At 37.0% G+C, this 119,477-nt stretch overlaps 1 protein-coding gene across 3 annotated transcripts; it reads left to right on the top strand.

The window, feature by feature from the left end:
- Positions 1-29,231: 29,231 nt before the first annotated feature.
- LOC149302353 (bone morphogenetic protein 5-like) lies at positions 29,232-90,941 on the top strand. Of its 3 annotated transcripts, none has more exons than XM_089482514.1 (7): positions 29,232-29,703; positions 59,449-59,641; positions 72,348-72,496; positions 87,429-87,626; positions 88,536-88,612; positions 90,040-90,150; positions 90,792-90,941. In XM_089482514.1, the coding sequence occupies exons 1-7, from the start codon at positions 29,232-29,234 to the stop codon at positions 90,939-90,941; spliced, it is 1,350 nt and encodes a 449-aa protein (XP_089338640.1). The 3 variants fall into 3 exon arrangements, with proteins under 3 accessions (XP_089338640.1, XP_089338639.1, XP_089338641.1); XM_089482513.1 differs by having other exon boundaries at positions 87,429-87,644; XM_089482515.1 differs by lacking the exon at positions 90,040-90,150.
- The last annotated feature ends 28,536 nt before the right edge of the window (positions 90,942-119,477 follow it).

The following is a 119,477-nucleotide window of genomic DNA, read 5'->3' as shown; positions in this document are numbered from 1 at the left end:
GCACTGTATTCTTATCGCAATATCACTCTAGCACATGTTTAGCCCAGGGGACCTATTTAGCATTGTTTTTAATAAAAGAGATAGTGTCCAGCAACAGTGAAAATGTCCACCATGAACCATGTCTTGGTTAAGGATTGTATGTGTCAGTGTACAGGGTTAATGTGTGTGTGCATGTGTCAATATACAAAGTTAGAATATGTGCGTGTAGGGGTGACAGTGTACATGTTAAGCTGTGTACAGTATGTGACAGTGTACAATCTTGGACTGTGTGTCAGCATAAAGTTTGTGTGAGGGGAGTGTCACTGCACAGTGCTACAATTGGTGTATGTATGTTAGTGTACAATGACTGTGTGGGGTCTAAGAATGAGTGTTTGTGGTGTCAGTGTACTGTGTTATACTGTGCGTTAGCCTATAGTTTTCAAGTGTTTGTGTTTTTAGGTGTGTCAGTGTACAGTGTGTAGAGTGTTAGTACAGTGTGGTGTGTCTGTGTTAGAGTAAGCTTTTAGGGGGGTGTAAGTATATAGTGTTAGATTGTGTAATGTGTCAGTGTACAGTGAGTGTGTAGTGTGTGTAGGGGTGTCAGTATACAGTAGTATACTGGGTGGAGTGTCCATGAACAGTGTGCTAGTGTATTGTTTGAGTGTCAGTGTATAGTATTAGAATGTGTGTTAGATTATGGTGTTTGAGTGTGTGTGTTTGCACATAGTGTTAAAGTGTATGACATGCAGAGAGCAATACACTGAGCAGCGAAGAAGATCTATAGAGTAGGGGGCAATTATTTCCTGTGCCTTGCTGTATGATGTAGCCTGTGTCCCTGAGTCAGCTGCCTCTGCATAACAAATATGTGAAAGAATATAGGGATGCAAGACAAAAATTTTGCCTGGGGGTGGGGGGGCACTAGGTCTGAAACCAGCCCTGGATGCCACTAAAATGCAGGCTACTAAAACAAACTTGAATCCATGATTAGGCATGGTTGACCAAGATCACGTAACTTTGCTTGACCCTACAGTTGTAGCACGGCTACATTGAAGAATAGGCTGAGACAGGGTAAGTAAGTGGCATGTGTGTGTCAGTGTATGTTATCGTGGATGTGACTAGGTATGTTAATGTTTGTGTGACTGGGTATGTTGGCTTGAACATGTGTTTTGGTATGTTAGTGAGGACATGTGTTTGGGTATTTTAGTGTGTGTATAGTGGGAGGCATGTTAAGGTCTGTATGGGTATGTTACTGTGTGTGGGTATGTTAGTGTATTTGGTTGTGTAAGTGCAGTTGTCTGTGTGAGTGTGTGTCAATGTCTTGGTGTGTGTTAGTCTGAATGCATGGTTGTGTGTAAGTGATTGTATTTAGGTGCGTGGTAGTATGAGTGTTTGGGTGTATATTTTAGTGTGAGTGCCCCTTCCCAGGTCAAGCTCTGAATCTGCCTCTGTCTGCAATGCCATCATGTGATGTCTTGTGACTGCAAGCTTAGTGTATTAGGTGCCTTCAATAACGTGTAGTAGTATCTGTGGCAGTGTCCTATGGACTTCATCTGTATGTGTAAATTGAAGTAGCTGCCTGCTGCATAACTGTGATATTTTAATTAAATTATTTGTTTTCAACTTAGTATGGACCCATTCCTATTTCTATATTTAATGTATTATATAAACTAGAGATATACTGTTATTTAATGCTCTGGTGAAGTCCCTGGTTATTCCAGTCTATTATTTGGATATTCCCTTTCATGCCAAATGCAAACCCTCCCACAGTGATTTTATATGATTATTTTATTGTCAATTTTACTTTGTAGCCTCATTGTTTACAGTAGCTTTTCGGGGGACATCAACAAGTGTGAAACTTGGAGAAAAACACTGGTCTTTTCCTACTGACAGATTAAACCTACATTAGCATTTCATAAAACATTGTGTACATTGTAATGATAATGAGTGGTCATGTGACATGCATGTCATGATTCTTGTGATGCAAATGACTATGTAAATAATTGTTTCCACTGGAGTTTCCTTTGGAAGGAAATTATTACAAAATACTGTTTAAAAAGTAATTTTAATAGTCAAAATCTATGTACTTTCCCACTGTTTATTTAGTACTATAGAGAAGCAACTGAGTCATTCTCTTCCAAATTTCCAATAATCTGCCCACCAGATTGTCAGGGTGCCAAAACAAGCACACAGGAGACAACACATTGTACAACTCTAGCAATTTTCCTGTCAGTCTTCCGAATTATATAGAGTTCCTCTGCCGTCTCAAAGAGACTAGAATTCTCTGGCTTCTGCATATGAATAATCCACAACTATTCATTCTATAACATCACAAAGCCAAACTCCTATAAAACAGTAATCTTGAGAGAGTATAATACTACAATTATTAATGACATTAAATTGTCTCTGTGTTAAGTCTGTAATAAATGAGCTTTGTATAAGAATACTGTGGGATGAAAAATGGTTTCAATGATCCCTAGAAAACATAAGCATAATTTATGCTATTATTATTTTTATCTATCAAGTTGTTCGTGCAGCAGTACACATTGTTATTATTCTAGTACAGTTTATATTACTTACTCTAGATATAGAAATTATGCTCCATATAAGGTCAGTGATTATTTCAGTAATTGTCTAAAGAAAAAAATAACAACAATTACAAGCAGACTCAGAAAGTTCTAGCACAAAAAGCAACAGAGGTTGAATTCTCCTGCCAGATTCTCTAAGGCACATTTTATAAAATTAACATGTAATAGGTATATTCTCATGTAAATTCATTCCCAGTTCAGAATGCCTCCTGATGAGGGCTGACTTTAAACATAAGAGCAGTTGGGGCAAGTTGTCCCTTTGGTCCTTTCCTAGCTGCATGTTTTCTACAGATCAAACCATATCTATTGGATAAATTCATTTTTTATATATTTATAATATATCTATATATTAGGTATATTTTATACACCATGGGGGGCATGGTACAGACTCCATCTACTCTGGATTTAGGATCTGAAATAAGCATCAAAAGGGACAACGATCCTACCAACCACAGCTGCAGTGATGTCCTTGGGGCCACTTACAAGATGGAGGCAAGTGCCTCACCGGATTCAGGAAAGGAGCGAGCGGCCTACGGACGAGTACACGCTGGGGGAGAGGGGAACTTAACAGAGTGGAACATGCCACCAGAGCAGGGCTTACTGGGCCAGATGAGCAGGATCATAGGCCTATTTTGCCACAAGGTATGGATCCAGAGGGGATCTGCACCTGCCCCGTTTAGGGGAACACACCACCTGTCAGGAACCAATTTTTCACTGCCTGAACCATGGCTTTTTTATATCTGTGGCGTTTACATCTGTGGCCACCCTCCGCCCTCTGGAGCACTCAGAACTCAGGTGTGCCTTGTTACCTGGGTTGAGCCCTAGTCCATACATCCAGCTGGGCCTTGTTATCTGGATTACCCTGCCTTTATGAACCTGCCCTGCCCTTCAGTCAGGTCCTTTGTATTGAAGTCTATGGACCTTCCTGCTGTGGCGCTGCACCGGTACTGTTCCTGGTTCCCTGCTATTGTGTCCTTCCAAGTGGACTCCCTGCTATTGTGTCCTTCCAAGTGGACTCCCTGCTATTGTGTCCTTCCAAGTGGGCTGTGTGCCTTTCCGTGCCCTTCCAAGCGGGCTCCCTGTCAAAAGACTTATTACCGGTATTTATTTTGCCATACGTCTGGTTTCTTGCTTTGACTGTATTACCCTTATTTGCTGGTCCTGCTATACATAAAATACACTACATTACCTGGAATTCTGCTTGTGGTGTCTTTGTTTGCATAATCATGCACCGTGGGTTACATACTGAACCCCAAGTATCCCCTGCACATGGGCTCCTACCCGACCTGATCACCCGAGTCCTGACACCACCATTCTTGCTGATATGAAAACTTTCATTGTGGATATCCATAAAGAAGTTTCATACATTGGGGAGAGAACATCAGACATATAATTTAACTTTGCCTTGCTAAAAATGTCAGATCTGGGGGACCATTCCAGATCCAAAAAAACATCACAATAAGCTGTATTCTGGAAAACATACTGTAATGGGTTCACCAAGAGAGTTGTAGTAACTCCCAGAGATCACCCAGTATCCTCCTGTTGTCCCCGGAATAACTTCCAGCACCAGCCAGCATGCACACCTTGGAACCCTGCTATGTGTACCCAATAAGTAGACACAACTACCCTGAACTGAGTACAGGAGGAATGAACAGTTTATTCTTGTAAAACATAGACTCGTATATCCACAGAACTTTATTAACATAAATCAACATTGATAAACAGGTACATGTAGACAACCCAACCTTTAATCCCCTTTAGCTACTGAATCTCCCCTGGCAGCAATCCTGTTAATGGGATTAGTTTACACAATGGAGTTCCTGCCTGTTTGGCAGCCAGGCTGGAGCCATCTTTGAGTACCTTGGGACCCTGTATGACAGGTCATTCTGTCACACATACAATCACACTTACTGCCCTACTTTGTTACTGATTACTCAGCTTTGTTACCAGCCTATGCAAAGCAGGATTTTCTCACCGACAGAGTGTACCGAATTCCTAAACCACAGCCTCTACCCATCTCAACCACCAGAGACATGATCGTAAAGGGCCCTTTTTTTACCATGTTAAAGAGGCCATTGTTAAACGGCCAGAGCACAACAACCCACCTTGAAGGATTTTGCACACTTATCCATCTTCTGAGACCTATCAGCATTTACATTGAACAAATGGAAAGCATTATGCCCGGTTACACAGATCCTGGGGAATCAGAAAATTAAATACAAGTGGGGCTTTTTCAGGCCAACAGTGTATCAAGGCTGATGCAGCATCCAGACTACTCTCTGGCTCCTCGTTGCCCCCTCCTGGCACCAAGAAGCCCCATACCCTTGGGAAACAGGGGGAGAGTCCATAGGTGAAGCTGTCTGAGGCCTGAAGGTCTTCTGGGGCTATATTTGAGTACATGTTTAACCTTAACACCGAGATCTGCAGCAGAGCCTCTTCAGATGTCAACATCTATCATATATAATATGGCAGATGACGCCTGATTTAAAAGAGCTCAGGAGGCAAGCAACGATTGCCTTCTAAGCTTAAAAGATGTTGCTGAAATGCCTAGGGCGCACTGTCACTGCTCCAGAGAGCATTGGACGCATGGCATTGTCCAAAATATATTGATATGTCCCCATTCAGTTGTTATATTGCAAAGGGGCAATCAACTACATTTTAATGTCTTTGTATTTAGAATGTGACCTCATTAAATTCTCTGTTGGTATAAAGGTAATGTGCCTCAATATTTTTGTCCATATAGTGTATGTATTGCTGATGGAGATTTTACTCTGTAATTGCACTAGTAATTATGGACTTACCATAGTGCCATAGTGCATGTTATTAAGCATTACCTGTTCAAAGTCAATATATTTATTGTTATGCTTTCAGTGTTGTCCCACATACATATTTTTTTAAAAATACATGTTTATACAAACATTTTGTATTTAAATAAACTGCTGCCACAAAACAGCAGTCATCTGAAATATAATCCAAATAGTACAAGCCCGTTTCTTGACAATACTATTTAAAATTACTACTGGCACTCACAGTATTAAATGAAAATAGAAGAATGAAAAATTAGTAAAAAAAAGTGAAAAAGAATCAATACAAAAGGCATCCACTAGATGGCAGGAGAAGTACACAAGGAAATGATAGTCCAAATTCACTTAGCTACACAGTTGTGATTCATTGAATGTATTCCTGTTTTGGTACTGCATAGTTGAAAAGTATGCATAACTTTTGTTGCACAGAAGAATCATAATGTATGGATTACATTTTGCATCTTGGTTTCACACTACTTATCTTGTTTAAGACTGAAGGTAAAAATATGCTAATTTAATTAATAGGATGCAATTAATATTTGAGATTACTGGTATCTCCTCTCTCAGCTGTCTCCTACAGTCAATAAGATTAAACCCATAAGAAATGTTCAGTCTCTAAATCCTTGGTTCATGGTGACTTGTATGAATAGATATTATGTGGAAGCTGAGAGTATTTCCAGTGCTGTTCAACCTCATTCTTGCAAGTCTGTATGTTGATTAAAAATGCAAAAAGGTGACTAGTTTACATAGTTATTAAAGTAGGAAGTAATATTTTGGTAGCATTTATATCCAGGTATCTAGTTTGTCTTCAGTCTTGTTATATGTCTTCTTGAGCATGATGTATTGACTGGGTGATTCGAATCATTTCTTATTTTTGTGAAATTACGGGTTTTAAATGTTATTTTATGTTTGTGCTCAAATTATATCATATGCAGCCTCAACCTTGTTGCAGCTAGCATTTCCGAGATGATATCATATTCTTGTAGTTTTCTGAATTCAAATATGTTTATTCACATTTTACGGCCTACAAAATTTGACAAGTACCTTCCCACAACTTTATTTTTATGAAGCAGACTAAGTAGTTTTTTAAGAAGTCACTTTAAGTTCACTGAACAATAAACTGCTGCAAAATAAGCAATGTTTTACAGTGCATTGTAAATAATTTTACTGCTGTGTCATAGGTTTCTAGTTGAAACACAATTTCTTATATTAGAAAATACTGGGCTCAATTAAATTTTTAAAAATATATACTTTTAACTCAATATTGCAAGTGTTATTTTCTAGACTTGTGCATGCGGATTCAGTATGAATTGCAAATTCACAGGTAAATTAAACAGGGTATTCCCTGTTGTAGACTACCATTTACAAATTTAGATCAAATAATTAAAGCTATATATGTGAACTTGTATCAAAATGATTGAATACATATGTGCAAAAATAAGCTGAACTTTCTGTGGCAATGAGTGTGTAAAATAGCCCATATTACTGTGAGTATTCGGCACAATGTTTCTTTCCCTGTATCTTTCAAAATACATCCTTTGTGTTTACCAAACCATTATTGCTGACAAAAAAAAAACATTCCCAAATAATTATCTTGACAAAATATAGCTGAACCCGACTTTTAAATTCACGGTTAAAGTGTTAGACATTTTGATGTCTAAGTGAATATATCAGTATGCACTAACAACATCTGGATTCAAATTTACTTTTTGTCTGTACCTTAGTGCTTTTGACTAGTGTGAAAATTGTAAATGTGGTGGGTGATTGATTTAACAATAATAAACTTAGTTGGGAAAGGTTTTCATACAATAATAAATTCCTATCACCACAGTTCAGTTAACAGAAATGCTTATTTTTAAGATTTGTCCCCCTTTTTTGTCTACATGTTTTTGTAACAATTGAAAATACTTTGAAAAAAAGGAAAATTTCACTTATTTTATATATTTTTGCAAAATATCAAAATGAAATTGCCAAATACCATTAAATATCACTTTTTATCAGTTTATTTGATGTATCAATTCTTTTTTATAACACTTTTTTACAAAAGTAAATTTTAAAAAGTAGCAGCATAAACATGCAAGCATAATAGTAAATGTCGTTGTTACTGCATAATGCAAAGTTGATTTAACTTTTTTCATGTTCATCACTGATTTATAGTTAAATTATTACATTAACTTTTAATTAATAAAATGTCAGCAGGTTCTGTGGAGTTAATTCAAATGTTAAGTAAAGACTAAGAACAACATTAAAATTGACAATATACAAAAAGGACAATAACATTAACACATGTTAAAGCATACTGGAACAGATGGTTGTCCTTTGCAACATTTCAATCTATTTAATGAATTGGCTCCTGTTTTATCTATTTTCATATTTACATTTTTTAAATCTTACTTTAATGGGTCCCTGGCAGTTCTGCTGCTTATGACATGCAAGGGATTTTCAGACCATCAATAACCCTGGAGTGAGATATGAGCATGCCTAATCGCTCAGTTATTTGTTTCATTATGCTAGCTGCAGCTCGTTTTCCAGCCCACTACCTATTTCTGTTGGCATGCCCAACCTAACCGACTCCTATTTTACCTGTGGCACTTCATTTGTCTGAATTCAACCTTGGTTACATCTCTCACCCAGCTTTGTGTGTTGCCTACTAATACTTCTGCTTGTAACAGTGCACTGTCTTGTCCCTTGGTTTGTTTATGACTCAACTTGATGTGCTATCACCTGTACTGAAAGCTATGTGATTTCTGATTCTGGCATTGTCATTGACAGAGTTTTTGATCTCAGTCCATATCTCCTGTCTCCTGTTTTCATCTGTCTGCATCGTTCTGCATCACATAAATCAATACACAAGGTTGTGGGGGCATCAATGCACAATTGGCAAAAATACAAAAGGGGCAGTTAATGACAAAGCAGTGTAGAAAATAAATTTTTTTATGCTTCAGTGTGGCAAAGCCTGTCCTGGTGTGTGTGTCTGGGTGTCGGTGTGGCAGATCCCGTCCTGGTATGTACATAGTTACATAGTACATAAGGTTGAAAAAAGTCCATCAAGTTCAACCCTTCTACCTAACCTTTCTATTCTTGATCCAAAAGAAGGCAAAAAACCGTAATTTAGCCACTTTGAATTCTGCCAGCAGGGGAAAAAATCTCCTTCTTGACTCCAAGAGGCAATCGGATCTCTCCTTGGATCAAGAAGCTCTAAAATATTAATTCTATTCATAGCCCTGTATGTCATGCCGTTCAAAAAAAAAATATCCAGACCCCTTTTGAAGGCATCTAATGTATTTGATAAAACCACCTCCCTTGGCAATGAATTCCATACCTTTATTGTCCTTACTGTAAAGAATCCGTTTCTTTGTCATCTATGAAATCTCCGCTCTTCTTCGTACATTTCTGTTAATGAACAGGTCACTAAAGAGCTCTTTATATTGGCCCTGCATATATTTATATAATGTTATCATATCCCCTATAAGACCTAATTTTTCTAGTGTATATAATTTTAACTTTTTTAGTCTCTCTTCATAACTAGTATCTCCCAATCCCCTTATTAATTTTATAGCCCTTCCTTTTCCATAATGTCCTTTTTAAGGACCGGTGCCCAGAATTGTACCGCACATTCGAGGTGAGGTCTTACCATTGACCTGTAAAGAGGCAAGATGATATCCTCCTCCCGTGAATCAACACCTCTTTTTATGTATGCCAAAAAGTCCTTCTCATTGGTAGTTCTCCCCACGGATATTCCATTTATAGAATAGGTTCCATTTTTATTATTTTTACCATAATGCATAACTTTGCATTTCTCTATGTTGAACCTCATCTGCCACTTGCACGCCCAGTTCCCAACTCTGTCTAAATCTTCCTGCAAAGAAGGGTGTTGGTGTGGCAGAACCTGTCCTGGTGGGTGTATCTGGGTGTCAGTGTGGCAGAGCCTGTCCTGGTGTGTATGTTTGGGTGTTGATGTGACAGAGCATGTCCTTGTGTGTGTGTTTGGGTGTCGGTGTGGCAGAGCCTGTCCGTGTGTGTGTGTGTGTTTGGGTGTTGGTGTGTCAGAGCCTGTCCTGGTGTGTACTTGGTTGTCTGTTTCCTCACACTTTACTTACTGCAGGAATAAATTGAACTATAAAAAATTCAACACCCTCCTGAATTTGTAGTCACTTCAGAGAAAAGTAAAGGTTTTGTGTTATTTACTCTGTTTCAATCTGCATGTTATTAAAAAGGATTTGTGGCAGTAAATTGTGACTTCAGACACCTATCACATAAGATTCTATGTTATATTATCTGCCGAGCACTGATGTCATCTTTATGCAGAATACATCGATGCTGAGGAGTTAAGATTCTATTTTATTTCCATAAAATGGCCACCAAAATCCTCAGCACCAGGCCTGTGATGCTCTTAATCTGGCCCTGATCAACTCAATGTACGTCAGCCATCTTAAATCCATCTTGTACCCACAGTGTGCACCATCCTTGTGCAGTTTTATTTGCCTAAACTTGTTTTAAATGGTTTGTGGGCTGAATTTGTTTTACTGTTTAAGTAATTTAGTATTGATAGAATGACATATAAAAGTTGATCAGAAAAACTTTTCCACTGCTTTTATCATTATCGCCAAATTAACCCTGTATCAATATGCATTATAAAGCTAAAAGGCCATATTTTTTCTCAGTGAAAAATTAGTGTGGCCCACGCACACACATTTCTGATGAAGTGGCCCACTGCACAAAAAACTGTACACCCCTGCTTTAGGATTTTCAGGTAGAGAGCAGAATTCATAGTTCCATCCATTATGGCAAGCTACCCAAGTCCTGAAGCAACAAAGCAGCCCCAGTCCTACTTTTGACTCACTCCACAGAATGTTATTCCAAAAGTATTAGGGGTCATCAAGATATTTAGGCAAATTTGAGATGAGCTTTTGTGTTCATTTTGGTCAGCAGCGGATTTCATCTTACAACTCTCCCATGGATGAAAGTTTACCATTGTTACAAGTTTTCTCCGTTTGTACATTATAAATCTCACTGTGGTTGGCTGGAGTCCCAGAGCCTTAGAAATTGCTTTGTAACCCTTTCTAGACTGAAAGATGTCAATTACTTTGTTTCTCAAATATTTTTTACATTTCTTTAGATCACAGCATCATGTGCTGCTTTTTGAGACCTTTTAGCCTACTTCACTTTGCAAAATATGTTCTATTTAATTGTTTTTTTAGATTCAACAGAGCTGACAGTATTCATGCCTGGGTGTGTCTAGAGAAATTGAACCCAAGTATCAACTCAATTTTATTAAATAGTTGATTTTAGAATTGTGTAAATGGATCAAAATGATTTGGACAAATTTAGAATTTTGTTTTTGGTCCATTCATATTCAAACAACTTTCATTTCGGATGAAAATCAGAAAGTTGTTTTACATTTGGAAATGAACTTTGTTGTCACTCACCCACATTCACTCTTTGATGCTTTTTCACACTCACTCACACTTTCATTCACATTCTCTTGTGCTCTCATTCACAATCTCTCACACTCTTTCTGAATGCCCCCTACATTCTCTGCCGACTGCTTCCATGTCCCTGTCTATGTGCCATGCAGCTCTGCTTCCTATCTTTCATCTTTGTGTCTTCTGTCTTATTTCTTCTGTCTTTGTTTAACAGCTGCTCCAAAAGTGTTCGTTCTACACCCGCTTCTATGTGGACAACAGGATATGACAACAGGTGAACATCAGCAAAATAGCTGAGCTTCCGTGCAAATACTCTCCCCAGTTAAAGGAAACCATAATTTAAAAACAGTTTTTTGTTTTTTACGTCTATATCCTGATTAGCAATATTTCTCTATCATACATCAATAATTCTATATAATACACAATCACAACCGCAAGTTCAACTATATTTACTATTTTCCCCACTATAATAGGTAGTGCATAATGTAGACATCTCTTTTGATAACATGGTTCAGTCAAATAATACAACACAGTAACTTGTGCTTTCTGAAGTTGTTCTTGAGAAGAAGAATTGCTCTGCTTAATTTTGAATCACAAACTGCAGACTTGTGAAGCTAAGATATTAACTTAGCACAGCAATATGCATGGCTTTTGATACCTGCTTTCTTGGAACTCCACTATATTAAAGCTTAAATACAGCTAATGCATTCTATGTACTCTCTGCATTACATCTAAAAGCTAATTGGTTTGTGTCCATGTACTTTTTGTTCCAAGGATTTGGGTGGGTTCTGAATGTGTTATTGTTTTATCCACCCTTATTTAATATAAATAGTTTCAATAAGGCAATTTGATGATAGCTGGTGTAGATTTCAAATAACTCACATGGAAATAAAACTCAATATGCTTCATATGCCAACATGTTCAAGAAAATTCTAAAAGGTTTGGGTGAACCCCTAAGAAAGAGCTGTCATGTATAAGATTAAATCTCAAATCCTAAAATAATACATTTATATCTAATGAATATGTTGGTTATTTTGCAAAAATATGAAGTAAAAAATAAATCAAGTGTTTTAACATCCCTCAGAGGACAGTGAAAAATAATCTGTTTTATATGTAACCATAGTGAATACATCTCATCAAGTTTGTTTTTCTAACTTGTTACCATGACTTAAATAATGTTTTGCATTTAAATAGAACACATGGCAACAATTATACTAGTAGAACGTTTTTTGTTTAAGTTATCAAAGTACACTTAAGTATAGAAACTATAGACTGAGGGAGATATATCCAATCAGATGAGATGTTATATTTGAAATTTTAAATCATAGAAAAATATACTTGGCTTATCTTGATTAAACTTTATATTAGCTGTTGCAGACAGGGGAATATTGTAATATTTCAACTATGCGTTGCAATATATTAAATACATTATTAACATGACATGTTAACTCAGTGCTGTCCAAGTACAAGAAAGTCCATAGGGGTTTTGGATCAACAACAGGACTAAGACACTATTGGAGTTGTATAAATAAAAATATTTATAAAATAAAAACTACATAGATTTAATTAAATTTGAATACCCCAAAAGTAGGAAGGATGAAATAAACATGTCAAAATCAAACCTTACATACATTGATTAATGGTTGAAATGACACAAAAAATAAATCACAATTACATTACATTTTATATTTCCAAAACTAATGTTGATATTTTATTCATATTACGTTTTATTAATATTATTATTATTTTTATAAATAATTTATTCATTTTTAAATATATATAACACATACAAATGACATACAAACAAATACATACGTTTCATTAATTTTGATGCATCAAATTTTACCTCAATGACCACAATTAGGATTATTCAAATTTATCATTGTGCAGTGCAAATATTATTTGGAACAAAAGTCTGAATTATGGAAAACCATCTAACTTGTGCTTAAAAAACTAACCCACATGATATAGTTCCATATTAGATCTTAATGACTGGGCCAGTTTGTACAAAATATTATGCTAAGCTTTTGGCGGCTCGACAATGTAACATTAGAATCAAATTTAGCATTCTGTATCCCTTATACAAAGGAACATATTTCTACACCAGTCACTAATAACATAATCATTCCTGAGCATGAAAGGTTGTGTACATCAATTAGACACACCTGCTAATAATGTGGAAAATGCCTTTTAATTCATAAATATAATAGTCACCAACTAGTAGGTGAGTCATTAAATGATTTTATTCTTCTATTGTTTCTGAACAATTTTAAACCTGACCCTCTTCAAATGTTTTCTCACGGAAAGAGAACATCTGTTCTAAATTATTTTTTTTAATCCTGTTATACCGTATTTTTTACATTTTGGACACTATTAAACTATTTTAAAATTATTTTCAAAATAGCTAATTTTTGTAGATTTAGATTTTTTGCAACAGTGTTTTAGAAAAAAAAGAGTATGATTTTAGTAATTCTTTACAATTATCAACTTCATCTCATTGTTGTAGATCATCATTATGGACCTTGTCTCATCAGTCCATTCATCACAATTCTTGATCCTCATTTTGTCCAGTAAGGAATATACTTCAATCAGTAATATTACTGCTTTCATATAATATTAATTGGTCTGGGAATAAATATTGAAAATAAAAATCCTATATAGTTTACTGATGACAATTTAAAATCAACCATGCATTTTATTTTTGTTAGCATAAATCAAGCTGTGCAAAGCTTATTATGTACAGTACATAAAAGTATAAAACTTTTATCTACATCTTAAAATGGCATGACAAAAAATCTTGTCTCTCTCCCCACTCTCCTCTCTGTTGTTGTCAAATCTGGTCACACAGATTACGCTAACTCCACTGTGATTGAAGTTGCCATTATAGTATAGGTAAGGTTACTTACTTACTTATAGAAAAATATTGCTGCCAAAGGCAGTTCGATCAGTTACTAAATTCCAGGGTTCACTTACACCGCCCTGTAAATGTTTAATGGGTGTGTTCGATATAGACATGAAATATTATCATCGTTAGTGTGTTATTAGCTTAAGCACATTGTGTTTGTCTATACGCGTGACTTTGATGTAGATCAGATCACATTTTGTGAACAATTAATGCAGAAAACCAGGTAATTCCAAGAGGTTCGCTTACTTTTTGTTGTCTCTGTATTAAAAAAAAAAAAAATCAGGATCAGGATAAAACGATAAACGTAGCCGAGGTCAGGATTCAGGAGATCAACGTAGTCAGGCATACCAAGGTCAAAACACGGGTAAACAGGAATGTAAAACGCTATCTGGGCACTAGCACAAGGCATAGACAACCATCAGAAGGCAAGGTATAGCTGGTCTGAGGAGCCTGAATAGGGAACCGCAGAGGAAGTACGAATTTCCCATCAAACCATCATGATGTCACTTCCGGTGTCCGGGAATTGCGACCACTTTGAGTGTGGCGTAATCTCCCTTCCTAAAAACCTGCAGTTAGGGAGTTCGCCACTAAAGGAGAACGCCGTGCAGCTGGAGGTCTGCCTCTCCTGCGCGGCTCTTCAGATGACGGTAGCGGAAGTGACCGTGCGGTGGAGGGGGGTCTCCCTCTCCTTCGTGGCGGCTGCTGCGGAGGTGACCGTGCGGTGGAGGGGGGTACTCCCTCTCCTTCGTGGCTGCTGCTGCGGAGGTGGACGTGCGGTGGAGGGGGGTCTCCCTCTCCTTTGTGGCGGCTTCTGCGGAGGTAGCCACGCGGAGGAGGGGGGTCTCCCTCTCCTATGCGGCAGCATAGGAACCGGGGACAGGTGAGTAACACCTTTAGGTACTTTTTGATGAGAATAACGTATACTTTTTAAAAGGACATCTGTGAAGTAATAAGGTTGTCTATTTTACAATACTTATTCCCAAAGTATTCCCTTTAGATTTTAAGAAAATTCTATTTTCACTGAAAGAGAACATTTCGCATTTACGTGATATTACATGAAAACAGCGAAATGCCAAATCAAGGTACTATTCTAGTACTAGTTTTTCAATCAAGGTACTATACTAAGGAAGCATTAAAGCATTGATTTACTTGTAAATACATTCTTTATGAGACTTAAAGGAATACTAAGCCATTAAATTAATATGACCTTATAAACTAAGGAATGTGAATGAGTTTGAGCACTATTAAATATGTCATAAAAAAGAATAAAGTTTAATTATGCATACAAATCACATTTATTTGCATTTATTGACAATAAGTCATTGTAATAAAAATAGTTTACATTGTATGAGTTAATTAAAGGTGTGGCACAACTAGTAATTCTAAGTCTGAAAGAGAGAGGCATACAGGCTAATGTTTATGGGCAGGCTGCCCCCCTGGACAGGTCCTAATTCATCTAGTTGTGAATAGGTTACATGATAACAATTATTAGGAAATACACCTCAATATGTATAGCTTGGAGGAGATAAGAGAATGTGGATGTGATAGAAATGTTAAAATTATTCATGGTTTACCCCTTAAGGATAGAGCTGTTTTTTTATGTTTTGTACCCATCGTGACAATGGCTGTTTCAACATTTCTGCAGTGTTCATGTTTAGCTGTAATTTTCTCATTTACTGTACTCACACAATGCATTATTATATATTGGGGGGTTTTTTTCAGGAGAAGAAGGGCTTTCTGTAGATACCATTATTTTAATCATATATAAATAAATATAAAATATGGTAATGTTTTTTAAAGGACTTTTTCTGACTTTTATTAGAAAAATATTTTACTCATCTCCAAAAGCTAATGAAAAAGAGGCCCCCAGAGTGACAACGTGCGGCATATTAAATATTTAAGAGTTAAATTACTGGCATTTGAAAAACCTATGGGGTTTTTCAAGGATGTCCCAAATAACACGTATTGTGCAGGATGACCACATGTTAAAAAAATATGGAAATTTGAAAAATGTGCAACTTCCAAATGTGGCCGGTTATCCCTGAAACAACCTGACAAACCTATGTATAAGTGACATTGAACTCAACAGATGTTGCTGAACACATATTGGAGTGTTGTTTGGCAGTGACACATACCTAAAGTAGAATGTGTGTGAAGAAAGCTACTGCAAACGAAGTCAGGTGGTAAAATGTGTGCATATGTTAAAATACAAGCATCTGAAATACCCTGGGGTGTCTAGTTTTCTAAAATGTATGCTTAGATGGGGTAAATTGAATTAGTTGGCATCAAAGATGTCCCAAATAGGACATGTGTGTAGGCTGACAGATGTCAAAAAAATATATATATATATATACGCACCAACCAAATGTGGCCCTTTAGAATACAGAGGCAGAATGACCATTTTTGGGGGGAAAATGCATCTCCAAAACTGCAGCTCTTGTGTGGTGTTCCTGCTCTGCAGTGGTCAGTACCTAACAAAAGTGGTCCAAGGAAGGAAAAGCAGTGAACCAGCAACAGGGTCATGAGCGGTCAAGGCTCATTGATGCATGTGGGGAGTGATACCTGGCACGTGTGGTCGAAATCTAACAAACTACTGTAGCTCAAATTGCTGAAAAAAGTTAATGCTGGTAGAAAGGTGTCAGAACAAACAGTGCATTGCAGTCTGTTGCGTCTGGGGCTGCGTTGCCGCAGACTGGTCATGGGTGCCCATGCCGACTCTTGTCCACTGCTGAAAGCGCTTAAAATGGGCACGAGAGCATAAGAACTGGACTATGCAGCAATGGAAGATGGTGGCCTGGTCTGATGAATCACATTTTCTTTTACATCACGTAGATGGCCAGGTGCGTGTGCGTTGCTTAGCTGGGGAAGACATGGCACTAGGATGCATCCATGGAGCTCCCACCTCACTACTTACAGGACTTAAAGGATATTTTGGTGCCAGATATCACAGCATCCCTTCAGAGCTCTAGTTGAGTCCATGCCTCAATCGTTCAGGGCTGTTTTGGTGGCAAAAGGGGGACCTACACAATATTAGACAGATGGCTGACCTGTGTATATGCGGATGGCACCATATTCTACTCTATAAAAGCAGAAAGATGGATTGCTAGGAAAAAAATATTTTAAAATATTCATTAAACAGTCTCAATGATTTTTTAAACAAGGCAAAGTTAAATTGTCATGTTTGACTGGACATATCTCCTGCATAGCAAATAACTGAGTATATGGGGGAGTTTGCCCATTTAAGGCCACTAAAAATCTGTGAAGCATCTGAAAATGTCTGCCTTTCAAAATTCTACTGTAATAATTAATATTCATGCACTAAATGAGCAAAAATATTGGGACTATTACACCAACAGGGACTTTGTTGACATTGCATTCTAAAAGCAAGGTCCATAATGACATGGTTGAATGAATTTGTTGAGGAAGAACTTGACTGGCCTGCACAGAACCCATACCTCAACCCCTTCGGATACTTTTGGGAATGGGGGGAACTGAAACGGAGATTGCGAGCCAGGCCTTCTCGTCCGAAATCAGTGACTGATCTCACTAATGTTCTACTGGATGAACGGGCAAAATTCCTCACAGAAACACTCCAAAATCTCGTGGAAAGCCCTCCTAGAATAGTGGAAGCTGTTATAGCTGCAAATGGGCAGCCAATTTCATATATGTTTTTAGAATGTGATATATATGTATGTATTTGTTTTACATGTGTAACCTTGTAGCTATGTTGTAATTAGAAATGCTCCTCAGGACACACATTTAAATAAGTAAGCAACATAAATTAAATAAATAAATAAATAAATAAATGTTCTGAATGTATTTTCTGTGTGTAACTTATTAAAAGTGTGTGTTTCTTCTGTGCTATTATGTTCTGAACTGTAAGACTGACAAACATAAAATAAAAGTTTGGCGCTTATTACCTGCAGCTATATTGCAGATAATTTACCATGATTCTCCATTTCCAACAATCATTACAGCAGCTCTCACTGTGCAGAGCCTAGACACCTTTAGACCTTGCCTGGTATCCTGATATCTTCACAATGGAGGGGGTGGTGGTTACTGGCTCTCCAGTGGTTTTTTGAGAATATTTGATACAGTCCTAACATCAACATCTGAGGGATTTAGGAGTAATTATTACCAAGGACTAAAGGGTAGGTAGACAATGCAATAGGGCAGCACGAAATGCTAGTAAATACAGTAAGATAAGCCCAGTGACTTATTACTTATTACTGAAAGTATTCAGAAATTGGGCAGACTAGATGAGCCGACCCTTTTTTTCACTGACTTTTATGTTTTTTGTTGTCTTTTGAAGAGAAAGAGCAGTGTTTTTGCTGCACATTGAATTGATAAAAAAGCATATACTTAACTTTTGATACATATTGATACTTACAGTATACACTTAGTGTTTCAGAAAGGCAGAGGTTATTTAATGCAAAGTTCTGATACAAACATTTGTATTTTATAGTAAATATCTAACACAGTATGGGATAAGTTCACGGCCAGAATCTAAGACAAGACCAAAGACTGATTCTTACAGCATGAAAAATGGTTATCTGCTGTCAAATCCTATGTTTCTTTCCATACAGATGCTATAAAATATTGTAACTAAAGTGTAAAGTGAACTCTTCCCTTTGCTGATGTCGGCCCTGTAACTTGTATCTATTAGGTAGATGGGATGCCTGCGTTCATACTAGAAAAGGGTGCCTTTCCAGCACATACAGATGTGCTCCCATTTTACACATGTATGAAGATACTAGGAAATTATCAGACACACAGTAAATTAATTTATGCCCTAACTTCTGTTTCTGTAAAATCAAATTTTATGTGATATACTACTTGTTATGTACCACTTGCCCATTGTACAGAGCTCTTGAATGTACTAGCACTTTATACGTTTATAAATGATAAATAATAACGGTTAGAGTTATATATGGGATGTCTAAATGAAATCTTTTTTTTAAGGAATGCAAACTTTTACCTGTATAATAGTTTATGTCACTATGTACCAAATACTAATAAAGAAAGCATGTGCTAGCCTAGTAAATATATATATATAAAGAACAGCAGACATATTTCTCTCTCACTCTCTCATTCTTAATTTATAATTACATTGACCTACAGTCTTACATTCTAGCCAATTCATCAGCATTCCTTCTGCCAAATAATTGCCCTGAAAATGTCCTGATTCCTGCTGTTAAGGGCACCTGAGAAGCTCACACGCCGTGTCCATGTAAGGTGGTTTCCAGTTAAACTCAATAAACCTGCCAAGAATGATCTTCCTGTATATGTTTAAGCACTGTAGATAATCATCATTTTATGACCTCATAATTTTTGAGAGAGTTAATGTTGTTACTTAAATCTTCCTCCCTTGTCTGCAATAATGCCTTAATGCAAGAAGAAACTATTTTTTTGAGCAGTAAAATTCTCCATAGAATATACAACTTGGGTAAATTAATTAAAGGTCAAATTCCGCTGGCCATGCCCCAATAAGATTTTTTTTTATCTTAGGGAACATACTAGGAGATGAGACACACCTTGCTCCTATCATTTAGAGTGAAATGGTTCTTTACATCTATTGGTTTTTATGATATAACAAATAGTAATACGTGAAACTTGAAACTGATGGTTTGTTTCTTTGCTAAAGCCTAAGGGAGAGAAGGCCTTTTAAAATCACATTACTTGTTTGTATGGCTTTAGTCTCCGTTTTCTATATTTGTCTCTCAAATAAACTGACCTTCAATGGCAGGCTTTAGAATTCAGGCTTCACATTTTAATTGGTATGGATTACAAGTATTCATAAAGAGGTTGGTGATCTCTGTGACCTAACAGTGAGGTGTCATCCATGCCGATCAGCAGTTCAGCACCTGGCAATCTGGAGATTAGTTATAGTGAAAGCCAGAGATTACTTTGAACTGCAACTTTTACCAGCTGCAAAGTTGAAGAAGACGGAGAGAGGCGATTTGATAGAATCATTTAAATTCATTAACAAAGTACAGGAGGTAAGTTTACTCCAAATGAGGAGAAATGTTAGAACAAGCAGTCATGATCTAAAAGTAGAGGCCCAGAGGTTCAGATGCAATGTAAGTAAGTTTGGTAGATAAGTGGAATGGCATCCCAGCAAAAGTGGTAGAGCCTAAAACACTGAGGGGATTTAAACTTGCATGGGATTGCCATAACTCGATCCTTAATCTAAAATGAGACCAAGGAGTGATTAAGGTCTGAATCTCTGAATGTTTCTTATCTGCTGTCAAGTTATTTGTTTCTATGTATTTCATTTGGAAACTAAAATACGTTATTGGCTATATCACATAAAATTTTATTGTGTGCGTATCAGAATTATATTTTATATTGTAATGTAATTCTACTTTGGAACTAGTCTGAATTGTGTCAGAATAACACATTTCCACTCTGACCCTGACATGTCTTAAAAATGGGCTAATGAGACCACACATAGTGATGAGAGACTATCCAGTTCCTGTAACTGTTTAATCTTTATCTTGTTCCATTTCTTTAGTGTGATTAGGATACATGTTTATTGCACAACTGTCAGCTGTGCGGTATCTGATGTTTGTCATAGGCATCTCTGTATAGCTCCTCGTCTTTTGCAATAACAATTTGCTCATTTCATCTGGTTTTTACTACACACACGAAAAAGGAAGTAGTGTATTATTAACATTCATAAATGAATGTTATCAGGACGTAAATGTATATGTGCAATATACAGTGTATTTGAATCACATAGTAATGGTTTAGCACTTGGTTTAAAATGCATTATGGAAAATGTAGTCAAACAGGATTTTTTGGTCTAGAAGCATCATTTGAGATGAGTCATGTCATTAGCATATATGTGAGCATTTACTGTTAGACACTTGGTTTCTAATGGACATAATAGCTTTGTTGTATTTTTTTTCTAGACTGGAAAACTCAACTGAAAGGTTGAAAACCTTATTACCTGGTTCTAAAAATGATATTATTTAAAGTGGAAGAGCAAATAAAATTAAAAATAAAGTATGTTGTACTCATGACCCTAGGAGAACCATAATTGATTGAGCCTTTATTTTAGGCTGTGGGTCATATCTGGCAGAGCTTCTGTGTCAGGGCATCCAGGTTTCTGCTCAACATCAATGAGTGTTATTGAGTTGCTTAGACCTCTGTTCACAATGATCCAATTGCTGTTACACTTGCATTGAGGAATTTGCATAAGTGTGCAGGATATGCAATTTTTTTTAAACCTTGCTATTAGGGCCACTTCTAGAACATCTCTCTGTAAATATGAAAACAAAAGAACGAAAAAGAACAAAGTAGAAATTCTATAAAATAATGTATTCTTTTACAAGACAGGTTGGTTAGAAAAGAAGAAAAGAGACGAAAACAGAGAACTTAGAAGTGGTGATGTTTGTTCTGTGCATCTTTTTGGATGTTTTATTGTTCCTTATTTAAGTTGTTAATATTACAGTTTTATCTTGAGAAAGAGAAGTTAAAAAGTAAAAAAAAATATTAAAAAAAAATAAGAATTCAATGTCTCTTTTGATTTTCAGTCACTAGATGGCACTGGTTACACAGGACTATAAGTAAGCACTCCTGCGCAACTAGTTGCCATTTTGTAATTTACGCAACCAGGAAAGGGCTGGCATTTTCTGTCCTGGAAGGCAGATAAAACTGGACGCCCCCCTGGCCCCTTGCCCCACCCTTGGTAACTAATATATACGTATACTATATCACACTTACACACCGATCCACTATAACAGACACTCACATTCACACTAACACACTCACACTAAAACATTCTCACTTTTACTTCATTGCAATCACAACTCACTTCCATCACACAGAACATCTCACTCCCTCACACATATCGCACATCACTCCATCACACCTATCACACATCACTCCCTCACTGCCGTCACACCTCACTCCCTCACATGTATCACCACTCACACCTTTCACTTCCACCTTTACCTTACACACTGTGCAAGCGGCCTCATTATTATCTGCTACTCTGAAATGTGGAAACAGGGAAAAGAAAAAATGTCGGTGCGCTAAGCTAGTCACAGGCTCAAATAATACAAATATGTAATACGAGGCCTACCAAACAGGTGTAAGCATGCAGCAAGAAACAGTGTATTGGCTGTACAATGTATACAAAAAACAAAAACTGTCTGCGCTTCTTACCCTAATAAAGTTGGCAACAAATATATAAACATAATATAAATGAGAGGTTTTGGTTATATGAATTGGCCAAAGCATAATTAAGCTCACCCGCCACGTCAAGGCACACTCTCAATAGGGTGAGAACCTACTCTCACTTCCTACATAGTGGACACACAAAGCAGTTTATACTGCTACCAAAACCTTATTAATGTGTTGGGGGAGGTGCAATTAAACCTCCTCCCCATTAACCCCTGGACAGCAAGCTGCAACCAGACTGATGAGGAGCCAACAACCTCAAATATGTGCAAACAGGGAAAAGAAAAAATGTCGGTGCGCTAAGCTAGTCACAGGCTCAAATAATACAAATATGTAATACGAGGCCTACCAAACAGGTGTAAGCATGCAGCAAGAAACAGTGTATTGGCTGTACAATGTATACAAAAAACAAAAACTGTCTGCGCTTCTTACCCTAATAAAGTTGGCAACAAATATATAAACATAATATAAATGAGAGGTTTTGGTTATATGAATTGGCCAAAGCATAATTAAGCTCACCCGCCACGTCAAGGCACACTCTCAATAGGGTGAGAACCTACTCTCACTTCCTACATAGTACTCTGAAATGTGGCACTAAATTATTTTTTATGTGATCATTTTTGCCAGTTGGGCACTTTTTTTCTTTAGTTTGAAAAAAGGCAGCCCCATTCCACGAGCTGATGATGAGAACACACGGGAACGTATTAAAGAGGCTAGATGGATAGGTACATAGAAGTGTAATGTTCTAACTTAGATTTTCTTCTATGACCATGACAACAGTGCTTGTTTTATAAAATGCCCTTTGATCTCAATAGATCAAAGGTGTTCCTATACACATTATAGCCATTGGCGCTGTAACACTCTTAGGGTCTAATCACCTGACAAAGCCATTACATTCAAATGTGATTTATGTGGTGTCAGAAATAGAATTCCCAACTAAAATTGGAAAGATAACACTCCCTGAATGTGACAGGGGTAAATGTTTACCAATAGTTAATAGAACTGAGCATCTTATGTTGCATCTGTTGGGACCTTTTAAGACAAATCATTAAATTTGCTAACTATATCCCCATTCGCCTAAATTTGCTTCCAAAGCATTTACAGACCTTTTTCAGTACAGTAATGTTTGCACATTTTTAAAATACTAACATAAGGCAGAATAGGTATATTGTACATCAGAATTTGTGAGTGGTAGCAATTATCTTAACAGCAGAAAGCACTTATCAAAAGTGCAGGAGCTTCTGTTGCTGGCATGAGTTCACCTTGTTCTTCCTCTACCATGATGTAAGTTTTACTTTTGAAACTAGAAGCACGGTTTGCATCAAAGGGAGATGGTATTTTTCGTATTTATCTTCAATAAAAAATTTTATGCTACAGTATCAAATAAATAATTTAACCAATGACGTAAAATATAAAAGGGTGGCCGCATAAAAAGTATATTAAATCTACACTTTATTTTCATGTTGCCAACGTTCCAGGGTTTCGTAGAAACTGGCCATAGTTTTAAGAATTTAAAAATGTTCTACGGCAATAACATTTGTTGTTTTAAATGATTTTGTAATTACTTATTCTGGTGCACCTGGGTTAACAATAGTTTTATAAATCATGCTAATATATCTATTTAAAATTATTTTTGAAACCATATTTTCTGGAGGTTGTTTAATATAGCGTGCATGTACAAAATGTGTCACGTGTGGATCAGAGCAACCAAGTACCATGCTACATACAGTCTATTTCAATTAATATTTCTTCCAAAGCAGTGTTGTCACATCTGTCTTTTCTTCTGAGAAGTATTTAAATCCTAATTGTGGATCATATCTGTGCATATTTTAGCTACGCCCAAGGCTGTAATGATTACTAATACACAGAATAGCAACAGAAATCTGGATAAGCAAACTATAAAACCATCAAAATTATCTAAATGAATGAAAATAATAAGTTGTATAATCAAAGAAGTAAACAAGAGATAATCAAATTTGTATTAATCACATTCTTTGACAATAAAATATGATTTTTTATGAAATGATTAAATTACCATGCAATATAGATACTGATTAATGAAGCTAAAATGAATAGTCAAAAGAATGCAAACACAGTGCTATGACAAACACAATGTACACACTGCGAATTTAAATATGGGAATCAATCTGAATATTAATTTTATTTTAATTAAGCACAATGTACACACAGAGAATTTAAATATGGAAATTAATCTGAATATTAATTTTATTTTAATTATGCATGTATTTATCTCAATAAGAGAACAAAGCAATGTATACTGAATAATGCTTTTGGTTACTTTATCATCTGAGCTAGGATCCGACTAAATAATTTACAATATGGCCATTATTATTATGTAATTTATCCCTCTACAGCAATCAGTAACAAGTAAGCAAAGATGCAGAACCTATAGTATGCCCCTGCCCGGTTGAGAAAACCCCAAAACAAATTTTTCTAACATCGTCTAATTTCCAAGGTAGACTTCTGGAAGTCAGAGTAAATGGAAATTCAGACCCCATAGGATAACAAACTTCTCCCGCAATCCCAGCCAACTCTTTACAGACTATAATAGAACATTATGCTAGGAAGGTGAGGTGATACTATACCGCTCCAATCTCTATTATTTACCTATCTTAAATGTGAGGGTGTTAAGGCCAATACTAATTATACTATGCCCAAATAATGGATATCCAGTAAAACCTAATGGAAATTTCCTATACCAAGGTATGAATGAACTAGTAACACTTGACCAATTAGGGACACTTTAACATATATAATGATACAATTAATATTTTGATAAATAAATAATTACCTTTTTTTGGCAGAATTAGAAATGTTGCTGAGTAATTATCATGCCTAGCCTGGAAAACAGAGACTTAATTGTAAGAATAATATTTTGAGTAATGTTGCCTTGAACAAGTGATGGAAAATACAAACAACTGTTATATTTCTAAAATGTTCATCATGTGAATACATTATTAACTACATAATCAATATACTTAAATAAAAATGAAATATAAGATTAGACGTAACATAGGATTGAATGTATGAGTTAGTAAAACTCTAATCTATATTAGTAAAAGACATATAAACTTATCAGGAAACTTGAAGTAAATAAAACCCCGACAGTGTCAGATAGATACTCTATGAAGTTATATTTATAAACTCTTTAAAGATTGGTGGAGTAATTCAAATAATGAAAAGATGATGTATGTTTTCTCAGAATATAACTACTTAGTTACTAAGTTAGTTACATAGTTACATAGGCTATAAAAAAAAACATTGGTCCATCAAGTTCAGCCTTTCCCATATCTGTTAATTGCTTGCTGTTGATCCAAAAGAAGGCAAAAAAAGCCAGTTATGGCTCTCTCCAATATCGCAACAAACTTTACCCCAGAATGGCAATCAGATCTCTCCTTGGATCAAGAAGCTGTTTCCCCATAATTAAAAAATTATATCCCTGAATATTATGTTTTATCCAGTATTCATCCAGTTGCTGTTAAATGTCTGTACAGACTCTGATAAAAATAAAAAAAAATTGTTGCAGAATATTATGACATTATATAAATCAGCAAATTAAAATAATTATTTTATTATACTTATGGATAACAAAGGCACTACAGAACAAATTAAGAAACAAAAGAAAATATCAATAAACCAAAGACAGAATAAATGATAATAGATGAAAACTTGATTGAGGTGAGTATGACAGTCTATAGGACGAATAGTATGGAGAGTACGTTGGTATGTCATGGTTACGTGGAGTGGCAAATTCATAATCCACATACATTTTGAAGTAAAAAGTTCTAGTGGGTGAAACCATATAGGTCTTAATTGCATTCAAGACTGAGTTGTCTTCATATTGTTTTCTCAATATGTATCTTTCCCATATAATATGGTTGAGTGTGAGTGGAAGCTGGATATTTCTTATGTAAGTATAATAAGTAAAAGTTCACAAACCCAACTATTAACATTTTCAGAATGATATACTCCAGGTTATCTCCAATTGGGTAAGAGGACGTCACTGAAAGCCCCACCATTTTGAAGGAAGTTCACACCAGGTTATTTCCTCATTTTCATGGTTTTGCATGATAATTCCCAAATTTGCCAAAGTTCGGTAAATTAGCAATACATATGAATCCGAATGTACAAGTCTATTCCCTAATGGCACTTTTATTTTGAGACATCTGAACAGAAAAAGTGGATAGGCCTCCATGTGCAGACCTACACCTACTACATATTTTTTTTTTTACTATAAATGGAACTGATCCTGGGCACCACAGCACCATAGCAAGATAATAATTAGGAATGCTTTGACTTTCCTTTTTATATATAATGTGTATATGTACATCAAAATTCCCAACTTTTGTTTACATCTGTGTTTCGAAGTTTCTACATATAGGATGACAAAGTAAGCAAAATTAACAATACATATTGTATCTATAATAATAATAATAATAATAATATATACATCAATTTTTACAGATTTTCTTATATAAAAGATTTAGCAGAATAAACTACCAGTGGCTATACAAAATTACACAGGTTTAAATATAGTGGTGTATTAAAATTACAGTCCAAAATTTGAAACAAAAAAAAAAATTTTGCTAAATAAATAAAAAAATATTTGAAAGAGGGAATTTACCCCTGAGTTCAAGGTTACAAAGGAAGTATTTTAAAAATGAATTATTTTTTCAATGAAACAACCACATGTGTCTCCTGTCTTCTATCAAAGAAAGTTTAGTTTCATTTCTGCTTTCTAGAAGAGCTTATTATCACAGAAAAATAAACCTAATTGGGGAAAATAAATCACGTTTTTCAGGAAAAGGTACATTATACACTAAATTAAGAGGACCTCAATTACTTTAAAAAAAAAAAAAGATGTGTAGTGTTCCCTTTGTTTTTTTATGTGTGAGGTTATATTGCCCTGATGTATATAACCAAAAGTAGGTAAATAAACCATGTGGGATTAGCCAATTGGATTTTCTTACAAAACCTAATAATGTAGAGCTTGTAATGATATTGCAACTAAAGAGATGTATACACTGGGGCATCTGATTATTTAAAAAAGTATAGTATTTAGCAGTATCAGCACACAGACCTTGTAATACTTCTGTTCCACTGAATACTCCCTTCCCAGCTTTGTATGTGTTTATGCATGTATATGTACTTATCATTATGTAAAATTTTGAGAATGACTATTGATAAATACAGAAAAAAATTAGTTGTTATTTTAAATTTTCTAATGTAACATTTTTGTCAAAAATAGGCTTGGCATTGGTACATTTTAACAAATGTTTCAGATAAAATATGAATGGGGCATTACCTTATATCCTGTATTAGTATTCTTCAGTTCTGCAAATCTATGGATGTTGTCACACATATAACTGTTTATTATTTCATTGAACTCCAGAATAAAGCATCAGATCCAAATGTAAACATTTCCAGCACTTAAGTCTGAATGCAATCTCCTGGCTATTAAATATGATGGTTTACAGAAACAGTAGCTGTCGAAGGACTGACCCATAGTTAGTTCTGGAAGTCTCTGATTACTTGTCTGAGGTCCTGCTTTTTGTAAAAAAAAAAAAAGCTTTTCCAAACTATTTCTGGTAAACCTTACACCTCCAAGATAAAGAATGAATAATGAAAGTAGAACAAGCAGGCTTTGTTTAAGGTGTTAAAACAGTTTGTTGAAAATTCATCATGAAATAAAACATTAGGGCTTTGGTCCTATGGAACTAATGTTTAGAACAATTATATATACGTCTAGTTGATCAATTATTATACCCAGTGCAATGGTCCATATAATACAAAGGTTAAGTTCTCAGTAGACATTCAAGCATTCATATGGACATCAGATCAAAATCACTATTATTATTATTATTTATTATTATTATTATTATTATTATTTATAGCACCATCACATTCTTTAGCGCTGTATACGATTAATTTTGGAATAATGGGACTTCTTAATGTGCTGAGGTATATGGTTTGCTAAGCCAACATGTACCCAATATCTCCTAGAAGCAACTAGAGTAAAGAACCATGACTCAGTGCTGAATATTGCATTACATGTGATAGAAGTTACCTCTGATCACTACATAGGCAAAGGATTTCCCCTAAGGAAAACACCTGAACAGAATTGCATTCACTGGTCCCCAAAAAGCGACATAAACACTGCATGGACTGCTAGCTTACAGCACATGGGTGTGTGTTTAATATTTTAGGGCTTTGAAACTGATTACATATATGCGTTTAATATACAGTGTTTAATACTGACAAAACAATAAAACACCCAACAAACTGCAGTTATCACAAGTTATACCAACCAAATACATGTCCAAGCAAAATATTTTAAAAGGTAAGGCTTAAATAATAAACCGTAGTATGTAAATTACTAACAAATGATTTAAATGAAATTATCATATAATATTTATAATGCAATATATAGTGATTGCATATATATATATATATTTATATATATTCATTTAATATATAATAATAAATAATAATATAATAATAATATACAGTAATAACATACACTCAATGTTTAGGAAGTATATGTAGTTTATAATACCCACAAACTCACATTTCTTCAGTAGTAGGTCATTACATGTTGTCTTCTGAATAGTTGAAACATTTTTTATTTTGCAAAATCCCCATGTGCTACTACAAGGCGGGGAGGAAGGGGTTAAACGTCCTTCCCTTTACTAGTCTCAGATTACAATGAGAAGCCTCTTCTTCCCCGGCAGGGTTTTTACTTACATAGGTCTTTAGATCTCACTTGAAGAGAGCAGTGTATTTATGCCTGCCCTGCAAGTAGGTGGAAATAACAGCGAGGCTTTAAATGGACTTGGATATTTTATGAAGGCATTCTGAAAATTAATTCAACTGGAACAGAAGTTGGTGGACCTGCATTTTCGTTTGCCGATGGATGAGAGGAAACACATGTTAATGTTATCATGACCCTCATATAAGTGGCTCTGCTAGGATCTGTCTTTAGAGGAGCTCAAGGTGTTAGAACAAGGTGAAATTGAGTGAGGAACTTGTTGAAACTTAGCAGCTCAGCCAGGAAGTCCATTGCTTGTATAACAGGGAAACAACTTCTTGTGACCAAGACATGGAAATAATCGCATTGGCTTACAACTTGGACTATTCCCTCCTGAGTTACATAAAAGAACAACAGTAAGAACGTGGACGTTCCTGGTCACCCTTTGAAAGAGGACCACTAGAAACAGATAATCCTCTTTGAGGATTGACATTGACATTCTCCTGCAGTAAAAGTGTGAGCCTCGCTCACTTTGTGAACTGTTAGACACTAAGAAGGTACCAAGGCATCTGCAATATGAATTTGGCTAGATATCTCCTTAAGGTGGTTGTAGGTTTGATCTGGAACTGTTGTGTGGTGGGCAGTTTGAGTGAAAACCACGTCCATTCCAGCTTCATCTACAGGAGACTGCGGAATCACGAGAGGAAGGAAATCCAGAGAGAAATCCTTTCAATTCTGGGCTTGCCTCACAGACCTAGACCTTTCTCACCTGGGAAGCAAGCTTCTTCTGCTCCACTCTTCATGCTTGACCTATACAATGTGATGGCTAATGAAGAAGAGCATGGCTTGTTGGGGTACACGTTGAGTGGATCAGTGATGGAGAGTAGGGGGCTCAGGATGGGATACCCTACTGTGGCTAATGGGTATTCACGCAAAGCTCAGTCTTATCGAATGGCCCCGTTGACCACACAAAGCCCTCCCTTGGCCAGCTTGCATGATGCCAACTTTCTGAACGATGCAGACATGGTCATGAGCTTCGTCAATCTAGGTAGGTTTCTTATTCCTTGAAAGATGAATGTAGCTCGAACAACTAACATTCCAAAGCCTGACACTGTGTAGTTTTGCGTATCTTAGTGTTATAAGAGGTAGCAAACTAGACACTTTAAAGGGGCTACTGAGTGCCTTACAACTGGCAAGGGGTTAACTTGGAGTAGAAGACCTTTCATTAAAAATGCAGGCAAAATGTGTAAAACTCAGTAGGCTTATTTGAACAAAAATACAGTTTTATTTAAAATAACAGTAGATTGACTACTATTAACATTTTTTTTTATATTTACCTATTGTTTCGATTGATTATGGGATGTAGTATTTAACATTCCAGGGCTGGGAAACCTGACCTGAGTGGATCCATGCAAGCGTATTCAGTTAATTGACAGATTATGTACACTATCTCTCGAAGCCAGCAAAAATCCAATTTATCAAATCTTCCCAAACGTGTTAGTTCTGCAACAGAATGAAACGCCAAGTGACCGGTCACATATTGTACTGATCAGAGTTGGTTCTTTCGTTTACGTTGAATATCTCAACACATGCTGTAAAATACAAGCTTGTCAAATTGCATAGCACCAATCAGGTTTAATGTATTGATTTTCTCTGAAATGGCCCCTTGATAGGATCACTCATAACAAGTGGGTGTTTTCAAGAATACTATACATTCTAAATCTATTCCAAATCTCTCTGTCAATTATACTTCTAGAATTCTTTATTGGCTGGCATTGCTGTATATTAGCCTAATTATGCTCCAATTGACCAATCGCTAGAAATCCTGTTTAAATCAAAGTGGCATGCTGCCATATGAGGACAAGTGGTGTCAGCATGCAGTCGAAAAACAAACATTAGCTGCTATCCTGTGGTCAACTAAATGTGCTAAAGCGCTACCTCCTAGGTCAAGAATTAAGACAAGATGTAACCCACTGCTCTCAGACACTCTAAACTCCATGTTAAAGCAAGAATGCCAAATTATTAATAAAACGTCATAATAATCCCTCGAGTCAGCACTCGTTTCTGAAAGAAATGTTCGATTTGTTTTTTAATCTTAAAAAAAAACAACTTTAAAGGGCGTGTGTAAAGGACGGTTCTGGTGCACAGTGCTTAAGATGATGCAGTTACCATAGCAACCCATGAACTGCTTTATTTGCATCATATCGTTGTTTATGTTGTTTATGTTTATGTTTTTTTGCAATTAGTAATATGCATGCATTGGATCCATTTGTGTTTTTTTATGTATTTATTTTTATACTCAAGTAAAATGTGTAATTAAAAGATCAGAAAATGTTATACCAAATGACCGTAAATAAATATAAATAGATGTAGGTTTGGATGCATTTATGGCACTCACTTGCTCTTTATTCTGGGAAATATATCTAAGCAGCATGTTACAGTACTTGGGAAAATATCTCTAGTTGAAAGAACATGTTGAATAACTCCAGCTACAAAGTTACAGCTTGGTGTGAGTCAGGAAGGAAACGATTACTAAAAACATTATGCGCCCCAACAAGCATCTACTGGGCAAATACTTCACACAGCAATTTTGTGCTAATATTATGACATAAGACAACATAGATTTTCATGAAACTTAAACAGAGCCAGATATCAGGAACAAAAGAGGCGATTGTACTCTGATTTCTTCATAAACCTCCTAGTCAAAATCACGTTTGAACTTCTCACCTTTAAGAAAGCACATTAGCAGGGCCTGTGATTCTAATAAAATTAGCCAACTCTAGAAGTCGGGCAGACACAATTGAACATATTCATTGCCTGTATAAACAACTCACCGAGACTTTGGAAGTCTCAATCTGAACTAAACCAGCTTTGGTGGTTGAGGCACAATCCTGAAAAAATATAGCTGTAAACTTTCCCTGTGGCATCATGCCAAACAGAATCCTAGGGCACAAAACTACTAGTAAGAATTATAATCCAACCAAATACTAAATGAATATCAGTAGTGAAATTGATAATAATGTATTATTATTATTATTATTATTATTATTATTTAGTTTTAATGGTTGAGGCATAATCCTAGAAAAATATAGCAACAAACCTTCCCTGTGGTATAATGCCAAACAGCATCCCTAAACTCCAAGGAGGGCATTAAAACAACTGATAACAATAATTATTATTATTAATATTTTGTTATGTCATCCGTATGATGTTTTTGGTAGTTTTTTTATATTATTAGTAAGAGAGATTTATTAATATTCTATTTATAACAGTCCTTGGAGTTTAGGAATGCTGTTTGTCACGGTTTTTTTTTAGGATAATGCCTCAAACAACAACATATTGTTATTATTATTGATAATAATACTAATACTACTACTACTACTACTACTACTACTAATATTGATTAAGAAAAACAGCTGTCTTGCATTTATCATATAAAGTAATATTTTTTTAGTGTCCTGCTTTTCTATACAAAGCGGGATGAGAGAGATGGGAATTACATTTAAATGTGAGATTTCAACACATTTGACAAACATTCATAAAAGTATTTTAAATGCTGGCCCTTGTCGCTTAAACTAGTAACCACTGCACATTTACTAACAGAACGGATGAATAAAACTGCTTTTAACTGCTAGTTACTGTAACAAAAGTACCTGTTGTATCGTGAATCATATTTGATATCTTTAGTTACATGGAATTTCATTTACAATCTGGTTTTGCATGATTTCTGAAACACAGGAGCTTATGCCGAAACCTCAATGAAAAAAATTTCCTCCAGAAAACGGATTTAACATATGGGGACTTCTGTTTCTAGTTGATTTAATTTCCATTGACGGGTACAGTTCCGTTTTCATATTGCTATTTTCCACATCATGACCTTCTGTTTTAAAAGGCATTGTACAGAAAAAAGGGAAGAATTGGAGCAAACATTTTAATAGGGAAATTACGTTTATAGCGAAGATTATTAACATATTTACTATACAGGCGCTTCTTTGTGGTAAATACACCTATAGAAAGAGTGCCCTATGCCTAATCGCCGAAGATCTATGTTAAATTAATATATCTATATATATATATATATATATATATATATATATATATATATATATATTAATATAAATTATATATATGGTCAAGAGTGGCATAAATATTCGTTATTATGCCCGTTTGTCAATTCTTCCTTTTTAACTGTTTCATCGCAGGACTTCAGAATGTCTGTCAAACCGATACGGTAGATTAGTAGGATTTTTAGTTTTAAGTTAAAAAAAAGAACAAACGTAGAAGGTCTCCACTTGTTCAAAGAAGGTCTTGAATGTTCTGTATGCTACAGTCTTTTGGGTTAAATGCTAGTAAATAGGAGCCGACCATATAGGTTGCATTTTTAACCTAATATGCTTTCCACTCCGAGTATCTATGTTTGAGATTAAACCCTTCTACGGGTAGGTTTAACTCATCAGCAATTACTGGTTTAGCAAAACCATTTACAGAAGATCAAACAAGGGTACAATTAGCAATACGCCCCTAAAAATCATTCTTTGTTACAATTAAGCAGTGAACACTTGAAGTTAATAATGCTTCACGGCAGTGAAGGTTTTTTTTTTTTTTCGGATTATGAATGGAGATCAAAGACCTAAAAGACCCCAGTCTTCTGACAAGCAGAGATCCTACTTAATGCAGCCCATCATTGCCTATTCATCAAATGGAAAGAACAGAAATTACTATGAGGTTTTGATTGGATTGTAAAACAAGCTGGATGGCTAGAGCAAAAAAAAATATATATATTTTTGGATTTTTTAAAAGCATTTTAAATTAATTAATGGACCACCGCCTAGCCCTGGAGCTATCTAGGGGCACTCCACTGAGGTCAGTGTGATCGCATTCCAACTTCTAGGCTTTGCATTGCTTATCCCTTTAGGCTGACTCATGCTTAAATCAATTAGTTCCGGTTTTAATTTATACATCAAGGTTTAGATTAAGCTTCAAGCGATTGAAAATGATTAGTTTATGAAGTGCCAATTACAGTCTCCCTCTTGGAGTCAGAATCCCAAGAGTTTTCTTGGGTTGGGTCATTTTCAATCATTTCAAATAGTTTCCCACACCTCTGTTTTCTCTAGATTTTGATTTCGTTTCTGTTCTCCTTTGTTCTGGACTTCTTCTAAAGCCATCCTCTTTTCATTTATTGACAATTTTATTTGGCCAAGGGCAACGAAACTGTCCTACAGGCAGGTGGAGGAGAGTCCATATCTTTCATAATGAAAGACCAGCTCATCTATTACGATCATGAATCTCATTCATGCTCTTTAATGCCTACAGCTCTCTCTATTCACTTAATCGGAGACGACAATAGGTCATAGTTTCATAATATCCAGTAATTAAGCCTTTTAGACCAGGGCACTAATTGTAACCCTAGATTAGGTTTTAATTAAAATCAACGTCTATTCTCCTTCAATTCAAGAACTTTTAAAGTAGCAACATGTTCTATAGGCTAATTAAAAAATACATTTTGATATACTAAAGTGTCAAGCCCAATTAGCATCATTTCATATATTTTTCCGTGGGTTAAGAATTACTGGGCTTTCATAAAATAGACACAAATAATACAAATGATGTCCATAAATTGTTGTTTTACAGACATTTCAAATGACTTTTTGCTAGAAATGTTAATATGATAAACATATAAATGTGTTAAAATACAAATATCTGTTCCTGGTTTCTTCTCCTACTTTTTTTTAGTCTAGGAGCACTTGAGGATAAAATCTGATAATTATTTATTGAATGACAATGGGTTGCAATGCACAATGATGACGTCAGGTGGCTTAGCCCTTAATTAATTAGTGGTATTATAAGGTAAGGCAAATGTTCGAATACTTGTGGTTCTTCTTCCAAGGCACCGCACTGTATTCCCAGTAGTCCTGATGAAGGCCACGTTCTATGGCCCCACGTATAATCCAGTCTAATAATAGTACTATAGTCGTGGGAAAGCTCTTAATGCGCACTGCTTTTATTATATGTGGCAGTGCGGGTGAGTGGATCACACACGGGAAGAGATCAGAGGCAAACAAGAGGTGCCATTGTTCTCTCTCCCTATATTTATGAATGACTCACACTCCAGGCAAAGATTATATTTTATTGGCCATGGCGTAGGGTTTCCCCTGCTTGCTCATCTCATAAAATGACACACCAGGTTAGCAAGATGTAGAACTTCCATGGGGAGATTTGAGAGAATGAAAGCATAGAAGACGTTAAACGAGATTATGTATGTGGAGGGGTTTATGAGATATTATACTAACAGGTGAGGTCACATTCCCATGAAATCAGTGACTATTTCTCAATGAGGCTCTTGGGGGGTAAAACTTACTGAGGCCAATCTGAACCTGACCGTGCAGTGTCCAGGTAATAACTCACTGCAGTTATCGTTTTATTCTGCTTTGACCAGATCTGACATTAAACATCACAATGTGAGTTACATTTCCCACCCAGCCAGTGTTATTTAAGCCTGTTGTTTTTAATATAGTTTGTTTCCTTGGAAATGGCAAGGTATTTCATTAAACACATACAGAGATGATGTCAATTGTGATCTTTCACCAGGGCAGATAATTACACCTTTTAGCCACTTGGAAGATTTAGCACTTAGGCAGTTAAGCATATCTTGGACAAGGACTTTAATTTATCCAACAATACTAAGCCACACTAGCCCAATATATAAACATACAAATCTATATTATGTTTATATAAATAATTAAAGCATGAAAGAACAGGAATTTGTTTTCAATGACCTCTGAAGGTTCGATAGCAGCACAATACAATATTAACGAGTGTTTCATATCCTATAAAGGTTTGATACATTGTAATAAAAATAAAATGTAATTATTGAGTTCTACTAACAAGATGCTTGCAACAATATGGAGTTAAAGGATCATTCTTGTGGTCTAATGTAATAAATGAACATTTACTGTAATATGCAAATTAATCAGATTTTAGGATAACAGTCGATGTGACACGTGTGTCTCGCTAAAATATTGAGTGATGATTTCACATGTAGGAATATGCAATCCATCTTTGAAATTAGTACCATTTGCTTGCCATTCCAGCAATGACATACCTGCATTTACTTTACAAATCAATGAATACTATTGAAAATCTGAACCTTTTTTAATAAAACATGTTACAGTGTCTATAAAAACAAAACATTTAGATTAGATATGGGCATCAATTGAAGTCCCCTGGCTCATCCACTGGTACCTACACAAAATTACTTGCAGATGCACAGGAAGACAAAACAACAGTGGTAAAATCAAGATTATGGCACACATTGTAAATGATGTCTGTAACGTCTTTTTAATGACTATATGCCAGAATGTTGAAGTTAATACAACACAGTCTTCTGCAGGAGGGCTGTGTCTGGTTAACTCTTTATATCCAGGTTTAAAAAATATTTAACAGTTTGAAGCCTCATAGAGATTGCATTGATTACTGTGTTATCCACTTGCTGCCATTCTATCTTTGCAGATTTCAATGGATAATAGAGTCATAAACGCAACGTCTATGAGGCTTCAAAACTTAGGAAAAAAAACAACTAAAAGCTAACATTTCCCATCACATCTTTGTTTTGAATAAGTCATTAGCTTTTTGGGCCCATAAAATCCCACTATGCTTTTCATGTTTTTGGATTGTGCATGTTTGCATATGAAGTGTATTAGTATTATCCAACTCAGTCCTTTGGGCCATTTCCCTGCCAGCATTTTACTACTACTCTAATTAGAATGTAAACATTAAACATTGGGCTTTAGCGGACATGTGTTAGGAATAATGCTGAAAATAGGTTGTGTACGGGCCCCTAGGGCCAAAGTTGGAAAGTGGTGTATAGGTAATTAACTAAGTTGAGCTTATACAGCCTTATGTTTTGTATAGTTTGTTATTATATTAAGATAGCACATTTTCTCATTTGGCTATATGTTCAAAACATATCAATGCAAATCAGAAGAGCTGTCCATTTTAACCATACATTATGGTTTTTTATATTTAATGAATGCAGATGCTTTTATGGCAGTAAACCGTTTGGCTACTAAACAGATATTTCAATTTAATAAATATCAAGTATTATATTTGTTATAATACAAAAAGTAGTTTAGGCCTCATGTTCACAGTGAATGTCTGTGGTGATTTTTCCTTATCCTCTGGTAAATTCTAAGGTGAGACGCAGTGGGTTCCAAACATTTGAAGACACCACAGAATGTATTTATTATGAAAGGCAAACCACAGGAAGAACTATACTGGCCACTAGAGCCCTGCGCGGGACTGCTTTTTTAATCCCGCTCCCGCTGATTTTTTGCCCAATCCCGCCCACTCCCGCAATGTGGGTGTTCCACTCCCGCCCGCTCCCGCCACATTTGTGGCCAATCAAGCCCACCTCCTTATCTGAACTGCAGATTTCCTGCGCAGTCCCGCAAGGTTGCCCTCAGGTTGCTCCCTCACAGCGTCTCTTCTCTTGCTCCGCCCAGGAACAAGACGGAGTCACGGGAAGTGACATCACATCACGTGACTCCATTTTGTTCCTGGGCGGAGCAAGAGAGGAGACACTGTAAGGGAGCAGCGATAAGGCAGCCTTGCGGGACACAGAGTTGGATTATATTTATATCACATATATCCAATGTGTGTCGTATTTTCAAAACGTGAGTTTTGGTACGCATTGGAACCATTGCTTTCGTTTAATAAGATTTGATGATTTAACGTACGTTGTTAAGTATTTGAAGTTAGACACCAAAATGTGTTATACACATGACTCCTTATCACACTGCTTTGTGGCAAACAATAGAATAGCTACAGAAGACCTTTAAGCTCATGATTGTAAGCTCGTTGGAGCAGGGCCCTCCTCACCTGTTGTCTCTGTAAGTCAAATTGTTATGTTACATACTACTTGTTATGTCCTGTCTACCCATTGTACAGCGCTATGTAATGTGATGGCATTATATAAAACAATAAATAATAATAATAATAATAATAAAATGAAAGTCTTGAAGGAAAAGAATTTCAAGGGATACTCAGGACTCCAGAAAGAATCAGCTCAGTGTTGTCCAAAATACAACATAGACTGCTTATAGTGGAGTAAAATCAAATTTTAAAAAAGTTTTCTTCAATGCTAAACTACATTACTTTATAAAGTTCTGTGTTTAATGGTAAAAGAAAAATAATTATTTTCAATGGGAACTTCCTCTTTTGGTATTGGCCGTCTATGACTTCCCTTGCAAACTCAGGAGAAGATGTGATATATAATCATACATCAGTATATGTTCATATAAAAAGCAATGCTCTGTTTCAGATGGAAAATATGTTTCTGCTTAATTACTGCCCTCAGTGTCTTGGTATATTTTCTGGTTGGTAGTTGTGTACTCAAATTTTAAAATAAATTATTCCATTAGGTTTTTTTTTATTACAAAAGCTTATACTGTATGTTATGCATAACAGGAAGCGAATTGCTGTGGGGTTCTTGACCAATTTCTGCCACTGCAGTTGTATTACAACCCAGTTTCTAATGAATAAATATATTACCCCGTAATTTATTTATTCATCAACAAAATATTCAGCGGTTGATATTGTTCATTCTAATATATATCAAAAAATCTAAAATTGAAAAGAAAATGATTCACAAGATAAAAAGATCAATGTTTTAGAGTTTAATGAGTAATTTGTTTATACAATCCAAAAAGCATACTTACAAACCAAAAGGTTTCCAAGACTGTCTTTGACATGCATTAACAGATTTATGCATTATGTTAAATACTAGACATTGAACTTTGTAATCTAACCTAGATAATGTACACTAGAATTTCAGAGCAAATATATGTGTCTCACCAAGGACTATGGAGTTTTGTTTTCTTTGCCATAAACTTGCCATTTTTGTCTACTGGAAAGATTGAAGGTTATCATGCACAAAGAATGTAGTTCCATTTCCTAAATGCATTTAGGATTCAAAGTTACACTGATTAATTGGGATTACCAACATTATTAATCCTCCGCTTGAAACGCAATAATCCCTGACACAATTATTGTTAGACAAATTGTATACTTTTACTGATTTAATTCCGTGTAAGGATGAGTAGGTAAATGGAACAGTGTTACAGCAGAAGTCGTAGAGGGTGTTTAAAAATGCAGCATAGGCAGAAGGCTATTCAGAGACGCATCAAAGGACCAACACAGTTCAAGGGTTGTCCCTGGAAAAATGGACAAACTCACCAAATTGAGATCAAATTCTATGTCTCTGTGGAGAAACAAACAAACTAAGTGGACCATGCAGCTTCAAACAACATGAACTATATATTGCCTGCCCATTTCCCACCTGTAACTTACTTGTAAGGTATTTTATTATTTTTAGTACATACAAGTTCCAATAAATTTTGTAGATTTAGCTAGGCCACTGATTCTGTTTTTCTCACATAGCCTCAGCTCTCCTGCAGGAAATTGCAATTGCCCTTATTCAGGTCTGTGCAGTCTGGTTCACTTAATATGGTTAATTTATATGAGAGCCTCATAAGAAAATCACCTGGATGAATTAATTTTTTTTTCACAAGAACTGGGGAAAAATAAACAAAAATATTATTGTGCCAGTGTATAAATTATTTTGTCATATGCAGGAAAATACATTACCTAACCGAATTTTCAGCCACAAAACCCCTTAAAATTAACAGGCACATCCCAAGTGTGAAGGTCGTATCATTTTTACTAGACTTGTGCATTCGTCTTCGGGCGAACATGAAAATGAACACGAAGAGTGCGTTTTCTTGTTCATTCCGAAGACACGCCGAAGAGAAGACAGCGGCGGTAAAACGTAGGCGAAGACGAAGACACACACCACGAAGATCTTCGTGATCGTCTTCGTCTTCGTCTACCATTCTCCCCCCCCTTCTAACTTACCTTGTCTTCGCGGCATCGCGGCAGTTCCCAGAAGTGGAAATCCGCAGGTTCGCCGTCACGGGTTACAGGGCAGTGCGAATGAGCCTATTGGTCGCCTACAGGGACCTCCTCTGGCATCGTACGGACATTTAACTAATTGTTGAACAGGGAGGGAGACCAGTGGGATGTGCCGGGTAAGTTGCAGGATTGGGGTTTTAAAACCCCAATGCTGCAACTTACCCTGCAGATGCCACTGGTTTCCCTCCCTGTTCAATTAGTTAAATGTCCGTACGAGCGACTTTATTGGTCGCTCGTACAGACATTTAACTAATTGAACAGGGAGGGAGACCAGTGGGATGTGCCGGGTAAATTACGGCACCAGGAGTTAACAGTCTGTACGAGCGACCCGATTGGCAGACGAGCCCCCTGCTGACGACCAATAGAGTTGCTCATACGTACATTTAAACTCCTGGTGCCAGAGCTGCGTTAACCCCGTATTAACCCCTTAACCGGGGAAACGAAGAAAAACCGAACACGAAGAATGTCCACGAATATTCGCCCGAAGAGAAGACGGGAACGGGCGAATATTCGCGGAATACGAAGATTTTTTCCCCCCCAAAGACGAGCACGAAGACGAACACGAAGAGCCCCCTGGTGCCCAAGTCTAATTTTTACATACTATAATGGCCCATGCACTTATAATTTTATATTTATATAGTGGCAACAATTTACACAGCACTTTTTACAACACATACATTCAAAGGGTTTGACAAAACTAGACCTGACTAAGACAAACCAATAGCTTAGGTAAATTGAGCAACGTTTGCAAGTTTATAATCTAGATGACTTTACATATTTAACATATCCTGCACTTGCAGTATCTTTATAAATCATCCACATTGTTTTCAGGTATTTAATTATTGTTTTAATATTGAAGCATTAACCGTTTTTCTTTATAAGAACATATATTTATTTGCTTCATATTAAAGTAAGATTGCAGAAAGTTGGTTTAAAAATGGCTTGGAAGCTGGGCTGGATTTACTACAGGAAACCTTTAGGCATGAAGAACGCTCTCACATCACTCACATCACATTTGCAGGTGATTATTAGTATTGCATTTCACTTATAAACCACCAGTATATTTCATAGTACTATTACAATGAGGGAGAATACAAAAATAACAAAAATATTAAAATGAAATCTAAGTGAAAATATGATTTTAGAAAATTCAAAACATTTTTATGCAACTCTTTAATAAAGGTAGTTTTCCACTATCCACTCTTAAACTTTTGTAACTAAATGCAACATTTTTGTCTCATCTATTTGTCAATGACAAATCTACCAAAGTTTATTAACTACTAAATGGCACATTTAATAAGAGTAAGGTGCCCAAGCTATCTCCTAATATCACAATTAAAAAGGGAAATCATGAGAGCATTAATGGTAGTTTATATACAAACAGCTAAATTAATGTTATCCAACCCAAGACATGATTGGACATCAGTACTGAATCAGGATTTATCATAAAGGGAGATACTTGATCTGAAAATCAATGAATTTTTTTTTATGTGTGTTGTTTTTTTTACCTTTTATCACAAGTGTAAAAATACAATCTTTTTTTGAAGAATTGATGTACATGCACATCTGGTCCACATAGTACTCTAGTGATACGGGATTTATGTGTTTGTTACTCCCTACTAACACCTTTAATGCTATGAGGATTTGCAAACTATTAGACAGAAACTTTTCTTGGCAAAGTTTAAGTTGCTTTTCATGAGCAATTCTTATTGACATAAATGGATAAATATATGTTCCCTAAAAATAAAATCACAATAAATATGTTGTTTACAGATAAAACCATACTTTATACAGAATATTCTTTCAGGTCACAACATTAAGATTTGTCAATTATCTGTTACCTGTCACACATTTTATGCAGAGAAATAACTATAAGAAGCAGCCTTAAAATCCAAAAAAAATTAATAATTTAGAGCTGTTTGAAGAATGAACACAAAGTAAAATTTTTTCACCTAATTGTCAATTATTTACCATGCAACAAGTGATGCAGTTTATTAGGCTAGGCCTCAAATTCCGGTTGTCTACAGTTCCCATCATTTTTTTTCTGACGCCCCCATTGTGTATTGTTTGTCATGTTGTCATTTGTGTTACAATTACTTAAGCTTCTATTGTTATTATGGTCATCATTTATTTATATAAGATAACATTAGAGATTCTTCCAGAGTTGTGCTCTAGAATATCAGAATTTTCATTTATCCTTTCCCATAAGATACTCATAAATCTATATTACTTACAATCCTAACAAGAATGGGGAATGGCTGCCCTTTTAATTTATAACTACATTTCCAACAGATTTATGCTTCTAATTTATGTGTTTTATTTATCTTCCCATTGTGGGCTGCTGTTTGTTTTGTCTCCAGCTTCTCCCAACCTTAATGACCCTGACTTTCCAAGCCAGTTTCTTATCAGATGACTGTCTGACCCTCCTTGCTAATTGTGTTTAATTACTTCCTTTTGTAACTTTTTTTATATTGGTGGTTTGAATAAACTTATTGTCACTGAGGCCAGGAACAGTTGTGGGAATATCGTCTTAAGTTTGTTTTTAACAACATTATGTTATGAGAAATGGCCGTTTATGGGGAGTCTCGCATAAACCACATCCTGCTGTTTGCATAGGAACAATAGGTACACTTCATGTTTTTCCTATTGCAGCCTTGATGCGTAAGGAGCTGACGCCTGCTCAGTTTTTAGCATATGTAAAATCATTCACTGAAGCTACTTGCATCTTATTTTTTTGTTTGTTTGTTAACCAGTGTAATTTTTGGAGATATTAAGATTATAGATTCACCCCATTCAGGCTTAGAAGCCTGATATATTATCAAATTGATTTCCTATCACTATGATCATTTAACAGTTCAACAGAAGTAAATTAATTGGGAGGAATAATCCTTCAGATTACAAGAAAAGGTAATTAAAATACCTCTCCCTGTGGTAAATCAGATGTTTTTTTTAAGGGTACATATATTACTTATGTGAATATGCAAACACAATTACATAGGTTTATTTAGTATGTAGAACTGAAAAATATAGAATTTGTGGAAAGTGACAGATCCACTTTAAGAGTCAGTTGTTAGATAAGTAGTTTTAAGTTGTGAGAGAGCATTTGTTACTAAGGACAAGAATAGTTTCCATACCTGAAGAAAATATAGGAACACAATATCTATTATAGTTTACAGATGAAAGTAAGAAGGTAATCAGAAAAAATACGGATTAAACCTCTATTCATATGTGAGTTTTCAAAAATCATTTGAAGTTAAATGAACCAAGTCTAGGAATTCCTTAGACTGTAAGCAGTCTTGAAAAAGTAAGCAGTTAGAAGTTAGGTTCGAAGTGATGTATCTTTGAATTAAAATGTGAAGGACATGTGGAGTGTATTTGAAGAATTGATGTACAGGACGATGTGTTATTCAGGATGATGAAAGTCAACAATTGAAAACTCAGCTCCAAATTTCCAAGTTTAAGGCCACAGGAGCCCATTGAAGGTAAACTGTCATGTGGACAGCAGATGTGGAGAACTTGGTGAGGTGAAAGAGTATGGCAGCAATGTCAAGGATATACAAGGGAAGATAATGCTTTAGTAGGAGGCCAATTATTATATCACATCACCTATAACCCCAGATCATCACATAAAACATTAAAATGTATTAAATATAAACAAAATATTTTGTTCACTCAACAATACCACATTGCTTTTATTGTTCAAATAATAACTTTGTTCCTAGTTCATATCATCCAAGCAAGGAAAGACCGAAGATACAAGTAATGGACAAACGCAAGAGGCGGTTTAACATAACATACCTACTCTGATGATAGAATCATTTGACAATGCCCCCTTTATCTATTGTCTAAACCATTTTGTGATGTACTACTTATGCCCTATGAGCATATTATAAGAATAATGAGGTGCCACTTGTACATGACCATCAGCTAGATTACTGATCTGCTCTCATATGTATTACTCAATACTGAGTTATTGATGTTGGGGGTGGTTGCATCTTGGTGTATTCAATAATTTCAGCAGCAGTCAACTATTCTTGAGCACTTCATTACATGGGGAGCAAAAGCTACTGCAAAAATACATAGTCCTCATAATGGCCAAAAGTAATATATTAATGGAAATTGCTCTTTGTAGGTTTTGTAACATTTAAATGTTACTCACCTGAATGGATATGTACTGCAACATCAATAATACCCATAATAAACATTTATTCTTTTTTTTATTACTAAAAGTATATTTGCTTTGAAAAAAACCCCCAAAGAAGACATAAAGTGCGTTATATTTCAACTTCTCTTCTGCAGAAGAAGGCAAAGACCAACATTTCACTGTTTTCATGACTCTAGTCAACACCTACCACAATTGTTAATTATGTTTGCTGGTTAGCTGAGCTTATGCCAGATGTCTCTTTGAGAATTTTAAGCCTATAATTTCATTATACTGAAGATAAACCATTTCTTTGCTTCTATCTGTTTTAAACATGCCAGTAAATACAGTGTTTTATTTTTACAGGCTTACTTTTTAGTTTATTTCAATCCTGCCCTGCTAGCATGAAGCAAGTTAGTCGCATTGTTTCATATTAGGTCTCTTTGTACTTAATTTTACCCCAATAAATGCTGAAAGAGCACATTCATTATGTAGTTAATTATATTGTGTTATATCGTACTGCAGCCAGTTATTTGGATATAGAAATCTTGGCATTGAATGAGGTTGCCACTTAAATTTTACTAACAGGCCTATAAAATTGACCTTGAAATTGATAATAATCATATAATAACAATAACTTTTCTAGAAACTTAACATCCCAAATGGACAACATGACAACAGTAGTTGTTATGCATATAGATTAAAAGAAATCCTCATTGTTCCTAGTGGTACGTGACTTATATATTCCACTATCTATATTCTGCTTAACTTTACTTTATTTATAAAAATTTATCAAATGACAATTGTCACAGCTTACATACACTATTAGTTAATAAAGGAACGGGCCTTTGACCCATGTAAATATAAGAGATACAAATCAAAGGAATTATCCTTTTAAAAAGCAAACTATTACTTATGTTTCAGTGTATCAGAAACTAGAAAGATAATTGCTGACTCTTGTCACATGATTTGAGCCATACATTTGCAAAGATTATTAGAAAACAGGTCTTCCCTATGGGAAAATCTAACCTTTACCAGTGTTTCGGGCCTAGGAATACAAAGCATGACATAAAGTCTTATACCTCTGCTCATCAGTTCATAAATTAGTCTGTGTAAATAAGATACTTTGACATCATATTAAATAGTTTACCAAATTCAGTAATTTACTATCAATGGGTAATGAAGCCACACAAAAAGTCTTGTTGATACTTCAACTGAACCCCCCCCCCCGACATAAGACCTTTTGAAGTGTTGGAATGTATAGATATGTTCTGTTTACAGAATTCATTCAGTTGTTATACTTGTAATTCAGTGAGGCAGAAAATAATATAATGAATAACAATTAGTAGTATGAACTCAGAAGATGAATGTGTTTTTCATCACTACCTTTTTATTATTTACGCCAAATCATGTTCCCTTTTTTTCGCTTTCATGTTCACACTAACTCACCAATACTAAAAAGTACACCAAAGAAAATGTACTCGAATCAAACACTAAAAAAGTAATGCCATGTGGCGGTTTTTACTCCACACCTAGTGCCTTACTATGAGCTATGATCATGATGAAAAGGGGAAGATAATATGCACAACTTTTGAACTATAAGTGGGAATATAGTCCCATAGTTTAAAGCTGATTGAAATGACAGTGATTAGACTCATATAACATAAGCATCACTTCACAGGCCTTTATACCACAGACACATGGAATTTTGAGAATGAGATCTGTAATGGATTGTGTTGATTGTCTACATAAATAAAGTTGTGTCTAGGGGATACATCTAAAGCAAAGGAAGGAACTGTTTAACACATACAAACAGGCACCACATTTGCCTTCAGATAAAGTTTCTTAAGATAAATTACTACAAACACAGTTTTGCTTAAGTCTCAATTATATGCATCCGTGAAATTGTTTGGAATATTTAGTTTACAATGTAATATGTCAACACCTAAAAAAATTAAATTGCCTATACATTCATAGATAAAATAAACAACTCAACAGCTATCAAAGTTAGTAACACATTTTGTGGGTAGTCGGGTAAAGGATAATTATGCTTTTATTGCTATACTGTTCATTGTAGAGTATAGATCATTATGGTGTGCGAAACAGCTGCTGCTGAGGTTTATTCGAACAGTTCAAGTCTACCATAACCTACCATAACCTGAAATGTCAATCTTTTTTATATAAAAACAGCCTGGTAATAATGCCTGAACACATGGTTTTATTCTAGTGGCGTGTAGTAAAACTATATGGTTTTATTTAGGACTTCTTAGCTTCTACATATTAGTAAAACAAACTTTTTCTGAAGTTGCATAACTTTATGTTTTAGTTCATATATTGACTTCCAATTGTAATCTGGCTCATGGTTTTGCAAGAGGGTGTAACAGGTAAGAGTACTGTTTGGAAACTACCTTCCAATTAGAAATGGATTCAGATAAAAGATCTAGCATGAAAATGACATCTACATGTGAACCTAAGTAGATATACGATCCATCTGTATACCTCCCAGGTGTCCCCCTTTCCATGAGAAAGTCCAGATTTCCAAGTATTGTCCTGTTAAAAAACCCAATGTCTCATATTTGCAGGCACTGGAGATCATGGACTGACCAAGGAGATCCTTTGATCTCCCTTAACTGCTTACTATGGTGTGAAATTGATCAAGGTCTGTGCTCAAGCACAGCTCCTGGTTTGGCTTCACTATGTCCCAATGAGTGAGATAAGAGCCCTTGATCTGGCATATAGCTATGTCTATCTTCATAGGACCTCACCTACCTATAGCACTACCCTGCCCATAGCCCCAAACTTCAACAAAGATGTCCCACTTTGGACACCTGAAATGTTGGGGGATATACATTTATAATGATGCTGTACTATAGATGAACCATTAATTGTGGTCATTCAATGTTTGCCTGAAAATGATTAGGAATGAAGTTTACTTAACCCAACAATGCCAAGTAAGGTAAGGTGTTGTTAGTGCTGTGTTTGACAACATCTATCATGTTCAGTTTTTGGATGGACATCATTGAACTTCACAGGAAACATCCAGTTTTTGTAAAGGGCCCACTTTGCCTAGGGCTTCAAGAAAAGTGTCACTGGGTTGCCTGGTTTATATTCGAGCATGTGCCTCAAGTGGCCAGGACTGTAGTTACTAACAACTAAACAACTGCATAGGTAGCTTGAAATCCATCTATAGTATGCAGCAGAATCATTAGATGCTAGATAATGCAACTTCTAACCTAGGTATGATTCCATTGCTGTAAAAAATGACACAACCAATTGAGTGTTATGGATTTACCAGGAATTATTACTAGCCAACATTTGTATATTTAAAGGAGGAGCTCAGTTAAGAAGTATGTTTTTTTAATAAATTCCCAGTTGACATTAATAGGATGATAACATTCGGAAGTACTTCCGTTTTTCCATTCTTACATATCTGAAATTGTTCTTACCTGCTTCTGCCAGTGAAGCTCACCACCGAAATGTTCAGAAAAATTCACATATCACTACATTTTCTAGTAATTGTTCATTACCGATACTGTCAGTTATATTAACAAAAATATATTGTGCTTCAACAAGGTCTTCATATTTTTGACTGAACTGGAATTTATTTATGCATGCTCCTCACTGAAGCAACAAAATGTAAAATTACCATCAAGGCGTGGGAACACCTAACTTGAGAACTTGCAGGTGAGTTATGTTGAAAACTCAATTTTATCTTCTTGATTCTGCACTGTGAAGGATTAAACAAGGCAAGGCAAGGCAGGCTGAGCTAGCCTAATATTGCATAATTAAACCTGTGAGATAACTTAAGAAATCCTCCCACATTCACTATGCATTATACCAGGCATTGCATTATAATATATTATGAATTGTTTGAATTACCTGCATTTAAGCTTCCTGAATAAGTATTTAACTTTAACGTGCATGGAAAAAAAACACAAGGTTATTTTGGAAATGTATAGTTAGACTTTATAAGGCAGGGACAAGTTACTTTTTCATAGTAAGATAGGACTGTTAGGAGAACATGTCCTCCTTTGGGTGACATTAAAAGTTGCCAATGCATTTTTAAGTAGGTCTGAGAAACTTCATAGAAGAGAGTATGAAGCAATGTCCAATGTTTGGCGTATTAAAAACAGTGAAGGTTTAGACTCATATTACTCCTTAATGTATTGTTTATTTGCCATAAGGCTTTCATTTCCATTTCAATTAATTTGCAACTTAATGACAGCAGTGACTTATTAGTAAGGGAAAAAAAGTCTACAATGACGCACTAACTGTATGTGTTGTAATTGTGTAATCAAAAACAAATTATGTGCCACAATTTAATTTGACAGATTTATTATTAAGTTTATCTATTGGTAAACATTTTTGGTATGAAGAGTCATTTGAAGGTATAAATTAAAATAAGTGTAATCAACCCAAATATTTTATCCTATTATTCTATTAGTTAACCAACCATGGCCAAATAGTGAAGCATCATAAAGAATAAATAATAATATGTTACATGTTTTGGTTTAGAATTTAACTAAAATAATGGATGGAATTGTCAGGAACCGGGTACATACAGACGACTGTAAAGACCCAGCGCGCCTTAAGATGGAGTTCTTGAGCAGTAGTGGAGTTGGACAGGGCCTGGTGCAGGGCGACCGCACTCACCCAGGTGTTGAGCACCTAGGGTTGTGCAGCCACATACCAGCACCCTGACATAGCAGCTGATGATGTCCAGAACAAGGCAGAACCAAACTTGACTGGATGTGGAAATCTGAACTAAACTTGGAGATATCCTCCAGGCACCCTGGAGCAGGCATGAGACATAGCACTAGACTCATGACAGGGTGCTGCAGGCTGGGAGTACGGAAGCTAAGCAGAGTATCAACAGAAACATAGCAAGCAAGGACAGAGCAAGGAGGACAGAGCAAGGAACATAACCAGACAAGACATACATGATACAGGGCACAACAAAGGACAGGGAACAAGGCAAGGAACACAGGGGAAGGAGTGAGGAGCCAGAATCCTCGGACGCTTCTCCTTTAAGCAAGGATAGGACTACTTAACTGGGACATGGGGAGAGGAGAGAGGAACCAGAATCCTCCGATGATTCAGGGAAGAAGGACAAAGGTACATAAGAGAACGACAAACATGAATACAGGAACTAGCTTAGGACTATGTGATAACAATTGGAGATTCCGTCACATCATATGGCCATAGTATGCTTAGCCCACCACTACGCCAAAGTACTCCAATGACGGTGGATCCTAACGCTAAAGCCTGCTTACTGAATTACTAACATACTAAACATTGAATCGAAACACAGAACCGAGAAGGACATACCTTTAGACTGCAGACTGAGACAAACAGAACGGGTGGGACACACCTTATAAAGGAAACAGGAGCTGAAGCAAAGAGCAGAACTAGAATCCAGGAATGGATCACAACAAAACATTGGAACTGAGGCAAGGCAGGGAAAAACAGAGAAATGCAGCTCTGCAGCATGGATGGACCCTGACAGGAATAAGTATTTTTGTGACTTTTTGTTGTAAATAATTAAACTATTGTAAAATTTTTAGTAGTTATACTTATCAAGAAATGCCAAAGACATTTATCTTTGGTTCTTGAGTATGTATAGCAGTAAATCTTTTTGTACAAGATAAGACCTAGTTATTTAAAACTGGGATTTTGACCTGGAAAGGCATTATTTTAAAATGTTGTGTTTATGTCAGCAACTTTAAATTATCAAAGAACTGTCTCAGATAATAGATAAGTTCTTCTTTCAAAGACACTTTTGTAGAAAATATTATGTAACTCGGGATCATTAAACTGATCTGTTTTATTTTTGCCTAAACTACTAGAAACTTGTATTTACTTATATCTGTTCTATTTAGATATTTTATCAAAACTAATCTCAAACTTTTCACAAACCCATTTACAGACATATATTTGAAAGCATAGGATTGTGAACATAATTTGTGTACTTCAGCATGCGTGTATTTGCAGTAGACACTGAAGCATGTAAATCTTTTATCGTTATAGTGTATACTATATACTTAATAAACATGAGCCAAAATTTTAGCATTCTCTGGACATCACAAAACTGGTGGTAGTACTTGGCTTTTAATAGTAATGTATATCTGTATTTGTGTATCACATTACAATAACACATGTACTTAATACTTCTAATGAAAATAAAATGTATAAGGCGAGAGTTTCTTTTTTAGTCTAAACTACTTGAAAGAACTTAAATCTGCATGATTTCAATTGCTTTGCAGCACTAGACTATAATTTACTTAAAATGAAATTTTAACTGGCAATTGGTTTTAGCAGTTATAAATGAGTGAAAATTTGAATTTGATGTGGTGTGATCTTTCAGTGGAGGAGTTGTCATCTTATTATTAAGTTGACTGCATAAAATATTTTCCAAATTCATGACAGTTGTTGAAACAAAAAGCTAATTCATTTTAAACAATACACATCATTTCAAGTTGAATTTACATTTCATTCATTCAGCAGCTACTCTGACCTTATTAATATTAACCATTTCAATACAAAGTAACACATCTACAATTCTGTGCACACCTTTTCACATGTTTTATTGATAAAAAAAAAGTCTTGTCAACTAAAAGCCGTAAGTAAATTAACACCAAGCATGGGGTATTTTACTATGATAGCTAATTATTCTAAAACAACATTCCTTGGTGTATAGGTTTCAAATCTCTTACCCTCTTCATCTTTCAGTGGGGATATAATGACCCAAACAAAACAGGATGAAAGGACATAAATGTGTAAAATGTGAAACAAATTATGAAATAACATAATGCAAAATACTTTGTACGTAACTCTCTCTCTCTATTAATGACACTGATGGGTTAATCACATGAATAGGGATATGGCAAAGCCCCACTTTAATTTACATAAGAGTTATGATTTCATACAAAATTTATGAAAGAGGCAACATTTTAAAAAAATTATTATTTCTGGGACAGATTTGGATATTCTATAGTGCCATCAATGGGTCATTAATGATAAACACAAATGTATACTGTATTGTTAATGTAGCTACTTTGTTATAGCAATATCAAACCTTTGATTTATGACCTTTTACTATCTTGCAACAGACCAGTCACATTAATCTTCCACTTATCTGTCACCCAGTGTATCTGATCCATATAATCTATGCTTTCAATTGCTTAGTATTTTAGGCAACAGCAGTTTCATCTGAAGTTTTGCAGAGTGTTCCAACTATTTTCCTCTGATAACTAAAGCAATGCACTAGAGATAAACTATCATTTTGTTCTATTCAAGAAACAAAACCGATTTACTTTGTAGTAAAGGAGCCTACTGTAGTCTCTGTCAGCTTCAAGTGGTTAAAATTGTCTGATTTACTTTGGGGCTTGTGCAGAAGAATTCCAGGGTCAAACAGTGAAATTAAATGAGATTAGTGTAGTTGACCTCTGACATTCACGTGATCTCAAAGTTTCTCGATTTACAACAGTAGGTTAAACAGCTAGGCATTGAAAATAAACTGTTTGATGAGAATTCACAGTAGAGCTATTCAAACCAGGTTTTCTAACTGTATGTTCAGTGAATAAAAGGGAAAGCCGCAAGCCTTTAATTCAATGTATGTTAAGCCGCATGTTTTTGTAGGTACAGAAAAGAAGTATGAGTTATTTTGATTTTTAAATCTATTTTTTTCATCAAAGCATTTATTTTCTGAATATTCTCTTAAAATACATTTATTAGTATACTACAACACTACTATTTTCTGTAGAAAACATGCAATGTCACCTGGTACCAAGTGTTTGCTCTGTGGAGTTGTAATGTTTAAGAATGGAGCAAGACCCTGGTTGTTAGACATTATAGTTTGAATGTACCTAATGTGGATTTGCAAGTTTTCCAAATTTGCACATACGCGTATAAACAGTATAAAGATGGCTAAAAAAGGCAATATATAAAAATTTTAATCTTACCTTAAATGTATACAACGTTCATCTAAATTACATGTTCAGGGGATTTGCAGGATTATTTTCCCACATTATTGCTTCTATACGCCTTAAGATAATGTTCCTGATACTTGTTTTGACAACTACCTTGTATTTTAACCAAATATTCCCCAAACTAGTATCTACAAAAGGTATACTAATCTCTATATGTATATGCAAGTCCATCGGAGACTTGGTGTTATTAAAAAAAAAACTGTGTTAAACTGCAAAACAATTATGCCGTTTTTCAGTTTTTTATCTATGTATAACTTGTATGTGTTTATGTATTATATTTGATGCGCATACATGTACATATACGTTATTTATACGTATAAATAAATACTGATCTGGATTAAATGCCTGAGGTATCACAAGTATTGAATAGTAATAAGTGATACAGTCCATCTCAGTTCAGTATCTAATTTAAATTTAGTTGCAATCTATTTGTTGCAATCTGTTGTAGATGATTCTCCAGTACTAAATGTAGCCAAATATTTTTCAGTTATATATTTATACATTGATCCATTTTAATAATTGTTACAGATGAACTTAACCATACAATGAATTTGTTCTTCATGACTATATTTAGTGTTCATTTTTTTACAGTATAGCAAACAACTAAACAAAGTAAATAATAATACATCACCAGTTAGCAAGTTATCTACAGTAATAGCAGTAATGGCCTCAGGCAATGACCTGGATGAATAACTGTTTATCTGTACCCAGGAAGTAGCAAGATTATATACTACTGATGAGCTGTGTGTTTCCCTTTGATAAAAACTAAGCCAAGAGGTTATCCTTTTGTATATAAACACTCAGAATTGCTCAAACTGGCCCGATAAAGTGTACACAGGAGGTCCTCATCAAATACCAACCAGACATGGTAGGAGTTCAGCCGCTCTTCACAAGAAAAATTAAAAAAATCAGTGAACGCTCTTTATATGCAAAAAAAAATAACTTTATTATGTCATGTGTACCTTTCTGTTAAATTGTTGGATTGGCAGCCCTGACAGTGGTCTACGTTTGATGCAACAACTGCCACAAGACTTGTCACAGACAGTATTTTTCAGGGATGGACACTTTCCCTACCCCCTGGGGAAAACTGTGATTTCAGTGCTCCTGCCTAGGGCCCAACTGGGAATAAAAACTGTGGGGCTTTAAGGTCTTTGGACACTAAATTAAGTATGTGCTGCCACCTGCTGGATAGACACAGCATCAGACTCACTCCTAAAGTCTCATGGCATATGGTTAGGTATATCCAGCCGGTGGACTCAAACTTAAGGAATGAATCTGCCACACAAGTGGCATTAGTGGTAAGCATGTAGCAACATCGACCACTGGCCACAGTTTGCCAGATGTCCACTCTGGTCCTGTTGCTCTCTGCATGCAATTGAGTTTACATAAGAAGAAAGCTTGGGGAAGGTGTCCCTCACAAACTCGGGTGTCCTTTGCAGCTGCCTATTTTGCCTGTATAGTAGACCATGCAGGGTTTTGTCCAATAGGATTTATTGGTCCATGGTCACCAAAGAGGCTTTTTTCAGTGCTTGTTTCTAGACAGGATATACCAAGATGTCAATCAAATGGAAAGTTTGCCACTTACAAAAAGTATATATTAGTAGTACACTTTATCTCTATTTTGTTTTATAAAAACATGGGAGCCTGTTTTATTATGTTTAAAAATAGTTATGAAGATGTAGCCTCTGCAGGTAAAATGGTACTGCTATGCATCTTCAAATTGCAAAGGGAAGTAAGCGTGATATGACTTTCATCTGCTGCACTGTTTCCTTGGCCGACCAATGCGACTGTGGTCCTCAAAATTGCCAGTTTCTATGCTATTCTTCAAAAGAGCTTGGGCAGACAGTCTGGAAACCCTGTCTGCCTTGAAATTTCTGCCTGGGAGAGACCTTGTTGATGGAGTATAACTACCTTGTTTAATGTTGCTGTGCTCAGTCTTGCCATACCCACTTTTAGTCCTCCTGCACAGCTGTTTCAGTTAATGATTGTCTTTCAACTTATATATTAAAATGATGATCATTAGCACCTGACTACATGCCTACAAAATTCCTGACCTTGTGCAAGTGTACCTAGAAGAATTGATTGAAAGCAAAGAATGGTCACACGAAATATTGATTTGCTTCAGATTTGTCGTCTATTCACTCACTTTGTATTTTGTTAAATGATACAAAATAAACTATTAACATGTCTATTTTTGACAACATTCTTATTTTACAGCTTTTTTTCTCACCTGCAATATACCTAAGACCTGTTTGTTTTTATATCCATAGATTTGTTTATAGTGGATATAGAGGCAAAAGGTGATCATTGTTGACCTTATTTGCATGCGCCTACCCAGAATCCCTTGTGGTTGTGGCAGCACCATGAGATTTCTGAGGGAAAAAAACAAGCCTTCTGGCTTATCTGGTGTCTGTAGATGAGTGTTCAATAATGCTTCCACTACCCCCTTAATTTTAAGTGGAAGGGTTTTCCATCACCTTTACCCACCATAACTTTTGTTATAGATTTTTAAAAAAAATCTATGTTTCATGCTGGCAATGAAACCAGTATTTGATTTTAATGTGCATTTTGACATTTACCAGAATAGCAGAGGGAAAGGTGAGAAAGAAAAGGAAAGAAAAGCATAGGGAAAACAGTGGGTGTTTGTGGTAAGAACACTGTTTTTACTTTTTACAGTACTTCACAAAGACTGTTGCCAAATTCCCACGTTATCCTAACATATCATCAAAATAGCTCTCAGGGGGTTTCAGAGCTCTGTAAAACATATTTCACCCTGTTGAATCATTTTATGTAAAACTGCTCCTTTCTGGAAACTTAAGAATGTCACTGCTTGTCAATCACCCAGCATGGATCAACAGTGAATGTTGACTTGTCAATTAGTCAGAGATTAACACCCAGAATCTGAATCAGAATCAGAGAGATGGGTAGATTAGAAAATTTAATAAATTACATAGTAAGAGAAAAGATTCTGAGAGGTTACAGAAAATGTAATTTATTGGTATGATGAACATTTAATCATATTTTCTAACAAATGCTCAATTAATACTAACGCATTTATTATAAATATTTGGAAAGCATACATACATATCTTTTTTACCTGTACATTTGCTAAGATCATAAAAAAACTGTCTCACAAATGAAAGCAGAAAAACATGGCCTGAAAAGAACCATAGCAAAGTTTTATTTTCCAACACTAAATGTGAAAACAATATGAAACCTTCTGTTTGGCACTTAAGATCTTCTATACCTGCAAAAATAATTTATTCCTCCTCTAGTTATAATTCTATTAGTTGTGATTGCACTTTTTTTTTGTAAATACTACAGTTTGGGAGCTAGTGAAAGAGATCATAGACATTTTGGAGCATATCCTGTTTCACTTCACAGACAGCTCATTTATCTTTGGGTTGAGTGTGGCCAGCTCTAGAAGTCTGCCCATTTGCCGTCTCATTTCTCCTTCTGTTAACCTTTACATGAAATAAAATCTCAAATCATTTTGAAGTCAAAGGGGCTGTTAAAACCATTTCCCTCCTTGTGTTTGTTGTTGGAAGAGACTGAGGTTTTGTTGCTCAAAGGGGACTTTGTGTAAATCTTAGAGGAATAGTCTCTCACTCAGGATTAAAATGCATTTAGTAGTTATATTTGGTAGTCAGTCTGAAGGAAGAAACATACTTATTATTATTATCTTTTATTTATATAGCGCCAACAATTTATGCGGCACTTCTTACAATACATATATTCAAGGAATATGACAAGATTGGAATTGACAAGAGTAAGACAAAACGATACATAAGTTCAAGAGAGCCCTGATTATGTTAACTAAGCGATAAGCTCAATTAAAAAAAAGGAAAGAGAGACAAGTTATTCCATTTGTCACATGAGTTAACAATTTGCAAAGATAATGTTGACCATGTAAGCACATACATTAATTTCCATTGTTTTTATTAATATACATGAAAAAAAAGAAGAGACAATTTAGATTCCTAAATTAACAATTCAGAAAAACCATTGTGGACAGGATTGCACAGCACATTCATAGTCTAATTACAACTCTAATTTCTGGTGCTTGGGGATATACACTATATGGACAAAAGTATTGGGACACCTGACCACTACACCAACAGGGACTTTGATGATATTGTATTTCAAATACATAGACATTAATATATAGTTGGTTGCCCGTGTACAGCTGTAACAGCTTCCACTCATCTGAGAAGGCTTTCCACATGGTTTTCGAGTGTGTGATTTCTGCCCATTCATCCAGTAGAGCATTTGTGAGGTCAGGCATTGAAGTTGGATGAGAAGTCCTGGCTCACGGTTACAGTTTTTATCCCAAAGGTGGTTCGATGGCTGTGAGGTCAGGGCACTGTATCAGTCAAAGCAAGGTCCATAAAGACATGGTTGGATGAGTTTGATGTGGAAGAACTTGATTGGCCCACACAGAGCCCTGACCTCAACCCCATCAAGGCATTGCAGCAACAACAGCTGAGGGAAAAACATGATCTTTGACCACTTTCTAAGATCATTTAACCAATGAGGTGCCAGACACATCAATTAGCCTTAACTACTTGTTTTTCTTGACGGGCCTGGAAAGTTCATGATTATTAAGGGGTTAAGAATACCTAATGTCTGTACAGCTTTCCATTTGCTTACATTATTATTATTATCTTCTATTTATATAGCACCAACAACTTATGCTGCGCTTAATACAATACATAAATTCAAGGGGTATGACAAGACAAGAATTGACAGACTAAGACAATAATACATTAGGTGGAGAGAGCCCTGCTCGCAAGCTTGAGGGAATGGGGTGACAAACATAGGCACAGAGAAAGGGTGAGAGGTAGGGTAGTGGTTGTATCAATGACAAGAAAGTTCTCGTGAGTTTTGAGATTTTTCTTGAATGTCGGGAGGTATTCTATGTGGATATCTATCATCAGTTAACACTAGATTTTATTAAAAAAGATAATATATGTATAGTCACCACATATGTATAGTCACCACCTTGTTTACATTTCTATGTGTATTAAGAATCACTCACCATCTAGTCTACTTTTTAATTGTTACTTCCCTTAATGTCTTCACATCTCTTGTACATACTTCATTGTTGAATATGTGAGGAGATTCGTTTAGTGCTGATATTGTCTGCGTAATCCCATGGTTTTGTGTTATATGTTAATAATGTTAATCCTTCCCAATTTTCTGAGTTGGTTATTTTCCCCATCGCCTGGTAAAGTGGGCATATAAACTATGCCCAGTCTCAATAATTTGTCTTCTCTTGCATCCTTACTGGTCTTGTCATGACTGGTGGTACCATTCTTCAGGAGATCCTTATACCCCAGAGGAGCTCCTTAACTCTGAGAACTGGAATGGCTATATATCTAGCCAGTTTAAAACGTTAAAAAAGAAATCAGTATATTCTGTTGTTTTAACATTTCAATTGAAATGTGTGCTATTTAAAATACTAATTATAATATTCATTATGTTTATTGTGGGTATTCTCAATGGATTAGGTACAACTAATATATCCATACACCACATATTTCCAGCTTTTTGGTAATAAAACATGATTAAAAAAATTACTCAATTCTATTTTTTATTCTCTATATGGAAACGTAACTGGCTGACTCAGCCCTCTGACATGCTTCTTAAATGTCTTTCAATTAATTTACAAAGACATTTATGGACTAGGCCCTTTTTTCACCTCAATCGATTTTCTCGACAACCCACTGCTTGGTAACATTTTTTTCTTTAAACAGGCACAATTTTCTAGCCTCAAAGGTTATGCTAACATGTAATATCCTGAATTTCATAAAAAAAATAGTTTTGGTTTTCCGACATGGGAACTTTACTCCTTTTCTATTCAGCATGTAGGTTATATCACATTTCAAATAGTAACATACAGGTTATCTGTTTTTGTGTTTGGATATTTTAATTTGACAACGTTGGTAAATATTGTAAAACATATGCACACGCTGTTGTACTCACAAACTAGGTTATGCAGTTACACCTCACAAAGACCACTTTATACTAGAGAAGAAATTGATACTGAGACTTCCAGTTCTTGAAACATAAATATATGAAGTTTTTCTTTCCCTAATCAAACCATGTGAAAGAGAAATGCTTATATTTTGTTTTCATTTGTAATTATTTATGTTAGTGTAGCAAAGTCCACGTTTCTGGAGCAGCATATCTAGTGCTGTAGTATGCGTCCAGTGGTGTCCACATGCTACATGAGCATAAAATACATGCAGCTATGCATATCTAGCCTTCTGCCGCACTTACGTCATAACCGCAAGGGCTACCCCGCCATCTCCAGTCCGGCCGTGATAGTGGATGTTGCTATTGATAATACTAAAAGGAAGAAGTTTAGAACTGCAAAGAGGCTATGTTAAATGTTTTAGAATAAGTAATCCTCAGTAATCAAAGCTCTCTATAAGGACCAACAAAGGAATACATTTTAGAAAAGCCTTGAATATAGTCCACGAAACATGAAGTAGAGAGCTTCAGTTTCCAGAAATGGTCTAACAAAGGTTCTTCTCCAGGAGTAGTAACAAAACTGTCTGCATGTACATTGACATGACTCCATAGGAACAACCATTGAAGGCCCGAGCACACTTGGAGCAATGTAACTACATTTCTAGACATAACTATCGAAGGTACAACCACTTTCAAAAAATAACCTATTTTTTCCCGTAAGAATGTGTATTTTTAGAACATTACAGGTAATGTAAAGGCTAAGCTATCGGTCTACTACGGTCTCAGAAAGCTCTTTTTAAATTCTGCTAGATTATCATACCTGGGAACTTCTGGGCGGGCAATTAATGGGAGTTCCCGCTGACATTGATGGTGTTCCCGCTGAGGTCGGGGCGGTCCTGCTGACGGCAGCAGGAAACACCCCCATTTAAAGGAAAAATGGGCGGGGAGCGGGGCGTGTCAAGACCCCGCGACCCGCAGGATTCGGGTCTTGACCCGGAGAACCGGAGGAGCAGCGCTCACCCGGCAATCTCTGGGTCAAACCCAGAGAGTTCCCAGGTATGTAGATTATGTGCTAAACATATCCAATTAACGTTCAGTGCATAGTTAAAAATATATTCTATTATATTTTAATATACCACCTTTGTAATTCTAACTTAAAATATTGTATTTGTAAACTCAATAAAAACACATTATGCAATTTCTAGATGGAAAAGCTTACTTTAAATATCTAAATATATAGTCTTGATTTTGTTTCCAGAATGATTAAATGCATATACTTATTTTTACAGACTACAAAGATTAATTTTTAAATATTTAAAGTTTATATAAGAAAACCCTATGTTAGTAATATCACCTACAATTCTACTTGGTTTATCCATTTTCCACAGAAGTGGTTCCCCTGTGTGCACAGTGCACCCTTTCATACTCCCTTTTGCCGGCCTGTAACCAGTTTTATGGCCTGACTGTTTTAGAGATTTTAGTATTATTTCCAGTTGCACTCGCGAAAATTTTAGAAAACCAATAAGATTTTTTTTCTTTTGAAGAGAGACTTTCAGCTTCCTTTACATAGAAGCTATGTCTGAATTTGTGGTTTTGCTGTTTACCCACTGTCATATAAGGCTGTCAGAATGTTTTCATTTCCAAGTCATATAAATTCACAGTTAATCATTGGCTGTATTCAGGGCTTACCCTTGGAATTCCTTTTTTTTTTCTTTTTTAGTTGAACGAGACAAGGACTTTTCACACCACCGAAGGCACTACAAAGAATTCCGATTTGACCTTACTCAAATTCCACATGGAGAAGCGGTAACAGCAGCTGAATTTCGAATTTATAAGGATAAAAGCAACAATCGGTTTGGGAATGACACACTTAAAATGAGTATTTATCAGATCATCAAGGAACATTCAAATAGGTACAGTATTTCTTCCACCATATATGAATGTTATGCTTATTATTAATATTGGTCCTTATGATGTTTAATAAAGTCTAAAAACGTGAAATATATATACACATACGTATTTATATACGTCTTTTCTGGTTTTAGGAATCAAAATTGAGATCATGCCAAGTTTCACACAGTACACATAATCCATTTCATATAAAAACATAGTAATCTTATTTTTTCATTTTTGTTTTTTGTATAGCTTCTCATAAATGTCGTCAAGTCAAGTTTGCATTTTTATGTAGCAGGAGTATAGCGTTATAGGAATCTTGGGTTAGCTAAGAATTCAATCCTAGCTTCTGTTTGACTTGTCAATGAGTACTTTGGATTAAGGTTTTGGCTGGCAACCAGATATAATTCCATTCATGCTACCACAAAAAGAAACACTGCAGAAGCAAATAATTGGTGGGACTCTTTTTTCCATTTCTTCCATTTCATTTACTTTAAAATATCCAACACAACTTCTATTTTTTATTTCTTTCAATTACAGTTGTGCTATACATTTTTGCATCGTCTGTTATGTTGTTTTATTAATACTCACACGTGGGATGCATAAGCTGGGTCTCTAATGAATATACTATAAATAAAGTTAAATACTTTAAGCACTAAAGACAATGTGGTATAGAAAGTATGTTTTGTTTTCTTATTGTTACGTAAATGTAAGCACCAGGGGGCTACAATTGTAGGTAGGTATCTGATATATAAGTACCATCTATCAGTCATAAACCAACTTGTGCATCTTGGGGGGAGGGGTGCAGCACTACTTAATAGACTGGTTTGGAAGATCTCCCTTGCAACAGGCCTAATTATACTATGGATATCTGCATGCTTCCCAACTGACCCTCCTTGCACAAGACAGTTCTGATTTTGCCACTCAGAGTTCTGACTTTTGGGACAGAGATAGAGCTTGACCGGACCATGGGATTCAAGACCGCAAGGCAGATCACTGGCACATTATAGTCGGGGAGAGGTGTCAGGGTACCAAGAATGAGAACAGAGACAGGAATACTAGTTAACACACCTTTATTGGTAAATAAATAAAAGGCAAGTAAATAATAAGCCAAATCAGAATCCAGAAGCATAAACATAAGACGATCTGGAATGGAGAGGTACTCGTCAGGAACAGGCAGGTTCAGTATACAGGAATCAGGAACATTAGCCAGGCCGGGTCGGGTCGGGATGGGTCATACACAGGAATCCATACAAAAACCAGGAAGTCTGCTGATCGAGTGTGATACCACGAAAGGGCAATGAGCAACTGAATCAGCTTGGCAATTATACCCACAGTCTCAAGGAAGAGGAGGGGTAAGCTGGGTTCAGAGGCTATAAAGGAAAGTGGGTCTGGCCTAACAAATAGAAACCATGAGGCAAGCATTGCAGGTAAGACCCAACCCAGACCAGCAGCAAGGAGGTAAGCTTCCAGCCTAAATACACCTCTGCTTTAGGGTGACCACATTTTATTTCTTTCATTCAGGGACACAATATGAAGGGCATGAGATTACACACACAGGTGTATATTATATATACACCATATTTGCTCGATTATAAGATGACCCCGATTAAAAGACGACCTTTTTTTTTTAATGTCAATATAAAAGAAAAAAGTTTTACTGGTAAATATTAATTGACATGTAAACTATTTTTTCATATTTAATAAAAACTATGATTGAGAAAAATGCATTTTTTTGTTTTTATTTCCTTTAATTTGCCAATCTGCCCCCCCATAAATGCCTTATACCCCTCTATTAGCCACTCTCCCGCTAGATATGCCTTATATGCCACTCTGCCTCCCAGATATTCTTTATACACCCTATACGCAACTCTGCCTCCCTGATATTCCTTTTAACCCCCTGTATGCCACTCTGCCCCCCTGACATTCCTTTTAACCCCCCTCTTACCCTCCCCCGACTTACCAATGCATCCCTAGACATGTCCCCCGTGCTTCAGATTCCTTGGTGTCTAGTGGGGCAGCACAACCTCCACTGCTCGTGCCGGCACCTCCACCGGGGCTTCTATGGTGGAGCACCGGAAGGTCATGTGATGCCAGCGCTCTGTCATAGAAGCCGCAGAGGAAGTGCCGGCAGAAGCGAAGGTTGTCTGCGCGCATGGCACAGACCTCCATCGGTTGCTGGAGAGGAAGATCCAGGTCTCCTCCAGCTCTGAGGTGGATCTGGATCTTAGTCTTGTAGTCAGACCTCTATTTGTATATACATTCATTCATCCATTTTCTCATAATTCACACAATGCATCCACATTGATTCATGCTACCCCCTTTCCAGAAACGGGAGGTGAATTGCGTGCCTCGATCGGAGAGTATGGATTCGGGTATGCCATGGAGTCGGAATACGGAGTAAAGGAAGAGGGTGGCTGTTCTTTTGGCAGTAGGGAGTCCTTTGGATGGGATGAAGTGGGCCATTTTTGTCAGCCGATCGACCACGACCATGATCGTGTTGTATCCTTGTGAGTCTGGAAGGTCCACGATGAAATCGACCGTGAGATGGCTCCACGGTTGGGATGGAATAGGCAAGGGTTGTAACAAACCTGCCATTCTGGAAGTAGTGGTCTTAGCACGGTTGCAAACGGCACAGGACTTTACATATTTCCTGACATCGTGGGGTAGAGAGGGCCACCAGAAATGGCGTTGAATGTTATAGAGGGTTTTTCTTTGTCCGCCATGCCCTGCTGTGAGGGCATCGTGACAATGTTGTAGCACAAGAGGACGTATGGTTTCAAGAACATAGATTTTCCCGTGTGACAGGGGATAGCCTTCTGGTGAGGTCCGGAGATCAAGGGAGGAAGCAGCTTTTTGGATATACTGGAAGAAGTGGGTCGTGACACCCATGAAGTGGTATGTTTGCAGTATTGTCTCCTCTGGGGTATGCATTCTGGAGAGGGCATCCGCTTTTTGATTCTTTGAACCAGGACGATATGTGACATGAAACGTGAAATGGGAGAAAAACAGAGCCCATCGTGCTTGACGGGGATTGAGACGTTTGGCGGTTCTGAGGTACTCTAGATTCTTGTGGTCTGTATACACAGTGACGGGATGGTTGGCACCTTCGAGAAGATGCCTCCATTCTTCGAAGGCCCTTTTGATGGCTAGTAGCTCCTTATCTCCTACGTCGTAGTTGGATTCGGCATCGGTTAATCTGCGTGAATGAAAGGCCACTGTGTCGCAGTCTCTTTGTGATAGCACGGCTCCGGTTGCTATGTTGGATGCATCCACTTCGAGGAAGAAGGGTCTTTTGGGATCTGGCAAATGGAGAATGGGAGCCGATGTGAAACGATGTTTAAGGTTGTTGAACGCCTTTTGGCTGATCTGCTGATGACCAACACCATTTGACGTCCTTTTTAGTAAGATGAGTCAATGGTTGGATTGTCTGTGAGAAGTTCCGGATGAATTTCCGGTAGAAATTGGCAAACCCCACAAAGAGCTGTACTTGTTTCTTATTTTGTGGTATCGGCCATGAGAGGATTGCCTCTACCTTGCGAGGATCCATTTCAACCTTGCCAGGTCTGATTATGAAACCCAAAAACTCCACACAATCCGTTTCAAAAATGCCCTTTTCGATCTTTGCGTATAAGTGGTGTTGTTGTAACCTTTTCAAGACCTCCGTCATATGGAGACGGTGGGTATGTAGGTCAGGGGAGAAGATGAGGATGTCGTCCAAATACACCACTACGTACTGATCGAGGAGGTCCCTGAAGATATCATTAGGGAAATGCTGGAAGGAAGCAGGGGCATTACACAGTCCATAAGGCATGACCAAATATTCATAGTGTCTATATCGGGATCGGAACGCAGTCTTCCACTCATCGTCTTGGCGCATTCGAAGCAGGTTATAGGCACCTCTGAGGTCTAGCTTGGTGTAGACGGTTGCTGTTTGGAGGCGTTCCAGGAGTTTAGGAATGAGTGGCAGAGGATATTTATTTTTGATGGTGATATGATTCATCTCTCTGTAATCCACACATGGACGTATGCTGCCATCCTTTTTTCCCACGAAAAAGATGCCGGCTCCTGCTGGAGATGTAGAGGATCTGATGAAACCTTTCTTTAGATTTTCATGGATGTATTCTTTTAGGATGTGTAATTCTTTTTCTGCCAGTGGGTATATTTTACCATATGGTATTGGTGCCCCAGGTAGGAGATCTAAAGGACAATTGTATGGTCTATGTGGTGGCAGGGTCTCTACCCCTTTTTTGTCGAACACGGCTTTATATTGTTCATACGCTTTGGGAAGCAAAATCTCTTGTCCTTTTTTCATATTCACCTCTAATATGGAGTATAAGAATCCGGTCGGTAGTTGTTCTCTATGATGGGTACAGACGGATGAGGAGAAGGTCAAGGTGCCTGTTGACCAGGTAATGGTGGGGTCATGGAGGCGTAACCAGGGTATCCCAAGGATAACAGGGAATAGAGGTGAGGGAACCAGATCAAACGTGAGCCGTTCGGTTTGTCTCCCTATGGAGACCTGGATAGGTGCGGTTTGCTTAGTGAGAGGACCCGTTTGCAAAAATGACCCGTCTACGACTTGTATGCGCAAAGGATTAATTTATCATGCACAGGGATAGACAAGGCTCTTGCTATGTGAACGTCGAGGAAACAGCCACTGGACCCAGAGTCGATCATAGCTTGACAGTCATAGGAGTTCTTATTCCACCGCAAGGAAAGAGGAACAGATAAAGGTGGTGATATGGCGGTCAGAGTGGATGGCATTATAGCAAGGTCATCGGGCTTACCCCTGTTTATCGCCTTTCTAGGGCAGGGTTCAATGGTGTGTCGACAGTTCCCACAGTAGAGACAAAGGTTCTCTTGCCTTCTGCGTTGTAATTCTGTTGGTGGCAGCCTTCCTTGAACCAGACCGATATGCATTGGTTCTTTGGTCTGGCCTGGGGAACGAGAAACAGAAGGAGAGTAAGTGGCCGAGGAGTATCTCGGTGGTGTAGCAGGTGTTGCGGCTTTTTCTTTGCGTCGTTCCCTTAGACGTCAGTCTAACTGGATCGGTTGTTGGATGAAGGTCTCCAATGATTCCGGAATCCCAAAACGAGCGAAGTCGTCTTTCAAGGGGTCAGACAACCCTAAACGGAACTGGTTGATCAATCCGTGTTCATTCCAGCGTGTGTCAACAGCGTACCGTTTAAAGTCGGTGATGTAGTCTTCCACGGGTCGACAACCCTGGCATGAAGCTCTGATAGCGGACTGAGCGGTTTCTTGTCTATGCGGGTCGTTATACATGGAGGACATGACCGTAACAAAGGAATGCCAGGTTAAGACACTGGGATCATTGGTGCGTAGGAGGGCATAAGCCCATTCCTGTGGTGGTCTAGACAGGAGGGCAATCACAGTGCGGACTTTTATGGCATCAGAATAGTATGTGCGAGGTTTCAGTTCAAACAGTACTTCACATGCCATGATAAAAGACCGGTATTTGGTTCTTTCACCCGTGAAACGATCTGGCAGAGGCACCCGTGGTTCTGGGTTGGTTGTCAGTTCCTCAAGCGGGGTTACAACCCATACAACCGGTGGTAGTTGAGGGAATCCAGATGTAGGGGCCGCAGCTTGGGCCTGCAGTTCATGGACGGCTGGGGTGAGGGAGGATACCTGATGTGTCAGGTTATCCAGTACGTCAGCCAGCTCAGCGAGCTCCATGGTATGGCTCAGATATTCTGTCGGATTTAGTAGTCAGAGCCCAGTATGCAAGGCTGGAGACGTGGGTGAATCAAAAAGCGAGGTACCGATAGGGATGAGACGTAGACGAAGTCAGGATAAGCAGAGGTCAGTTCAGGCAGCGAAGGTTCATACACGATAAGGCAAGCGAAGGGTCAATATCCAAGGAAACAATGATAAGGAAGCACTGACGTATATACGTATAGAGCACAGTATATCTGAGCAATGAGTGAACTAAAGGACACAGATTTATAGGAAGGAGGGAGGTATACTCCCTCTGATATCAAGATTAACCTGATTCTATACACCTGGAAATATTGCCGACTGTGCCTTTAAGAAGAGGATTTGCATGCGCGCGCGCCACTAGAGGGCGTGCGAGAGACGGAACGTGTTCTCCGTCTCTGTTGGGACAGCCCTGCAGTTGTGTTCTGGCCGTCCTGAAGATCACAATGCCGGGAAGAAGATCGGGGCACCGTCAACGCCGGGGAGTGAGCGGGTCTGCCACGTCGGACGCCTCTTTGTGCGTCGCTGTATCGGCGGCGTGGGTCAGAAGGAGGACGCTGCGTGGGACCAAGGTGAATACTGCGGCGGGGACCTGACACTTAGGATGTACCTGACTACGTTCTGACTTTGTCTATTGACAGCCTCGACTCTCCTATGTCAGCAGAAGCCAGTATCGCCAATCGTGTGTATCGAGCACAGGTACACAAATATATGTATGGAATGCCCAATCATGCATTTGGACATTCCCTTACTGTCAGTTTTTTTTACATATTATCAATAATAACTATTAGGTTTTATGTATTTCCATGATTTTAAAAGAAGGCCCTGCTTGTCTTGAACAAAACGCTGTATAATTTGTGTGGGTACATCAAATATGGAAAAGCAGAATCATGGTTTAACAAACATATGCTAAGAATCTCCCTAAAAAACTCAGAGCCTTAGGGTATAAAAATACCCCTGGCTAGGAGAGTTTGATTAATTGTAACAAATTATCTGGGGTAAAGTTAAAAAAAACAAAAAACTCCTATATTATTATTTATAATATAAAAATAACATTATTGTTATTTTTATTATCTTTTTTTATATAGCGTCAACAATTTACAGTATCTAGCGCTTCTTACAAAACATATATTCAAGGGGTATGACAAAGCTAGAACTGACAGACTAAGACAAACCGATACATTAGATTAGAGAGGGCCCTGCTCGTAACCTTACAATCTAGAGATTACTGTTCCTGCTTCTTTCTCCAGTGTTTCCATTTTGTGGCAGAAACTTCCTTAAGGCCACCAAGACATCAAAACAGAATGAAAGCCATAAAATAGGCTACACATGTAGCTAGTCATGAAGGGAATGCATTACATTGTCAGCTTTGCTAGGTTTATTAGTTTAGTTGAAAGTTATGAAACCAACACTAGTGAGTACATGGTTTAAATAATTGTACATCCAGTTGCTTTGGAGAAGCACAGCAATCTCCTTAAGTTTTGGGAATCTAACTCTGTTCCTTAAAGTCCAGGTTTAATTAATCAGTAAATGTCATAATTTAAATTGAAGAAATGTCACATTGCAGATGGAAACATAATAAAATCTAGTGTTGGAAGTCACCTATGTATTTCAAATAATCAAATAAAAATAGCTGATAATGACTCTCACTCAAATGTGACGATTAGCGAGTAAAAAGTAAGACAACAAGCAGCTAGAGGCAAGGTCTCACATGCAGTAGGGCCGAAAATGACAAAGGTAAAATAATAATAAAAATGTGTATTAGTGTAAGAATTATAACTGGAGACAATCTGGAATGTTTCTGTTTGAAACCCCATAACTTAAAGAAACAAAATAAATAATGTTTGAAAGATTATTTTTTTTAGAGTTCAGTGCACTTGTTTGTTTTTCGTATAAATTTGCTATGGAAAAATAGGAAATATTTAAAATTAAATAATGCTTATCTCTGCTATTCCAAAAATCAACTAATAGCACCAGATAGATTTTTGTTGGACTTTCTTTATTTTTCCAATTAAGACTTAAAAATAGCATTCTGTATAAATAATTACTTACTAAAAAACTGAACAACTGTAATAGCAGAATAATGAAATTTGCCAAGCAAATCACAAATACCGGAACAGAAAGTAAAGAAAGTTTATTGAAACAGGTTAAATTGTCAGTTGATAAAGTGGAGAGAAAAAATATTGTTTTTTCTGCAAAACTACTTGTTAAGTGCCAAATATTTCCAAAAGTTGCTGTTTGATTCTTCATGTGATTTTGGCCTTAGCAAACTTTTTGAACGCCAGAGGGGTGTATCCTCTCTGGCATGTAAAAAGCTTCAAATGTTAAAGCTTCAGTAAATAAGTGTGACTCATACCATTAATATGCTGACAAATAATATATTTTAGTATCTGTTATGAAACTGTTACATTTGAAGACAAGGACCATGAGATTTTGCCACTGCTGCCCTTTTTCCCGAGCCCAGAGCAAGGAGAATTTCGGGACCCCTTATTCCTTAGGAAAATACATTTTCTATCCATGAGTAGACCTACTACTAGCTATCACTTTTGTTGCAATTAAAGTATTTTTTTCAAAATCAAATATATGCCTCATGGAATGAGAGGGAAACATTCATTGTTTTATTTAAGCAAAAGTGTTGGCAGTGTTTTGAGGAAACAAGTCTTGCTACCACAAATAGAAAACTCAGTCCTTGTGATAGCACTTATTGAATTGTTTTCTACCCGCCAGCAAAAATATTCAAGCAATCAACAGTCAGTTACACTAAGTAAATATTTTGTAAATTTAGAAAACATCTTAGCATTTCTATTAGCAGCAAATTTGTTTTTCATTAAACAAATACAAACTGTTAAAACACTCTTTTTAATTGGAGTAGCATTTAATAAATCATCCAATGATCTCCTTCTGTCCTCTCCTCTGAATTCTAGCTCTCATGCACTGCATGCAAAATTTCTCAAGGGCTGCCCCTATCCTCTGGAATGCCCTTCCCAGCCTATCCACCTCTCATCCTGACTTCAGTCCTTCAAAAAATCCAACAAGGCCCATTTCTTTAAGTATGCCTACAACTTTACATGTTAACGCCCTTCCTCCCATATTCCTTAGCTCACCTTTCAAATCCCTCTCCCAGCTTGCATATTCACTACAATGTGAGATGTTAGAACATGTGAGTGCTTGTAATTTTACATTTTGTAAGTTTGAGGTGTAGACATACAAGTGCATGTAAATTCAAATCTCGCATGTCCTTGCCTGAAACTTGCAGGATTTAAGCAGGCACATCATGGGCTTAAATGAGCTTAGAAAGCGAACAATGATTGCTTTTTTTCACTCAGATGGTGTTGCTGGAATGTTTCAACATCGAGGCATTCAGCAATAGCAAAAATTGTGTCCACATGTAATCACTCCCTGGAGCGTTTACATTTGCCTGATTAAAAGATGGCATGTCTTATCAATATGGGGGTGCCCTGATGCCGATAACGAGCCTTTAGGAAATGATTGGTAATCACTTCTTTGCTCAGAGGGTGTTGCCGAAATGCCTTGATTTAAACATTGCCTTTGACCAGTATTTTAACACAAATACTGTTATAAGAGGCTTCCTTTGATTTTAACTTCTTCCTTGCTGTTGATCACTGCATAGGCAATGATCTTGCACAACAGCACTTTTTTCCACATTTTTTAAAGGTTAGGAGCCATTAACCCCTTCCTTTCCGTAGATCACTGCTTAGGCATTGATCCAGTTGCAGCAGCACCTTTTTGCTTATTGCACTTTTTTGCTTAGTGCACCAGGTACACGAGTAAAAGGATAGTCACTTTGACCCTCCAGGTTGCCCTGAACATCTGGGAACCAGAGCCAAAATTGTTTGGGACCTAATATTGCCCCTTATGAACAAACACTACCATTTGTATGTAAATAACTTCTATAAAAGCATCCCTTTGTTCAAGCTCATATATTGCCTTGACACAATAGCTTGTGGCACTACACATAAGAACTGTGTAGGTTTCCCACAACATCTGGTTCAAACTCAGCTACACTGCCACTATTTTATAGGTAACATGTTTGGAACTCTAGCACATTGCACATAGATAGCAGTGCAAAAAATATATTACATGAAAAATACAATTGAGTTACAACAGAAAACAGTTCCCCTTCTAGGTATGAGAGAGTTGAGATGTGGACTTAATTAGCATCACTTTGCCCTTTGCACTTATTCCCTTTCTTCTCAACAATCTGTCCTAACCATAGACCTTAGCTTTTTTCAATCTTCAGAAAGTCGCAACTGATTTACTACCTCTTCTCTTTCCCATCTCAAACACATCATGCCCTAACCTTGCTACCTCTCTCTTTAACTCCACCCTCACGTCTGCTCTTGAGGATGTAGCCTCAACTGATACTTGCTCTTCATGAAGCTTATGTTTCCAACCCTGCACACAACACTTACCCACCACTTTCGACATTGTTCTGCACTGCTGAAGATATTTGGCGGAAGTCTCATACTACATCTTATTTCCTGCCCTATAAATTCATGCTATGTTCCTACTACTCTGCTCTCACCCTTGCTAAGGAAACCTACTTACCTCCCGTATCTTTTCCCTCTCTCATTACCCGAAATGGCTCTTCATTACCTTCACTTCCCTTCTTCTCCCTATCACAACTACCCCTACCACTAACCTTACTGCCTCTGACTGCCACATAGATCAGAAATAAAACTGAACTTATTTCACTATTGTGAAATATACCAATCAGCCATAACATTATAATCACCTGCCTAATATTGTGTAGCTCTCCCTTTTCGCCACCAAAACAGCCCTGACCCACCGAGGCATGGTCTCCACTAGACCTCTGAAGGCATGCTGTGGTATATGGCACCAAGATGTTAGCAGCAGATCATTTATGTCCTGTAAAATGCGAGGTGGGGCCTCAATGGATGCATCCTGGTGCCATGTGCCACTTCCAGCCTTGGCTGCCAATGACCTTGTCGCTAGTTCACCACTTTTCTTTCCTTGGACCACTTTTGCTAGGTAGACTGCAGACTGGGAACATCCCACAAAAGCTGCAGTTGTAGATGCTCTGACCTAGCTGTCTAGCCATCACAATTTGTCTCTTGTCAAAGTCGCTCAGATCCTTACGCTTGCCTATTTTTCCTGCTTCTAACACATCAACTTTGAGGACAAAATGTTCACTTGCTGCCTAATACATCCTACCCACTGACAGGTGACATGATAACAAGATTATCAGTGTTATTCATTTTACCTGTCAGTGGTCATAGTGTTATGGCTGATTGGTGTAGCTGCACAGTCTTCCTGCTGCCCTTGCCCTTCCTTTGACTCTGCAATTTCCCATACACTCAACTATTCTTCTTCTTCTACATTAAGGCGATTCTGTCTGGTCACTGAAGATTAAGTTCATACTCTATGTTGTTCATTTTGGCCAACCACATGGTCCCTACATTAGCTCATATCTTCAGGGGCGTAACTAGACGCCTCAGGGCCCGGGTGCGAGAATCTGTGTCACCCTTTTACTTGTTTCATTTACCTCCCACATGCAGGCTGTCTCAAAAATCTGCCATCTCCATCATTGCCTCGATTTGTTCCTTCCTAGGATAAAACTCCACTTAGGCTCTTTCTCCCGTCTAGACTATTGCAACCCTGGCGTAGCTGATCTACCTCTACCCTCTACTTTTCATTATGACCACTGCTGCTGGATTTATCTTTCTCACCCATTGCTTAACATCCCTTCCCTCTCAGTCTTTTTACTGGCTACCTGTGTACTCAAGGATTAATTTCAAAATCCTGCCTTCTCCTCACTCATCCCCAAATACACTCCTAACCGGTCTCTCTGCTCATCGGATGATCTCTATCTGTACTGTGATAGGCTGCCCCTATCATCTGAAATGCTCTCCCCCAACCTATCCATCTTTACTCCTGCCTTTGATCCTTCAAAATATCCTCGAAGACCCACTTCATTAGGGATGCTCTTCCTCCAAACTTTTTTAGCTTACCTTTCCTAGTCTCTCACCTGCCTTTGGGGTTATTCCAGTGTGACTGGCCCTTCCCTAACAGTGGCACTTTTACCTCTTGTGTAATATGCCTTCTAAATTGTAATTGAACAGGGCCCTCATTAGCACTATATAAACAATAAATAATAATGAGTAGGTCATTATAATTGCCACAATCCATCATGTGGTGTTTGGATTAGGAATATTACCAAAATATCATGATTTCCCACAATGAAATCTCCAGATCTGCAGATCAACAAGGTTAATTGAAACAATGTGAAATAAAATTCAGTTTTGTAATAATTCATAGAACAATATTTATCATTTTTTGATATGTTAACTTCAAAATACAAAGTTTACTTTTACCAACTGGGCTGGAAGTGTGGGAAGTACTTGATATGATACACACTCAAGCAGGATGATAATGGAAATGATATAAAGTTATTGTGATTACGTGTATTAAATTTTTTGTAGTGCTAACAGATGTATTTAGTGCTTTATAGTTTACAGTATTAGAAATGGGTCGTACAATAAGTAACATAGAAACATACAGTAGATGGCAGATAAGAACCATTTGGCCCATCTAGTCTGCCCAACATCTGAATACTTTCCTTAGTCCCTGGCCTTATGTTATATCTAGCTTTGCCTTATGCCATTCTTGCTTAAACTGTATTAACATCTACCACTTCTGCTGGAAGGCTATTCTATGCATTCAATCCACTACCCTTTCAATAAAGTAATATTTCCTGATGTTACTTTTAAACATTTGCCCCTTTAGTTTAATACTATGACTGTCTTCTTGTTGTGGTAGTATTTCTTCCTTTTAATAAACTCTCTTCCTTTAGTACAGTCCTATAGTAAGGACAGTAGGACCCTGTCCTATAGGGCTTACAGCCTAAATATAAGTAGAGGAGATGGTATAGCTATTTATATTTGATTTTCCCTACAGCAGATTGAACTGGTTTTTACTTTTATGATTATTAGTACTAAGTGCATTTAACTTTTATGTTAACAGGGATGCAGACCTTTTCCTTCTAGATACACAGAGAATTCAAGCATCTGATGTTGGCTGGCTTGTGTTTGATATTACTGTAACGAGCAACCATTGGGTAATTAACCCACAAAACAATTTGGGATTGCAGCTGTGTGTGGAGACAAGTGATGGTAAGTTGTTATTTAAAGATCATATTTTAAGCATAAGAATATTATACCAACAATTAAAATGTACTTTTTTGAACATTTGTCACTTTATTTTGTAGCCCATTGGACATTTAACATTAAACATTTATGTGCCTTAAAATGATGCATTTACCTTCATTATTTAACCTGGATTATTATGCATGTTATTCTGTTCCAAAAGGGAGCATTTTAAGTGATTACTAGACTTGGGCACCAGGGGGCTCTTCGTGTTTGTCTTCGTGCTTGTCTTCGTGCTCATCTTCGGGAAAAAAAATCTTCGTATTCCGCGAATATTCACATGTTCCTGTCTTCTCTTCGGGCGAATATTCGTGGACATTCTTCATGTTCGTTTTTTCTTCGTTTTTTCCGGTTAAGGGGTTAATACGGGGTTAACGCAGCTCTGGCGCCAGGAGTTTAAATGTCCGTATGAGCGACTCTATTGGTCGTCAGCAGGGGGCTCTGTTGGTCGCTCGTACAGACTTTTAAAGCCGCAACGCTGCAACTTACCTGGCAGATCCCACTGGTCTCCCTGTTCTATCAGTTAATAAATGATAGAACAGGGAGACCAGTGGGATCTGCCGGACAAGTTGCTTCATTAGGGGTTAACTTTTTAAAGTCTGTACGAGCGACTCTGTTGGTCGCTTGTACAGACTTTTAGGCTCCTGGTGCACTTGTTGCACCTTAAGGGGTTAAGGGGCCGTGCGAGTGAGCCTATTGGTCGCTTGCACGGCCCTTTAACCTATGGATTTCCGCTCCCGTTATCTAACGCAGCATCGAAGGGGTTAACGGGAGCGGAAATCCATAGGTTCGCTGTCAGGGGTTACAAAGGCCGTGCGAGTGAGCCTATTGGTCACCTGCAGGGTCTTCCTCTGGCATCAACCAATTGGTTGATGCCAGAGGAGGTCCCTGTAGGCGACCAATAGGCTCATTCGCACTGCCCTGTAACCCGTGACGGCGAACCTGCAGATTTCCACTTCCTTGAACTGCCGCGATGCCAAGGTGAGTTAGAAGGGGAAGGGACCGGGGAGAGTGGTAGACGAAGACGAAGACGATCACGAAGATCTTCGTGGTGTGTGTGTCTTCGTCTTCGCCTACGTTTTACCACCGCAGTCGTCTCTTCGGGGTGTCTTCGGAACGAACAGGAAAACGCACTCTTCGTGTTCGTTTTCATGTTCGCCCGAAGACGAATGCACAAGTCTAGTGATTACTAAAACCTGCATCTATATAATTCACTTTTTTTCAGTCAGTGTTTGTTATGTGGGTTAATTAATAGATATCTTGAAAATGAATTCGAAATTAAAAAATATAAATATCAGTAAACTGAGCTATGTACAAATCAATTTAGGCACATATTTAATATTTAGTAGATGTTGTTATTTTTTGGAGGGATTATATGTTAACCTGAGTAGATGTCTTGGTAAAATCGTAACACCTAGGAGGAGGTTCTCTTTTGGGTGGAGGGGGCATGCATTATACATGGGATTTGCGTTTTAGTGTCTTGATAAAAGTCTCTGAAACGTCAATATGTAATAAACCACTTCTTTTATTATTTGAAGGAGTCCCCATGAGTGCTTATTTATTTGGAAGTATATACATTGGCATACAGCACCAGGGATTGCTTCATAAACTGAGTCCACAGAGTACAGAAGTTATTGGAATTATATATACACACACACACACACACACACACACTATATGGATCAGATCATGTCACATTAAAAGAGGGATAAAGCAGCACATACATTTTTTAATAAAATATAAAATTTTATTAAAATTCAAGCTAAAAATATATAACATTGACAAGGTATGACTAAGAAAGCATACATACTAGATCAGTAGAGGAGATCTTAACTAGATGCTGCTGGAGGAGTCATATACCACATACTCTGAAAATACCTTTAACTTCTTTTAGAGGCCACATGTTTAAATTTGAATTACTATTTATTTCAAACATATGCTATTGCCTATTTCTCTTAGGAATACTATATCAAACTGTAATCTAAAAATGTCCTAAGTATTCATAACATATATTCAAGCATTTATGAGTTTCCCATTCCAAAACTATATTATCTTCCAGATTTAAAGACCAATTATTTCTATATTGGCTTTGATGTAATAAACCTTTCATCGTTTATAGAATTTGTTAAGGGAGTAATCTCGTTCAGATATTTATGATTTACATGTTACTGACATTTTATCTAGTACAATGAATTTATCCACTGGGGTCATATGAATTGTTTTAATCTGAAATATGTTTGCAACGGATAACATTGATTTAGAACTGTGTGATCAAAAATATTGGGCCAAATTCAATGACCCACCCACAGTTGTGGATATGGTTTGTTTGGAAGGGTTGCCAGGAGAAAACCTCTTCTCTCTAAAAGAACATGGCAGCACGGGTTGGGTTTGCAAAGTTGCATCTGAACAAACCACAGAACTTCTGGAACAATGTCCTTTAGAGAGATGAGACCAAAGTGGAGATGGTTGGCCATAATGCAGAGCGCCACTTTTGCTGAAAACCAAACACATTATATCAGTACAAACAGCTCATACCAACTGTCAAACATGGTGGTGTTTGCAGTCATCGAGTCGACCATGAACTCCTCTGTATACTAGAATTCTAGAGTTAAATGTGAGGCCATCTGTAAGGCAGCTCAAGCTTGGCCAAAATGAGGTCATGCAACAAGCCAATGATCCCAAGCACACCAGTGAATCTACAGAATGGCTGAAAAAGAAGAGAATCAAGGTCTTACAATGGCCCAGTCAAAGTCCATTCCTCAACCCAATTCAAATGCTGTGGCGAGACCTTAAGAGAGCTGTGCATAAACAAATGCCCACAAACCTCAATGAATTGAAGCAACGTTGTAAAGAGTGAGCCAGAACTCCACAACGATGTGAAAGACTGATAAAGTCATACAGAAAAGTCATACAGAAAACGATAACCGTATTCGCTCAATTATAAGATAAGGTTTTATTCAGAGCAAATGCTCTGAAAAATACCCCTCGTCTTATATTCGGGGTCATCTTATAATCAGACCTCAAATAGAGGTCTGACTATAAGACTAAGATCCAGGTTCCCCGCAGCGCTGCAGGGGACCTGGATCCTCCTTTCTGGCAGCCAGTGGATGTCTACGCGATGCTCGCCGACAACCTCCGCTTCTAACATGACCTTCCACCAGAGAAGCCCTGGCAGAAGTACCGGCCAGCAGTGTCACGAACGCACTCTACTCCAAGCGTGCGCTTGACTTGGTTTTGGTGGTAAAAGGGTTAAAATTCACTATCTGTCTGCACTAGACCGAAAATAGTGATAAAAATATAAATATCCACCCTTAATACCAGCCGCAATTAACTATAATGATATAACAAATATCAAAATAACGCTGCCACCACCAAGACAATTTAGAAATGGGGTGTCTTGGTCCCCCAAGCGAATCAGACTAAAAACCCACACAATATATTTTAACACAAAATTATGTGATTTCAAATTACCGATAAAATAGTCTAATCAGGTAACGTGAGTCTTTACCAGACAAAGGCAGAACTTAATAAAGGAATATTTATTATGAACAAAAAAATCACAGTGCATACAAAAAAGATGATAAACAGATTATTTACACCAACAGATAAAAATAAAAAGGAGAAAATTACAGAAAACCTAACTACTCACTGAATGGTCAAGTAACAGTTTTTCTGTCCGTAGGGCTCCGGCAAGGAAAGATTAGATCTTGGCCCCTAGTAAGCACAATGACCAACCTTCTCTCGTTAATTTTATACTCTTTCCCAGTTCATCTCGAGTGCTCGCCACAGCCATAATTCATGCACTTATGAATTTCCTGTAAATTGTGAAGTCCATAGATATGTCACACTTGCTACTTATGACTAAACATCATAGACTTCACAATTCCTTCCAAACTGGTTAAGTGGCGCCGCCATGTTTGTACTCTTTTTGTAGGGTGCGCTTTCCCCGTTCTAGGTATGCACACAAGGAGGTATGATAATTAATATATGAGTTATTGATGATATGTGTTGGATATGACCTGGATATGAAATGGTTTTCCTGACTGCTAGTGGTCACTTAGCATATCAAAGAATCCATTATATATGAGGGGATACAGGCATATGGTGAATAACTCAGCTAGCAGACTTAAAGGCACCGCCTCCCTGTGAAATTTCACACCTTGCAGAGGGCCTTGGTTGGAGTCCCAGCTTCAAAAGACCAATTTATCTAAAAAGACCTTTTGGCACCACATGCCTATACAATCGAATTAACCCCTCACATACTGAAATTGGCTGTGCCATCTCTACCGGGTAGCCAGTCCATGTACGTACTACACCGGTTGGTGTGACAAGCAGCAGCAGAGGTTGTCTATGCACATCGCCCAGATGTTCACCGGCTGCCAGATAGGATGATCCCCCGCAGTGCTGCAGGGGACCAGGATCCTCCTCTCTGGCAGCAGGTAAATATTTGTGCAATGCGCACAGTCATAGAAGCACCGGCGGACGTCCCAGGTACCAGAGGAGGTTATCTGCGTGCACCATGCAAACGTTCACCGGCTGCCCCCACTTGACACCAGGGAGTCTGGAGCATGGGGGACAAGTCTGGGGATGCATCAGTAAGTCCCCCCGACTTACTGATGCATCCCCAGACTTGTCCCCCATGCTCCAGACTCCCTGGTCCCTGGGCATATAAGGGGGTATAAGGCATATCAGGGGGCCAGAGTGGCATATAGGCGGTATAAGGCATATCAGGGAGGCAGATTGACATTTAGGGGGGTATAAGGCATATCTGGGGGGCACAGTAGCAAGCCGTTGGGCAGATGTGCATAACTGGGGTGCAGGTTCGCAAATAAAAGGAAATAAAAACAAAAAATCAATTTTTCGCAATCATAGTTTTTATTAAATATAAATAATAGTTTACATGTGAATCAATATTTTCTAATAAAACTTTTTTCTTATAGGGTAGTCTTATATTCAGGTTTTTTTTGTAAATTAATATTCAAATTTGGGGGGGTCGTCATAATCAGGGTTGTTTTATAATCAAGCAAATAGGTACTTCAAGTTATTGCTGCTAAAGTGGGTTCTGTAAGCTTTTGATTCATAAGGTGTACGTAGTTTTTCACACATGGTTTCTCCACTTTGGCTTTATTTTTATTGAATAAATCATGACATAGTGTAATATGTTATGTATTACTGTTAATCTGAGTTTGTATTTACCTAATTTTTAGACCTGCTAAGGAACATATGATTGTTATGTTCTGATAATGTAAAACCACTTTCATTTTCACATGACTGTAGTCTCTAGACTTTCTAGAATTGTTACTCCATAATCAGTGATGGAACTCCCAGGGTACACGGTCAAGTAACATATCCAGACACACACACACTAACATACCCAAAGACACATGTTCACACACTAACACATGGGTTAGTTTTTTCTGCATGTGTATGGGTCGCATACCCAGACACACACTTTCACTAACATACCCAGACACACATGCTAACATACCCAAACAAAGACACATGTTCACACACTAAAATATGCCCATAAACACACACACTAACATACCCAAAGACACACACACTAACATACCCAGAGAAAGACATTTCATTTACACACTAAAATACTTACATGCACACGAACATGCACAGACAAAGACACACGTTCACACACTAACTTATCCCTACATACACACAAACATACCCAGACAAAGACACACGTTCACACACTAACTTATCCCTACACACACATACATACATAGACACATACACAAAATTTATCTTGTAAAGTTCACACGGTGAGCTGCTGCACTCACTCAGCCCTGTCTCCGCTTGAAAATTATGGAGATAAAGAGGTAATTCTGGGTGTCCAGGTGTTGGTTGTGCGGTTACTTCTACAGATCTCATGTGAGCCGCACCTCAATGTATTTTTTAAGGGAAAAAATTCCAGAAAATCTGATTAAAATTAATTTTAACATATGCTAACTTTCTACAGACCTCATTGTTTAACTGCAAGTGTTTCCCTTAGCTTTCATTGTAGCATTTATTAGAAGTTGTTACGTAGATTGTACCTCTAAGCAATTGATTTTATGCCGGTCATTGAATTGCATACCATCCATTGTTCACATCCGTTAAAACCATTTGAGGTTCTGGCAGGTAATTGAATTGGGCCTTTTTAATCTTTTGTTTTGTTTGCTTAATGACAGTGGGAATCAACCGAAATATAGTCAACTGGGACTCCCATGGTAATTTTGCAGATCACAAATTTATTTGGCCGGATTTAGTTATTTTTTTTAAGTAATGCACAACTGCCCACGTTTCATGCTTTATAATAAAAAGGTATTTCTGAGCTTGTTTACAAAATGACATAAAAGGGTGTAAATTCCAGTAAAATTTATCTGCAGAACTGGAGGCTGACAGTTGTCAGTTATGTAATATTTTGGGTGACTTTCCTTGCCCAAACATCCAACTGAGCTGATTCCTCATGGCAATGCTAATGCTAATTTACTAGAAGGTAAGCATGGCCATTTATCTCCCCCTTTTCTCTACACAATTAAGTAATCAAGAAAAGAAGCACTTCATATGACAGATGTTTTCAGTTCATTCCATTTAAATGGTCTGGTATAAGAACAAGAAGCCTAAAATCTACAGCTTCTTATATATCGTGCAATTTCTTATATATCACATGCACAGACATTTCCATTGTTATTTATGTAAACATTACACTGGAATTGTGGAATGTATAGATTAGGGTAACCACATCAGCCATCATTTTTAAGATGTGGTGCATCACAAAACATTTTAAAGGTTACACTCTAGAAAATAAATGTTTTCATGATGCTGACCAGCCTATTATTGCTACCTATCTCACTCTCAGTTTTGGTATAATGAATAAGTCTACTTTAAAACAAACAAAATCCCAAAAGCAAAACTCCAAACATATGTACAAGAAAAACTATAGTTAATGCTCAAATTAAATTACAAACTATTTTTGGATTATATTAGATTACACCCAGCAGGAGAAGAAAATTCCCTTTTTGTTTCAACAGGTTCATTTTAAGCAGTACTTATTTTAAGATATTGACTTGTGCTCTTATAAACAAAAAAGGCCATGCATCGGCTCTAGCGTGGCAAAGCCTTCTAATTTTATGCTTTACCAACTGAATATAAATTATTTTGCGCCATACTATGTATGATTCTGATGGATTTGGGTTTATTAACTATATAGCTGGGGATTCTCCAGATGTGCGTCAAAGGCTCCATAGAGGTCAGTTGCTTATTGAGTCAATCTATTTCTACAATCTATTTCTCTAAATGATTTTACTAAAACAATTCATTGTTGTAACTGTTTTGGAAATATATGTTTGGAAAGGCTGCCTAAATCAATCAACACTAATCAGGAGATTGATATTTTAATCGGGAGGAATAAACATATGTGAACAACCCTTATTATTTAGTGTAGCTACCTGTAAAATGTAGGATTAGTGAAAAGTGGAGGGATCCAGAAAACATAGCAAATAATATATAAAGTTGAGGAGAATTTTAGTCCCATTGAAATCAATGGGCGTAGCAAAAAGAGGCCTCATTCTAACTCTAATAACTAAAGAATGTCTGTATCAGCTTGCAATCATTTGAAATTGTTGGCTCTATATACTGAAAAAGGCTAATAATGATAATACACAATTTCACCTTCCTCAGCCATATTTCCACTGACCAATAAGTTATTTAGGCAAATAATCTGCTTGTTCTGTAAACTTCAAATTGAACTGTAAGGATTTGAGTCACTCCTTAAACTAAACTGTTTATTTACTAAGAGTCGAGCTTTAGCAGAGACTAAACATCTTGTTTTGCTATTTATCTTTTCAATATAAAGGGTTACCTGGGCATTATTAAATCCTCACCCTCACCAATTTGACTAGGCTTTATGCAAGCTCATATATGCAGGATACATTTGCTAAGATCCTTCATAATATAGTTTATTTAGTGAGGTGAAATATCTTGCCTTACTGATACTCATCTAAAACATATGATTTATTACATGATATATAATATATATATATATGTATTACAAATTGATCACAGACACAAAAACCTTGATTTCCTTTATACAATGTTTATGTTCTAAAAAAAAACTCATTGGGGCAATTGCTGATATCAGGAAACATAAGTTATGTAATTATTGATGCAGACTATGTAATATTATTATTTACATTGCCAAAAGATTTCTGGCAGCAAATTGTGAAGTGGACCCTCTTGTAATTGTAAGTTTTCTTATTGGCAACAAATATTATTTTATCCATGTCCCTTTACAAAAAAAGAGTTAAAGGTGTTGTTCTTGGGACTTTCCTTGAAACTTGGCCAGCATCTCTTTTGCTCCTCATGGTTTCTATTTAATAGTTGTCATCACCACCTTTCGTTTCAGAATTTGGCAATCCATGGTTTCATAAAGGAGAAACATCTGGGTCTTCTATGTCTTACGGCTATGAAAGGAATTGAGCATTGAATAAAAATGTATTTTGATTCATTTTCATTGCTTTCATATGGCAAACTATTGATTTTTACAGTTCGTGACATTCACATCTGTCGTATAACGAGGATGGGGAAATATGTGTAATAATATATAAAACCAGTAACTGACCTGATTTCTAGTGATTAACTCACCTGTGCTCATAAAGGGTCATAAGAAACTTAAGCTTAAACAAAGTATGTGAAACACATACCTGATGATAGACCAGAGCTGTGTGCATATGCACAAGTGTGCACAAATAGAGACTCAAAACACTGACAGACAGTTTGTAGCTCAGTTTATCATGGTTATGATGTCCCTGCATGTTTACCCCTAGATAAAAATTGTGATGTCATGAAAAAGTGTGCTCTCAGTCAGCGGTCTTCTCCCCACCACTTCATCTTTGATTGACAAAACATATACGGCTTTGTATAAAATCAAGATTGGACTGGGATGTAAAATAGGCCAAGGCACTTTAATGTCTGTAAGACACAGAAATACATCTGCTCGTTGGATATATGCTGCCACCATATGGATTTGTGCATCTGACTGCTGGATACATTTGGCCCTTATGAATGTGTGCAGTCTGCTATACTTTTTCTTCAGCCTGGATGTAGAACCATAGAATGCAGCCGCATGTATCCAGCAGGCAGCTGCATGCTACATTATTATGTTGGCTCCTTCAACAGTCTTCATGTTGGGTGAGTGGTAATTACTGGACCCTGGTCCACCAGGCATTTGCCTGAAAAGCCCGATGGTCAGTCTGAACCTGAATTAAATGTTGATGATATTTTGTGCTAGTTGTCATTTCAAGCATTAATAAACAGTAAATATAAACCCAATTATTTTCTGTTGTGCCATACACGAGTTGCTATTTTGCTGCTGTGTCATATTTCTAAACACCAAGGGATTTGTAATAATAGCTTTGCAGAGGAACTGCATGCTGCCTTCATAAACAATGCCGGTAACTCCTGGAAGCATGCTATGTTTTCCTGCTTGTGCTAAAGTAAGATTCCAGTTCAATCTTGGAAAAGGAACTGTTGATGATCAATTAATCAAGAGCATTTAAATAGCAGCACCTGTCTATTGCTTAGCTTAATCCCTATGGAAGCAGTAAGGGTATACTCACACATGGCTTCTCCGTTTTGGCTTTATTTTTGTTAAATACATCATGACGCAGTGTAATATGTCGTGTGTGGTTGCTCATCCGAGGTTGTATTTACCTAATTTTTAGACCTGCATTGTTGTTATGACTAATATGTAAAACCATAGAAGTGAAAGAGGGTGTACTTTCTTTTTCACACAACCAACATACAGTAGGTAAAGATGTAAAATCACATAAACTTTTCTTTCTGATGGACAGTGTAATGGCGTTATAACCCAAAATACATTTTGGATTATTTCATGTTTAATGCAGGTTATCACAAATGGAATTTCTGTCATACCTGCCGTGTCCGCCGCGGTCCCTCGCCGGTCTGCCGCTGGTGGGCGGCGCTTGCGCGCTGACGCGCTCCCGTCCCCTCAGTGTGACGTGCCAGCGGCACGTACACTGAGAGGACGTGCCGCGGGCACGTCTTCTCGGTGTACTGTGCGCGCGGCACGGACGGAGGGGCACGTCGATGCGGCGCGCCCACGGCGGACGCATGATAACATGCGAGCCACCGTGGCACGCCCACGACGCGCCAGTGGTCATGAGCGAGCCGCCGCAACGAGTCGGCGGCACTCGTTCGCGGGGCTCGACTTCGGCGGCATCTGCCGATGTGGCACACCCGCGGCGCTCGCGGGTGTAGCACACGCAGATGCCGGTTTGTTTATTTATTGTTCGCGCCGACGCCATTAATGTGCGCCGGTCGCGATGACGTCTTCCTTTGTTGTTTCCCTTTGGTTGCTATGGTGTTTCCCGCCATTCTTCCTATTTAAACCCCCTGTCCCATTAGTTCATTGCCCGTTCAAAGAGTCACTGTTGTGTATCTCTGGGTTATCGTGAGTTATTCTGATTGATCTACGTGTTCCTGACCTTGGCTTTGTTTTCTGACTTCGATTCTGTGCTGCCTGCCCCGACTTTGGCTTGTATATTAACCTTGATCCTGTGCTGCCTGCCCCGACTTCGGCTTGTATATTGACCTTGCTCCTGTGCTGCCTGCCTCGACTGTGGAACTTCCAATACCCGTTGTGCTGTGCTACGCTACCGTCTCTGCATTGTGGGTGCATAATCCGTGTTGTCCTAGGTCCCGCATAACAATTTCAAGTTCAGTGGTAAAGCTACAGTTTATTACTTTTAATATCAATTATGAAAAATTAGAAAAAAAGTATTTGGTATTTATTAATACAGAAATAAGACCTTAAAAAATGTTTGTTGTATAACAAAACTTAACATTTGTACAGACAACCTACGTAATCTCTTATTTCAGAAACTTGATGGACAATTCTCCTGCTGTTCTTTTAAATAACACTTGGCGCTTCATAAAAGATATAACTTCCAATGCATTCACACAACAGTTGTGGTTGATACTGAATACGCAGCCATACAAACTGGCTCTCAGTTATAGCTAAACAGCCAATAGATTTCCTGCTAGCCTTGCCAAAATAATTAATCTAAGGTTAACCTTCCCACGGTATATTGAACACTGAAGTATTAATATTCCAGCAAAAAAAAAGAAAGAAACCCACAATATTTAATTTTAAAATATAGGATCACAATGATGTTTAAAAAAATTAAATATATCAGTTGTCTTCCTGTTAACTTTGTTATTTTACTATAATGTACTAATGCAATAACAGAAAACTGCAAAACCATATAACATAGAATATAAACATTATGATTATAAGTGATTATCACTCATTATATCAGTCTTTTTTGTTTTAAATGTATTACTTTAGATTTATGGATAATACTTGTGAATTTAATACCTTTTCAATTCTTCTATATGCATACTTTTGACAGCTACGTTTAATTAGTAGATATACTGACCTGGACAGGCCATCTAACACACTCTGCAAATGTCAGGCACTGTATATGTACCTTGAGGTCTGCTCGAGCAGTAGATCAAGTCATCCAGTTTCCGACCACCAGCTGGATACACATAGCTACATGCAGGAGTGCAGAAGCATGGTGTGTGAACGTGCGTAACCAGTCGGTGGCCTCATCTATGTCATTTAGTGGCCAATGACTGCTTTTATTATATAGATAGACAAAAGTCCATTACCACCAAACTTACAATGATATTAACGAACTTCATTGAGACATTTGTACTACCCCTTTAAGTTTAACCTAATACGACACACTGAATTCCATCTATGGCCATACAGTGGCCTCATATGTGGACAGATAAGAATTACACCGGGTTTCCTAGACATCCATCCCGGGTCTTCATGCTTTTCCTCAAATCTTAAACTCTGCCATATCCAAGTATGATTATCACATATTGCATCTGATCCACCCTGAACCCCTCATCTTCTGCTTTATCCCCTTGTTTTGACCATGTATGATTATCACATATTACATCTGATCTACCTTGAACCTCTCCTGCTTTAACTTAGTATGATTATCACATATTGCATCTGACCCCCATCTCCTGCTTCAACCACTTGTTTTCACCTGGTATGATTATCACATATTATATCTCATCAACCCTTAACCCCTCATCTCCTGCTTTAACCTCCTGTTTTTATTTGCATTCCACCGAGACAGCACTTACTGAATGCTAAAACAAAAAGCCCCTTCCCACTACTCTTGGACCTCTTGCAGCCTTTGACACCGTTGACCACCCCCTCTTTCTACAGACCCTTAAAGCACATGGCATATGTGACACAACCATTGGTAATAAATCCGGTCTCTCTGATCGTACTTTTAGTGTCTCCTTCACTGGAACATGTTCCTCTCCTTTCAGAAAATGGACCGCCATACTGCTGTTCTTTAATACTTACCATTCTTTGGTTGATTCCTACTCTTGCTGTATGCTTTGTCAACGGAAAACATCTTAAAACAATTCCAAGTGCTATACACCTGAAAAAACATGTTGTATAAGTGTTTATGTATTGAAGTGGGTCAGTTCAACGCATGGTATTTGGCTAGAAGTCATTTTTTCGCTTTTTACAGAAAAAAAGGCTGCCAGGAGAAGGAAGTCTGAGCTGAATTAATACATTTGCTACAGTGGAAGCAGAATAAAAATGTTCTAACCACAAATCAAACTATTACTTTCATTTTTGCCAGTGATCAGGTTTTTCTAAGAAATATAGACTCTGGCACGGAGCCAGTATATGTTTTAATGTTGAGGAAAAACCAGTATGGTTATTTATTTAAGTCCTAAATCTATGATGGGATATAGGCTCTTTTTTAGCAAGAATTTGTTTAATAATGCTTCATATTTGGTATGCAGATGCCCACTGAATGTCTTTGCAACTATATCCCATTGTATTGCTTGTTACAACAATGAAAGTGCTGAGGGTATTTGAATTGTACACATTTTTCCAATGTGTTTCAAAGCAAGCAGTAGATATTGCCCAGATCAGCACATAGCTTTGTCCAAGTGCTTTCCTATTTAAATGACTTTTGTGTCCCTTCCCTGACTTAACAGCTGTACAGTTTCACATGACACTGTCTGTATTTCATGTGGACACATAACATTATAAAGGCTGCCAAAAAAGACCAGGTTTATTTGTAAAACTGTCCCTGATGCAATCTTAGTGACTTGTTTTGCTTACTTCTGTTCCCCAGAGAGGTAAATGTGTAATGGAACAAGATAAATACAGTCATAACAGCATAGCCAGTGGGAACAGTTTGATTCAATGTTTCTTTATATTCATTAACATTCTGTGATTGAGTTGTGTTGATGCAAGAATGCTACCCAGAATATTTCTTCATTTGCTTCTCCTCATTCTTAAGCAGATTGTAATTGAACATTACTGATTCGTTGCTTTCTAAGTACAATAATCAGTTTACGAACTAAATAATCTTGGTTAGCCCAATAAAAACCTTATTGGATATGTATTGCACATATGAATATTCCTTTGTTTCCTTTAAAATAGTGTAAAACATTTTTTATATTAATATGTCAGTGAGTTCAGGTTGATGGTGTGATGTTCTTAAATTACTGATGTAATACAATAGAATCTATAGGTTTGCCAGTTGTTGAGCTTTTTGTAACCTGCTCAAAGCTGATGCTTATTTAAACTCAATGCATATTCTTATTCAAGCCCAGACCTAGCCTTTTAAAAACTTGCAATTTGTTGCAAATAAGTTAGCCAATAAATGTAAACTTTATCAAGTTTGCTTATTTTCTTTTCACGGCTAACACCTATAGATTATGTAGTCATTAAATTATGTCAGCTTCTCACAGTAACAATGATAGTACTCTAGTATAAGCATAGTATCCCCATAATGCTTAATTGACTATTTAGGGAACAGTTTTGGAGTTTGAAACTGAATTCTAGCAGTATCCACCCACAGACTCAAAGACACATACCCTTTCAGCCAGACTAATGTACGCATCATTCTTAAACCAATGGCATGCACTCAAAATGCATATCACATATTCCAGATACACACAGTACACTCAACCACACCAACATACTTAGCCACACATGTTCCAATGGTCAGCCTACCTGTGTCATTTATCAAATGCTACTTTAGGTAGAATGTGGCACAGGTATCATCCTTTAAATTGAAAGAACCCTCTCATTTGTATTATCGGGCAAAACTATTGATAAAGGATCACATGAAAATAAGGCATTATACAAACATAATTTCACAGAAGTGAACCATGAGTTACTGCTAATAAACAAATTGTAAGTATGTTAGCGCTGCTCAAAATCTACAATACCATGCATCATTATTTACCTTTGAATATGGCCTTCCGCTCTTGAGTCTTTTTATACAATATATAAAAACAACATTCTACTCATGTTTGGGCACTGTGTTTGTTTGGTCTGTGTTCTCAGGAATCCCCTACAATAACAACTCTTTTCTTGACAGTCATGAAACAAGTAGCAGCACCTTTGAAGTAATGAGTAGGCAGAACAGTAAAACACTGTTCTGCCAAGCAAAGTGCAAATGAAAAAGCAGTAGAAGTCAAATGTCCGCCTGGCCAAATTTTAAAAACATATATTTGATCTGTGAGATCTGGAGCTTCTTTCATGAATGACTACTCACTTAAACATGTGGGATATAAAGCATGTTACGTCAAACACAAACAATCCAATCAGATTTGATTGATATGTATGGGGGACAGTTATGAGGGCATATACATCCTTAGCTTCTTTGAGTACAGCTCAGCGGAGGGCCTTAATAACCTGGTTGAATAATGATCAAAAAACCAAAAGGCAAGGTTGTTGTTATATTCTCCATTTTACTGGTTATCAACTAATATGCTTTCTGTTTGATAACATCATTTACACTGGTTTCTTATTTTGAAGGTCGCAGTGTCAATGTTAAGTCTGCTGGACTCATTGGGAGACAGGGGCCTCAATCAAAGCAACCTTTTCTTGTTGCATTTTTCAAAGCAAGTGAAGTACTACTGCGCTCAGTTAGAGCTGCAAACACCAAAAAGAAGAAACAAGAGAGGAACAAGTCTACTGCACAGCATGATTCATCTAAAATGCCTGGTATTGGAGGTAAACAATTTTTGATATGTTGTGCATGCTACTGAACACTGAAATTTGTTTTCAACAAAAGACTTTATGGAAGTAAAGTATCACGCAAGCTATGTTACTTGCATCTTTGCAACAAAAGGGTTCGACCATTGCTGCCCAAAGTTCAATAATATGGGTTTGCAACAGTAGAGAGTTGGCAGAAACACCAACCAAGGTACAACAACACTGATGTTGGGAATGTTAACTATACTTTATGCACTTTTATTTCCAAATCTTTTACTAATTTTGGATGATTACCTTTTTGATGAATGCTAAGAGCTCATGTATAATGATTGTCTGGCATAACACTGCTGCCAAAGACCACTTTGTCTACCCTAAGAGGGAAAACACACAGCAGAGTGATATGAACCACATATAAAATGGGAAGTAGATTTCAAAAAGTACACACTATTAACACAAACATGGATATTGCTGTATTGGTCCAAGTAAAGTTAGTAAAACATTTTTTAAAAAGAATCCATACTAAAGTACTCATAAAGTACTTTAATATGCATTTGCTGGTGTGGCCTTTCCTTTAAATTGCATAAGCTTTTATTTGAGGAATATCAAGGACTTCTAAATTCATCTGTGCATCTACATCTAACTTCTGACATGATTGTAAAAGCTTTAGGCTTATTCCTAGTCTAGTAATTATAATACGAGTACACTGAATCCTTGTGCTTAGCAATACCCACATCTTCCATTGACTATACATCACAGTGAGCACAGTTTTAATGTTAGCTTTAGGTGTTGGTGTACCAAACTTCTTAGAAGAAATCATGTTGTCTGTAAAATAGATAATATGACATTCAATTGTTTCTACAAATGTTTGCACCTATGGTATGAACAAGGATTATTTCCTAAACCTATTTACTTTTTTTCTTTCTACAGACTTTAATACAAGTGAACAGAAGCAAGCCTGTAAGAAGCATGAACTTTATGTCAGTTTTCGTGACTTGGGTTGGCAGGTAAGGATAACGCTGCTTAGTAACCACTGTTTCTATCGGTGATTACTAATTTGACAGTTTGGTAATTTTAAGTCCAAGTATTTACAAATTTAGAAAGCACACGGAAGTAACTAGTAATATGGGTTTTGGCACCAACTACAAATCTGCCCACAATTATACAGTCCCTTATTTTTCATCAGAAATACAATCCGGATTGAAAAATAAACTATACAAGCTATAGATAGCTTTAGTAAATTAAATTAATAATGCTAAATGTGTAGGTGACAGATCCACTTTAAAATGTGCAGTGATTTATTCAGTGAATCTATTTGCTAGGTTATAAAACATTTTTTTTCTGAAAAAAATCATCTGAAAAATTAACCTTGTCTAATAGTTGTCTGTTATTTAGACCTCAGACCCAAAGCACAGCTGACAAAGCCTAGGGGCTTGTCACTCACACTAACTCATGCACTCTCACTCTCCTCTGCTCTTGACTCTCTTGACTCTCTCTCAATGTCTCTCTACCCTCTCTGCAGACAGCTTTCATGTCCCTATCACCTCTCCGACAGCTCTGCTCACTTGCCTCTTCTTGTTCTCCTGTCTTCCTTCTTATGTCTTCTTTCATCATATGCTTCTCCCTGTGCCTTCTTTCTACGTCAGCTACTCTGTGAACCAGGTCTTCTGAAGCACTTCTACAAAAGGGCAGAGCATCCAGGCATATCCTTTCCCCCGACTGGAATAAAGGGGAGAGGCTGTCCCTGTAATTCTGCCTTTTGCTGATGTACTTCGAGAATCCAGAATAATGCATACAGATTTGCGGAGAAAGAAAGTGCAGGAACGCTTCACTTTCTAAGAGAATCTGCCTTCATTATCCTGGCCTTTCTGAGTATTTCTGCAAAAAGTGGAGCCACGTTCTTCCAATCAAGGGAGAGGATGTGCCTTTTTGTGGCAGTGCTTCAGGAGGCCTAGTTTACAGAGAAGTGGAAGGAAGGAGTCACAAGGAAAGTGGACGAAGAAAAAAGACACAAGCAAGAAGAGATAAGGACAAGAAAAGTCAAGAGAAGAAGTGCAGCTGAAGCGGTCAGCAGAGAATGTAGGGAGACAATGACAGAGAGTGTAAGAGCAAAAAAGTGTTTTTTATTTTTTTTTCCAATAGGGTCATCTTATATTCAGGCCTTTTTATTTTTTCTTCATTAAGATCCAAAGATTGGGGGGGGGGTGTCATCTTATAATCAAACAAATATTGTAACATCTAAATGAAATATTAATTAATGCACAGAACATTGCTTACTGTTTTAAATGTGTATTATTTCACATCACTTTATAAGTAAGACAATTTTTTCTGTAGATGTTTACAGGTATAATATAATGTAAAATGCAGTATCTTTAAACAACCATTGCCATTGCTAAAGAAATAGTTAGACATATGTGTCTATCCTTAATTTTAGGATTGGATAATTGCACCAGAGGGTTACGCAGCCTTCTATTGTGATGGAGAATGTTCTTTTCCACTTAACGCCCATATGAATGCCACCAACCATGCCATAGTACAAACCCTTGTAAGTATCACTAATGTGTCAGCACTGATTTGCTGTGGCTGGTACGTAATAAATGTTTTTTTATTAAGGTTTTTTCCGGTAACCTGAATCAAAACTTCTCTTTATTGTTTCAATAAAAAGTAATATTGTTTATGGTCACGTAGTTGCACTATAAATGTGATATGAGAGAACAGTGTAAATTTGCTGCCCCCTCAAAATAACTCAACACACAGCCATTAATGTCTAAACCTTGGCAACAAGTGAGTATACCCGTAAGTGGAAATGTCAAAATTAGTGTCAATATTTTGTGTGGCCACCGTTATTGAAGTGTGTTTAGTTATTTTCAGGGGACAGCAAATTTACACTGTTATACAGGCTGTACACTCACTACTTTACATTGTAGCAGAGTGTCATTTCTTCAGTGTTGTCACATGAAAAGATATAATACAATATTTACAAAAATGTAAGGGGTGTACTCACTTATGTGAGATACTGTATATTCTGTGTATTAATACACATATAAATACATCGATTTGCATATACATAATCTATTGAATGTTGAAGGCATTTATAGACTGGATTTGTAGTTTATGAATAGGCCCATTTCTAATTAACCATTAGTAGAAAATGTAAACAATATATATTTTTGTGTCTGTTCACAGGTCCACTTGATGTTTCCAGAACACGTACCCAAGCCATGCTGTGCACCAACAAAACTTAATGCCATCTCTGTTTTGTACTTTGATGACAGCTCTAATGTTATCTTGAAGAAATATAGAAATATGGTTGTGAGGTCATGTGGATGTCATTAGCATTAAAGCCAGTGTAATTTTAACATAAATTGAAGCAATTATAAATTATGTATGAAAAAAGTAATATGGACTCATACCATCTTCATACCATCTCAATATTCATTTCTATGTACAGTGTTATGTATATAATAGACTTTTGTAATTTATTTTTATATAGTTACATTAATTAAATGGAGCATAGTACTACAATGTGTTGTATTCTTATTAAATGAAATTTCAGATTGTTAATTTAAAGTTGTAAGAGAAGAGGACCTTATTATGTTAACAATTATTTTTGACAACCCTAAACCTACCTATTTGTTGAGCTAGAACTACAAATTGCTTTATGAATAATAAATATGAGATATAAATGAGAAAATAAATGAGAACTAACTAAGGTAGATTTAAGAATAGTCTTTTGTGTAGTATTTATTTAGAAAATGTCAATGTAAAAGAGAAAACCATAAATGAGATTAAAAAACAGAAGAGTTTACCACATTTGTGTCAATTGAAAAGTACATATATTAATCTGTATAAAATTCCAAGGTACAACACCATATATAATCACCAGTGTGAATAAGTGTAATTGAAACTAATATTATAAAAGGAATAAACCTTACCTACCCCTATGACAGGTGTCATATCCCTGAAGAAGCATCTTATTCCTCACTGGTTCAAAGGCCACAAGTAAGAAAATAAAAAAATAAGCCTCAAAATACTTCAGGAGTCTACCCCCTTGCCAATATACTGTATTTGGATGTACTTTTATATGAATTATTAATTTAATGGTTGCGTTTATTTATCTGTGCTATAATAAAAGAAAACTGTGACTTATCATGTTGTAATAATGAATTTCTATAATACCGTATTTGCTCGATTATAAGACGAGGTTTTTTTCAGAGCAAATGCTCTGAAAAATACCCCTCGTCTTGCAATCGGGGTCGTCTTCTAATCAGACCTCAAACAGAGGTCTGACTATGAGACTAAGATCCAGATTCCCTGCAGCGCTGCAGGGAATCTGGATCCTCCGGTCGGGTAACCTCAGCTGCTACCGGGTGTCTATCAGCGAGCGCCGTGAAAGCGCGGGCAGCAGCGTACCTTTCCCTGCATAGCGTGCTCTCAGCATGGGGGACGCCTCCTCCGCGCCGCGATAGCCCGCCCACTGCCGGGGAGCAGAGCCGGTTGAGGGAAACCATTGATCTTGGCACCACACTCCAGAAGCAAGACCCAGTGGGACCCGGGCGGCACTGTACCGTCCCAAAGTCAAAGGCGGATCCAGTAGATTTACCGCTTTAATTTTTTGGAGGAGGCGGGGCCTAGCGGGGTCACACCGCATCATGCTGTAATGCCATGGAAGCTGCAGTATACTAAGCGCCTGCTGACCCATCGCGGTGAGTGCTTTAGTTGCTTGAGTGCTTGAGTCTTGGTTTGGAAGTGTGTCTGAGTGGGTATATTAGTGTCTGGGTATGTGTGTCACAGTGGGTATGTAAGTGTCTTGGTGGGTAAGTGGGTAAATTAGTGTCTGGGTGTATGAGTGTCCTCCTATACGCCACTCTGCCTCTAGAAATGCCTTATACCCCCTATATTCCACTCTGTCTCATGATATGCCTTTTAACCCCCCAGAGTGGCATATAGGGGGTTAAAAGGCATATCATGGGCAGAGTGGCATATAGGAGGGTAAAAAGCATATCAGGGAGGCAGAGTGGCATATAGGGGTATAAGGCATTTCTGGGGGCAGATGTGCATAACTGGGAGGCAGATGTGCATAACTGGGGGGCAGGTTGGCAAATTAAAGGACATGAAACACAAATATTTTACTCAATCATAGCTTATTCAATATAAAAAAATAGTTTACATGAATTAATATTTACTGGTTAAAAAACTTTTTTTCCTATAGGGTCGTCTTATAATCAGGCTTTTTCTTTTTTTCCTAAATTAATATTCAGATTTTGGGCGGTCGTCTTATAATCAGGGTCGTCTTATAATCGAGCAAATACGGTATGTTGGGTTCATAAATAATTTATCAACTAGAGTCACATCAAATTATACTATATCACAATATTGGACAGAATTTGTACAACAATTCATTCTGAAGCAGTCATCTTTTATATTGATGTTTTCACATTCCCAGTCTTGCTCATAAATAAATATTTTTTCATGGCTCAAACATACAGTTCAAATTGTAATTACTTAATAGGCCAAAGCATTTGAATGGGAGTCAAGCCATATACCTTACAGGTGGGCAAAGGGTATTGAGCATGAGATGATGGAGTTAAACTCTAAGTTATAATAACCATAGATATCTGGTATTGAGAGATCTGGTATTGAGTTTCTATACCAGGAACTTTCCATAAAGTTATAGTGGTTGATGAAAAATAAAATATCATGAAACATTGTTTCATTTAGAATACAACATAAGTATAAACATGAGACCTCAGCAACATCCTGAACAATCTTATCTGAAGTCGTGTCTCATAGTGATGGTAATTGATGAATCCAAATTCATTCAGTAATCAGCAATCAAAATTCATCTCATCAGTAAAAGTTCATCCTGCTAAACTAAGTTTGGTATACCTGTTATTTTATACTCAAATGTCACAAACATGTAGATTTGTCAAGGGTGATAGAAGTATCCTCTGCTTGTAATCATTTGTGTATGAGAGAGCAATTATGTGTAAAATGGAATCCTCTTACATGTCTGGAGATGCTACATGTATCTGCAAGATGGTCCACATTAGTAAGGGTATCTGGTCAGAGCTTCGTACGTTGTACTAAAAGTGAAGCCATCTTCCTCTCCCTGTCTGTGAGCTTGCAACTCTGGCCTGTCACGAGAGTGTTCAAGTGCAGATAATACCGCTAATCAGGTAATTACAAGGAATATATCCTGAGTAAAGAGGATAATGGCTTGAATTGTGTAGGATAAGAAGGGCAAACACTTGGGACGACATAATAACAAATTGCATGTGTAGCAAAAATAATCACAAATCCCACAATTTACTATATGTGGGCATTGGTAAGCCAAAAAATATGTGAAGGTGCTTGTATTGCTTATGAAAGATGAGATCAGGTGAAGGACCGCTGGCAGCAGTATCACTAAAAAGGTGGTTCAACTGCAGTACAAGCATCACGCAGGAACCCAGGCGCCGTCCTGTAGGCAAACCAATAATGTCATAGAAGGTGTTCCAATACATAGTTCTCACTGAACTTCAGCAGATGCTCCCTTTTGCCTCCTCTTCATAGAGTGGGTACATGGTCTATGACCTGAAACCATAAATTGCCAACCATGTGGCCCATTGCCTTAAGGGGTCTGGCAACTGAGGAATCTAAGCCCCCGTGCCCATCAATGCAATGTGGATATTATATGTGTGCTTTAATTGGCAGGTGCTTTCACCTACATAGACATGTCCACATGGGCATTTCAAAGTCAAAGTAATGAGTAAGTATACAAGTAGATAATATCATCAAATAATGCTTACTGTATTACCTAATGTGCACACACTGGTAGTATGTTATTATTATCTTTATGTTATGTATAACAATTTATGCTGCACTTTTTTCAATACATATATTCAAGGGGAATTACAAAAATAGCATTGACAGACTAAGACAATCTGATGCATTACTAGTAGTTGTCCATATTACTAGTAATGGCAACATCAAATAATCCTTTCTCAGAATAGGTATTCAGTATGAATTCTTCATTTTCCATATGAGCAACAGACTTTGGAAAATCCTTATGAAAGAAGGTAATGTACAGTACATATTCACATTTCACTTATCCATGTTATTGTAGAAAAAAAATAAACATTTTTTTATGATAAACACCTACTATTACAATGGGAGGATTAGGGAAGAAGTTAATAGAAAGATTAAGATCCAAAACCAAGAGTACATTATTTGACTTAAATGCCATTATTAAACACAAATGTTCTGTCTAAATATGAACACAGTGTAGTTAATCTAAACCGTTTGAGATTTTCCTGAGAACAGAGCAGACCTATTCTTTGAATTACACCAATATATTATATACAATATTCTGTTCAATTTTAGCTCTTTTTTTCTTCTGCATGTTTACATGTAAACCCTGTCTACGCTTTGTAGTCCTCTTTAGAATACGTGAAACTATTTTACCAAGAGGTTTAGAAATGTAATTGCGTGATGATGCTTTTTTTATGGATATATGACTTGTTAACCAACTTACATTTGTAACTGTACTACAGTGCTTGGAGTAGTGTCTAACACACCACCTGGTGTATTGTGGGTACTGCAGGATTAAATATTGTCTGGTATTGTTACTAAATTTATATTAACAATTGTTTAAAAAAACACGTTGGAGTCAGACAAAACAGAATACTTTGAGCAAGGTAATCGAAACCTTATTATGTTACCTAGTATAGTGTTTCAGTGTTTGAGTGAGTCTGTTAAGCGGTTAACAAAATGGCTTGCTTGTAGTTTTAACTGTGCTCATGAACTAGTATCGAAACTTTGGATTTTTTGCAATCCCATTGCTAGCACCTTCAACCTATAAAGCAGTTATTGGTTTGATGTGGACACATAGAAGGATGAGAACATTGTAATCCATAAAATAATGGAAAGGCCAAAACACATGAAAATTGATATGTACCAGTTGGTTAGTAATGATAAGATATTCTCTAATTTTACATTCTTTTCTTTTTTTGTTTTCTTAATTTTAAAGCTTTTCAAGAAGTACATTCTCTTTCCTCACATCTGCTGGAAATATAACACCCTTTCTATTTATTTATTTTCTGACACGTATACTGACACATTTACAGTCTTAAAATGTTCATTATGAAGTTTTATGTGACCCATGGGTAATGTTCGTGGAATCAGTTCTCAACCAAACACTCTCTATTTTTGGAGATGTTGAAGAGAGTGATATTTAAAAGACAAGTGATTGATAACAAAATCATTTATTATAATTGGTTGTCCGGGCACATTCCTGGGAAACAGCCAATTCATGTTTGATGTAGTGATAGATCAATGCATGAGAAAAAACATCTGGAGGTACTGGGGCTAATCTTTTTGTCTTACTGGTCTCATTCTCAAGCTTGGCATCACCATCTAAATGTATCTTACTCTTTCATCAACTACGTACCGTTAGTAACATGTTCTGTTAATCAGTGTCAGCAGGTGGCCTAATATTTCTTTCATACCTAATGTCAGTAATGTCTAAAATAAAATGGATAATGGGGTACGCTTGTCCAATAAAAAATACAAATACAACAAGACCACAACTTCAGATATAATGGTATATCTCATGGCCCTTATGTTCACTCAAATTAAATACACATCATGGTTTAATTAATTGTTTCCTTAAACCTTTCTAGCGGCTACAATTTGAACAGGTCACTTAACAAATAGGCATGAGTGAAGATAAGTAGCCTCCTGAGTTAAGGACTAATTATGGAATACCCATACAATCACTTAAACTAAAACGTGACTTTACTGATGTTGGAGGTGTTAGCAGGTATTTTCTTGGATGACACCTTAAGTATAATAAGGGAAAGCTCAAATTAGTGAACCAGATGAAGTATATAAAATAAAACTAAGGTTAATTGGAAACCCAGAGAAACTGTGTAAAGTGTGTATGAGTGCTAAATAAGAGCACACATGAGATAATAAATGAAATAAATTCAGCATTCCTAGGGAATCTTCATTTTGATCTTGTTAAGGCAAACAACCCCCCTCTTCAGCTCATGCCTGTTTGGCTTACTAGCTGCTACTATTAAAATGAAAACATGGAGATCCTTCTATGCCAACAAAAAATCTAGTCCACCTTCAAAGGTCTCCCGGTACATGTAGTCACCACTTGTATAGGTAATTTATTCTAGAGGTTTATCACCCTAACTATAAGCAATGCAAATAGGTGACCTACAATAAAATAGCCTAGGAAAGGCCAACTTAGGGTTAATATGTGGGTTCTACAAACTTACATTAATAATTATTTAAATGTACTGTAACGTACCCAAAGCCATGGTTTTAATGTCCAGTACAATCTATGTAGTCTGTCCATTAGTAAAAACTTTGATTGGAATACTGATACTTTGAAAGAAAAATCTAAATAAAAATAAACACATGTATTAAAATTTGCTGGTTACTATTATCTCATCTTCCCATAATTGCAATACGTTTTTATGGTGTTTTTTAAATATAGCGCTCAGCTCTGCTTGGCGCATGAACTACCTGCTGTCACTCCTGAGAAGGTGTGGGTAGCAGGTAACAGGAGGCTGAGAACCTCAATGGGATGCCCCTACCCAACATGTTTTCATATGTGCCTGGTTGATATGCATGTCACTTACTCCTGTTTCATACTTTATATGCAGGATGGTATTGACCATGTTCCCCCAAGTTTTTGCATATGTCAAAAAATAAACCTTTTTTGGTTTTTGCTGGGTGCCAGTAGTTTTTGTACCTAGAAAATATAGAGATGTAAGTATTTTATCATTATGGCTGTGTTTGGAAAGGTTGGAGTTCATCTTTCTTGATGAGCCTTTGCATTTGTGCGGTTCATTCACTAAGTTATTTGAGAAACTTGTCTGTTTATTAAAAAATCTTGGGAGCAAAAAAAAAACTGTAAGAGAACATTTGCAGGTCATTGCCTCATTGTACAGTGATTTGTTGGAAGATCACAGCTGGGATTTTTCTGTTCTTGCAGTCCAGTCTCTTCTGCCATATTTGTTATTGTCTCAAATTCTAAAAATGTTTTACACAATTTTAGAAATCACAACATTCGGACAGTGATAAACGAAAGGCAAGAAAGATAAATTCTGTTACAAGAATATATGGAATACACCCTGAGAGAACAGCATGTCTCCAGCTGTATGGTTATAAATATAATTAAATATTTTTGAAAAATAAATGTTTGTGCCACAGGACATGGCATACACATCAAGAAATATTTTATTTACACAAAAACAATATCATAGTTTATGTAAAGTAATGCTTTATAAGTGCGCATACAAGTGGAGACAGGAAAACATGTAAAAGACTTAATATGCATTGGAACATGCCAATACGAGGTAAGCAGGACAATGACTGTATGGAGGTTATGAGGGGGGGGTGGGAGAAGGTTGGTGGAAAGTTGAAAGGTGTGTTTTATCACCATAGATCTAGTAAGCAAAATCAATATATATATAGGTCCTGGTGGTGATAAGACCATATTTTAAAAACTTTAAAGCTATATAAAAAAAAGATAATAACATACTACTAGCATGTCCACATTGGGTAATCTACTGATGTTTCATCGGGCTATAAGAGCTATATTTACATACATACATACAGTGGTTGTTCTAGGGTTTCTTCGTTCCTGTAGGAACTCAAGTGCAACGCTTCACTTGTAGGTGACATCTTTTGCATGCACTCACTGCCACTGCCTAATTATATGGTGGTGCTGGCCTAATAATCATTAATAAAGTTGAACTTCTCAGCAAGAATAAGTGTAAAATAAATAAAAGTAAAATAAAATAAATTATTTGGCAAGACAGACCGGTCTTCATTTCTGCGCTTAAAATAAAACAATGTTTAAAAGGGATAAACATGAAATATGTTCAAATGCTTAATGATGAGCATATATTGTAACAATGCTGAAACAGGTAACCAAAAGTATCGATTGCGTAAATTGTAAACATCTAGAGATATATTTACCAGGTAGACGCTGCATCAATTTGGGAAGACCTTTTTATGATGGCAATATGCAAGCTTATTCTCCTGTTAACAGTTATGTAGAAGTCAAGGTTCTCAGCGAGCTAATTTTACTCTGTAACAAAGCACAGTTTCAAGCTATTCTCATTAACCATCCACCCACCTTCCTTTCCTTCACCACCTCAGATTTTAGATAGGAGGTTCAATTACAGTTCTTTATTTCATAGTATTTTCACCCTTAGATCTCTTCAAACAATATAGTCTGCTTTTAGTCTGTTGAAACGTATGTGCTTTCTGATATTGTGCTTTCCAAAAGAAAGCAATGCTTGACGTTAAAGGAATCTCTTTGTTCTGTTGGTATATAATTGCTCTTTACATTGCCCTATGCTTTAAATATACTCTTTTTTAATAAAGAAAGCAAAGATGAATTGTCATCAATGGAATGCCAGTTTGTAGTGAGAAGGGGACATTTCAGTCCATAATCAAAGTTTCAGAGCTGATGGGCTTGGACTGGTTTTGTAGCATATATCATTACTAAAGGAAGCAACTGATAACAGAAAGTCAATAATGTTATTGTTTGTAAAGAGAGTGTAAAGTTTATAACCACTCATGGGTTTTACAAGGTAAGACCTGATAAGAGGAAAAGCAGGAAAGAGTCTTGGAGAAAGATTTTTGTTATATGTAAGTATAAATGACTATAGAGTTTTCTTTTATTTGTTTTATATATTTTTTGAAAGTTATTCTAAAACTATAACCATTAAATCATACTATTGAAATAATAGAACAGAAAGATATAATTTTGACTTTACTTATATTGTTTTTACCATATTTCCAAAGATAACTTTGTTTGTTTTTTCCTGGGACATAACAGAGTTGGTGCTTTGTTATATTGTTAAATTCATCAATAATAATCAAGTCCAACACTTTTTTGATCCATTGCCATTGAGTGCAGACAAGATTATTTTTATTTTTTTGTTTGCATCATTTTGTTTTTTCTTGCTGTGGGCATGTTTTTATTATTTGGTGTTTGGGATGGTCCCTTTCCTTGAAGTAAGATCAATGGCTTTGTGAATCATTATAGGCTTCTACCCCTTAAGTACCAGGAGGCAGAACAGTTATTTCCCCCATCCACGTTAGGGTAGGTGAGGTTTTTCTATCACCTTTTTTTTTAACTTAAGTATGATTCCCTCCACCCCTCAACAGAGGATAGAGATTATGCCTCTACAAAGGTATTTTAAAGACTTTGTAACCCTCCTGGACAATGGAGAGCACAGTTAATTTTCATTTGTTTTAACCCTTCATCTCTAAAGCAACCGGATTGGGCAGTAGGGGAAGGCATATCTTGGGGTCTGTGCCTACCATAGGGTATTTTATAAAACATAACACCCCTCTTTTTGCCCAGGGCATTAGGATAAGGGGGTGCTTGGGCACAATATATCCCCAGAATAATTTACCTACCCTCATCTCAAGTGGACTCTTCATAATTGCACAGATAAGGATTACACCGGGTTATCTGGACACCTCTAGATTGTAAGGGCCCTCCTGACTGTTTCAATGTTACTGTGCATTAACAGGGCTCTCAGACTCCAGCTGCAGTGCTTAATGATTTTATTAACAGATCTTCTTAAAACATACTGTATAAACTTCAACTCCAACTTATACTCAGTTCACATGTGTCTCATCCTACTTAACTACATCCTGGTTAACTGCAGTGCAACACATATTAAACTTCCCCCCTGGAACCAAACCCTCTCTTTGGTTCCATACATATTGATACACTGACCTGTTGTTTCTGTAAATCAAATTGTTATGTTATATACCACTTGTTATGTCATGTCAACCCATTGTACAGTGCTATGGATAATGATGGTGCTATATAAAATAATAAATAATAAAAATATGAATCCATTACTGGTTGTCATACTTTCCTCCAACTACTTACCTGTAAATCATTAATGTCCACCATATCTTCTTCTCTTACAGGTACGAATATCACTTATTGCATCTGTTTTAACCTCTGTTTTCACCTGGCATGAAAATCACATATTGTATCTGAGCCACCTGGATTTCACACGTGTTGTACCCCTCCTCTGGAAGTATTTTACTGCCTCTGTGGTAAGGGCACTAAAACAGCTGGCTTTATATAAATATATGTAATGTAATGTAGCCTCCACCTCAAAGAACAATATTTGAAAAAAAAAAGAAACATGATTTCTTATTTTATTATTATGTTTGTGACAAGGGTGTTTGAGGGAAGCGCAGGATGGGGTCCATGCCTCACAATGTTTATTTTTTTATAAATGAAGCCCCTTTCCCTTGGTGAAGGGATATAAAGGTGTGAAGGGGTGTACTTTGGCTTTATTTTGTACTAGGGAGCTCAAAAGTCACCTATTATCCATTTATGGTTAACAGGTTAATGTCTGTGGGTTGCTTGTTTTATTTTTCAACCTACAGCAATTTAACATTCCTGTAGTCAAGTGTCTACAGGTTGTGAGTAATTCTTTTCGAAAGTTAATACAAGTTGGCCTTAGATAAGCAAGTTGGCCAAGACAAGAGCTTGGTGAATAGACCTTCGTGTTTTACTCTCTTTTCTATATATATATATATATATATATATATATATATATATATATATATATATATATATATTTGGTTCACCAAGTTTTGTAATCTGGATTGCAGAAGTGACAGGGAGTAAATAAATGGTGCCCCAATGTCACTCATATCGTCATATATTCAAAAATAATGTGGGAATATATATTGCACTGTATGTTTAAAGGGACACACTTATAATTTAAGTATGTTTGAGGTTAATCGTTATATAAAATTGGTTGTCTTGACTGTTCTTTTTTTCATTCCATCCACACACTGGATTTCAAACTGTGTGAGTATATTGAAGACTGGAACTATGCAGGCCATTCTTCCTGACAATGCTGCTCCACATTACTGTGACCTAGCTTGGAACTGCCCAAGGGCTGATAGGTGGGCTTAGAGTCCGAAAACACAACCAGTGTATATGCCACAAAGTCTGATGTGTATTCATCTTAAAGAAATGAATATAAGAATATCGTAATTCACATTTATTTACTTTGCTTTGCATCCTAGTTCATCTCAAAAATGTTAAAAAACCAACCTCCCCATGTTTAAAAAAAAGTCCACTGTGTCTATTTCCCCACGGCCCCATGTGAATAAAAAGAGCTGAAGTTCAAAAGAAAAATTCTACCTATCAGTAAAAAAATCCTTTCTAAGTCAAACAAGTATAGCTCTCCCACCATCCCCAGGTTACAGGTCTCTACTTGAAAAATAATGTGTTGAAGGTAATGATGCCAAAGGGGTGCACACCATTGTGCCTTGCTAACAACTTAGTTACGCTTTATGAAAAACTAGCCCTCCTGTGGAAAGTGTTGCGATGACCCTTTGTAATGCATATATAATGCTGTAAAATAATGTCCTTCAATTAGGTCTTCTCTTCTTCAAACCTGGATCCCCCTATGATACTACTGACCCTATTGCACTTTCTTTCTGAGGCTTGCACTCCAGCCACACTCCTAGGCCTTTTGACAGAAATGGTGGTGTAGGCATCCTTTGCTTACCTCATTGCATCATTCCATCATATACCGAGTCTTCCCTCCCTCTGTTCTGCTCTTTTGAGTTTCACACAATATGTCTTTTCTCTCCAGTCTCTCTTCGTTCTGAAGTGATATACATTCCACCAGTTCCTACCTCACAGTTTAATGCCTGACTCCCCTTCTTCTTCTCTTCTGATATCCATTGTCTTATTCTGGCTGATTTTAACAAGTCTGTCAACTCCAAACTCCTCTTCCTAACCTCATCTTCAGGGACACTTGCTTGATCTGGTTTTCTTCAGATTTCTCTATCTCTCCTTACTCTCTGACCACCACCTTTTAACTTTTTCTCCCATATTAACCCCTAACAAAACAATGTCACAGCGCTCCCCCCTTACACCCTTACCCAACTGTCAGGCTTACTGGAGCCTATACCAATGTTGAAATAGTAGAAAAGCACTACAATATTTCTGGAGCACGAACTGGTCTCCACCAGAACCCCAAAATATCACAAATAAAGTCACTCAGCACTCCGGTAGTTAAGTTAGGTGTATTTAATTCAGCAACAAGGGCAACGTTTTGACTTTACGGTCTTTATTGAGCCGTCACAGGAGCCTGCTAGCCACTCTTATTTCTTCCTCTCACTCAGCAACTTGTCCCCTTGACCTCCTTCCATCACATCTTGCAAAGTCCCTCCCCCCTTTCTTTGTCATCACTTACCCACCTATTTAATCTTTCTTCATCCTTTGGATGTATACCTACAACCTTAAGTATGTTCTTATCACACCCATTCTAAAAAATCCTTCCTTAGATCCCATCTGTCTGACTAACTACCGCCCTATCTCTCTTCTTCCATTTATGTCTAAGTTGCTTGAACAGATTGTGTAAAAGAGCATTACTAACTTTCTCTCCTCTAATTCCATCCTTGACCCTCTACACCCATTTATCGATAATTTATTATATATATTTTTTTAATTTAAATCGGTTTTACAACCTTGTAGGTCAATTAAGAAAAGGTATCGTTATTAATGCTGTTACAATTTCTGAATGTTTGACATAATTAGCATTAAGCGGAGTGTGTCTCATTGTGTACCAAGAAAATGATGAAAACACTGTGGCCATACACAGTCCAACATGTTTATTTTGGTGGAGTTAATCAATTAAGCAGTGCACATAAGGAGTCTGATGCATTGGACTTAGATGACAGTGCTATGAATGGCTAATATGAAGCTGCCTGAAAACATTATGTTTTGCACAAACTTTAACTAAAAGATGGTGGAAGTCCCATTTAAAAAAATCGCTAAATTAAATAAGTCATTTAAAAGGGCAGGAATCTAGGGCTGGAAATTTTTCTGACCAAGTTTGTGAAACGTAAAACTACTGTAAGATCCAGCCTTTTACACTTTTCAAGAGCTGGGTAAAATCTAGTTAATTATGATTACCACACTCTGCTCCTGGGCTAATCAATTTCCTTAGCTTTATACCAGGCTAATCAATTATCTTGGCCTGCTCTCAGGCTAATCAATTACCGGGGCTTGCTCTCCGGCTGTGATTAACCAGATCACTTCTGTTCTCCACATAATGATTTCAAAAATTGTACAAGACACAGAAATGACTTTGTTTTAGCTTTTCAAGAATTATAATACGTTTCCACATTATTGGTATTGATGAATTGAAAATCACTTATGATATACATAGAAACACGTTTTTAGTTTCCGAGATATCAGTTTAAACAGTAATTTTTAAAACGTATTAAATGCACAAATATGCAGACCTTTTCCAGGGTATTCAGTTATAATACTCCCAAGGCCTTTTTCAGTGTAGAACACTGTTCTCCATATGGAAACCATTTGAAAAATATAATGTTAAAAATCTAATTTAAACAATTAGATTTATTTAAAATACAATGGCAATCCATAGTCTGTAGAAGATATGTGCGCTTTAAACATTGTGGTGTTCTCATATTTAAGGACATTCAACAACTACATTATATTTAATTAAAAGCACTAGTAGGCCTACAGAGATGTTAAAAGGTCTTGATCTAAGCAGCATGTTGACATCAGAAGAATAGGGAGGCCACCTGCTAGTTCCACTTTTGGCTTTTGTGAATGGTTTGCATTCCTGTGGCCTGTTGCTCTGCATGATCACTCCGAGCACTTCACAGTCCTGTGAACTGCTTAATATCATGGATACCTTCCAGTCAGCCTGGCTATCTTTCCGTTAAGATTAATGTACTATAAATGAAGACCCATTGCATTACTTCAACAATGAGTGCATAATGCTTTTACTTAACCCACACCACATCAAAGGAACGGAAGAGCATATGGATTAAGATAAAATAAATCCATTCCTGTCTAGGATCATTAGCACACTCATACATGAAGGGCAAGGCCGCACATTTCAATTCATTACGTGTATGTCATATTACTCTGACAGGTCTCGATATATGCTCCACATTAATTCTGAGTGCAATCTGTTTAAGCATGTTGTGGATGTCACAATGTGTTTATTGTTTAAACATGTTCTCAGCGAGTTCAATGTGCATGGTGCAGAAAGTGAAACTATCGTGCTTCGGCTAGGTGAAAAAGTGCTTAAGATGTAATAACCTTGTGATTTAGGCTTTTTCACAGAAACAAAGCTTTCTAAACGAGAAACCACTGAAATTAAATTTGTCAACAAGAACATTTGAGAAGATGGAATTTGTCTATTCTAATACACAGAAAATTCCATTTTGTATTTATAAAATAATTATGTTATGTAGAACATTTTAACGCTATCATTTTGGTATACAGTGTCTGTAAACTTTAATTTAAACGTGTTTAGTATAAAATAACTTTTATATGATTTGATGAAATTAGTAATTTTTAAAATATATTTCCTAATTACATTTAAAAAAGTTCAATGTATTAATCTATGCTAGCAAACATATTTGTGGGTCCTTGCTACACACTGTAAAGCAATTATGTAATGTTAATTACTATTGACATGCATGTTTTTATGTGATCAACTCTTGATATATAGTTTGTGTAGAATTTATATTTTATATATAAAAAAAATTCATGAAAGAACTTTAATAGGTGCCTTAATGCATTCTTTACATGTAGAATGCTTGTGATTCAATATGGGTAGCAATGAATGTCTTTGAACACACAGCATTTTAAGCAGTTTAGCGCATGGGTAGATTCACAATTAGCTTTTGTTTATAGTGCAAGGCAGCCATAGTTTCAACAATCATTTTTCATTTGCATGGAAAATGTTTGGTCGTGGTCAATTCCTTCTTTTTCTGTTTAACTTAGCTGAGAAAAAAACATATGGCAAAAAGTCCGCATGTAATAAACGGTATGTATGCACAGTGAATTCTTGTGTTCCTCACGTTTTTATTATGTTTTATTCAGGGGCCAGGCCATTTTTTTTAGATTGTTGCTTCACATTTTGTTTCTGAGAATAAACCCCAGAAGTTTTTCACCATGTAGCTGACACTGCAAGTTGATTCACCATACCCTGTCAGTCAGGAGCAACAGGCATTTGCAGAAGCCCTTTTCATGGTCACCCCCTGCAATGACCAAGATTAAGCTGTCGAACCTGGCAAAATTCAGAAGTGGATAGACACTCTGCATATATACATAATGACTAGGGGTCCATAGGATATCAAAATGCATTGTCTCCCCCATGATGTCATGGGTATTATATTTATAAAATGCCTTATTACCATTACCCATGTTGAGTGCCTCATTTGGGTACTCTTCATGGAGACAGCAGGGCCAGTCTGGTTTCCAGGCTTGTCCTTGCAAATTAGAGACTACTGGCAACCTTTTTACATAGGGTTTGCATCAGAAACAAGACACATGGATCTTTGATTTACAATATTTTACAACAGTCAGCAACAGCATATTTGTTATTGGAATATTTAGTCACTTTCCATGTCTATGTATGCTATATTTAATTTATGCTTGTGTTACTCCAGTAAGTTTCAATTTAAAAATAGAATTTCCTGAAAATACCTGATTCTCACATCCTTATGGTTTCCATGAATCTGTGTAATTGGATTAACATTTTATAGACATTAGGCACTGAATGTCTATTAGACCAACGAAATAAGTTTATTTATCTACTTATTTACTTTTTATTTTAAGTATAGTTAGTGGCTAATGTTTTTTTCATACCCAATATTTTCTCACACCATAAACTACTTACTTTTAGCTATACCAATACTTTTTTGTTGTTCTGAAAAAGTAACGCTACATGAGCTCCCCCTTTTGATGAGATGTATTATTAAAACTATTTGTATGCTTTAACTGCTTGACATTCATGGCTATTGTAAATCACTTATTAAGAGAAACTTTAGCAGTTTGATATGCATTAATTCAAATGTTATTTTCTCCCTGACTGCAGCAGCCTCGACTCCCCAGACACATAAATCTGCTTCCCCAGAAACACATAACCCCCCAATAAATACACGACAACCAAGGTTGGGTTAGAAAAGGCCACAGCTGATTTATTTTAACGTTAGCCATTGCCACACAGACCTAAAACTAAAAATAGGTGCGTTAACAGGACAATGACCAACACACGGAAAACCAATAAATAACATAAATAATGAACATGAATAATTAACATTAACCATTTAATGTAACAAAAACCACCCCAATCTTACCAGGTTATCCAGGTACCACACAGGGAAGGACATACATGCCCAAACCCAGACCTGAGATTCCCAGCTCCACCTGCCAGGAAACCTCCCACCACAAGTACCACCAAATGCTCTCCCAGTAGCATTAACCCCTTAGATACCTGGTAAGCTTCTGCACGACCGTGACAAAAACACATTCCCCAGGAACACTCATCACAAAAAAGGGGAGGGAGGGTAGGACAAACAACAAGTGGTAAGGTGACAACAAAATGGCGCCTAACCTAGTGGCATCCACCCCTTAAATAACCCTCCATTAACCCCTCCCCTGCCTTAGTCAAAAAAATGCCGCCCTGCTCAGCACCAGTCAAGGGCCCACTCTGGCCCATTCTGAGCCCTGTGGGTTTTGTTTTCACTTGTTGTGTATCCACATAAATTATATACCACTTTCACTAACAGTTAGAACTTTGTATTTATTACCATAATTTTAGTAAGCAAAAAATCACTTACGTTAGCATCAGCATGTCTAGAAATAATCCTGCTCAAAATTAATTTACAATAAATTTCAAGAACATTAGAGGAAACATGCATATAAAGGCCCAAGGTATCAATTTTTGATTCCTGACCCATTACATAGGAACCCTGATTTGTGTAAGCCTGCTACTCTACATATAATGGCCTCAGAGTAACTAACACACATTTAAACACAAAATACACATGTATTAACACCCACACGCACTAACATCATACACCATTGCACACCCAATCGTTCTAACATCATACACGTATACACCTTAGGCTAACACACTGTAACACATGCGCTCAATCACCATATACTAGCACACACAATGACTCTAACACAGTCTCTCTAACATACCGTATTTGCTCGATTATAAGACGACCCTGATTATAAGACGACCCCCCAAAATCTGAATATTAATTTAGGAAAAAAAGAAAAAGCCTGATTATAAGACGACCCTATAGGAAAAAAAGTTTTACCAGTAAATATTAATTCATGTAAACTATTTTTTCATATTGAATAAAAGCTATGATTGAGTAAAATATTTAAATATTAAATATATGTCCTTTAATTTGCCAACCTGCCCCCCCAGTTATGCACATCTGCCCCCCAGTTATGCACATCTGCCCCCAGAAACGCCTTATACCCCCTATATGCCACTCTGCTTCCCTGATATGCTTTTTACCCTCCTATATGCCACTCTGCCCATGATATGCCTTTTAACCCCCTATATGCCACTCTGGGGGGGTTAAAAGGCATATCATGAGACAGAGTGGAATATAGGGGGTATAAGGCATTTCTAGAGGCAGAGTGGCATATAGGAGGACACTTAGACACCCAGACACTAATTTACCCACTTACCCACCAAGACACTTACATACCCACTGTGACACACATACCCAGACACTAATATACCCACTAAGACACACTTCCAAACCAAGACTCAAGCACTCAAGCAACTAAAGCACTCACCGCGATGGCTCAGCAGGCGCTTAGTATACTGCGGCTCCCACGGCATTACAGCATGACGCGGTGTGACCCCGATAGGCCCCGCCTCCTCAAAAAAATTAAAGCGGTAAATCTATTGGATCAGCCTTCGACTTTGGGACGGCACAGTGCCGCCCGGGTCCCACGGGGTCTTGCTTCTGGAGTGCCGTGCCAAGATCAATGATTTCCCTCAACCGGCTCTGCTCCCCGGCAGTGGGCGGGCTATCGCGGCGCGGAGGAGGCGTCCCCCATGCTGAGAGCACGCTATGCAGGGAAAGGTACGCTGCTGCCCGCGCTTTCACGGCGCTCGCTGATAGACACCCGGTATCAGCTGAGGTTACCCGACCGGAGGATCCAGATTCCCTGCAGCGCTGCAGGGAATCTGGATCTTAGTCTCATAGTCAGACCTCTGTTTGAGGTCTGATTAGAAGACGACCCTGATTACAAGACGAGGGGTATTTTGCAGAGCATTTGCTCTGAAAAAAACCTTGTCTTATAATCGAGCAAATACGGTATTTCTAGCACCATTTGCAAACATACACACTCACTCATAACACCATACACTAGCATACATAAACTAACACACACACATTCTCTAACATAATATGCAAACACCCACACAATCTTGCATATACACTAAAACACACACGCTCACTCTAACATCAGACTCTAACATCATAAACTAACATAAATTAACTTACTCTAACTCCACAACCTAACAAACACACAGTAATTGTATGGAGTTTCAAAGCAGCTTGCATACAGTGCGTCACATTACATGACCAAATCGCCAAACTCCAAAATCCATTGTTAATTTGAATTTAATCCATACCTATTATAAATTAGAATTTGATTATTAGTCTTTTCTGTATTCAGTAATAATATATATTTCCTTCAGTCCTCACTGAAGAAAAAACATTGCTATCCTTATCCTTTAAATTATAATAAACAAATCCTTAATTTGAGCCTCTGCATAATGCACATACTTGCATGCATGCTTACAGACACAGATATGTACAACATGCATTCATTCAGAGATATCCGACATAAATCCTACAGGAGGAGCTCACTACAGCTGGATTTTCATAATGAATATTTAAGTCAAGGTGTTGAAACCTCATCTCTCATGCAAACAATAGTGCTGACTTCTTAAAATCTGAGAGTATTTTATTTCTTCTCCAAGGAAGCCATCACCAATTATACTCATTAACCCCCTTTATTCCCCTATAGACATACAGGCATAAAAACCTGTTTTGGATCTACCTGTATGTCAAGAGCCTATAATCACCCCCGTTACCAGAAGCTAGCATCGCTGGTTTACTGCCAACAGATCAGGTGTGACAGCTCAAGCGCCGGTACACCATTACAATATGAATGCTTGATCACGCAAATGGTCATTGTCTTCTGGTAGATGTTAGTGCTGGCACCTGTGGAAGGACTAGTTTTAAAAGGAGGCCCTACTTGCCCTGAACAAAGTCATGTCCAATTTGTGTGAATACATAGGGTTTAAAAAATCCCCAATCCCAATGGGGTTAACCACCACTCCTGCAGGAGAAGGGCCTCATGCACCTAGTGGGCCCTGTTCTTGGACCCCCATGCCAGCCAGCACAAGTTTGCAAACAAATGCAACACAGAGAACTACATAAATTACACTGCAGCAAGTAGGGCCCCGTGGCCCCACTTTTAATGTTCCCCTCCCCAAGCCATTAAAGAAAACCATAATCAGTTTCTCCAAGAGAGATAATAACATGACACAGGAATAATTATCCATATTGTAAGAACAGTAAGTAAGATGGTTTCTCTGAAATACATACAAGGTTTCTAAATTCAAAACTAGCCTTAACAAAGCATAATAGTAATAGTGCCCCACATAACAGCTGTGGTGCCATACACTCATTCATCAATAAGGCACACCATTTATGGTATCCTATCACACTTTTGTTTGGCACTCCAGTGTTAACCCTTAAAGGCCAGGTTTATTTTACACTGTATTCCAAAATCAACCAGAGCAATTTTCATGTTCTTGTTATGTCTAACTGTGATTTCCTAGCTCATTACGTTTATCCCCTCTATATATATATAAAGGCTTTTCTGATGTGTAATACATTATTTTGTTTGAATAAAATTCTAACAAAATGAAAAAAAACCTTAACTTTTCATGTGTATAAATCATACACAGCTAGAACTGATCGGACACATATAAAATATATTCATTAACTTGTCCTGATTTGGAAACCCCTCTCTACGTCTTTTAGCCTTATAGGGCAAATATTATAAGGTGTGCCTCACTTTTTCAAGTTTATTTTTTTTAAATTTGGCTGGGTGAGCCTATAACTACAATAATGGTCACAGATATATAAAAAAAACTAGGGCTGCAACTAATGATTATTTTAATAATCGATTAGTTGGCCGATTATTTTTTCGATTAATCGGATAAAAAAATTCAATTTTTTTCCAATTTAAAATAATGTAATAAAAAACGTACAATTTACACTTTCATCTCTTTATTGCAATGGCCTCTCTCTATTCACCTTCTTATTTTACTGACATAATAATAAAAGCTACAAGAACCCAAACACAGTGTTTCTCAAACTAGGTTTTAATACAAAGTTATTAGTAAATATTAATTCATATGTTAACTATTTTTCATATTTCATAAAAACTATGAGAAAAAAGCCTTGTTTAATTTTTTTTTTATTTACCAAACTGCCCCCGGTTATGCACATCTGACCCCCAGCTTGCCACTCTGCCCCCATATATGCCTTATACCTCCTATATGCCAGAGATTCCACTGTGCCCCCTGATATGCCACTGTGTCCCTGATATCCCTTATACTCCTTATATGCCAGTGATATGCAACTGAGCCCCCTGATATACCTTTTACCCCCAGATATGTTTTATGCCCCCCTGATATGCCTAATATCGATATGCCTTATACCCCCTATATGCCACTGAGCCCCCTGATATACCTTTCACCCCCAGATATGTTTTATGCCCCCCTGATATGCCTAATATTGATATGCCTTATACCCCCTATATGCCCTGAAATTCATAATACCCCCCATACACCACTATAACTCACCCATACACCACTCTGGCTCCTCCCCCTCCCATACACCACTCTGGCTCCTCCACCTCCCATACTCCACTCTGCCTCCTCCCCCCCTCCCATACACCACTCTGCCTCCTCCCCCTCCCATACTCCACTCTGCCTCCTCCCCCCTCCCATACACCACTCTGGCTCCTCCCCCTCCTATACACCACTCTGCCTCCTCCCCCTCCCATACACCACTTTGCCTCCTCCCCCCTCCCATACTCCACTCTGCCTCCTCCCCCCTCCCATACTCCACTCTGCCTCCTGTCAGCAACGGAGGTTCACAAGACACCAGGGAGCCGGGTAGAGAGGCAGAGTGCCGTATGGGAGGGGGGGGAGCCAGAGTGGTTTATGGGAGGGTGGCTCCCATACACCCCTCTGACTCCTCCCCCTCCGATACACCGCTCTGCCTCTCTACCCGGCTCCGTTACTGACAGGCACTTTCACTGCAGCTTCATAGAAGCCTCAGCGTAAGTGAAGGTGAGTAACGGAGGCTGTCTGTGCGATGCAGACCCCCACCGGCTGACAGAGAGGATGATCCTCTGTCAGCCGGTGTGGGTCTGCACGATGCGCACAGACAGCCTCTGTTACTGCCCTTCACTTACGCTGAGGCTTCTATGAAGCTGCAGTGAAAGTGCCTGTCAGTAACGGAGCCGGGTAGAGAGGCAGAGCGGTGTATGGGAGGGGGGAGGAGTCAGAGGGGTGTATGGCAGGGGGGAATGGAGAGTGGAAGTGAGAGACCGGCAGACAGTGAGGGGAATCCAGGTCCCCTGCAGCGTTGCGGGGGATCTGGATTCTAGTGTTTGCTCTGAAAAAAACCTCTTTTTATAATCAATAAAAATCGATTCGATTAAATCAATAATGAAAATCATTGACAACGATTTTCATTATCGATTATTATCGATTTTATCGATTAGTTGTTTCAGCCCTAAAAAAAACCCATAAACCATATGTTGTTGAAAAGTAAAGGGTTCTTCACTAGGACAATTTTGACACTTTTCAGGTAGTCATTTCATCATTGATGTCTTCCTTGCAGGAACTTTTATTTGCCATTTTGTAACCATATATTGCAATGTTGCTTAGGATGTAAGTGACATCACTGGCATACCAACATTTTCCAGATGTCCCTGGAGGTATTTCTATCCATAGTGCAAAATAAATAAAAAAATATTATTATTATTTTTTGCATGCATCAAATGAAAGCCCTATTTGTTCTGAAAAAACTATGTATAATTCGTGTGGGTATATCAAACACGGAAAAGGGAATCTTTATTAAACCCACATATGGTAAAAATGGCAAAATAGTTCTGAACTTAAGGTACCAAAAACCCCTGGGACTGAAGGGTTACAAAAACAGTCAAGCTGGTCAAATATCGGCTACTTGCAAACCTTATATACACATAAAGGGGATTACTAATGTTTAGACTGATTTTTTTATTTTGTAAACACCACTACACAGTTTTATAACATACTGAACTGAAAAATATAATATTTGGAAAGAGTAAAACATCCACTTTAAATATACATATAAATTATTTATTGCATCCTCATAAGTGTTACTATTGTGAGTGGGAAGCATTTAAACAACTGAGACATAATTTAGAAAAGGTCAAGACATAGCTAGGCACAGTTAATAGTTCAGTTTCTATATTGTATCAAGGCTATGTGTCATTAGTCAAAAGCTTATAATTACTTACCAGTAAATAGCAATCATATTTCAGAACAAAGTGGCTTTTTGATGGAATGTTGAAATTTGGGTTGTTTTTTTTAATGGAAACTATGAACTTGATGATATGGGCTCCATTGAAAACATATATTAACAATAATAAAATAGCACTTCAGAAAACTGAACAATTATCTATTCAATGACGTATATAAAAGGCATTTGGGGGGGATGGGAAATTTATTTCCAGACTGAATCAATGAGCTCTTCTACATAAGAATGACTATAAAATGATAAATTGGCGTATATATGTTTCAGACTTGGGGTTCTTAACCTGTGGGTTACAAGTTTGGACCAACTTCAGGGGTGGTGTGAGTAGCCTCTCAACTATAAATTGTATTATGCAAACTGCCTAAATTGTGGGCCGTTAAACCAAATATGTTAAGAACAATAATGTTTTAGATCAATAGAACCTCGGTCTGTACTCATAGAGGTAGGCCTAAACCGAGCATTAATACCAAAGGAAAACTAAGTGCACATGTGCACACTACACCTACTATCTTAAAATGGCCATTCTAAGCTATGGACACATATTGACTATGAGTCGTGGCCCTTAACCATTACACAAAGCCCAATTGTCAGGGCTGTGGAGCAAGAGAGAGACAAAATTTTTATCTATGTATTCATCCTCTAGACTGTAAGCTTGCAAACAGTCTCCTCTTTACCAAATGTATCAGTTTATTTTAGTCCGTCAGTTCTATTTTTGTCATCCCCTTTTGATGTGTGTACTTGAAGAAGCACTGCATAAATTATTGGATCTATATAAATAAAAGATAATATTAATAAGGATTTTTTTCTTACTCTACCATGAATGATAAGGTGAGATATCATACCCTTTCCATCCTCATTTCTCTGTGGCGTCTGCGTATTTTTTTGCCATATTATAGGCCCTGTATAAAAAATAAAATAAAAAAGCTTCAGTCTTCCCATTGAAAAAACGTTAATGTTTAATTATTACCAAAAACAAGAGTTTTATCCCTGCAAAAGCCAAATAAAAGTCTGGATTTGTGAAAGATCACTCTCAACCATCTATTACCAAATGTTAAAAAATACTAAAATATATATTTTCCCTAAGTGACATACGAGAAACACTCAGAGAGCAAGCTTTAAGAAGAGATATGAGTTACTACTATCTATAAATGGGCATACATTCTCATCCTTTCAAACAAACTGTAGTTTATGACCCTAATAATTTATTTTAATGTGGCTGTAAAGTTTGAACAATCTTTGTTCATGGGTTTGAAAAGAAAGCTAAAGTCACTGTAATTCCTTCTTGATGATTTAAGTCTCACAGAAAAAAAAACATTTCTCTACCCGTACTGCAAATTACTACATCCATTGTTTGTTCTAGCATAAACAAATCATATGATTTACATTTAAGGAATGGCAGAGATAAAATGTACAGATAAAATGTTTGCAGTGTAAAAACATACATTACCTTAAATGTAACATTTTCAAGCAGTCAACCTGATTTGCATTTAAATATATATTAAATGTAATATTTTGGAATTATAAAAAACAATATAATATTATATTTGCATTAAGTTTTTGGTAAGGGTTAACCTTGATGTTAAAACTTCAGTTTTATTTTAACTGTTAACAATGCTAGGTTCTATTTTTGTAATAAGTAATTAGTCAAGTTGATATCTATACAGTACTGTGCAGGCAGGTGTAAAAAAATGCTTTCAATAATAGACATGGTAATTGTTTATTTTTGTAATTTAACAAAATGCAAATAAGTGAACATAAGACAAATCTAAATTAAATCAATATTTGATGTGACCACCCTTTACCTTCAAAACAGCATTAATTCTTCTAGGTACACTTGCACATGATTTTTTAAGGAAGTTGGCAGGTAAGTTGTTCCAAATATCTTGGAGAACTAAACACAGTTCTTCTGTGGATTTAGACAGCCGCAGTACCTTCATGTATGCCCAAACAGACTGGATGATGTTGAGATCAGGGCTTTGTGGGGGCCATACTATCACGTCCACGACTTCCAGGTCTTATTTGGAGAATACATTTGGGGCCAGTCAGATGCCTCCGTGATGATATTGCATGATGGATAATTATTTGCCTGTACTTCTCAGCATTGAGGAGACCATTAATTCTGACCAAATTCACAACTCCATTTGTAGAAATGTAGCCCCAAACATGCAAGGAACCTCTACCATGCTTTGCCTGCAAACATTCATTCTTCCACCACTCTCCAGCCTGTTGCCATAGCCAAATATATTAAAATAATTTTTATCAGTCCAGTCCCCCTGCTGACATTTTTTTGTACCCTGTGTTTTCATGAACAGTGGCATGGCCTTCTTACCACTGCAGAGGTATGTCTTTTGGGCTGCAAGTCTTCCATGATGACCACACTTCTCCGGACAGTAGATGGGTGTGCCAGGTTCCAAGGCCGCTTTATTCAGATGTTGTGGTAGAGAGAGGCATTGTTTAACAAGCCAGTTCTCTTCCCACAACAATTAGACTTAATATGTGAATAATATATATAATATATAGTATAATATAATATAGGCTAATGTGATGTCCTGATGAAAGTCAGTAATGACTGAAACGTCGACTTGACTTTGAATAAAATGAAATTGTCTATTTAAAGACCTGGAGTGCTGACCTTCTTTTTGAAAGTGTTTTACATGGAAACTGCTGGTTACTAGCACCGGGCTTGGAATATTTGGAATGGTGTGCAATGGACTCTGTGAGTAAATATATATATATATAGATAGATAGATAGATAGATAGATAGATAGATAGATATAGCAGTGACTTTCATTTTCATTTTGAGATAATATATTATTTTGTATATGCTGATTCATAGATACAACCTTTCTCTTATTACAAAATTTAAAAGAATAGCTTAGTAAGTAGTACTTTTTTCAATAAACAACAGAATGTTATTTTTATAAAAATAAAATAATTAAAAAAGATGACCTCTCATTACATGGCATTAACTCATGTGTGCCTACACCGCAATATGTTTTGTGTGGTCACCTGCAGGGCCTGCATGTCCAATCTCCAACCATATTTATTGGATCCATTTACTAAGGTGGGTGGGGCTCTAAATCCTCAATTTAGTATTTTCCCATTCTATAATGTGATCAGATTCATGGTTTACACTAAATTATGAATAGCTTGATTTATCCTGAAAAATATATATTTCCTTAGGTAAATTATAGGCTGTTTGTCTCCAAGTAACAACTATAGCAAAACAATCAAAACTGCTGTGGCCTCCCAGGGTGAGACATGTGTTCTGGCTCCCTGGCACTAAAAGTTAAGAGTGTTGTAAAAAGTCATAATACAAAAAAAAAACAGTATTAAGCTTCATGACACACACAAGGTTGAGAGTGGATAACCTACATTTAATATGCTTAGCACATGTAAAAATAACAAACAACTGTTTTGTTAACACATTAGGTGCAGAAAAATGCAGGACAAATAGGAAAATAATTGATCAGCTGTAGTTTTTTCAAATAGTGTATAATTTATCAGGAACATTTTGTGTGTAATTCTTTCTTAACAAATAAGATGGTTGTCAAATTGCAGTGTGCAAAGTCACATAATTGAACAAAAAAACCCCCTAGTGATCAAGTTACATTAATGGTCCAGGTTTTATGAATCTCCCTATTAGAAAATCCTAAATCTTGCTTTTGTTAGGAACTAGATATTAATTAGTGCAGACGCATAGATTTAGGATACAAATAAACAAACAAAATTAAAAAATGGATTACAAGATCCGAGTTTAATCTTTTTATGCCAAAACGTGACATACTATGGAAAATTAGGTGTTTTAAAAATCAGGAAAAATACATACATATACAGTATCTATATATATTTCTATATATATTTTAACCCTTACCAAAAATTTTTTTTTTTATGCATTTTACATTTTTTTCATACTAAATGATGGTCTATCTATATATATAGTGTTTAAAAAAGCCCTAAGTGTCTTACAATATATAATTTGGAGACTATTGAAGTCAATGGAGACGCAATATAAGTTTGTAACATTGGAGGCTGCAGGTATATATGTATATATAAATAAGAACATCAATGGCCATTTTAGAAGGTAGTGCCATCTAGCAAAAATTATTTCCATTTTTTTGTGATGGGCTTTTTTTTAATGTTCTTATAACATAATATATATATATATATATATATATACACTATATGGACAAAAGTATTGGGACACCTGACCTTTACACAAACAGGGATTTTTATGTCATTTTATCATATTCTAAATACCCCCTTTGCAGCTTCCCATTTTTTGGGAAGGTTTTCCACAAGATTTTAAAGTGTTATTGTATGAATTTTTGGCCATTCATCCAGTAGAGCATTTGGGAGGACAGGCACTTATGTTGAATGTGAAGGCCTGGCTCGTAATCTCCATTCTAGTTCATCCCAAATGTGTTCGATGGGGTTAAGGTCACGGCTCTGTGCTGGCCAGTCAAGTTCTTCCACACCAAACTCATCCAACCATGTTGGATCAAATACTTCGGAGAGAGCACTAGAGCTTTCGATAACGGTATGTCATACTGACATGAGCACACATTTACTGTTTCATCCATTATAGACTAGTCTATAAATGTTCACTGTTAATTTGTTAAAAGTAATATTCCAGTCTCGAAGTGCAGTAATCTGCTCACCGCTTTGACATTGGAGGGGTTACAGAATCAGAATAATGATATAAAATAGAAAAAACCCAAAGGCTAACACACATAAACACATCTAATAACTAAATAATAACTAAAGTGATCATGTTGCAACCCTTCAGCAAATTTCTCAGTAGGCTGGAGGTTTAACTAGTAAAATTAAAATGATTATTATTATTATCCTTTATTTATATAGCGCCAACAGTTTACGCAGCGCTTAATACAATACATAAATTCAAGGGATATGACAAGACAAGAATTGACAGACTAAGACAAACCGATACATTTGGTGGAGAGAGCCCTGCTCGCAAGCTTACAATCTAGAGGGAAATGGGGTGACAAACATAAGGCATAGAGAAAGGGTGAGAGGTAGTGTGGTGGTTGTATCGATGACAAGGAAGTTCTAGCAGCTAAGATGGTATGCTTCTCTGAAGAAGTGGGTTTTTAGATGTTAAATGATATGGTTTCTTTTGAACCTGAAATATATTACATTTGTATCCAAAAAGAATAGCGAAAAACTATATTAGCCGCGAACCAAAAATAAATTTAGTATAAAGCAACAGATTTAAAATTAAAAAAAATGAGCATTTATTAAAGGAAATTCATAGATTGCCCTTTTAAATTTCTGTCATGTCTTGGCCCTTTTAAGAGATGTGAGCGTATCAACTGAGCATGTGTGGAAGGCTCCATTAGCTGAGCTGTGCACAGTAATGTGAATATCCAGTTTGAATTGAGCTGCTGTAGAAGCATCTGGTGAAGTGCAATATATCCAGCTTTTGTATGGGTAAGAAGAATGAGAGATTTTGCAATTTGTAACGGCTGTATTACACGCACTGTCTTTCTTATGAGCTACTGGATAGAAATGATTGAAATAAAACAATACAGCAGAATAGCACTTGGAACATTTTATAGAAACAGCAGAAAAAACCCCCAATTATGTTTCGAACAGATCTATTTAAAGTAGACGCCCCTCCTGATCGTATATGTTTAATGCTGTGAGCGATCACATAATGCAGATAGTGAGAGATCTGTACACAACTGACAATCTAAATGAATGACAGAAGAGAGTAGGTCTGCTGAACATCTAAAAAAAAAATAGCTTAACCCTGTAGGTGATTTATATAGTTTAGAGACATATATGTATGATTTGGTGGATTTAGTTGAATTTCTATATATCAAAGAATAACAGAGTGACTGATGGATATATAGATATGCGCGGAAAAATTGTAACATTGTTATCAACAGGCATAACTGTTACATTACATTACTGAAACATACAAACACACACTGGTCATATGGGCCACGGGATGTTTTTAGATTGCTTCCTCCCACACAACATAAAGATCTTAAAGGAACACTGCAGCTTTCATATGCACCTTAATGCGTATGATAGCTGAGAGGTCCTTAACATTTACATGGTGTCTTTTTTACAAATGCCTGATGAGATATGCATTTTCCCTCTTCCCTGCCCCTAGCTATTTTCTATGCTGTGTTCAGCCGATGCAGCACATGATATAGTTACACATGATATAGTTACTGGCAGTCAGCTCTAGTACTGGCTTAGCGAAGACCCCCATGCGCATATGTGGAAAGCACTCCCAATGGTTAAAATAGGAACACTTTTCTACCACTGATCGTTGCTTTAAGCGCACAATCAGTGACACAAAGCAATTGGGACATGGAGGAATAGGGAAGCTATAAAGCTGAAGCTTCAAAACTA

Source organism: Sceloporus occidentalis, unplaced genomic scaffold (genome assembly GCF_023333645.1).
Source record: "Sceloporus occidentalis isolate IW3139 unplaced genomic scaffold, rSceOcc1.0.p SCAF_19, whole genome shotgun sequence".
NCBI lineage: Eukaryota > Metazoa > Chordata > Lepidosauria > Squamata > Phrynosomatidae > Sceloporus > Sceloporus occidentalis.
Note: the sequence above shows the minus strand (reverse complement) of the source record. Positions and strands in the feature narration are given on the sequence as shown.

Excerpts from the sequence above, each read along its gene's own strand:
- LOC149302353 (XM_089482513.1), top strand. The coding sequence starts at position 29,232 with ATGAATTTGGCTAGATATCTCCTTAAGGTGGTTGTAGGTTTGATCTGG. Across the intron at positions 59,642-72,347 it reads ATCAAGGAACATTCAAATAG|GGATGCAGACCTTTTCCTTC; the intron begins GTACAGTATTTC and ends TTATGTTAACAG. Across the intron at positions 87,645-88,535 it reads AGGTAAACAATTTTTGATAT|ACTTTAATACAAGTGAACAG; the intron begins GTTGTGCATGCT and ends TTCTTTCTACAG.